This window comes from Haliotis rubra, unplaced genomic scaffold, assembly GCF_003918875.1.
Source record: "Haliotis rubra isolate DU_JTF1 unplaced genomic scaffold, ASM391887v1 Scf556, whole genome shotgun sequence".
Taxonomy (NCBI): domain Eukaryota; kingdom Metazoa; phylum Mollusca; class Gastropoda; order Lepetellida; family Haliotidae; genus Haliotis; species Haliotis rubra.
The window spans coordinates 19,819-152,917 of NW_025767253.1; the positions used below are offsets into that span (position 1 = coordinate 19,819).

At 40.3% G+C, this 133,099-nt stretch overlaps 4 protein-coding genes, 1 long non-coding RNA gene and 1 pseudogene across 5 annotated transcripts; 3 read left to right on the top strand and 3 right to left on the bottom strand.

The window, feature by feature from the left end:
• The first annotated feature begins 42,611 nt into the window (after positions 1-42,611).
• LOC124253849 lies at positions 42,612-43,038 on the top strand. Its single transcript, XR_006892310.1, has 2 exons — positions 42,612-42,694; positions 42,821-43,038. It is a non-coding gene; the product is annotated as an uncharacterized LOC124253849 (long non-coding RNA).
• Positions 43,039-43,357: 319 nt separating this feature from the next.
• Positions 43,358-51,225, bottom strand: LOC124253852. Its single transcript, XM_046687702.1, has 7 exons — positions 50,891-51,225; positions 50,114-50,199; positions 49,841-50,047; positions 48,348-48,431; positions 45,844-47,862; positions 44,369-44,673; positions 43,358-43,474 (listed from the first exon to the last, which is right to left on the bottom strand). The coding sequence occupies exons 2-7, from the start codon at positions 50,163-50,165 to the stop codon at positions 43,358-43,360; spliced, it is 2,784 nt and encodes a 927-aa protein (XP_046543658.1). The 5' UTR covers positions 50,166-50,199; positions 50,891-51,225.
• Positions 51,226-65,067: 13,842 nt separating this feature from the next.
• Positions 65,068-94,026, top strand: LOC124253848 (splicing factor 3B subunit 1-like). Its single transcript, XM_046687699.1, is given in 22 exon segments — positions 65,068-65,172; positions 67,266-67,447; positions 68,728-68,814; positions 70,049-70,166; positions 72,944-73,023; positions 73,548-73,944; positions 80,028-80,480; positions 81,405-81,585; positions 81,587-81,599; positions 82,578-82,679; positions 83,093-83,359; positions 83,702-83,972; positions 84,345-84,490; positions 84,864-85,010; positions 85,589-85,714; positions 86,122-86,343; positions 87,690-87,872; positions 88,655-88,996; positions 88,998-89,020; positions 89,551-89,823; positions 91,514-91,730; positions 92,189-94,026. Coding segments are annotated over 22 exon segments (4,011 nt in total). The 5' UTR covers positions 65,068-65,150; the 3' UTR covers positions 92,348-94,026.
• A 2,902-nt stretch (positions 94,027-96,928) lies between these two features.
• On the bottom strand, positions 96,929-97,899 carry LOC124253853. Its single transcript, XM_046687703.1, has 2 exons — positions 97,388-97,899; positions 96,929-96,947 (listed from the first exon to the last, which is right to left on the bottom strand). The coding sequence occupies exons 1-2, from the start codon at positions 97,897-97,899 to the stop codon at positions 96,929-96,931; spliced, it is 531 nt and encodes a 176-aa protein (XP_046543659.1).
• Positions 97,900-100,177: 2,278 nt separating this feature from the next.
• Positions 100,178-108,955, top strand: LOC124253854 (annotated as a pseudogene).
• Positions 108,956-116,079: 7,124 nt separating this feature from the next.
• Positions 116,080-116,958, bottom strand: LOC124253855 (ankyrin repeat domain-containing protein 17-like). Its single transcript, XM_046687704.1, has one exon. The coding sequence runs from the start codon at positions 116,956-116,958 to the stop codon at positions 116,080-116,082; it is 879 nt and encodes a 292-aa protein (XP_046543660.1).
• Positions 116,959-133,099: the final 16,141 nt, after the last annotated feature.

The following is a 133,099-nucleotide window of genomic DNA, read 5'->3' on the forward strand; positions in this document are numbered from 1 at the left end:
TTATGTTCGATAGTAATTCATAGTAAAAACAATTTTGTGAAGAGTATTAGTTACTTCTCAGTAACGAACCTGTTTCAGGCTCACCCTACTCTACTCACGAGACAGTGGACTGTTCCATTATACCCGTAGGTGTTACCCTAATTAACCTCCCTGTCCAGTGTCTGTCAGTTGACTGTCTGTCAAATGAGTGTCTGCCAATTAGGAGATAACCCCTCTCAGTGGTATGTTCTCATTTCGCCTACATCCCATTTCGCCTACAGTCTTAAAACAACATGTCATGGTCTGTTGACTGTTGATTACGCAATGATGAACTAGTAGCACCCCTATGATCTAAAAATAGACTCTTCTAGTTGAAGTAGTTCTGTTACTTATCATTATCATTTAACTTATTTATCTTATATCACATCATATCATCCCATCATCTTCTAGTTGAAGTAGTTGAAGGACAAAAAGAAAGTTTTTTTAAAGAATTTATTTCTGTTATTTGTCTGTTACTTATTTATTCTGTTATTTGTCATTTTCCGATCACAATCGTGACATTGTCCATTCTCACTTCAACTTGATAAGGTGACCAGCTGCGTCGAGGAATTGAAGGGGTGATCTTCTCCCAGAAGCAAGTTGCTCTCTAAGTCTGTCCAAGCGACTCTCCAGGTTTCGGTAGATCCTTGATTTGGAAACTTGTCTCCAAACAGCTTGTGTATAATGGAAAAATACATCCACGGATATCAGCACCTGGGAACACGGTTTCGATGGCACCAATGGCAGCAGCTTCGTAGTCTGTTTGCACTATAGAAGGGGAGAGATTGACACCGAAATGAGAAATTATGATCGATTGCTAGGTCGTTTAGTGACTACGACCAATCTTCGATTATTTCAATTAATAGGACCACCACTACTTGTGACAACAGATCTTATCCTCTTTACTCAACTACATATCCTTATAACAACTTAGTATTTCAAAGTGAGAAATTAACTACATCTCATCATCGCATGCATTAATCCCTGTCGTTTTATTTTAACCCTGTTTTAACTTCTCAGTGGATGCACTAAAGTACTGTCGGAAATGCTAGAAAAATGCTTTTTAGCCTTAATACTTTGATAAAGGTGATAAATGTACTATGTTGTCAATATATCAACTCGCCTATAGTGTACCTAATTTTTTATCAATCGATTTAACATTGCCGTGCATTTAAAGGGCAGTTTACAGGAGAGAATATGGTACCAAAACAACAACTTAAGATTTATTCAGAGTTCAACAACAGAAATCTGAAATAGTCTTTACATTTATGCTAATAATACAGGTGGTGTCAAAATATGAATCAACGTTTTTCTTTTACTGTTTTTCTTTTTACATGCAAAACACTTATTAAAACGTTGCACATTCCTACAATCAATCGATAAGATAACACAAGTGATAGGATGCTTTCCAATGTACAGTAATTCGTATGTTTATTTCAAAACAAACACACATACACAAATGCACAAATGATCTCCTACATAACCAATACGTATACTATACGTACACATATTCAACATTTTGAAGAAAACATCTATTGAGATGACCCCTTCCCCCGAGCGTGTGCTCAGGTGTCAATTTCACCTGTCGATACCGTGCATGCTGATGACGTAACACAGGCAGTTAATGTTTCTATCAAATAACGTCCCCCTACCCGTTATTTTTCTAAGTTTTTGGTATTTTCATCAGTAAAAACACATTTTAGGGCATATCTCAAAATTTATTCCCTCGGTCTACATTAGGTAGATGTTTCTTAAAGTGATATTTGTTATTTAAGTAACTGTAATACCTCTGAATTTTAAATATGAGTCAAAAAGCATTTTTCTAGCATTTCCGACAGTACTTTAATCCTGTTTACTCAACTACGTATCCTTATAACAACAGTCGATCACGACTCAGTGAGTCAGGTTCGTTATATGAGTAGGGGCGCATTCTCTCATCCCAATTCGCCTACATTGTTTTTGTAGGCGAATTGAGATGTAGGCGAATAGAGACTAAGCCCTCTCAATATCCAAGGAACAACTTTGCAAATTGCTTCTCGGCCTAAGTTCGGATTTCGGTACACGAAAGTTAGTGGGGAAGTGAGACGTGTTACAGACATGTTCCTTGTGAAAGATCAGATATTGTGCGAATGAGAAATAATTATTTACGCACCATACGTCGAAAGAGGGAAGAGGGGTTTGGGCCTGTTTATCTTGATGAGACTTGGGTGAATGAAAGCCACACTGCAGAACCATAATGGATTGCAAGCACTGAAGAGACATGTTCCACAGCTCCAGGAGACTACCTTTATGCAAAGGGGAGCGACTCATTGTGCTTCATGCAGGTTGTAAATCTGTGGGGTTTGTACTTGGATGTTCTCTTGTGTTTAGGGTTAAAAGCCAAAGACAAGAGAGATTATCACGTCGAGATGAATGGACAAGTTTTTATGGAATGGGTACAAAAACAACTGGTACCGGCGTTGCCATCAAAGAGCTTAACTGTCCTTGACAATGCTCCGTATCATAGTGTCCAGGATCCGGATACGAAAGCGCCAACTTCAAATTCCAGGAATTAGGGAGACATGACAGTGTGGTTAGAAAACCATAATATGCCGTTTCCACAAAACACAATACCAAAACTTTATGAAATCATTAAAATCAACAAAAGAGCACCTGTATCTGAAATCACAAGGTCATGATCTCTTCCGTTTGCCTCCTTATCACTGCGATTTGAACCAGACTGACTGACTGACTGACTGAGTTTAGTTTTACGCCGCTTTTAGCAATATTCCAGCAATATCACGGCGGGGGACACCAGAAATGGGCTTAACACATTGTGCCCATGTGGGGAATCGAACCCGGGTCTTCGGCGTGACGAGCCAACGCTTTAACCACTAGGCTACCCCACCGCCGCCCCAGACTGAACTGATATATCCATGGCAAACATCAGTTAAGAAAGTTGAAATGCTGTGACGATGAGTATATAGCGCACATAGCGACGCAACTAAAGGACTGTCGGAAATAGAAAAAATGAATATTTTTTTTCGCATTTATATCTACAATTTATGTAGTTGATATGTGAAAGTGTGAAATATCTGTTAAACGAGGTTCGGCCTAACTGCCGTCTCAGTGGTAGTGAGATGGGATACGTAGAAAAAGGACTTTACTGAGGAGAGTTTAGTGCAGTCCAAAGCGACTTATTTGGAACTGACCATGACTTTATGCAAATTAGTGTGCGGTGATATTGTGTTACACGGGACACTTTTTAAATGCCCATTTAAATATTAAACTTAGCTTCATTATAAACGATAGATGACGTAAAAAATAATAACTTTAATACTGAAAATATTAAGGATGTAGCTACCATGGAGTCTCACTATCAATATAAAAGGAAACAGGTAGGAGGGATCATGTCAAACGGTGTGTCAGAACGGGTGTCACAGACAGTGGTTGGGGTCGGGCTGGGGGATAGAGATATCAGCTGAGATAAGATAACCCTTTAGTGGAATTAAACTGGGGACATGAACGGCATGTATATATTTTGAGATGGCTGATTTAAGCTTTTCTATGGGTATCATACTCTTTACATATCTCAACAGAAACTTTATGAAAGTAAGGCAGTTAAGATGTAAATCAATAGATGATACATATTCAACACACATGAGACAGCATATAATATCTTTGAGATGACCCCTTGAGCCCGTAGGCAGCACATGCATTTCATGCCAGGTGAGTCGACGGTCCGTCGTCATACCTGGCCGAGCGACCTAATTGCCATCTATAGTCTGATCTATTGTTTTCAGCAGCTATTCGTATTTTTTCTTAGTTTTGCCCGATTTTACGAGTAAACATGTTTTTCTGGATATCCTATTACGCATCCCACTGAAGGCCCAGTTAGGCCGATGTGATTTATTTAGACATATGCTATTTGCAATTAGGGATAAAGAGGAACAGCCTAAAACATTTCCGACAGTACTTTAGTACATGCTCAAGGCGCTGGACTGTTCGTTCCCTTGATCAACGGGTGTCTTTTTTTCTGACATTCTTTTTAACCAGACCCGTGAAGATCCGGGTGAGAATATTGATCTTCAGTAACCTATGCTTGTCGTAAGAGGCCACTAACGGGATCGGGTGGTCAGACTCGCTGACTTAGATGACACATGTCATCGTATCCCAATTGCACAGATCGATGCTCATGCTGTTGATCACTGGATTGTCGATTATTTACAGACCGTCGACATATAGCTGGAATATCGCTGAGTGCGGCGTAAAACTAAACACACACTCGTTTTAACCAACTCAACTCCCTGGGGAGTATTCAGCTCATGCAACCTGTTAGGCGCAGCGAGTTATCACACAGTCCCCTCCTAGCTGTGGAGCATCAGTACTGGCTTGAAAGCGGTTTACAACAGGCGACTATCAGTCCTGTCATTATTCGAGTGATACCATCCCTACCGATGAAATCAACATCGCACGTGCCCCTCGCTTACGTGGCTGTTACCTCAGCTATCGCTACACCCTTGTCACAAATCGTGATACAGCTAATGAAAACAATGATGGTTTGTGAAATAGACAAAAATTATAAAAACAATTATGCAGAGTTGTTGGGGTTTTGCTATTTACTTTGGCGTTGGTGTGAGTCATTTATGATTATTGGGTTTTTTAGTTAGAGAACAATCAACTGGGCATATTTTGACTTAAACGGACTGGACAAGCAGCCACACATACACACGCATGCACGTCGTGAAAGGGAAATATTAAACCCCGTTTCACCTAATCTTTCTTACATCATCAAGAGCTGTACATGATAAGATAATAGGAAGTTCGTCACATATAACATGGTAGTTACAAATTGTACCAATTCTATTGTTCAAATTTAGGTTTATATTAGATCAGGGGATAATCTACAACAGGGATAGGTCACTAGCTTTCTTTCTTTACCATTTGTACTAATTAGCGTGTGCCTCGTCATGCTCCAACGCGCACAGTGACTTGGTTCCCAGCGCAACTTCGGCTGCGTTTAACAGTACTTCAGCCAGTTTATTGTATCAGTCGGAATTTTACAATGAATGAATGAATGAATTATATGTGAGTGAAAGAAATACAGAAAAAAACTAAGGAAAGAAATACCTATGTGAATGAATGAAAGAATAAATGATACACCACGGCTATCCCTCCCCAAACATGTTAAAGAACGCAAAACTATCGCACAAGCATCAATGGCGGATCAGATCAGATCGGCGATATGTCAATTCTTTACATACCTAAAATACACCCAAACAATTTTTGAAAATTGTGAAACTATCACTATCACTTGCAAACACCTTTCATTTGATGGTATAATCCCCTCATTTCAATATAACTTGAAATTTCTCCCTGCATTGTAAAATGACATCGGACGGATATATTCCCCTTGTTTTAAACTGTATTGAGCTTGAAACGAAGCTATTTTAGCGAATTTGTTTGGAGGATATAAACAAGTATATGACTTCGTAAAAGCGGTTGGCTAAGTCCCGATGAATCTCATTTCGCTGACAAGTCGTTTCATCCTTTTTACAAATGCGTACTTCCGTTTTCGAACGAATATTGTGGGTAAATATCATTCGTAACTACTCGCCTCTTTCCGTGACCTGCAAGAAGGCCATCCGGCTTGCCGGAATGACACGAGTAGTTACGAATGGGTAAATATAGGGCGTGTAAGTGAATCCTGCGCATCGCGAGATTTCGTGACTTCCGGTGACAAACAAAGTTTTCAGCAATGGCGCTCTCCATTATGTACTGGGTGAATTACACTTCAGACAGGCCAAAATTGATTCGCAAGTCCGAAAATTCTGTGAGCTGCGATCGGGTACTTAGGTTTTTATATGACCCAGAGCTTGGACACATAGAAGGCCATGTTCAAGCGTCAATGAAGGACAAATCCTACCGAGTGTAGGTCAGTGCTTTAAATTTTGGGCGCGAAATACGAATATTATTATGAATGAAATGTGTTGTAAAAGTATTCATTTGGAAATCAAGAAGGTATAAGTTCCGTGTGTCTGTCTGTAGAAACCAATAATTTCGAGAATACAAAAGCCAACTGTACACTGTTTACTTACAGATTGAACTAAATGACCTCTATGGGACGGACGTGACCAGGTGTGATTGTCCAATGGGTAATTTCTATTGCCACCATGTCGCCGCTGTTCTCCTGTTTGGGTGAGTGATTGAATTTATGTGTGTTCATTTGTCAAGAATATTTCTTTTAAATGGTGCAGTATTTTCAATAATATTTGCTGAAAAATATACCAGTTACATTACTTGTGAAAGCCTATATCAAGCTGAAAGTGACAGAACCATTATTAAATTCGGGTGTACCGTTTATTTAAGAATTGAATGTCAGTTTGTGTGTTTGCACTGAAAAATGAACGATGTCAAAGCGGTGTTCAAACTCGTGTGAACGAAGGGAAGTTTACGAGCGAGTTCACGCTGAGAGTTTGAACACCGCTTGACATATTCATTTTTCAGTGCAAACACATAAACTGACATTCAATCTTATAATTTCGCTTCTTTGAAGTTTACACATACGCTTTCCACCCACTTGTAGATGATCATTGTTTAGTGTGCTTTAATACCTGTAAAATGTTGTAATGCCATTCGGTTCAAGAACGCACGTTATTGCAGCGATGTTTGTATACACAGCATTTTTTTTACACATGTATCCCAACCCTTAAAGAAATAGTTCTCAAAGTATTCGATCTTTAAAATATAACAACAAATTAAGTTATGAGGCTTGAAACCGCTTTAATAAGTATAATCAATGACAGTATCAAACAGAAACAAATATCAGAAGCAATAACAATACTATTTTAACAAACTGGCATTGTACCTTTTCACTTGTAAATACCTTGTTTTGACCGCTGTAATAATACACTGACCGACTTCCGGTTGTGCGGTGTGGCTTAATAGGAAACAGATCTTGTTGTATTCTATTTATTTGTGATTGTTTATTGTGAAATTTATTGAGCAGTTGTTAAACAGACCTCGGGGCAGAAAACCGCCGGATCAACCCGCAAACTGCGAGACATTAAACTCCTGTGAAAAGGAACAATGTTCGGCAATCCGTTTGGTAGTGACATTGCCAAACTTGGGGTGACTTGAAACAGGTTCGTTCGCGAAATTGGTATCACCAATTATTGGGGGTCCTTGAAACCGAAGCGAAAAACGTTCACACACGTATGAACGGTGTTTACACAAGTATGAACGATTAGAGGGGTTCAAGAGTAATGAACCTTGAAATTTAGATCACATGACCGCTCTTTCAACCAACCAACGTTCTGGAATCTGTGTAAACTTGAAAGCACGAAATTATATTTTTATGAACTTAAGCATTTATATCAATCAAGTTTTAGCTGTCTTGATGACATGTAAACTACAACAAAATAATTCAGATTATTTCTAAGAGTTGTTGTTTTCACTTTTACTTTGTAGATACAAGCGTGTAACCTAGACAGATGTTAAGTGCAGCTGGCTGAAGAAACCAAAGTCTAAGATGAGGGCTGACACTGCAACTTTGGAGGACCTGTTTCCTCCAAGAAAACCAGGATACAGGTAACTAAAACCAACATATTTCCACATGGAAAACATTACAATAATGTCCAAATCTTACAATTTTATCCAATAGACTAGTATATTTTTCAGTTACCTCAGTGACAACTCATGTGCTGTTTGTAAATGAAAGTATCTGATATAGTAATGTTTTCCTGTTACTCTTGTTTATCTAAACAGAGCACTAAATAGAGAGGTTACTCAAGAAGATCGAGACGAGTTATGTAGTGAACTGGAGAAGCTTGGAAGATTTACTGGTTATTAAGTCCTCAAATTTGTGTTGTGTTATATTACTGTGTGATGTTTCTCCTTTTATTCTGATGTTATAATATGTTTTAATTGTGAATGAATTTTACCTGTTGTTTTTCTTATTTGTTCTTATCACTTTCATGTTAGAATTGGGAAAGATTTCTTCATGTTCTTTGCTGTTGTTTTTGCTTCAAATCAAAGACCACAATTATTTTATGCAAGAACTGAGTTTTGTTTTGAGATAATTGAAACAACAAAAAAAATGTTCCGATTTCCTACGTATCAGAACTAGGGTAGGTAGGTTTGGTTTTTTTTTTGCAAAATATTTTTACATTACTCATGTGTCAGAAAATAAATTTAATTTATTATGTGGTGAGTAAAATTGTTAGGCTTGGCGGGAATATTTAGGGTCGGTCGGGAAATCAGAACAAGCTTTTTTTTAAGGCCTAATCATAATTGCAACTATTATACTTAATGATAACAATTAACATGAACAAGATTTAACGAGTTGGAAGTATTCCTTTGTTATCAACTAACATCTACCAGTTTTAAGTGAAAGTCCACATTTATTAAATTTTTCCTTAGCCTGACTCATGCTTTTTGCTTGTCTTCTTCTTCTTGCGAACATAGTGGAAACACTTGTATCTCCTTAATTGAAGCTCCCTTCAATGTAACATCACTAATTGGTACTCACCACGAGTTACTCCCCTTTTCCCCTCTGGCGGGAACAGGTGTCGCCACCCTCTGGCCATGTGCTTCACTCTCTCCTTCTTCGCCCAGTGAGCAGGATGTGAGAGCGCCTGTGTCTCCTTACACAACATATCCTTTGATTTTTCTTAGTTTATTACCTCGTATAGTTTACTATACAGGTATAGCTAGTATCCTTCAATAATATGTATTGATATTTAATCGTATTTCCACTGTTTATTCACGTGAGTTCGTGATTGTTCAGTTAGGTTTACGTTGATGAAAACCTGTACTATTTGTAGACTACGGTTTTCGGCTGCTGATCCACATCTAGTATGCCCTAGTTGTACTACGCCCTGTGCGTTTGATTCACGTTGCACTTTATGCATTAATTTAACTAATTCTGCATTTAATAAATATCTTTTTTTGCGTCTTAAGACGTGCTGCAGATAGGTCACGCAAACTAGGGTTGGACATGGCCGATACATCGGATTCCCCATCCAGTCAGCTGCTGCCGATCGATCCCCTCCCGTCTGGTGTTCTGCTAGAGACTATCGGAAGAGGGACGTGGGATGCAGTCCGTCACCTCGAAGAAGCGACCGGCCTCCCCAGACATCCCATCATCGCAGCTAAAGTCTAAGAGGGTTTCGACGTCTTCTCAACGCAGACTACGCACCCCTAGGGCAACGTCTACATCCAAAGGGAAGTCGACTAAGTCATCTAGAACTTTCTCAGCCCGAGATCGTTCCAGCAACAGAATTGGGCCTCTACGACGATCAGCCGATCATCATACCCGACATACGTCACAAGAAGAGACCGGTATCAGCTACAGTGACGTCAGCTGAGATCACCACGCAGCCTGATGCCTCTACACTGATGTCAGACGATATCCCTGAGGGCCCCATCGTTGACAACACAGAGAGGGCACCGACTATAGCGACGCAGATCATCCCAGACGATCTACTACGACAACTCATGGTCATGATGGAGGGCCACTACAGACTGGAGAAGCAGCCAACGCAGAGTACGAGCCTTCGCGAAGGCTCCAACGTAGACGACACCCCAGAGGCACCCCCAGTCAACGTAGCAGCCACGACAATGCAGCATTCGCGAAGGCACTCACGAAGACGGGATAGATCATTACCTTCATCGGCCTCATCCCTAGATGCGGACTCAGACCAGCAGACATCTCGAAAGCCTTCGCGAAGGTCATATCATCGTTCCCCTGAACCGGACACAGAGGAATTTTCACGAAGGCACTCGCGAAGGCAGTCGTCGAAGGACACCTGATTCCAGATCACCATCTACTAGAAGGACATCAAGAGACTACTCAAGAGCTTCACGAAGCTATCAACAGTCCCCACACAGGTCTCCAAGAAGGTCATCTTATCGACGTAGATCACCAAGACGATCCCCTCATCGTTCACCTCGCCGATCTCCACATACGTCACCACGTCGATCACCGCATAAGTCTGCACATAAATCTACAACCAGGTCTCCACAAGCGTCACCAGAGATAGAGATACAACCACACAGTCCAACATCAGAAGAGCGTCAACCCCTCATCAATGATACTGGTTTTGAAGATGATGGAGGAATCATTTTCTCAGATGCAGAGATACGTTACTGGATGGTAAACAACCTAGAACTCTCATCACCTTCCAAGAGTGGCAATACGGCGCAGACATACCTGATGAACGAAGACGACGCAGATACGATCACACTACCACCGATCGACCCGATTGTGGCGGTTCCACAGAATCTAGACGCAGCTTTCCATAAAGCCACAAAAGTTCAGACTCCACACTTGCCGAACTTTCACGCCAAGAAGTTCTCCACACATAATATGGAACCCTTCTTCAAGGCTCAAGACATCGATGAAAACTTCAAGCTGATCAGCGATGTCAAGAATAAGAACTACAAGATTGATGATCGCAAACTGGTTCAGATAGAAACCATGACGAGACGCATGTTCTTTGGTCTGAATAGATCTAGAACAGTTAATGAGACACTTATCACCAGATTTCGTAATACGACCTCTGAAGATGATAGAATGATATACTCAGCTCTTCTTATGCAAAAGAAGGACCAGCAATTCCTAACAGATCATCTCACATCTGTCTCAGCAGCATTGACTTTAGCTCGGCATCAAGGTCTCCTCGCTTCCTGCAGCTGGGGTGAGAACTTTACAGCTCCACTATACACAGCCCCGTGGTCGTCTCCATCCATCTTTGACGGAGGAATAGAGAAGGTCTCTAAGGATAACACTAAGGATTCCAGAGAAGTCCTTATGATTAAATCGATGGACACGCTAGCTAGCGTCATCAGACAGACCTCACAAAGATATTCAGGAAGATCTAAATTCACTGGTTTACAAAGAGCACGGGACAGGAAGATAGCCAGCTCCAGGGGAAAAGATTCTTTTCGTCGCCCATTTGGCAACTATAGAGGAGGATCAGGAAGAGGCAGGACACCCAGAGGTTCCCGCATCTATAAACGCTGAAAGACAGGTTCGGAACGACTGGAGTCTTTCACCCCCAGCCGTTCCAGTACAACCATCACAAGTGGGTGGACGCCTCCAACTGAACTGGGAAATCTGGGGAATGTTACAAGACCCTTATGTCTCCAACATTCTTCAACACAGGTTTCGTATTCCACTAAAGGCCCAGCCTCCGCTGACAGTCAACCCTCACAAGTTCGACTTACAGGCACAACAACTACCGAAGTTACGAGAGGCTGTTTCATCACTCCTAACAAAGCAGGCCATAGAAGTACTAGACCAAGCAAACATCGAACCAGGTTTCTACTCCCCAGTTTTCCTAGTACCCAAGAAAAACTCCAAGGAGAAATACAGACTCATCTACAACATGAGCCTTTTCAACAAGAATTATCTACGCAAACCACCGAAGTTTCGCATGATACATTTACCTCAGTTACGGCAGTTGATTCGCCCCATGGATTACATGGGCAGTATCGATCTACAGGACGCCTACCTGCACATCCCGATGCACTCCAAAGCCAGGAAGTACCTACGGTTTACTCTAGACGGGCGACATTACCAGTGGAAAGTGCTCCCATTCGGAATATCATCAGCCCCCTGGCTATTCACGAGGATAACGAAACCGATTGTTACATACCTACATTATCAAGGGCTACGCTGTGCGTTTTACCTCGACGACGGGATACAAGTAGATCAAGATCCACAGCATCTCAAACTACAATTAAATTACATCATAAAGCTACTTACACAGCTTGGATGGTTAGTAAACTTACTCAAGTCGGACCTAGTACCGTCACAAGACCTACAGTTCCTAGGCATTCGATTTATCACAAATTTCAACCGTATCGTCGTACCAGAAGACCGTTGGATCAAGATCCAACAGACCATTCCACCAGCTCTACTCTCTCCGTTACCACTTCGACAGTGGCAGAGCCTCCTAGGTCTCCTCACATCAGCCCAAGACATGACAGTCAGAGGCAGATTACAGTTACGTCCCTTACAGGTCTTCATCAATGCACATCTCGACGACCTTCAACCATTCAGTCTACCGAAACATCTCAGACCTCATCTACTATGGTGGACAAAGAAATCGAATGTCTGCGAAGGGATTTGTTTAGCAGAGCAGGAATTCAAAACCCATCTATATGTAGACGCGTCACTCCAAGGTTGGGGAGCCCATCTCGCCAACCAGACGACATCAGGATTATGGAACCAACAAGAAAGCAAACTCCATATAAACATCCTAGAGATGAAAGCGGTAATCAACGCCATACTGCATTGGAGCACATTTCTACAAAATGCGCACCTAATGATTCATACCGACAATTCGACAGTGGCGTTCTACGTGAACAAGCAAGGCTCAATGAGATCACTGAACCTGCTAAACTTAAGCTTTCAACTATTCGATCTAACCCAAGATCTAAATCTACAGGTCAGAGCAATTCACATTCCCGGAGCCAGAAATGTACTAGCAGACGCGCTCTCTCGGCCACATCTACCATCACCGACAGAGTGGATGATCAACACGGAGTTATTTGCACAGATAATCAAGCCGTTACGAGCGCCGCTAATAGATCTGTTCGCCACAAGATTCAACAATCAGCTACCGACATTCGTGTCACCAGTCCCAGACCCACAAGCTTGGGCAACGGACGCTCTAAGCTTATCATGGGAAGGCCTCAACGCATACGCGTTTCCGCCGCCAGCAATAATACCTCAAGTATTACAGAAAATCAGACAAACACAGAGCCTACAACTCACTTTGGTCGCGCCCTACTGGCCGGCCAGAATGTGGTTTCCCATCCTAATTCAAGAAATCGGTCAACCAGTACTAGAGCTACCAAAGCGCTCAAACCTATTAATTCATCCACACACCAAACAGGTGCACGGAAGCCCAGAAGTATACCAACTTCACGTATGGACTGTATACAAATGTGTTTAAACAAGAGAGGATATTCTGCCAGGGCGGCAAAAGCGGTCACGCTTGCCTTACGACACTCAACTCGTAACTTGTACGACGACAAGTGGCACAGTTTCGAAAATTATGCAGCAAATAAAGGATTTACAGCGAGAGATGCTACGCATCCTCAAGTGGCAGACTATTTGTGTTACCTTCGTCAAAACAAACATTTAAAAGGTTCGACGATATCAACATATCTTGCCGCGCTTAGTTCTGTGATCACGATGAGAACGAGTGTTAAGCTGACAAAAGCTCCAGAGTTACTGGCCTTACTACGTGCTTTCCGATTGGAAGACCAAAAGCGGAAGTTCCACGCCCCAGCTTGGGATCTGAATATAGTGTTACAACACCTCACTAGTGAGGCTTATGAACCATTGGAATCTACAACTTTTGAATTTCTCTCACAGAAAACTCTATTTCTACTATCTCTAGCCACGGCTGCAAGAATGTCTGAAATTCACGCTCTGGATTACGAGAGGATACAGTTTGATGACAATCAAAACATAGCGCACCTGGGATTACGATTGGATTTCATCGCCAAAAATCAACTACCAGGTCAACCAGACAGGTTATTCCATGTACCGGTGCTATCCTCGATTCTCGGATCACAAGATACACAAGACTTATCACTGTGCCCAGTCAGAGCTCTCAAAGTTTACTTACGAAGATCCAAAACAAGGCGAAGATTTCTCAAACGATTATTCATCCCCTTATCGCCAACGACTCAAACAGAAGTATCTCGTACCACCATATCTATTTGGATAAGGACTGTCATACTTCGGTGCCTACAAGGCAGCAGGCCTTGACCCACCAACAACATCAAATCCTCATGAGATCAGGGCATTGGCTTCCACCCTCGCCCTACACAGTAACTGCTCATTGAACACAATTATGGAAGGATGCTTTTGGAAATCTAACATGGTGTTTGCGAATCACTATCTGAGAGACATCACCACAGAGGATGTCTCTGGCATTCACAATTTCGGCCCACTGGTCCTCGCCCAGCAGCTGACAGTCCCTCGTAGGCGTTAACTATTACTTTCACAAGATTAATATGTATTATATACATACTTTATCTAGCTTATAACTCTAAGGAGTTCTAGGGCTATTGTATATATTTAGCTTAAGTTATTCAGCCTTAAGCTTATCCTGATGTTATGTTCAGTTGTACAGCAACTCTATCAGAGTTTTATACATATATGTAAATTTTCTCAGTATATTATTCATGTAATACCCAATTCATGGCATTATATAACCTATGGTTTATAATACAGCAGTGTTCCCGGTGGTTTTGAAAATTACCGGTGGCTTATGCCGACGGGGTCTGAAAATTCCGGCTGAACTAGTTTTTATCCGGAGTGACAAAGTAATCAGTATTCGTAACGATATACTGTTAATAAATGTGTTGAAAAGTCTGCCGTACGTGTTGCTTGTTTTTCGAGAATGTTCATTAGACCTACATTACAATTGACACAATCAGAAAATGAAAGCGATCCAACTAAATTCGATAAATGTGTTCAGAATGTCATTCGCTATCTAAATGCCTGTGAAATATGCAAATAATTAATGTTTATATACCTGTGGTGAACTTCAATCTGCATTTCACGAGTTGAAAACAACGATTCTTGGACACATGCTTCGGCAGCGGGTCCACAATAATATTGTCAAAGAGCAAAGTAACGATGTTTCGAGGAATTCATTAAATAAATTGAATAAACTAATGAATAAAATCAACAACAACATTCATAAAAGTTGTCAAACGTACATATAAAATTACTATTTCCATCTTTTTGTGCGATCATGTAAGTCAAGTCACTGACAAGTGACATCTCGGCTCTGACCGCCTCAATCTTCACGCTCGGACACGATGCTTAATGCGAAAATATATACATGAAGCATTTTTGTCACAGGTCAAAACCTAGCACGATACGTCCAATAAGTTCCATAATTTACGTATAGGTAGCGATTTCTTGCTTAATATGTTCAGAATAGCATTATTTTACCCAAAACTTTTGTCTAAATCTAAAAGTTTTCGTTTACGAGGACGGTATCCATTGCTGTAATATGATTGGCTGCTTTAGGTCACGTGTCTGATTTTGACCAATTACGACCCTTATAACAGACTGTGGCGAAAAAGCGTCATTAGAAACCAATCTTTATCCAATAAAATCGCTTCTTACAACTGTGAAAAAACTCTAGAGTCTATATTTAGATGTGGGATTGCCACCCTAGTTTTCAATACGTTTGCATAATGATCTGAAGAGAACAAAGAATTAACTGCAAGTTTATTAAATCTGCCGATAAAAGGCAACTTTCAGCAATACAAAATTTACCGGCGGCAGCTACCGACGGCAGTTGAAAATACCGGATCTTCACAATTTTTATCGGTAAAAATCCGGTAATTACCGGAGAACGGGAACACTGATACAGGAAATATCCTAAGTCTATGCCTTCATGAAGTTCCCATTAGGGTTATTACAGTTATATCTATATCTATACAAAATCACTAATTATAAATCCAAAGTATTCTATTACTAGCCCACCTCCGTTCCATGGTATTCTACAAGCAAAAGAGCATGAGTCAGGATAAGGAAAAAAATGTAATTTTTAGAGTAGAATTGATATTTTATACTTATCCTGACTCATGAGGTCAGCCCTCCCATCCTCCCCACATAACACTTTGGATTTCCCTGTAAATTCAAGTGTTGGGCTCACAAAATCAGGAGAGAGTGAAGCACATGGCCAGAGGGTGGCGACACCTGTTCCCGCCAGAGGGGAAAAGGGGAGTAACTCGTGGTGAGTACCAATTAGTGATTTTACATTGAAGGGAGCTTCAATTAAGGAGATACAAGTGTTTCCACTATGTTCGCAAGAAGAAGAAGACAAGCAAAAGCGCATGAGTCAGGATAAGTATAAAATATCAATTTTACTATAAAAATTACATTTTCATTTCCCCCTTTCAGCTTTGCATTGGATACACTCACCAGAGCCAAAGAAAGAAGATCCATGCATTGTTCCTGTTGAGGATGTTATTATGAGTGCAGGATATATCCAAGCGTTGTGTAAGAGGACATTTCTGGCTAAGACCCTTCTCCTTTCACCAGAGAAAGTGAAGACCAAAGCATCAGCTACCTCAGGCCAGTGAAGCAATCCTATGTGGTCTATCGTACGTAGACACAGGATTACTTCATCAAACTTTGGATTCATTTTGAGAGCTATCCATAGAAACAGGTATGTAATGTTTTGTTACTTTGTTGATTTTATACATATTGTGTGAATTGGTTTATTAATTTAAATTATATATTCATTCATTATGTAATTGATGACTTTTTTGGGGTAATTTGGGATTACATGTTTGAAGTGAAAAAGCATGAAAGGAGCATTGCATTTATCAAGTTGATACATTGCATGATTTTTTAGTTGTACAAGTATCATTTTAATTATTTTGCCTTATCATGACTCATGCTTATTGCTTGTCTGGCGAACCTAGTGGAACACTTGAAGCTCCCTTCAATAAAAAATCACTCATTAGTACTGACCACGAGTTACCTCCCTTCCACAAGCGCGGGAACGAGGGCGCCACCCGAACCCATATGCCTCACTCTCTCCTCCTTCGCCCAGTGAGCAAGACGTGAGAGCACCTGTGTCTCCCTGCACACTATATCCTTTATTTATATTTAGTTTGTTACCTCTTATATTCATCTATAGAGGTGTAACTAGTATCATTATTCAACACGCATTGATAATTATTCGTGTTTCTGCTGCTTGATTCACGGTTCGCCGTGTTTACTCAGCAGTTTGCGTTAATAAAAATCTGCACTGTTTGTAAATTACGTTACTCTGCTACCGATCCACATTTAAAATGCCCTAGTTGCATTACTCCATGTTCTATTGTTTCTCGTTGTAAATTAATACATAATTTACCAATTTCTGCCTTTGATAAATATTTATGTTCCGTTTTGAGACGGAAGGCAGATAAATCTCGCAAACAATCTTCAGTCATGGCTAATAGATCGGAGTCAGATATATCCTGAGTTACCTTCGGGGGATAAGCGTGGGACACAATCCGCTATATCCTAGAAGCGACCTGCTTCCCAGGACGTTCCTTCATCACAGTCTAAGACTAGAAGAGCTTCCACGTCGTCTCAACATACGCTCCGAACCCCCAGGTTTACAGCCTCGTCAAAGGGAAATCCACGAAGGCTACTAAAAAACTTTGCTTCTGATATTCAGAATTATGTTTATATGATGATGACATTTCGATTATCATTCCAGATGTATGTCATAAGAAGTGACCAGTATCGGCTACCGTCACTTCAGTGCACTTCATGCAATCAGAGATGCCTACGCTGACGCCGGAGATTATAACTTAGGATCCCGTCACTATCACAGAGAGGACATCCTCAAAGCCAGCACAGACCATCCCAGACGACCTGGTCAACCAAATCATGAGGCTGATGGAAGACCGTTACGGCTTACAGTGGCCTCAGAGCCCACCCCATACTAAGTCAACAGGGCCACAGAGCCCGCCTTGGCTTCGCGTAGGGCCCCTGAGCCCACAGACGAGCCTCCGCGAAGGGCAACCCAGCCCGTAGCGAACACTTAGCTAAGGAAGTCCCAGGCCGGCGCCTCCGCGAAGGAGCTAGAGCCTCACTAGTTGCGAGGGACATCGAGGAGAAGGAGCGCTTCGCCGAGCCTACACCCTGTAGAACACAGAGGTTGTTCGTGAAGCAAGCGCTCATATATTGAGTTGCGGGAGCGCTTCGTGGAGCCCACACCCTGTAGAACACAGAGGTCGTTCGCGAAGCAAGCGCTCATATATAGAGTTGCGGGAGCGATTCGCCGAGCCCACACCCTGTAGAACACAGAGGTCGTTCGCGAAGCAAGCACTCATATGTTGATCGGACTCTAGACACTTCGCTAAGAAAGTCCCAGGCCGCCTCCGCGAAGGAGCTAGACCCTCACCAGTTGAGAGGGACATCGCAGAGAAGGAGCGCTTCGCCGAGCACACACCCTGTAGAACACAGAGGTCGTTCGCGAAGCAAGCGCTCATATATTGATCGGACTCTGTCTCGATACTTTCGCGAGGGTCGCGAAGGCTAAGTGACTCCAAGTCTACTTCACCCAGAAGATCTAGAAGCGTTACTGCGAGATCTTCGCGAAGTCCCCGGAGTTCGACGAGGAAGTCTCCTCCAAGGTCTCCATATACTAGCCACTCGTCATATATAGCCACTCGTCATATATAGCCACTCGTCAGTCCGTTCAAGACATCGCATGAGTTGTCTATCAACTGTAAGCCATATGCCATCTACAAGCCTACGCGAAGACAATTGCACAGGCTAGACTACAATTACATCCGTTACAAGTCATCAGCAATTCGCATCTAGACGAATCTCTAACGTTCAATTCACCGGTTCAGGTCAAACCTCATCTACTATGGTGTACCAAGAGATCGAATGTTTGAATAGGCGTCTCGTTAATAGAGCTGGAATCGATAACACTTCTCTACGTAGATGTGTCACTATAAGGTTGGGGAGCCCATCTTGCCAACAGGACGGCATCAGGGCTATGAGCAATCAAGAGAACAAATTACACATAAATCTGCTAGAAATGCAAGCAGTAATAAACGCCTTAATGCACTGGAGCAACTTACTACAGTATACCCAATGGATGATTCACACAGTCAATTCGACAGTGGCGTTTTATGTGAACAAACTAGCTCAACCAGGTCCCCGAACATATCGACTCTGTTTTCAATTGTTCGATTTAATCAACAATCTCAACATACATGTCAGAGCATATCACATTCCAGGAGCAAAGAATGTGATAGCAGACGCTCTCATTCGGCCACACATACCATCGCTGACAGAATGAATGCTCCATACAGAGATATTCACTCAAATTTTCAAGGAAATAGGAACTACACTAATAGACCTATTTACCACTCGATTCAACAAACAACTGACAACATTCGTATCGCCAGTTTACAACACAGAACGTCGCTGTATTAATTTATCAACAGACGAAGAGCCTAATTAAGGATCTTCAAGCCGACTACCTACTACGATACGATTATCTACATGCGTGACCATTACGCAGATCTGCAGACAATTCAATATCGAAATTGAGCAGCAGCCTTGTTACAGCGAGTAAAACTCATAATCGTCAACGATTTCCTGAGAAGAAATATGTACAACAAGTTCAGCTTTAACAGTCTACAAGCTGACAACTTGCAAGGTTTATTGAACCTTATATAAGGGAATCGGAATTATCTTCAAGACTGAAGTTACTTTCATGACAACCTGGAAAATAACCTACCCAGCATTAATATTACAGAGCGAGGTATTTCGCGCCGGAGGTTTCGAGCGTTTACCATCAACCCTGGAAACACGTGGTCACTCGGGTAACTTCAGGAAGCTACGGTGAAGACCGTCGATTGTTCTATTATCAACGACGGCACTATATTATACAAGGTTCCTTTTCCTGCTACACCGGTGACATCACAGCGCGGGTACTCTACAGAATCAAAATGCCTTGTTCTGATTTGACCGAGATGGACAACGCCCTCACGCAGAAGGTCGATCATAGTTCACAGTTCAACACATAGGTTGCAAGTGACAACAATATATCAGTGAACGAGCAAGCCTCCTTACAGTCCAGCTAATCTGAACCTTCATGATTGGGCTGCCTTCTTGAGGTTAGAGACCTCCCCTGTCAAGTAAGGACGAGGTCACGGCGGTCAGGCGATTTTTTACATAAAGTTCAACAATGGCAGTCACCCCTGGTTGTGCACCTACATCGTCAAGCACTTCGCAGCGATTCTACCTAGACGACGGGATACAAATGGATCTAAATCCATAGCGTCTCAGACTACAGTTGAATTCATCATCAAGCTACTAACACAACTAGATGGTTAGTAAACCTACTTAAGTTGGACCTAGAACCTTCGCAAGATCTGCTAATTCTAGGTTTTTGATTTGTAACGGCGCAAAATCGTATAATTGTACCGGAGAACCATGGATCAAGATCCAACAGTCATTTCCACAAGCCTTACTATCTCCGCTACCACTACGACAGTGTCAGAGTCTGTTGGGATTACGCACTTCAGCTCAGCTCAAGACATGACAGGCAGAGGCAGACTACAAAATCAGTCAAAAGCAGAGCCTCCATCTGAATTTGGTCACGGCCTACTGACCAGCGAGAAATCGGACAACCAATACTACATCTTACAGAGTGCTCGAATCTGTTAATACATCCGCACACCAAACAAGCGCACGGAAAGCCAGATATATTCCAACTTCACGTATGGATTATATCAAGGCATGTCTGAATAACAAGTTATTCAGCCAGAGCGGCAAAGCAGTCTAGCTTGCCCTGCGTAACTCAGTTGGCAACTTATACGATGACAAATGGCACAGTTTGTCAATTATGCTGCAAAGAAGGATTTACAGCTAGATATGCTACTCATCCTCAAGTGGCGGACTAGTTATGTATCTACGTCAGACTAAGATTTTATAAGGCTCAACTTGTCCACCTATCTTGCAGCAATAGCTCTATCATAACTGAGAACGGGCGTCAAGTTAACCTAACCCAGTTACTCGCCTTGCTACGAGCTTTCCGATTGGAGGATTAAAACGGAAGTTTCACGCTCCAACTTGGGATCTGAATAAAGTGAGGTTTATAAACACGCTTTGATGATATACTTGGACCCCATGATACGATGAATCTATCACGATGGCCAGTAACAGCACTGAAAATATATCTCCACCGAGCCAAACAGGAGGGAAAAATGCAAGAGATTTATTTCCTCTATCAAGCTACGCAGACGGAAGTCTCACGTACTACTATCTCCTTTTGGATCAGAACTGTCATACTACGTGCCTACAAGACTGCAGGACTCGACCCTCCATGAACTTCTAATCCTCATGATATTAGAGAGCTAACATCTACAATTACTCTACACAAATGCTATTGAAATATTGGAGGGTTATTTCTGGAGATCCGATATGGTGTTTGCCAACCACTATCTGAGAGATATCACCACCAAGGACGTCTCAGGTATCCACCAATTCGGTCCCATGATCCTCGCACAACAGTTGACAGTTCCTCGGAGAAAATAAGTCAATCTTACAGATTTTTACTTATCTTATAACAGTACTAAATTGCTACATGCTATATATATTTTTTTTAAGTTCTTTTATTATCTTAAGCTCTGTACTATGGTTATTATATCATACAATATATAAGCTAACAACTCTACAGAGTTTGTTATTATATATTTAGCTTAAGTTAATCATATCTTAAGCTCAGTACTATGGTTACATTATAAATGTATTAGCTAACAAACTCTACAGAGTTTTTTTTTGCTATTATATATGTAGCTTAAGTTCATTATATCTTAAACATAGTACTATACTCATATCATAAAAATATATTAGCTAACAAACTCTCACGGAGTTTTGCTATTATATATGTAGCTTAAGTTTCATCATATCTTAAGCATTATGGATACATTATAACATGTATTAGCTAACAAACTCTACGGAGTTTTGCTATTATATATGTAGCTTAAGTTTATTCATATCTTAAAGCTCAGTACTATGTTTATATCATATAAGTATATTAGCTAACAAACTCTAAAGAGTTTTTGCTATTATATACTTAACTTAAGTTTCATCATATCTTAAGCATTATGGTTACATTATAAAATGTATTAGCTAACAAACTCTACGGAGTTGTTTTGGCTATTTAGGTAGCTTAAGTTAATTATATCTTAAGCAGAGTACTTTACTCATATCATAAAGTATACTCCTCACAAAAAATTAAGCAACAAGTGTATTTTTGGTCAGTACATATGCCTTTACTCATGATCATTACAACTGAATCAAACATAACAAAGATAAAGCATATCCACACACTTTTCCAACAAAGAAATCAAAATTCATTGAACAATAACTGACTTGCAAATCATCAAAAACAGTGTCACTGAAAAAGCCGTGCAAAATGTGTTGCATCAGGGTATGAAAATGTCTGAAAACACTTTTACTGTCAGTTTTGAGCACTGATCCAAAGTTTAATAACGTGTATGGCCACCATTGACCTGAATACACGCTTCAAGACGTCTAGGCATTGACCAGATGAGTCTGTCTAGAGTCTGTTGTGGAATGTTCTGCCATTCTCTCCGCAATGCCTGTTCAAGCTGATCCAGAGTCTGAGGATCTAACGTGGAGGCCGTACACACGCCCGAGGATGTCCCAAGCATGTTCAATAGGATTCAGGTCAGGAGACCTTGCAGGCCAGTCCATATGGGTGATGTTGTTGGTCTGAAGAACATCAGTGACAACTCTTGCTCGATGTGGACGGGCATTGTCATCCATGAAGATGAAGTTAGGACCTGCTTGCTGAGCCCACGGAATGATCACAGGTGTGACAATTTCGCCTCTCGGTACCTCACACCTGTCATGGTACCTCGCCTGATGACCACAAGATCAGTTCGTCCGTCCAACTTGGATTCCTGCCCAGATCATCAAACTCCCACCTCCATACTGATATTGTTCAGCAATCGTGACAGTTGGCGTGATCGTTCGATTACGGTTTCTCCACACACGAGCCCTACCATCATTGAAGTCCAGACAGAATCTTGACTCATCTGTGAAGAGAACATTACGCCAGCGCATTGACTCTCCAGTTACGCCGTTGGTTAGCCCAATTCAGTCTCTGTTGACGATGGTGTGCAGGCAGTGGGATACGCTGCACTGGTCTTAGGGACCTGAGACCTTCAGCATGGAGTCTGTTCCTCACTGTCTGTGTGGAGATTCTGTTCCCAGCAACTCTCTGGAGGTCATTCTGGAGAGATCTGGCTGTGGTGAACCTGTTCCGCCGGGCTAGGGTGGCCAAGCATCGGTCCTCATTGGGAGTTGTCACCCTTGGACAACCTGAGCGTGGTCTCTCAGTCATCAATCCGGTCTGTTGGTGACGAGTGATCGCTCTGGAGATGACGCCGATGAACATTGAAATGGTTGGCAACAGCACTCTGGGTCTGACCCCCTGCACCATTCCAACAATTTGAGCAACTTCAATTGGTGTCAAGTGACGCCTAGCCATTTCTCAAATGTTACTGTCAACAATTTGTCGCTGCTGGCAGTTTTAACGCAATCAGAACGCATGTGCGACGTGTATAGCACATGTTTTCCATGCATTTTGCATGTGAGTTTTGAGGGTGGTTGCGTTCAGGCGGTGCTAACACTGTTATCAGAAAAACAATATGGGAAATGCTTTAAGTTCATCAATCGTAAAGGGTTCTCCTGCATGGCTTATATGCCAAGTAATAACTTCATATACCCATGAAGAAAATATGTGGAAAAAAATACTTGTTGCTTAACTTTTTGTGAGGAGTATATATTAGCAAATAAACTCTAGGGAGTCTTTTGCTGTTATATGTTTGGCTTGAGTTTGGTCATGTCTTGAACTCGGTACTGTGATTCTATATCATACTATATATATGCCTACCAGTGTTGTGCCGTGAGCGTGGGCTTGCAGGAATCACGCAATAATTTTTCACATGGCGTATAAAATTTCTCACAGCGCGTCCTCATCGGCGCGTCCTATGGAAAGACTTCATTCAAATCATATCACCAGAATCTAACATATATTCACCTGATAAGGATGAGTTTTAACATGTTTTCAACTGTATCTGAAACACATTTCCAACTTCTAAAAATGCCACGCAAAGAAATGTTTCTCGTCGTTAAAACTTAGGGGGAATACGGGCGGAAGTCTTAACCGTCCTATTTCTAAAGAAACCTACCTTCACATAAAGTTGACATTTTATTAATATGCCGAGATTAAAGTTATTTTTTGCCTGTCTAACTCTTGTCGCTGCAAGTCCCCAGATAATCCATATATATTCTGCTGACGGGAAGACCTCTATGATCCATGAAGACGGTCGAACAACGCTTTACCCTGCTAGCTGGACTGTAAACAGAGTCTTTCCCACGTTGAAAAAGTTGTTTACAACTGTACACGACTTCCTGGCACGTGACTGACCGAGTTCTGCGAAGGGTGTGTTTCTCATGGACCAATCAGATTCCAGATTCGAGTTTGTGCGCAGGGCGTGTGACGTCACCGGTGTTGCAGGTAGATGATTCCCGTAGAATCTTGTGCAGTCAATGATTTCTTCAACACTCGGCTTTGACCGTAGCGCCTCCGTTCGGGGTGCCGAAGTTACACGAGTGAACACGTGTATAGATGGCTGTAGTGGAAGTGCGCGACAACTTCCCCACTTAGTATCGATGTAACTAGACAGTACCCCTGTCTGTTGAGACTGTATTCTTCAACTGTAGAATCTAGTTGTAATGTCCGGTTGCAATATCTTCTTATCTTTCACCTTGAAAGATTTATTACGGGATTAATTGATGATCTCAACCCCTGATGATATCATGAAGGACTTCGTATAATGAAGGGAAAAATCTGCTAATGTTGAGCGGTACATTTTCGTGAAAGTTGTTCTTAGATTATAATTCTCCCCTGTCGATGCCCGTGCAGATTGATGACTTCATCGAAGGGGGCAGTCTGCGGTGTGGTATCGAGCTGTGCCATTCTTTTTGTCGTCAACTTTGTAAGTCTTGGACCGAGCGTCGTTAATTAGCTTGTAATTTTCATCTACGTCTGGAGCTTGGACAAATGGTTCCATGTGATGTAGCGGAAATCTCTTAGTGCTGAAGGATGGCATGGGCTGTGTCTGGAATTTTGTAGCTGTTTCAAAGGCTGTGGATAAATTCTTTTAAAGAATAAATTAAAGAATATGGTTGATCGTGGAAATGTCAGCGTGTCGAAGTCATCCTTATTCATCTTGTAAGTGAGTTCTCGCTGGCGTCCTTGGATGGTGAGATGAGGCCATTTGTTATCCAAGATGTGATCTCCGTCTCCGAGAAGATGATCGCGCCGTCGTCCTCTATCATCGGTCCATCTGTGACGACTTGCGTGAAGATCTGGTCGGTGAGATGTCCGGTGATCTACTGTAGGATCTGTGTGGAGATCCACTGGAGGACCTGCGGGTAGACCTGCGTGGGGACCTGTATGGTGACCTGTGGGGCGATCTGCATGGAGACCTGCACGGAGACCTGCATGAAGACCTCTCTGAAGACTGTGTCTGTGGAGATCTGTAAGGTGATAGTCCTCTGCGTGAAGCTCTGTGTCGAGATCTTACGTGGAGACTTGTCCGAGGACCTGCGTGCAGATAAGAGGCTGGCATTGGAGTCTCGGAATATAGTCTTGTGTCCTTGTAGAGGTGAGTGCCTGCGCGCATGGTCCTGACGATCCGGGTCTGAAGGCGCCGATGAGGTGGTGGATGTGCTCCGTCGCCGCCTGCGTGCAAGTGCATCCTCCTTCTGCGTAGATGCTGACATCGTAGAGGATCGTCTGGGTCCTTCGTGCAGATGTCCTCCGTCTGCAGGGGTCCCTCAGTGGAGTGAGTTGAGGCGCCATCTGGTCCTTCGTGCAGGGTTGATCTCGGTGATGTCGTCATGACAGCCTTTTCCTGCGCGAAGCGCTTCTCCATCTGTTGAGACGCCTCCCGGTCCTTCGTGCAGGGCTGTCTATGATGATGCCGTTGTCCGAAGTGTTGTTCCATCAACTGCATCATCTGTTGAGTAACTGCTGCATGAAGGCCCCCGGGTCGAAGGTCTGTGCTGATAAGATCTGCGTTGCCGTCACATCAGGGATGACTGTTGTCTGCGCTGGCATAGGGCCCTCAGTCCGTGTCTGCGTTGGAGTTGCCAACTTTGTAGTCGTAGCTGACGTCTTTCTGCTGATCAGGGCAACCTCTGAGATGAGGATCGGAGGGTCGTAAACACGTCTGCTTCGAAGTCGCATCTGAGGCTTGTGATGAACATCTGCCTCGTGCCATCAGTCAGTATCTACGTTGATAAGCTGCTGACTTCGTAGTAGAAGAAGATCTCTTCTTGCTGACTACTGCAACCTCTGGTATGAGGATCAGGGGATCGTTACATATGTCTACTTTGTCAGGGGGGACGACCTCAGCAGCAAATCTTTTCTGCGTAAAACACGACCTGGTCTTCTTAGTCTGTGAAGAGGGGGACATCTGAGGACGAGGACCTCTTCTTTGAGCTGGGGCTGTCAACTGCAACGACCTGCCCCGGGAAGTCCATTGGCGACACACTAAAATAATGAACTTCAGTAACAGTGGTTAATGAATAGTCATTAGCGCTATTACATGGTTTAGACATGAGACTGCCTCCTACGCCAATCCTTTGCGTCTATGAGTAGTAAACAAATAATTATCAAATTGAATTGTGCTAAACGCTGACATAACTGACAGCGATAGCTGGGAAAACATATGACAATACAATGAGGACATGATGAATGTGGATATACGCGAAGACAAACATAACTTGCATTGTATACAAGTTTTCATAAATTGATAACACGATGTAAACAATGTGCCAAAACTGTAAAAATATAGATCAAATTGTAAACCATATGGCTGGTGTAGTAATACTAAAGCCGTATACAGGCGAATTGCGGTATAGGCCTAAATATAAATGGATATAAAACTGTCGGGACTCAGGTGCTCACAACTTCACCAGCATGGGCGAAGAAGTAGAGAGTGACAAGAGCATAGTGATCATGTGACGAGAAGCCAGGGAAAGGAGCAGGGGAGGCTTACATCCACTTTTATGAAGGGAGCTTCAAAAAGGGATTCAAGTGTTTCCACTATCGTTTGCAAGAGAAAGAGAGCAAGCAAAAAAGCATGAGTCAGGATAAGGAAAAATAATAAAATTCCACAAATTGTCTGGGCAGACTCTGTCAGCTCCTCAACAGACTGACACAAAGAATGTAGCAGATCAAGTTGGACACAGAACTAATTTCACACGCTGCATTCAGAAAGTAAACAGTTCTTCAAAATAGAAACCTTCTTTCCTCCTAATAATACCCATGAAGAACCAAAGTGTCTTTTGACTGATAGACGGACATAATTCTTAGGTATAACTAGATACCCTTGACTTTTCAAGGTCGGGGTACAGCCGTGAAGATGTTTTGCAACCCATGGTTGTCACAAGAGACAGCTAACAGGATTGGGTGGTCAGGCTTGCTGACTTGGTTGATTACTGAACTGTCTGATCCAGACTTGATTATTTACAGACGACTGCCAAATAGCTGGAATATTGCTGTGTGTGCCATTAAACAACACACAAACACAAAGCCTCATAACAAAACACGTTGTGAACACCCTGTGAACATTTTAGAGCAATGTGTCTTTCGGTTCTGAAAATGGTCCTAGCATTGAAAGCTGTATTCTTCACTAAAAGCGACAAAACATCCATCTGATAGAAGCTAGAACAGTCGATATACAATTCTGACTGCTCATGAATCAGTCAAATAGTGACGATACCAGGTGGTCACGAAAAGGTGGGCGTATCCTGCCTTATCAGCTTCACCTGTCATAAATACATGCAAAGGCAAGATCACTTTAAAAAATTAGGGTGTGGCAGCCATTCGGAATTTTGGAAAACAGCAATATACCTTGCTGTAGTTATTTCATGGGAACATGATTTTGACAAGGCCTGTACTTTAATGAGGAGGAGAGTTGACAGTGCAAAGTGATAAACGGGTGGAAAACAACAAAAATCAGTTGCAAAATACAACAATGACAAGCTGAGCGGAAAAATCACCGATGTAACATTTGATATGGAATTTTAAGAACAGGCCCCCTTGGTGTATTTCATTTCATATAAATGTCACCTCAGATGACAAAATTGAGGACAACAGTGACACCCACCTGTACTTATTGAGATTGCTTGGCTCTCTAGAACCTCCTCGTACGCTGAACCTGCGGGTACCAAGTGACCTTCATGTTCCTCGTCTGAACTGGCCATGTCAACATAAGCAAAATGCAAGTCACCTCTCGAAGCTGACATGTCCATGTGACCTTCAGGCTGCTCGCTGGAAGGGGTCATGTGACGTTCATGCTCAGCTGAACCTGCGGGTACCAAGTGACCGTCATGTTCCTCGTCTGAACTGGCCATGTCAACATAAGCAAAATGCAAGTCACCTCTCGAAGCTGACATGTCCATGTGACCGTCAGGCTGCTCGCTGGAAGGGGTCATGTGACGTTCATGCTCAGCTGAACCTGCGGGTACCAAGTGACTGTCATGTTCCTCGTCTGAACTGGCCATGTCAACATCAGATTCTGAATGCTCACCAGAAGTGGCCATGTGACTTTCAGATGACTCACAGGAAGTGGCCTTGACCAGATGGTGTCCTTTGTCCTTGTCTCTACTGGACTTTTCCTCACCTCCTCACTTCACCGTGCTCTGTCTGTCAAAATGATGTGGAATCTAAACATGCTGTGACAATAAGTAAGCCGGTCTGACAACACTGTTCCAGGGCTCTGTAGCTATTATTGAATGACCTCATATATCTTTTACAAACAACCTGACTGGACTCAGTTTGTATATATTTGATGATGAAAGAATTATAATGGCCGAGTTAAATCATATGTCTGGTGTCTATGATGTAAGCTATTCACCGATGTGTCCAGCCCGTTCACTGCCGCGGATCATGTTTTTATATAATGCAGCAGATGGGAATCATGTCGGTACAAATAGATGATTTCTCACAACTAACTGTAACAGTTATCGCCGTTCAGAATTTCTCATGCCATCTGTGACAATTAATGACTTGTGTACTTGAACTTGCTATTATACATAGGTCGTGGGACATCAAACCTGACCAATGCTTTTTAAGTTGAACAGATTTTTTTATGTACAAATTTCTTAAAAAATGGATATCATAATCATAATTTGCACTACACCTCTCCTTCAAACAAGGAATGTGATCACCAACTTTGAAATCAATCCAACCATTAGTTTTCAAGTTATTGGTTGAACCAATCTGTCTTCTTACGTAATTCTTTAATGGGTATAACTATACTAGGCACATAAAGAAACTGTGCATTGTCAAAATATTATCCCAGTTGATAAGTACGACAACAATGTCAAAGGTACATATAAACTGTAATGGAGGGATCATGAAACCGTAACAAGTCGGGAGAATTTCAACTGAAAAGTCAATCACAATGACGTCACGAGTCCACAAGCGGGACAGGGGTCAAACGACCATGTCACAAGCTCAATAACGGGTATGTCCACCATCGGCATTGAGAACAGCAGTGCATCGACGACGCATAGACCCTATCAAACATGCAAGTAAGGCTTGTGGGATGTCACGCCAAATGCTCTCAAGTTCTGTTGCAAGGTCAAGGACGTTATCAGGCGGATGAGGAACATGGCGTAGACGTCGATCCATCTCGTCCCATACATGTTCTATCTGGGAGAGATCCGGTGAATTTGCAGGCCAAGGCAGTAAGTCAACGTTGTGGTGTTGCAAGACATCCATAGCAACCCTTGCCGTATGAGGGCGGGCATTGTCCTGTTGGAATGTTAACCCAGGGCCATGACGTTGCAGAAAAGGGATCACCACAGGTCGAAGAATCTGATCCCTGTAGCCCACACCAGTTAAGTTGCCCTGAACAATCACCGAAGGAGTTCTTTGGCGTGCTGTTATTCCACCCCAAATCATCACGGAACCACCACCAAAGCGATTCCTCTCCAAGATACAGGCCTGTGCATAACGTTCTCTCACGCGTCTATAGGCACGTTGACGTCCATCACTATGGGAAATGTTAAACCTGGACTCATCTGTAAAAACAACATTTCTCCACCAAAACAAGGGTCTGCGGACATGATTTCGGCACCACATTCGGCGAGCTTGTCGATGACGTGTCAGGATAAGGCAGTATGGCGGGACGTCGTGGTCTGATCCCGTGATGACGTAAACGTTGTCGAACTGTATTGGGGTGGATACGGCGAAGTCCTGGGATGGTCCGGGCAGTCATCACTGCAGTCTGAAACCTGTGGCGAAGATGGGTCACCCTTATCCATCTATCCTGTCTTGGCGTTGTTACACGTGGACGTCCAGAACGTGGCTGATCGATGACGTCATTTGTGTTCTGGTAGCTTCTCACCAGTGCAGAAATGGTGTTCCGGTGGCAGTGGGAATGTGCAGCCACTTGTCGTTGAGACATTCCCCCACGGACCATCCCAATGGCCTCATGACGTTGTGCAGGCGTGAGCCTTGGCATGCTATGCGTTTCAATAGCCGTTTAATTTTTTGAACGATCGCAAGGGCAGGGGTTGAGCTTTCCAAAGTGACAGTATTGTGTGGCATTCATTTGCTCTGTTTCTCTTTCCCGGACTGCAGGTGCAACAACGTCTTGCATGTCTCAAGGACGAAACCACTGACATCACGGAATGTGGCACGTGCATGCATGTTGGATACATATCACTAATCTCTGAGTTTAAATCCTTATGTGTCTACACAGGTTTGATAAATTTCGATTTTAAATTTTTGTATGCACAGTTTCTTTATGTGCCTAGTATATATACCCTTGACTTCTCAAGGTCGGTGTATAACAAAATGTGGCTGAATAATCATACTGATGATGGCCATAAATGAGACTTTTGAGTTTGTCTGTCTTGCCATGTCACCAATGAGACTGGGATGTTATGAAGAGCTTCCGCTCCCTTTGTGTATTTTCAGAGAAAACATTTGTGAAGCACAAATGACCTTCTGACAAGGACGAACAGAGCTCAAATTGCAGCCATTTTGAAATTTTGTGAACATATACAGCGTTTAATATGAGTCTATTATGAGACACTGTAATCTGTATTCAAAGTTTCAGCTTTATACTCTCTGTGGTTTAAAATAGGTTGATATAATATGACGACAGGTGTACAATCGGACGGACACAAAATTGAGTCCAGTGGGGCTGTCTGACATTTAGCCGAAAGCCGCGATGCGGTCCTATACAGTCAAGACATGCAGGGTCATGTCTTGACTGTATAGGACCGCATCGTGGCTCTCGGCTATCTGACATTGATATAACTCACTAACGTGCCTGTATCTGCTTCACCTCGGGCGTTTGTCTGTAGATGCAAAATTTTCGGCACACAGATTTGAAAAACACTGTAGACATAGTCACATTACCAGCTAATTACATACACATTACTGAACCTACTCACGACGCAAGAAGTCACGGAACACGTTGCAAGCCTTCAAAGTGCTGCGACATGGTGGACGGCGACTTGAACCGAGCGGGTTACTCCCACTTCCGTATCCTACTTTCACTTTCACTTGCAGTGACTTCGTAGATCTACACCAAAACAAGCTCCCGCTCCGTCTTCAATTTGGCCCTACCATATCGATTGTCTTTCTCTCCCTGATATATAAAGGTATTTTGTGAGATTTGGAAACTACACCATCTACATGCTCGCTTTTATGAACGGGAAATATGAAAACGGGAAAACCAAAGCTATTTATAGCTTTGTCCCGCAGCAAATAGGAAAACATATTTCCATTGGTTTTTATTACAATCAAACTTTAGCTGTTTAATAATATTATATGGTCTCTGGTTTAACACACCTCTGTGTGTGTGTGTGCGTGCGTGCGCGCGTGCGTGCGTGCGTGCGTGCGCGCGTGCATGTGTGTGTGATGATGATTGGGGTGGGGGGAGAGATGTTCTATCAATTTTGTACATAAAAAACATAAATTTTAGGCGGGATGGGATGGTGGGCGGGCATTCACATTGTACATACTACTCCATAAAAATCACTATCACACCCAGTTTGCGAAATAGTTCCAATTTTTTCAAGCCAGACGGGCTAGCTACGCCAGAAAGTTACTAGCCCAAAAAAAAGTATTCACTGGCCCGAAACTGTAATGTAGACACAGGTTTCATCATTAAGCAGCTAATATTATGAACATTTTTATCAGGCCATAATATTGCATGATTTAGAAGTGTATTATAACTTAACAAGTCTGAGAGAGTGATATACGAGTATTTACAAAAATCAAAAAAATTTTGGGTGAAAATTCACTAGCCAGACGGGCCAGTGACTGTTGAGATTTACTGGCCCGACTGGATTTTTACTAGCCCCGGGCTACCGGGCCAGGGCATTTGCTTGTACGGAGCGCGGAAGGTCGTGGGTTCGATCCCCGGCCGCGTCACACCAATAGTAATGGGTACAACAAGGACTGGTCAGTTTAATGTGAGTGGCGCGCTGATGTTTAACTGCGGCATGATATCATAATCACAGTGAGCTAGCACTATAAAACCAGCTCAAGTTTGGGCTAGTACAACCAGCCACAAATACAGGTATGCACGTCGTCATATCAGCGATATATTCTTAAGTACGATGTTAAACCCCATTTCACCTCACCTCACCTTTCTTATACATCAAGAGCTGCACATGATAAGATAATATGAAATTCGTCACATATAACAATATGGTGGTTACAAATTGTACCTATTCTATTTTTCAAATGTTTATATTAGGCCATCTGCCGGTTTCAATCGGTAATCTATCATTACATGCTCGAGGTTTTGTTAACCAAATACGTTGTTTCACTAAGAGGACGATCATATGCTTATGTAAAAAAGTATTCAGTCTAACTATATTCTTGATGTCTTATGTTTGAAAAGCTTCCATTTTATTTTGAAGGAATCATCAGCAAAGCTATATCCAAAGTTCCACGTATGTGGGTAATTAGACTAACAACTTGTCTCTGAAATGAACATATTTTACTGAAAAAAGTTCATAGTAAAAAAATATATATAATGAAAAGGAGCCCTGAGACTTTCTTCATTTTCCTGAAGCTGAGGAAATCTAGACTTGCCACATTTTCTAGACTTGTGTGGGCTTTCTTGGATATATTTGCTTCAGGGTCTGTACGAGAGACTAGTGGGTAATGTGGTTAACGAGATATTAGTCATCAAACCACATTGGAGTATAATATTTCTTTATGAAAAAACATCTGACATTTGGTACCTCTTGGATAATGGTATGCCCTCAGATAATATCACATAAAATATGTTCAGTATAGTATTGGATGACTTCCCGTCATAATCAACATTAAAAGATTTGGATTTGCCTGATATATGTTTAGACGGGGGTTGTATTTTAAGGACACCCCCAATTTTTAATCTTTCAAAAACATAGTGTCCAGATATTCAACTCGCACTGTTTACAACATTCAATATTTAGCTTGAACCATAGGCATCATGTATGAATAAGTAAAAACATTAGAATAAGATATGTCCTTATGATTACGTCATCTGAAAGGGGTGGATAGTGTCTCCAAAACAAGCATTTATAGTAAAGGAAATGGGGAGAAGGGGGTGGTTTAGTGGATTGTATTGCAGTTTCAATTTAATATCTGAATTTGATTCCACCTGGCTTCTGCCTCTCTCAAACACACATACTGTTTGGGATGCATTTATTGCAGATTATGCTCTGTGTGTGTGTGTGTGTGTGTGTGTGTGCGCGCGTGCGCTAACGTACATGCGTGTGTATGTGTGTGTGCGCGTGCACGTGCGTTTGTGTGTATGTGAGTGATAAGATAAAACGTTAAACAAAATGGGAATCGTGAGGCTGGAACATAGCAAAGCCAATTTGCTTGAGGTAGACGAATAATATGTAGAAAAATTCGGTAAGTTAGGGGGATTGGTACTAAACGTTAAACAAGTTGAGCAACTGGGCTATTCCCTCTTTTACCACCTTCCAGCGTGTCTGTGGGGGGTAGTTTCGAAGCAGGGACTGTCCAGATTAAGGTCTTCGACTTCAATTCACTGGGCTCACTTGATAAAAATCGCGGGTGGTGGGATCGACTTGCCGAACTGCGTCCTTTTGCTTGTCAAAAGTTGCGGCTGAAAACCATGTTAATTCGGGACTGCCCACTCCCTAGAGATTTTGTGCTGTGTAAGCTAAGGGGTTATCTGAAGCAACCCATCACAAGTTCGGAGTTAGCATATCGGGAGTTGGTGCTTTCTCCTGGCCGCCTTGTGTTATGCGACCTCACGTTTGTAGAGTTGACACAGGGTAATCTGCGGCCCACCAGCCAACTGTGGGATAATGTATACCGTGAGATAGGATAAGTTTAAAAAATTGGAAATTCTACTATAAATTGTATATTTATATCCAAATTTAAATAATTCTATCTGAAATGTTTTCAAATAACCATTAAGTTGTGTTTTTATGCTAAACTGTTAACACAGTGAATGACTTTCCTTTAGTGTCGATTTTTTTAAGAGATTTGGAGTGAATGAACTTGGTTTTAAACCGCTTTTAGCAATATTCCAGCAATATCATGGCGGGGGGACACCAGAAATGGGCTTCACACATTTTGCCCATGTAATCTAACCCAGGTCTTCGGTGTGACGAGCGAACGTTTTAACCGCCACCCATGTTAAAGAGATAGGGACAGTACAATAGTACAGTGGTTTGAGGTTCACTCATCATGCTGAAGACCTCGGTTTGATTCCCTGCATAGGTATTGTGTGTGAAGCCCATTTCTGGTGTTCCCAGCTATGATATTGTGTAATATTGCTAAGCGGCACTTGAAGAGATAACATTGATACCATGGATAAGTTCCCATTTGTGTCTGTTTCTGATGCTGCTACTGTTTTATTACTCCAGTTGTGGAACATAAAGTATTCATTCATTTCAGGATGACAGCAAACAAAAGGAAGAGTGAACTGTTGTCCGGAATCTCGTGAGGTTTAAATTCTCCTGATGACCAACTCAGTGACTTATCTCTGCTTATGGACCATCATGCACTGTTCGTGTGATATGAACACTATCTCAAGCTGTCAGCCTTGACTGACAGGTATCGTAATAGAAACGTGCAGGTGGCATAATTCACCAGACAGCTGTGTCGGTTGTGCGGATCAAAGGGTCGAGGCTGTCCTAATGTGAAGCATCGACGGTATGTCAATCATTGTGATGCAGAGTACACCACAACTCTTCAGTACAGATAAATGGCTTGGCTTCATCCAATTTTCCGTGTGATGTTGCAAATGGAAGATATAAGATCATACATTTCTAAGACTCTTTCTTAAGTTTAAAGAGCACTGAACTAGAGAGCATGTGTACAATCATCAAATTAGCTTTTAAGACATGTCATGATATGTTATTTTGTCATATTCATCGATCATGTTCATCTGTTCATTGGTTTTCAAAATGAAAGGAGCCCATGAGGTCATCTTTGGTATTTGAATTTAAGAATCCCAGGATACAAAGTGTATGAAATTTGAACAAAGTCACTTTAAATTGACATGCTCCTAAACATTAAAACTGCATTTTTCTAGAAATCCGAAATGTGCTGATAAATAACAATAATTGTATGGACTGTGTACTGGATATATAAATTATTGCTGTTGTTCACTTACATTTAGTTTTATTCCAGTTTTAATATAGATTATCAAAACTCTTTGTGTTAATAGTTTTAGTTATAATATGTTGACGTGTGGCAGCATATGAGACAGTTTCTGATATGCTTTCCAATATGTCATTGGAAAAATCAGTTTGGGATTGAAAAATTGTAGCTACGATAACTGGATAAGTTTGTTCTTGTTCCTCTTAGTAACCGTATGTCATGAAATCCATGATATTTGAAACACTGTTTCACTGGCTGAATTCAGCACACACAAATGCCATTCCATGGTGACTGCATATGGCAAATGTAAAAAGTGACATATTTCAACTATTATATAATTATAATACATGTAGTTGAATTACAGATATGTATGCAAGTAATTGTGTAATTTATTCTGTTTTAAAGGTTTGGTCACATGGCTCAGGAAGTTCTTATATCCCAGGATAGGGGAAAATAATATCTTCCATTCTGCCATTAATCTGCAGTATCTTGTCAACTGTCTTGCTTTGTTTCACTTTCTGATTTTGTTTGAGAGAAAAATTGTACAAGGTTTATGTTGTTTACATTGAACTCTAAAACTGAAGGACTTACCGAGATTGCACTCAAAGGGACACAACCCTGCCTCAAATTGTATTCAAAGGGATGTAACTCTACCACTAAAGTTGTCAGGTCTAAAAACCATGCAATAGGGCAACAGTTTGTACAATATATTAAGCTGATTGGATTTATCTTGTAAATTACAACCTGTCTACATGTGATATCAAAATTTGATGGAACTTACAGGTTTGAATTAAACTACATCACCCTTTCATTGTTTGATACTCATTCCATAGTATATAAGGTTTTGGTCATTCTCTTCCCACAGAGGTTACTCCTGTCATATCTTCCTACGTAACCTCTGTTCTAATACGGCCCTTTCATGGTGTGAGCGTTCAACACTCGTGATTGGAGGCAATCAGATTTAGTTGTGCAATCAGCGACATTGTTTCAAAAGTGATCATTTGCAAAGCCTCGGTAATTTCCGTATGCTTCGAGAAAACTAAACTTCTTCCCCTGCGCGATGCGCAAACATTTCTTCTAGACAGAACTCAGTCATGTTATGGCGGATCAGTGGCGTCTCCATCGCACTCGTTGACAACGGACAAGCTAGCCATTAAACGTCCTGTGTGTAACATCAACACAAGTCCCCCGGCAGATGTTAGTCAAGTTGAATCTGAGTCGATGTAACACGTGTTCTGATTGGATAGAAAGAAGGGAGATAATTCGTGTTGCGATCTTTTGCCGCTAGGGGATTTTACGAGAACCGGGTAATATGGCCGTATTAGAACAGAGGTTCGTAGGAAGATAGGACAAGTAACCTCTGTGGGAAGAGAATGGGTTTTGGTGTGAATGTTGAAATTTGAAATTTGTTGATAAAAAGTGTCACATGTTTGTATCATCTATAAGTGATCATGGTTATTGCAATGGGCATCGTAAGTAGGCCCGATTTGTACCCATTTATTCATTTATTTATTTTTATTTTGCATCTTTTCCCAAATAAATAAAAATATAATTAAATATCAAAATCGAAAACCTTTGGGAGTTATTGCCAACGATAGAAACACAAGAATCTCACAGTTGCAAAGATTTGAACCATTTCATTGGATTTTTGGAAAGGTAACATAATTTGTTTCTGTCTGGTGTTTGGTCCATTTTAAACCAAAAGAGGTAACACCATATTCCAACCTCAATACACCCACTGTTCCCTATTACACTATGTTAGGCCAGATTCCCTTAAATCTGAAACAGAATGATTTTACACTCCTCTTGCTGTTAACTGGTACTGTAGTGATAGTTCCAGGTGCATTCATAATAGAACCCTGTTAATCATGACAACTACTGACTGGAATCGTCCAAATGTCCAGTTCACAAGCTGCACAGTAAGTCTTTTGAACACTGACAATCTGGAATGGATATTTTCGACTTGTATCATTGAATAGGAATAGGAATAGGAATGTCTGAGGGGATCTGGAGTGACGTATCACTGCATGTTAGCACGGAAACAATGGAGTTGCACATTTTTATTCCTGTTTTTATAAAATCAAATGTCGATGATGTTTTGATGATGCTCATATGTATGATACAGAGAGAATGTTTTGTTGTGTATGACAGGTGTGTGATGCACCAGTGTGTATTTAAATACCTTGTATGTACATATGTAAATATTTGTACGTAAATCTGGCCATGAATAATTATGTTCATCCTGGGCAAATAAATATGACGACAATTCCAACAGGCTGTTTGTCTCTTTTCACTGAGTTACTTGATGGGTAGCTTGAATTAAGTCTTTTCAGATTCACAGAGAATTTGCATTGGAGGTAGTTTCAGATAACTGGCTGCTTATGTTTGTCATTTTGTGAACCAGTATGTTTTATATTTTGTTCAAACACCTACATATTTCAAAATATTCTTAAAGTGTAAAATATTTAAAACATAATGTGTTACATTGTTACCCTTGTCACTGTGGGACATCCTAGTGGTTAAAGTGTCAGCTCATCACACTGAAGACCTGGGTTCAATTCCCCAAATAGGTACATTGTGTGAAGCCTATTTCTGGCGTTCCCCGCCATGATATTGCTGGCATACTGCTAAAAGCAGCCTAAAACTGAACCCACTCATTGTGACAGTATGTTGCCTTGTGCCTGGCCAGGGAGTGGAAGGTCCGAGGCTCAAAGCCTCCTGGAAGATGGTACTTCTTGTTACCCTGCCTGATGCCTGGCGTTGGGATATAACAAGCTGGTCATCTTGAAAACTGCCGACATGCCAACCGGCGAAGGCGACCTCCAAAGCACAATTAGTATACCGCGCGTGTGAAAGAAGTATCCATGTTTTGCTTCAACAAGATGCATGATATCTGGTTAGGCTAGCACTATAGAACAAGTATAAGTCTGGATTAGTATAACCAGTGAGCAAATATAGGTTTTACCTGCTTTCACAATATTTAAACAATAGCACCTGGAATGGGATTCACACAATGGTACCCTTGTTGGGAGTTCTTGAGCACACGCCTTTGCAAGTTACAATGTTGAATTCTACATTTTTTTGCAATTCACCTGTGGTGAGAAAGGCTTAAAAACAGGAGAACCGTATCTCCGTGTTTTGGGCTCTCAGAATTCACCCAGTCGTCATGTTCTCGAAACATGCGGGGTGGTAGCCTAGTGGTGTAAGCATCAAGCTGAAGACCCGGGTGCAATTCCCCAAATGGGTACAATGTGTGAAGCCCATTTCTGATGTCCCACGCCATGTTATTGCTGGAATATTGCTTATAGTGGCATAAAACTAAACTCATTCAAAACATGCAAGAGATGGATAAATGGAGAGCCATGTGCCATGCATTGTAGGACATCTGCACGAGGGACACACAACATTCACCTTCGTCTCTGAATATATACTATTTAAATAGAAACAAATAATGTTGTCTCAACTGAAAAGGTGGTGAGAGATTCAGAACCTGAACCTCATAAAATCTAGACTTGCTACATACAGAGAGCTACAGCATTGCAGAAAGGCCTGGGCAGAAGGGCAAATGATGCAGTTCGTGAGACACTCAGCATTATTCCAGCTATAGGCGGTCTCTGAGTCTGGACCAGACAATCCAGGGATCAACATCATGAGCATCGATCTACGCAATTGGGATACGATGACGTGTCAATCAAGTCAGTGAGTCTGACTACTCCTTAGTTGCCTTTTACGACGAGCATGTGTTGGTGAAGACCAATTCTAACTCGGATCTTGACGGGTGATTGACTGACTTGTTGATATTTAAACAATTTCTAGTATATTTACTATTAAACATATTGTTGTGCATTGAGATCATGTGCTTTTGTTCTAAATGAAAATGAACTTATCCTTTGAAAAAAACACAAAATGTCAGCCATCTAACCCACACACCCACTGAAGCTACCCGACATGGGTTAGTAGTGTTTGAAATACCTGTCTGCCTGGGACGGGTTATTTTCAACACGGACTGCCAGATTATCAAATTCACCTGCCCTATGGTCGGGTTAAAATTTAGATATGTATATATGAAGATATTTTGGGGGCAGGTAAGTTTTGGTCAGAGCTGGCAAGGCTTTCATCTAACCAGCTTTGTGGTCTGGCTGAAATTTTAGGGAGTTTCATACCGAGGGGTTAGGCAGCTGACTTTGGGTGCTGAGATTAGGAGCCTGACTGAGTGTTGGTTTGAATCCTAGATGTTACTCAACCCAACAAAAGTACTAGAATCTGTACTTTACTGAGAAAGTGTAATCCCAAATCTGTTACATTTGACCACTTTCTTAAAAGGCAATGTGTATTTGGCTGCAAGGTTACATGCAAGTTCAGGCATTTGGTAGACACCACATACACTTAATCTCCATAATTGAACTCTCCATGACATCTTCTTTTTGTGGGTCCATTTTGGGACTACAGATCATCATCATCATCCCAGCTGAGAAACATCTTTAATATGAAAAATTCAAGACCAAAATCCCATTTGCAATTATTACACTATATTCAGAAAAATACATTTACAAATATAAGGTGAACAGTTGGTAATAATTACACTGACCATGTTATCAATCAATCATCATCATCAAATGTATTGTATAAAACAGGTTAATATATCTCTGAACTAGCAGCTTCTAGTGCATCAGCAATGCTTATTACTGATGGAATTCAACACAAATAGAGTTCCATGTGTGAAATAGATCTGATGTTCATCCACCAGTATGACATCATTCCAATGGGCACGGGTGGGTGTTCGGCTTGTCCAAGAAGAACGCATGTGGGTCATGTTTCTTACAAGGTTAAGAATAGCTTTCACATGGTAACTGAATATTACAACATTTATTATTTCAACTTACAGGTCCATGGTTAAATAAATGTCATATATCACTGCATGTGGCTATCTTGAACTATAAAATGTCTTGATCCTTAAAATCGGTATCAAAAGTCTGGAACATACGCTGTATGGTCTCATCATGGTGATCAGTCATTGGAGGTACAATATCAACAAATCCATACTGAACTGCGCAAGGTAATCCTCAAGTTGTGTTTTGACACAAATAGCAATGAATCCACTATGAGACGAATATGGTACATTACACAAATATTAGGTAATGAATACAATAACATGGCAGCAGCTGATTCAGTCATTACATTCAGGAAACAATAACAAAATGTGTTCTTTGTCTCTTGACCATTTGGACAGTGCCACTTGATCATGATGACCAGTGATGACATCAATGTTGAATTACATACACAAGAGTGTAGACGGTTATATTGCCTGGCTTGCACACCTTATATCACTTCTAAAAATCATAATATACTGAGTCAAAAAAGAAACTTCTCAAAATGTAATTTGAAAAATAATGAATAATTTTTCTCTGATGATACATCTATGTATCCGAAATGGGATCCCTATCTTTCGACTCTAGAAAAACGTTTGCTAAACCCACTCAAACCCATCCATTCGTCGTGCACATGACGTTAGTGCCAAATCAGGTTTTGCACGTGCAGTCGATCACGTGATCTTCGCATCGAAGTTTTCTTCAAATGCATGCGTTTGCATTGGCCTCAAAAATTAAAAAAACACTTTTAAACCACAGTTCTAACGGTACTTGAAATGCCACCATTGTCAAATGTGCAACGTGAACGTGCCGTTGGCATGTTGCAAGCGGGAAGATCAGTTATTGACGTCGCAAGAGCAATGGGATGCAGCCGTCGTACTGTGTATGACTTGCAAGGTCGTCTACAACAAACTGGCACCACTTCTGATCGCCCAAGGTCGGGTCGTCCACGTGTGACGTCACGAGCAGAAGACCGCCAAATCGTCGTACGTCACCTACGTGACAGATTTCTGCCGGCTACACGAACCAGGGCTGAGATGTTTAGAGGTCGACTGTCCTAACAGACCATTCGAAATCGGTTGCGGGCTGCCAATCTCCATTCTCGACGTCCATATCGTGGGCCAATATTGACGCCGTTTCATCAACGTCAACGTCTGCTGTGGGCCCAACGTCACCTCCGATGGACCCAGAGAGACTGGAATCGAGTCGTCTTTAGTGATGAATCCAGGTTTACCCTCAGATTCGTGGACGGCAGGCATAGAGTCTGGAGACGACGTTGTGAACGGTATGCCCAATGTTGTGTACAGGAAGTCAACAGATTCAGGGGCGGAAGTTGCATGGTGTGGGGTGCTTTCTGTGGGAACAACCGTTCCCGACTTCTGGTCATCCGTGGAAACCTCACAGCTGCTGCTTACCGCGACCACATGCTCACCCCTGAACTCGTTCCTTTCATGGCGGCTCATGGCCCAGGTCTACAGTTCCAGCATGATAATGCTCGGCCGCATACTGCGATGTTGACACGAAATTTCCTTCAAAACGCTGGGATCAACGTCATGGACTGGCCATCGAGGTCCCCTGACCTTAATCCAATAGAGCACGTTTGGGATGCACTTGGGAGAAGGCTTCGTGGTCTTAGGAACCAACACCAGAATTTGCAGGAACTTGGCGCTGCCTTGCAAGAGCAATGGCGCAGAATCCCCAACCACGTGTTCACAAGCATCTGGCAGTCGATGAGGAGACGATGTTTGGCAGTGGTGAATGCACGGGGCGGCCATACACGATATTGAACTGAGAAATTTCGCATTTTTATTCTTGTGACTTGACATTCTGTATACCCATGTTTTGGAACGGCGGTGTAGCCTAATGGAACTGATTATGGCACTGTCAGTGTATCGAGTACATCACACAGATCTCAGCAATGAAATAATAACAATTTAACCATCTTACCATCTCTTGTTCTTTTATAGTGCCCTAGAGAAATAATGTGAAATTTCTTTTTTGACTCAGTATAAAAATCACTCCTCAATAAAACATTAATTGAATTATTGATTGCGGATAACATATCAAATATAAGAAGGGTAAATTTTGATTCACTGAATATGCAAATTAATCGTAAGAATGTAGATGAAACAGCTTAGATCAATGATTCAATTACATCATGAACGAGTGAGTGAGTGAATGAATGGGTTATTGCTCTTATATGGTACACAAATATTGGGTATTGACAGTACAAATTTATCATGACAATAACCAGTGACAACATCAATGAATAAATACATAAGAGTGTTGACCACGACCCGGCCTGGCTTGGATGCATTCCATTTTGCATATCACTTTTTGATAAATTAAATCAAACTTAAGAACAACACTCCCTTTTAAAACATTTAAGAATATTTTATTCTGGTGATTGTGGATAACAAATCAAATTCATGAAGGGATATGGTTTGATTCACTGAATATGCGAATGAATCACAAGTGCCTAGATCTCATGGCTTTGATCAATAATTGAGTTATGTCGTGGCGTGTCAGCTAGATGTCATAGCATGTCAGGTTCATGTCATAGCATGTCAGCTAGATGTCATGGCAGGTCAGCTAGATGTCACATACTGCCAGCTAGATGTCATGGCGTGTCAGCTAGATGTCATGGCTTGTCAGCTAGATGTCCAGGCATGTCAGCTAGATGTCATGGTGTGTCAGCTAAATGTCATGGCATGTCAGCTAGATGTCACGGTGTGCCAGCTAGATGTCATGGTGTGTCAGCTAGATGTCATGGCATGTCAGGTTGGAAAGGAAGGAAATCCTGAAGTGAGGCAGGTCGCACATGTTACTACTTTGGGGAAACCCATGAGTACAGGAATCGTGCTGACAAAGCAAGAAACATAATTTGAGCAAACCGGAAATCAAACAGCCATAGGTGGCAGACAAAATGGAGGCCTTGTGCCATTAGTGGCAGCAGTTTGATCAGGAAGAATAAACATTCTAAAAGAAAGGTGAACTTGTCCTGCAAAAACATAAGTTTCATTCCAATCATATGTAACATCTGCTGATTTTGTAGTCCACATATTATCTGGTATTTCAAGAAATCCCAGTGCCCAACCCCACTTGAATATCAAATGACCTTTGGGCATTAATAAGTTGTTCAATAGAAGAGTACTGTGACTCGTTTCCTGAATTCAACCACTGCAGTCCTGTGGTGCTGTTTGATTGGTGTAATTAGTGAGGCTGGTGAACAGTTTGTAGATAAGTGGTCAATGAAGGATGCCCTCCCATCTCAGCTACTCCTCTGATATCCTCATAACTGTCTGTCAGAAGTGTCAGGTCAGCTTTGTGCTGTATTAGGAGGTCAACCACATCTTTATGTCCATAGAAGGCAGCCTTCAATACAGGTGTGTATCCATGTCTCCCTCTACTGTTGATGTTAGAGGGAGACAGGAGGTGTTGTACTATAGCAGTGTTCCCACCCTGACAGGCAAGATGAAGTAAACTATCACCAGATGTAGCCACCAGTGTCAGGTCAGCTTGGTTGGACACAAGGAGGTCAAACACACTTTGATGTCCACTGACAGCAGCCACCATTGCTGGTGTCCAGCCATACTCACCTCTACTGTTGATGTTAGAAGGAGACAGGAGGTGTTGTACTATAGCAGTGTTCCCACCCTGACAGGCAAGATGAAGTAAACTATCACCAGATGTAGCCACCAGTGTCAGGTCAGCTTGGTTGGACACAAGGAGGTCAAACACACTTTGATGTCCATTGACAGCAGCCACCATTGCCGGTGTCCAGCCATACTGACCTCTACTGTTGATGTTAGAGGGAGACAGGAGGTGTTGTACTATAGCAATGTTCCCACCAAGACAGGCAAGATGAAGTAAACTATCACCAGATGTAGCCATCAGTGTCAGGTCAGCTTGGTTGGACACAAGGAGGTCAAACACACTTTGATGTCCACTGACAGCTGCCTTCATGACTGCCGTCCATCCATGCATCCCTCTACTGTTGATGTTAGAGGGAGACAGGAGGTGTTGTACTATAGCAGTGTTCCCACCCTGACAGGCAAGATGAAGTAAACTATCACCAGATGTATCCACCAGTGTCAGGTCAGCTTGGTTGGACACAAGGAGGTCAAACACACTTTGATGTCCACTGACAGCAGCCACCATTGCTGGTGTTCCGCCATACTCACCTCTACTGTTGATGTTAGAGGGAGACAGGAGGTGTTGTACTATAGCAATGTTCCCACCAAGACAGGCAAGATGAAGTAAACTATCACCAGATGTAGCCACCAGTGTCAGGTCAGCTTGGTTGGACACAAGGAGGTCAAACACACTTTGATGTCCACTGACAGCAGCCACCATTGCCGGAGTCCATCCATGGATCCCTCTACTGTTGATGTTAGAGGGAGACAGGAGGTGTTGAACTATAGCAGTGTTCCCACCCTGACAGGCAAGATGAAGTAAACTATCACCAGATGTAGACACCAGTGTCAGGTCAGCTTGGTTGGACACAAGGAGGTCAAACACACTTTGATGTCCATTGACAGCAGCCACCATTGCCGGAGTCCATCCATGGATCCCTCTACTGTTGATGTTAGAGGGAGACAGGAGGTGTTGAACTATAGCAGTGTTCCCACCCTGACAGGCAAGATGAAGTAAACTATCACCAGATGTAGCCACCAGTGTCAGGTCAGCTTGGTTGGACACAAGGAGATCAAACACACTTTGATGTCCACTGACAGCTGCCACCATTGCTGGTGTCCAGCCATACTCACCTCTACTGTTGATGTTAGAAGGGGACAGGAGGTGTTGTACTATAGCAATGTTCCCACCAAGACAGGCAAGATGAAGTAAACTATCACCAGATGTAGACACCAGTGTCAGGTCAGCTTGGTTGGACACAAGGAGGTCAAACACACTTTGATGTCCACTGACAGCTGCCACCATTGCCGGAGTCCATCCATGTCTCCCTCTACTGTTGATGTTAGAGGGAGACAGGAGGTGTTGTACTATAGCAGTGTTCCCACCCTGACAGGCAAGATGAAGTAAACTATCACCAGATGTAGACACCAGTGTCAGGTCAGCTTGGTTGGACACAAGGAGGTCAAACACACTTTGATGTCCACTGACAGCTGCCACCATTGCTGGTGTCCAGCCACACTCACCTCTACTGTTGATGTTAGAGGGAGACAGGAGGTGTTGTACTATAGCAGTGTTCCCACCCTGACAGGCAAGATGAAGTAAACTATCACCAGATGTAGACACCAGTGTCAGGTCAGCTTGGTTGGACACAAGGAGGTCAAAAACACTTTGATGTCCACTGACAGCTGAATGCATTGCTGGTGTCCAGCCATGGATCCCTCTACTGTTGATGTTAGAGGGAGACAGGAGGTGTTGTACTATAGCAGTGTTCCCACCACGACAGGCAAGATGAAGTAAACTATCACCATATGTATCCAGCAGTGTCGGGTCAGCTTGGTTGGACACAAGAAGGTCAAACACACTTTGATGTCCATTGATAGCTGCCTTCATCACTGGCGTCCATCCATGTCTCCCTCTACTGTTGATGTTAGAGGGAGAAAGGAGGTGTTGTACTATAGCAGTGTTCCCACCCTGACAGGCAAAATGAAGTAAACTATTACCAGATGTATCCACCAGTGTCAGGTCAGCTTGGTTGGACACAAGGAGGTCAAACACACTTTGATGTCCACTGACAGCTGCCACCATTGCTGGTGTCCAGCCATACTGACCTCTACTGTTGATGTTAGAAGGAGACAGGAGGTGTTGTACTATAGCGGTGTTCCCACCACGACAGGCAAGATGAATAATTCCATTGCAATATTTATCTTTCACATTCAAGTTTGATATTTTCCGTAGTAACTCAAAACATTTTTGTGATGCTGCTTGTGCTGCAACCATGACAGGGGTTTGGCCATTCACATCAGTAGAGTTTATAACATTATCTCCAGGTTTCCTATCTAACAGGATTTTCAGGGACTTTTCCATTCCTGTCCTACAAACCAGATGGAAGATGTTTTGTAACTTCTTGTCTCTAGTGTTAACATCAGCACCTTCCTGGAGCAGATACACTAGAATATCGGAGCTGCCATTTTCAGCAGCCTGCAACAAAAGTCTGTTTAGTGTCTGTTGATGATCATGTTTTTCACAACGAGTGAAGAGCCATTTCAATACTGTCATATTGTTGCTTTGTGAACACCCTTCCATAGCTTGACTGATCTCCTCTTGAGAGAACTCTTCTCCAGTTGTGTGTTCTATATCTGTAACTAGATGTGCATTATGTCCAAGAACTGCCCAGTACAGAAAACATTTTCCTTTCTCTCTCCTGTGAAACCAAACTTCATCTTTAGAATCAGTTTGATTATGCGGATGGTGGTGCTTTGTCCCATCACACTGAAGTTTGTTCAGCAGTTTGAAAGCTGTTGTGTCTTGTTTGAGAACTGGATGTGTGACTGATTGAGAAAACTTTCCTTGTTTAATAGAATGTGCAAACCTTGTGGTTAGTAGGTCATCATAATTATCTGAGACATATATCAGATGGAGATGGTCATCAGCTATAGTTTCTTCAACCTTTTCACCTTGTACTCTTTCAAACAGAAAGTCATCACTACAGTTATTCAAAACAAAGTCTGGACTGATATTGAACAAGGCACAGGCACAAGCATCATAAATAGAAGAATGGGCAAAGCCAACAGTGTCTCCTCTTGTGAAGAATGTACCTCTAAAACTTTTAGCAGCTTTGTACATGCCTGAACGTGTAGCATTTGGCATCAGGTCTTGAACAGTTTTGACCATCCTGTCCATTTCCTTGTCTTCATCTCCGCTGTCTAACCTGGTCAGGTTCAATTTGTCTTCACACAGCAGCATCAGAACCAATATGGCAGATCTATCATTTCTATCTTCAAGTAACTGCTTCAGTTCTAACCTAAGATAAAAGAGTGGTTCCTTGAAAAACGATTTTGCATTTTTAAAGTAAGAGGAAAAGTCAAAACAAAGTTTACAAATGAGAGGAAATCCAAAGATGTTAGTAGAGATTTCCAGCTCATTGTAATCTGGTATATGTTGCACTGAGTAGTCACCAAAAGCATGTTTATGTCGTTCAAATATTGATTTTTTCTCTTTGTCAGAAAGCCTGTATTTTTCTTGTTTTGTTAAGTCCACTACTGTCTGACCCTTGAACAATTTGAAACCCTCATACTGCAGTTTTGCAAGTCCATCATGGAAATTGTAAGATTTTGATGTGAAGATAACATGAATGTCCTTTGTTTGAGATTCTGTTAAACTTTGCACTTTGTTTCTGGATTTTTCACCAGCATCACTGTTTTCACTCAATTCTGACCTTTTCTGTTTTGCTCTCTGCTTTTGTTCTAAATGGGGGAGAAGATTGTTCAGAAAGTTTTTAACATGTGAAGTATTAGCAGAAACTCCAACTGTACCAAACAAATCATCTACTATCAGAAATACTCTTGAGTAAGTATTAAGACAGTGGTCAAAGTCAAACTTCTTAAGGCTGTCCACAAACACGACTTCGTACCCCTTTTGTCTATACTGTGAACCCAGCATCAGAGCCATTGTTGTCTTGCCTTCTCCTGAAGCGCCACAGATAGTCACATGACCAAATTCCTCCAATTTCTGTTTCACTTTTCTGTAGGCTTCAGTTGGAGCAAAAATCTTCCTTGCTTCATCTGTGCGTAAATCAAGGGTATCTGTGAAGGGGAAAACAATCTTTACCATCCCCGCAAAGACTTCGATGTAAACATAAAACGACAAAGTATTCACTTATTTCTGTTGTGTGTGGAACATCCTTTAGTTGTTATAAGTCTCATCCAAGGAAAGTGATATTTCAACTCCACATTTAAGACTACTATGAACTGAACACAAAACACCAACATGCTTATTCACTGACAAAAGCTTGTGATATCAGTTGTGAAAGCACAGCAAAATTGACACAGGGTGTGTACTAGTTTTTTTATATACAGATACATCATCCAAGATTCATTAGTTTTGCAAGATATGTCAATACATCAGGAGATGTATTCTTCTATCAAACATTTCAATCCATGTGGGCGACAGGTAGGACCAGGGAAACAACATGGTGGTATGCACAGATTCTGTCCCTGAGAAACTGAGAATGGTAACAGTCTTGAACAAGATCTAGTGACTTACTGCCCCTTCCTCCATCGACACTCACCTCTCCCCAGTGTTCCTTGTCCTGCCCCTCCAGTGACGATGTTGATCATGTTGGCAGCTTGGGCATTCCCTGAACGCTGTTCACCTGTCAACACCAAACAGGAGGAATCATCAGTAACCATGGTGACCAAAACCTGAATTAATCAGGTGTTTTCTTTCCACATTGAATAACATTATTTCATATTACTGCAGGGCGAAAAGTTTTGTTTCTATTATTCTGAAGACGTTCACGTATTTCATGACGATAAAACTTATCCTGTCATATACAATCGCTGCTGAATTAAACATATTAATCAGGAATCATAAAATTCCACAAATTGTCTTGGCAGATGCTCTGTCAGCTCCTCAACAGACTGACACAAAGAGTGAAGCAGATCAAGTTGGACATAGAACTGATTTCACACTGTATTCAGAAAGCAAACAATTATTGTTCAAAATAGAAATCTTCTCTCCTCATAATAATACCCATGAGTAACTGAAATGTCTTTTAACTAACAGACTGACATAATTCTTGGATATTATCAAGATCGGGGGTACAGCCATGACGATCCTGGTTGGAATTGGTCTTCCCACCACGCCTGGGGATTTTACGGGATGCTTTAATCACCCTGCATCGTGTTTGCACTTTGATTGAATAAAGGGGGTCAGTTTGTATCGCAGAGCGCACCCATCTCGCATACAAGAGATAGTCCATCTCGCGTACACGTTACGTCTCGGACTGTTACCAGGATTGGGTGGTCAGGGTTACTGACTTGGTTGACACATGTCATTGTATCCAAGTTGTGTAGATTGATATTCATGCTGTTGATCACTGGATTGTCTTGTCCAAACTATTCACAGACCACTGCCAATTAGCTGGAATATTGCAGTGTGTGCCATTAAACACAAACACAAATCCTCATGTTAAAACAGGCTGTGAACATCCTGTGAACATTTCAGAGCAATGTGTCTTTCGGTTCTGAAAAAGGTGTGAGCCTTAAAAGTTGTATTCTCCACTAAATGGAAGTGACAAAACATCCATCTGCTAGAGACGCCTCCGTGGTGTAGTGGTTAGAGCATCCGCCCGGAGAGCGGAAGGTCGCAGGTTCGATCCCCAACTGCGTCATACCAAAAGACATTAAAATATTCTCAAGTACGACGTTAAACCCAATTTCACCTCACTCCACCTCCATCTGCTAGAGGCTAGAACAGTTGATATACAATTCTGTCTGCTCATGAATTAGAGTCAAATAGTGATTATACCAGGTGGTCACGAAAAGGTGGGCGTATCCTGCTTCATCAGTTTCACATGTCATAAATACATGCAAAGGGGAGAGTTCACAGTACAAAGAGACAGACAGGTGGAAAAGTACAACAATGATGAACTGAGTGAAATTTGACTGATGTAACATTTCAATTGGAATATTAGAAAGAATGAACAGGACACCTTAGTTTGTTTTATTTCATATAAATATCAACTCAGATGACAACCCGGAGGACAAGAGTGACACCAACCTGTACTTAGTGTGACTGCTTGGCTCGCCAGCTCAAGGACCTCCTCGTGCTCAGCTGAACCTGCGGGTACCAAGAGACCTTCATGTTCCTCGTCTGACCTGGATACGTCAATATCAGGAACTGGCAAGTCACCTCTCAAAGCTAACCTGTCCATGTGACTTTCAGACTGCTCTCTGGAAGCGGCCATGTGACCTTCAGATGACTCACCAGAAGTAGCAACGCAAAATTCAGAAAACTCATTGGAAGTTTCCATGTGACCATCAGATGGCTCACTGGAAGTGGCCATGACCAGATGGTGTCCACTGTCTTCATCTCTACTGGCCATCACAAGTTCACCTCCTCACTTCACCGTGCTCTGTCTGTGAAAATGATGAGGAATCTAAACATGCTATGACAATAAGTGGGCTGGTCTGACAACATTGTGCCAAGGGCTCTGTAGCTCACCCACTATTATTGAATGTCCTTATACAAACTTTAACAAACAACCTCACTGGACTCACTGGTTTGCTGATGAAAGAATTATAATGGCGATGTCAAATTCCATCATATGTCTTGTGTGTCCATGATACAAGTCAAATTCAGGCAAACATTCAGCCACCGACAAATATTCTCTAAACAGTTAAATAAACTATTTGGAAAAAGGTACATTAAACCAAGACTTTTCTTTTTGTATTAAGGTATTTGTATCCTATTTTGATTGAAAGTGAGGTGAAATTGTGTTTAACGTCGTGCTTGAGATTATTTTGCTCAAATGACGACGTGCGTGTGTATGCATATGTGCGGTTGCTTGTACTAGCCCAGACAAGCTGGTTTTATAGTGCTAGTCCACTGAGATACCACGCCACAGTAAAGCATGAATACCCCACTCAGATACAGTATACTGACTCCGAGCCGACCAGGGATTGAACCCGCGACCTTCCGCTCTCTATTTTGATTGGATAAAACTGCAACCTTTCATGATAATAGTATGCTATGCCTGACAAAGGTGAACACCCTGCTGATGCTTTAAATCTTCTCAAACTAAAACTTTTGGTAAACAAATGCAAGTACCAGTGAGGAACTGGGTTAGAACTGGTCTTCAGCAAACCATGCTTGACTAAGAGGCTTACAACGGGATTAGGTGGTTAGTTTCGCTGACATGTCATTGTATCCCAATTCGCGTTGATTGATGCTCATGATGTTGATCACTGGATTGCCTAAGTTCATGCTTGCCTAAGTTCAGGTTCCTCAGTTTTGGAAGTGATTATGTTTACACAAGCAGAGGAGGGGTCAACGTGGTCAAAACACATAAATGTTAATCAAGGTTAAAGTAAATACAGTCAAATCTCGATGAGTCGAATGCCGGTGTCTCGAACATTGTGCATAACTCGAAGTACCTGTCAGTCCCGACCATTCCCTGTTATAGTTGTCATCATTTGAATACCATTTACACGAATCCGTCTCATAAATACACACGATGACTCGAGAAGAAAATTTGGTCCCATGAGATTCAAACAGCAATCTTGTATACATAAGCCGAAGACAGTCAATGAGAAGTTGATTGGTGTAGCAAACTGATCCAATTAACAAACCAGCGCGGCTCACACCTTTCCGCCTTTGACGGGTGAGTTCAAAAGGCAGATTAGTGATTTTATGGAAATCACTTTCTGTGCAAATCAGACTGGAACTGATAAGGTGCCCCTAATTAGTGATAGGGAAGTCATTAGATAAACACATGCTTAGGCGGAGGAATTAGGACTGGATCATCTTTTTTTCTACCCTCAGATATACCTATGTCTCAAATACATCGATAAGTCGAATTTATTACTTGGTCCCCAGAGATTCGACTCATCAGGATTTGACTGTAGTAGAAAACCAAATCTTCTGCAGCTGTTAACTTCATTCCATTTCATTTTAAGTGATGGCTTAATGTTTACAAATGTATTTCAAAATGGCTGCTGGTTCAGTTTCAGCTTATTTGTCCACTAGGAAGCTTAGTTTCAGAACATTTATAAATAGTCCAGTAAAATTAGTGGAAAAATCACTGAACCTCCAAAATATTGGTACAGAAATGGTTTTGTGTTCATATCATTTATAATAGTTATGTAAACAATATATAAAAAGTCCTCCCTTGGATGTTGATGCTAAGTGGCTTTTTGGGGGTAAAAACTATGAAAAATGGTATTTTTCAATTATTTTTATCTATCTGAAAATAAGTCCAGAAAATGGTACAAAATATAGAAAAACATACAACTGAGGTGTACAAAGCAGTAAATAATGATAATTAGAATCGAAAAAAAATTACGACATGAGGTTTGAACTTGGATTGTGGACACTCCAGCACACAGAAAACGAGTTATCTCCCTTTTGTTTACAATAGATTGAAGTAGCAGAATGGAAGAAAAGGTTCTATCTTTAATTAAACTTTAACTAGATGATACTATATTTAGCCTAATAGATAAAGGATAAAAAGGACAGCTAAAACCTACAATTAAAAGAGATGAGGAGGAGGACTGAGGTGATTCAGCTCCCATAATTAGCCAACAGAGCTATATGCACTGCGGTCATGTAAGACTACGCACCTAGGTGATAAATGGGACATTCTATATCAAGATTTAATAAACTTGAAGAAACATATGCCAGAATGATAAATTAGGAAAATATTATAACATTTATATTTTCTATGCTATCAATTTTAAAACAATTTTAAAAGGTGATCGAGGGCATAAGCACTGTTCTCTATTAACTTTAACTGGCAACTACATATTATGTGTGCAGTCTATCTTTAATTAAACTTTAACTAGATGAGGAACCCTAATAGATAAAGGATAAAAAGACAGCTAAAACCACAATATTTATCAGTATAACTGGTAATTTGACATTCTATATTTAAATCATATGCCAGAATGATAAATTTGAAATCTCGGAGCATAAGCACTGTTCTTTTAAAAACTGGACTGAAATCAGAATTGGAGTGAACCCTAGCAAATATGAACAAATCTGATTTGAAAAATAGATTCTAAATGATTAGTGAACCCTAGCAAATATTTATAGTATAACTGGTAATCTGAAAGGCTGAAATCTAAATAGAATCACATAAACTGGACATATAACACATATTTTTAATGAAAATCATACCAATCTTTTTCTTAAAATTGGAAAAATCATTTACTTTTACGCTGCACTCAGCAATATTCCAGCCATATGTCGGCGGTCTGTAAATAATCTAGTCTGGACAAAACAATCCAGTGATTAACAGCATGAGCATCGATCCATGCTAATGAAGTCAGCGAGCCTGACCACCCGATCCCTCTAGTCGCCTCTTACGACAAGCATGGGTTACTGAAGATCAATTCTAACCCAGATCTTCACGGGTGCTGGGCTACTTGTTAAAAGATCCAGGGAAGTCCTTTTTTAGTGCAAGTAAAAAGAAATAATATCAGTATTTTGAAGCTGAAATTACTAAAGGACAAATACTTTAAGCATTTCAAATACTTTAATAGTAGGTGGTGCATACTTGTTTATCAACCGTGTTAAAAGTTTGCTCAGGAAACAGAAAGATTTCTGACTGACACAGGTGTTGATGCAAGAACTACAAATCCGACAAACTCGCACCATTTAACAAAGTTTATTCACTAGAGCATATTCGTCATGTTCATTTATGAACGTTGTGGCATTTGGTTGTACGGGTGATAATTTGGCAATATAACCTTGTCATTGAAGTCCACATGTCAAGGGACGGTTAGAAACTGTCGGCACAATACTACACAAATCCATGAATTGGTAATATTAAAGCTGGTCTCTTCCAATAGCCTTTAGATAGACCATTGTTCATTAAATGGCAAGGTTCATTAAATGGCGAGGTTCAGAAAAAAAAAAAGAAACAAAAGATACCTTACTAAATATGCTTTGACAAACAGTACCATAAAACAGTTTCTCACAATTAATTACTTACAGCAGCATAACTTTAAGGCATAATTACTGCTGTGTTAGTAGTTCCCTTGGCTGAATGATAATTCAAATGAAACATGAATTGAGAATAGAATTATTTCTGCAATGAAATGCAAACATTACTTTAGAATTCAAATTCCTATTCAATAACCATAAGCATGATAAAATACTATACTCAAAATAAGTCATTACTCAAACCTTCAGAATTGACAGATAACCTCAAATACATGAAATAAACTTACATTTGTGTTCCAACACTCTTGTCATTCACACCAGAGACCATCTCTGTTCACACATCTGTACACCTTGAGGCCTTCCACTGTTATGCCATGTGGCTGGATTGCATGAACTGCACATGCTTTGGGTCACATGACCACACAATGCCCTGGCTCCTCTCTAGACTTACTGCTAGGCTCTTATGTAAACTGATTACATGAACAGACCATTGCAATTACTTCTTGATTTTTGATAACTTGTTAGAATATAATTGAAATATAATTTAAATGACAGAAAACTACTTTTGGAAAAGAAAATTATAAAAACAATTTGCAATTAGCATTGTAAACAAAATCTGCATTCACAACAGGGATGACTATTTATCATCCAAAACTGTGTTCCACAGGAGATATTGTTTGTGTTGAGATCAAACAATATCTCCTAGGAGATATCGCTTTTGACAGTAGACTTTGTACAATGCCCTGATAATGCTATGACATCATGTACTTGATGACGCCACAGTGCTATGACATCGCTGCACTGCAAGTCTTATGGCAGTACCATGTTCAGAGATGTACATTTTCATTGAAAATTAATGAAGAGTGATTTTGATGATAATAGAATTCACTTTTCAGTATCTTCTGATATCAATATATCAACACTCGCTGATTAGTAAAATATCCTCGGCAAGCCTCGGATATTTGTAACTTTATCAACTCGTGTTGATATAATTGATATCAGAAGACACTTGGGTGAGATTCTCTATATGTCCCATGGTATTACATGTCACTGCGCAGTAATTTTCATGAAATCCTGTACAAATCGATGTACGGGTTAGCGAAAAACTATTGAAAGCACCATTGAATCAAATCACCTCACCCAACCACATCTCAAATATTCAAGTTAACCTGTACACAGGTGAACCCTTCAAATTATTGGACTTCTTTCACTCAGAATATCTTCTGTTACTGTTAATTTTGCTTGGAATAGCATTCTCCCAAGAAATAAGTCAACCGAGCTCGAGTGTCGTATCGCATTGACCTGTGTCGTAACGACTTGACCTGAGATTCTAATGATTTGATTGGATAACCGATGACCTTCAGTTAGGTCACGTTGTGACGGAACTATTTGTTCATTCATAACAAACACGTGAATTCATTCATGCTACAACTTTCGCTCGGTCAGATACCATAGGAAGGACACTCGTTTCGTATAATTCGTATGTAATGAGACCTCGTGTAGTATTCTCTATGTACATAACGTGCTCAGAGCAATAAAGTTTACTCCTCAGAATACAGACTTTCTTGTCTTATTGATCCTTAATTGTCATTTGTTCAAATTATGTGTATATATAAAGTAATCAGGAGCAAGTATATGTGTATTCAATGTGTATTCACTACATGCAACACTCCATGTAACAATTGGCCTCGTCCGATATAACTAGCACTAGACTACACATACTTCTATATGCATATAAAGTGTTTACTGACTTCTGTTAAACAACAAAAAGCACCACACACACACACACACCCAGCCCCCACCCCCACCCCCACACCACACACACAGGCCCCCAAGAAAATGCATGGAAAGTTGTTGGGTTTTTTTCATTTTGATAAAAAGTAAATCAGCTGGTTTATAACATTTTATAGACAAACAGAATAATGACTTTTGCTTTTAGTTCTCTTTCAGGTAATTCATGAGACAAAAAGAGAAGAGGAACTAAATTGCATGTTCCTGAAGTTGTGTTTATTTTACCCTTAAAAATAGAAATTATATGCTCTGAAAAGTCTTTTATCTATGGTTTCGTTCAAATTATATTTTTCCAGCCCATGTATTAGTAGTTCTTTGTGTCCTGTTTGAAAATATACATATAAAGTACATTTGAGTCTCAATATGATTATTCTCTGAAAATTTCAACTTTTCAATTTTTTACCCAAAAATAGGATTTACCATAAATATTTGACTTTTCTAACCCATGTATTAGTAGTACCCAGTGTTCTCTTTGAAAATATCCATAAAAAGTACATATGTGTCTCAATATGAAAATTAAAAAAATATTCTCTGAAAAATTCAACTTTTTACTTTTAACTCAAAAATAGGACTAAACAAAAGTAATTTGAATTTTCCAGAACATTTATGAGCATACCTTCTGTTCTTTGTTAAAATATACATACAAAGTACATTTGTTTCTCGATATTAAATTTTTAAAATTCTTCTCTGAAAATTTAAACTTTTCAATTGTTTACCTCAAAAAGGACTTCTGATAACATTATTGGACTTTTTCTAACTCATTTATTAGTAGTACCTTGTGTTCTCTTTGGAAATATACATAAAATGGTAAATTTGTGTCTCAATATGAGATTTTCAAAAATATTCACTGAAAATGTCAATTGTTTCAACTTTTTACATAAAAAAATAGGACTTAGCATCATGTTTCAAGGGAGGACCTTTTAGTACTCATTAGTTATTTCTTAAACATGTTGAAAACACTGTAATCATTTCTGTACCAATTTTTGGGAGGTTTTATCACAACTTGACTGGACTATTAGAAGCATGGCCAAGACTACTTCATATCATACAAAAACATGTGTTTAAGGGAGCAAGACTCACTAAAACCCAGAACTGTGACTCCCAACTATGGCTGAGCTACAGTTGATAGTTGAACTTTAAACTGCACCTCTGTCATTACCTAAATCTGATAAAACAAACCACCATCTATTAAATGATTGTAAAATTGTTGGTCGAACAAATTTGATGTGGGACTTTTATATCAAGTTCCAGAGATGTAATTTGTGATGATTATCGTTACATTAACAATATCAAAATGTGAACTTTGCACTGCATCTCTCCTATAGATATGGAGATCCCTAAATTTTGCAAACAATTCCATTCAAATGTCATCAAGTTCTTGGCTGAACAAAACTTCTCTTGGATTTGAAATATGTAAATTGATACAATTCTTTAAAAAAATTGGAAATCAGGACCAAGCTTTGCAGACACCTCTCTCAGAAATACTTTTCAAGTTGTTGGTTGAAAAGTTCTTATATTGCTGTAATGTCTTTAGAAAATAAACATCATTATCATTTAGACTAAGAAGGTGATCCCAATTTAGGCCAAATTTGAAAACAATCTGACCAGTACTTTTCAAGTTGAACAGATATTTTAATGTTTAAAAAAATGAATATTATAATCACAATTTGCACTGCACCTCTCCTTCAAACAAGGAAGGTGATCACCAAATTTGAAAACAATCCAACCATTAGTTTTCAAGTTATCAGGTGTGAAGCTACCATTACATAAAAAGCGCTGGCTTACACATGATTGTTGCTAAAAAGGTTGGGCAAGCCCTCAATACTATCTAAATATAAAACTTTGCAACCCATCGGGCTAACACGAGGCTTGCAGCGCTCTTGTTATTGGTTGAACAAAAATATTTCCCGACCGACGGGTTCATGGGTACAGCTATATATACCCTCGACCTGTCAAGGTAGGGGTAACACAAAATGTGGCTGAATAATCATAATGATAATGGCCATAAAAGAGTCTTTTCTGTTTGTCTGCCATGTCACCAATAAAACTGGGATGTCATGAAGCTTCAACTCCCTTTGTGTATTTCCAGAAAAGACATTGGTGAAGCACACATGACCTTCTGACAAGACGAATAGAGCTTAAATTGCAGCCATGTTGAAACTGGGTGAACATTCAGTGAGCGTTTAACAAGAGACACTGTATAATCAGTATCGTTCATTCAAAGTTTCAGCTTAATAGTCATTGTGGTTAAAACAGGTAGATAATATCACTACAGGTGTACAATCGGATGGACACAAAATTGAGCCTAGTGGGACTGTCTGACCTCGACATTACTCACTAACTGAACATTAATTCATGCCTGTATGATAGTGTATCTGCTTCACCTCGGGCGTATGTTTATCTGTTGAGCATAATCTTCGGTACACAGATTTGAAAAACACTGTAGACATTACCAGCTAATTACATACACACTACTGAACCTACTCACGGCGCAAGAAGTCACGGCACACGTTGCACGCCTTCAAAATGTTGCGACATGGTGGACGGCGACTTGAAGCGATCGAGCGCACACCCTAAGCTGGTTCCCGGCTCCCTTTGCGCGCGCTAACGTTCGACAAAGCTATATTGCGATATGCGAGACGGGGCCCAGCTTAGCGCACACTCCTTCTTTCAGTACTTCCGTCATCCTACTTTCACTTTCACTTTCAGTGACTTCGTAGATCTACACCAAAACAAGCTCCCGCTCCGTCTTCATTATGACCCTGTCATATCGATTGTCTTTCTGTCCCTAATATATAAAGGTATTTTGTGAGATTTTGTAACTACACCATTTACATGCACGCTTTTATAAACGGGAAGTATGAAACAGGAAAACCAAAGCTATTTATAGTTTTGTTCCGCAGCGAATAGGAAAATTTTTTCGATTGGTTGTTATTACAATTAATCTTCAGCTCATAGGCGGATCGGGGTGGTGGGGGTGGTGGTGTGTGTGTTCGACACACACCCTCCTCTTGAAAATGACTTTGGAGGCTCCATTGATGATTTTTTGTGTTGGCGGAGCCGAGGGGGTGTTCAGGGGTTCGACCCTTGAAGCCCCTCTTTCAAAATTACTGCATCCGCCCATGAAGCTGGTTCCCGCCTCTCCAGGAGCTTCATCTACGCCATACCCCAAAATGCCGCGTGACACTGCAGTTCGATTGGTTCTCGTTCGTTCCCCTTTTCGAAAACTACACATAAGTACTTCAGGCTGTGTACAATCGTGACATGAAGGTGGACTTACATGCATAGTCCTGGTCCAAACCAACTTTCGAGATGTCAGTTTTTTTCTTTCCACACTAAAATATTTGTTGTTAAACACCGCTGCTGTTGTTACCCGGAACTTCCTGAACAACAATTGTATATTCTTGGCCAGCAAGATCCCAGTTATATGGCGGCGGTTAGACTAACGAAAACCGGACATTTGCTTAGTCTCTGAAGATATATAATTTTGATTGTAACAAATCAACTCAGAAAGGGAGCCCAAGGGAGACCAGAGATCCTGAACCTGAGGATATCTAGACTTGTTTCATTTAAGGTTTTAAATAGCAGAGAGGGCTATGCAGTAGGGAAAATAAGGAGGTTCAGAGACTGTGAGACAGACTATAAGCGGCGGTATGTCAGGCTGATTGTTAAAGACCTTTCAGTAGGAAAAGGAATACCGCTTTTAAACCAATCAGAACAAAGTATTCTTCAATACCATGATATACCCCAGATTGGAATTGGTGACCAGTAAGCATGCCGACCGTTGGAGGTGACTTGGGGATCCTGTGGTCACGTTGGTTGCCTGTTGTTTAATGCCGCACTCAGCAGTATTCCAGCTTTATGGGGCGTTCGGTAAATAATCCAGTCTGGATCTCACTATCCAGTGATTAACAGCATGAGCATCGATCTACGCAATTGGGATATGATGACGTGTCAACCAAGTTAGAGGGCCTGACCACCTGAACTCGGTAGTCGCCTCGGATCTTCAAGGGTGGTGAGGACGTTTCCTTTACGCCGGTTTTAGCTATATTCCAGCAATATCACGACGGGGACACCAGAAATGGGCTTCACGCATTGTACCCATATGGGACATCGAACTCGAGTCTTCGGCGTGATGAGCGAACGCTTTAACCACTAGCAGTGGCGGATCGGGGTGGGTGGGTGGTTGGGGTCCACCCCCCTTGAAAATGACTTAAGATGACATTGAAAAAAAAACCCCCTCCTCCTTCCTCCTCCTCCCCCTCTCTCTCTCAAAATTCCTGGATCCGCCCATGTCTAGGGCTACCCAACCGCCCCTTCGCGGGTAGTGTGGTCACCGTCAGATTGCCTGACATGGTTTTTTTGCATGTTATCGTATGAGATTGCGTAAGTGGATCTGTGCTTCATAATATCAATCACTGAAGTGTCGGGTCCAGACTGGGTTATTTACGCCGCCTACAGCCGAAACAATACAACGGCAAACAAGTACATTTTAAAAACAAATCGGTTTTATTACAGGAAGATACCTCACTCTGGCAGTTATTTCGCTAGATTGTTTTTTGCTTTTGTTGTTTTCATTGTAGTGCATTCAGTGACAAACCTGTTTTTTATATTCGATAGTAATTCATAGTAAAAATAATTTTGTGAAGAGAAGAAGTTTCTTCTCAGTAACGAACCTGTTTCAGGCTCACCCTACTCTACTCACGAGACAGTGGACTGTTCCATTATACCCGTAGGTGTTACCCTAATTAACCTTCCAGGTCCAGTGTCTGTCAGTTGACTGTCTGTCAAATGAGTGTCTGCCAATTAGGAGATAACCCCTCTCAGTGGTATGTTCTCATTTCGCCTACAGTCTTAAAACAACATGTCATGGTTGACTGTTGACTGTTGATTACGCAATGGTGAACTAGTGGCACCCCTATGATCTAAAAATGGACTCTTCTAGTTGATTTAAACATATTTTTATTCATGAAGATGAATTGGGATTTGTGAACAAGCATTACTGCTTATGTTAACACCGCTCCCATGCAAGATATAATACAACATGAAATGGAGGACTTGACGTCATCGATACTGACCATTGCATAAATATAATATTTTTAGAATGTATAAATATATACAGATTACATGAAATACAACTATTCTCTAAGTAGTCATAAGTTAGAGAGTTACAGTTGTGTGTGTCTCACAAGCACTTGTAGAACTATAAATCAATCATGAGAGGGTTGTTGAGTAAATTTAATTATTTTCCTGAGAAAATTTAAAACGTTGTGTCTTGGTTATATAATCGTGGACGGATTCAACTATTTTCTGGTTTACACAGGGAGTAAGTTCTTTGTTTCCCTTAAGAATGGTATCCAGGTTATAACCGGTAGTGTAGACTAACAACTAGTCTATGAAATGAACATATTTTACTGAAAAAAGTTCATAGTAAAGAAAAATATAATATAATGAAAAGGAGCCCTGAGACTTTCTTCATTTTCAGAAGCTGGGGAAATCTAGACTTGCCACATTTTCTAGACTTGCATGGGCTTTCTTGGATATATTTGCTTCAGGGTCTGTACGAGAGACTACCGGTAGTGTAAAAATACATATTAAGTCTTATCCGAGTATAGTCACGGCAAGTGAGGAAATAGTGTAGGGCGTTTTCACTCTGATGTCCACAAGAACAACAAGGGCTGTCTATTAAATGTCTGCTATACTTATCGGCGTTTAGGTCGCTACATCCGAGCCTGAGGCGGCAGTGAACGATTTGGCAAAAAACGAGTGCCATAATTAAGGTCAAAGTAAATCTAATTTCAGTTTTTGTAATAAGGTTTTTAAATTCTGTGAGATTACATGACGCTTTGGAATTTGGTAGGGCATTCCATAAATTTATTGTGGCAGGTAAAAAGGATTTAGCATAAGAGGCAGTGCCACTGTAAATTCCTTGTATTTCAGAGTTATTCCTCAAGCTGTAGTTTGTAGTTCCGGAGACAGAGTTTTTGATCAGGTCACAAAGATATTTTGGCAATTGGTTGTTGTACATCTTATAGAAAAAAGTTAACTTCTGGCAATTCCTTCTATCTTGCATGGACTGAAGAATAATTATTTACGCACCATACGTCGAAAGAGGGAAGAGGGGTTTGGGCCTGTTTATCTTGATGAGACTCGGATGAACGAAAGCCACTCTGCAGAACCATAATGGGTTGCAAGCGCTGAAGAGACATGCTCCACAGCTCCAGGAGACTACCTTTATGCAAAGGAGAGCGACTCATTGTGTTTCATGCGGGTTGTAAATCTGTGGGGTTTGTACTTGGATGTTCCCTTGTATTTAGGGCTAAAAGCCAAAGACAAGAGAGATTATCACGCCGAGATGAATGGACAAGTTTTTATGGAATGGGTACAAAAACAACTGGTACCGGCGTTGCCATCAAAGAGCTTAACTGTCATGGACAATGCTCCGTATCATAGTGTCCAGGATCCGGATACGAAAGCGCCAACTTCAAATTCCAGGAAGGGAGACATGACAGTGTGGTTAGAAAACCATAATATGCCGTTTCCACAAAACACAACACAAAACCTTTATGAAATCATTAAAACCAACAAAAGAGCACCTGTATCTGAAATCACAAGGTCATGACCTCTTCCGTTTGCCTCCTTATCACTGCGATTTGAACCAGACTGAACTGATATATCCATGGCAAACATCAGTTAAGAAAGTTGAAAATGCTATGACGATGAGTATGATGGGATATTTATATAGCGCACATAGCCACGCAACTAACGGACTGTCGGAAATAGAAAAAAGAATAATTTTTTTCGCATCTATATCTACAATTTATGTAGTTGATATGTGAAAGTGTGAAATATCTGTCAAACGAGGTTCGGCCTAACTGTAGTCTCAGTGGTAGTGAGATGGGATACGTAGAAAAAGGACTTTACTGAGGAGAGTTTAGTGCAGTCCAAAGCGACTTATTTGGAACTGACCATGACTTTATGCAAATTAGTGTGCGGTGATATTGTATTACACAGGACACTTTTTAAATGCCCATTTAAATATTAAACTTAGCTTCATTATAAACGATAGATGACGTAAAAAATAATAACTTTAATACTGAAAATATTAAGGATGTAGCTACCATGGAGTCTCACTATCACTATAAAAGGAAACAGGTAGGAGGGATCATGTCAAACGGTGTGTCAGAACGGGTGTCACAGACGGTGGTTGGGGTCGGGTTGGGGGATAGAGATATCAGCTGAGATAAGATAACCCTTTAGTGGAATTAAACTGGGGACATAAACGGCATGTATATATTTTGAGATGGCTGATTTAAGCTTTTCTATGGGTATCATACTCTTTACATATCTCAACAGAAACTTTATGAAAGTAAGGCACTTAAGATGTAAATCAATAGATGATACATATTCAACACACGTGAGACAGCATATAATATCTTTGAGATGACCCCTTGAGCCCGTAGGCAGCACATGCATTTCATGCCAGGTGAGTCGACGGTCCGTCGTTATACCTGGCCGAGCGACCTAATTGCCATCTATAGTCTGATCTATTCTTTTCAGCAGCTATTCGTATTTTGTTTTGCCCGATTTTACGAGTAAACATGTTTTTCTGGATACCCTATTACGCATCCCACTGAATGCCCAGTTAGGCCGATGTGATTTATTTAGACATATGCTATTTGCAATTAGGGATAAAGAGGAACAGCCTAAAACATTTCCGACAGTACTTTAGTACATGCTCAAGGTGCTTGAGTGTTCGTTCCCTTGATCAACGGATGTCTTTTTTCTGACATTCTATTTAACCAGACCCGTGAAGATCCGGGTGAGAATATTGATCTTCAGTAACCCATGCTTGTCGTAAGAGGCCACTTACGGGATCGAGTGGTCAGACTTTCTGACTTGGATGACACATGTCATCGTATCCCAATTGCGCAGATCGATGCTCATGCTGTTGATCACTGGATAGTCTGGTCCAGACTCGATTATTTACAGACCGTCGACATATAGCTGGAATATTGCTGATAAACACACACTCTTTTTAACCAACTCAACTCCCTGGGGAGTATTCAGCTCATGCAACCTGTTAGGCGCAGCGAGTTATCACACGGTCCCCCTCCTAGCTGTGGAGCATCAGTACTGGCTTGAAAGCGGTTTACAACAGGCGACTATCAGTCCTGTCATTATTCGAGTGATACCATCCCTAACGATGAAATCAACATCGCACACTTGCCCCTCGCTTACCTGGCTGTTACCTGAGCTATCGCTACACCCTTGTCACAAATCGTGATACAGCTAATGAAAAAATTATGGTTTGTGAAATAGACAAAAATTATAAAAACACTTATGTAGAGTTGGTGGGTTTTTGCTATTTACTTTGGCGTTGGTGTGAATCATTTATGATTATTTGGTGTTTTTTAGTTAGAGAACAATCAACTGGGCATATTTGACTTAAACGGACTGGGCAAGCAGCCACACATACACACGCATGCACGTCGTGAAAAGGAAATATTAAACCCCGTTTCACCTCATCTTTCTTACATCATCAAGAGCTGTACATGATAAGATAATAGGAAGTTCGTCACATATAACATGGTAGTTACAAATTGTACCAATTCTATTGTTCAAATTTAGGTTTATATTAGATCAGGGATAATCTACAACAGGGATAGGTCACTCGCTTGCTTTCTTTACCATTTGTACTAATTAGCGTGTGCCTCGTCATGCTCCAACGCGCACAGTGACTTGGTTCCCAGCACAACTTCGGCTGCGTTTAACAGTACTTCAGCCAGTTTATTGTATCAGTCGGAATTTTACAATGAATGAATGAATGAATTATATGTGAATGAAAGAAATACAGAAAAAAACAAAGGAAAGAAATACCTATGTGAATGACTGAAAGAATAAATGATACACCACGGCCATCCCTCCCCAAACATGTTAAAGAACGCAAAACTATCGCTAGAACACATGTGTTAACATCGATCAGCTGTCCTTTTTTAAAAAAATCTACGTTGAGACATTTTTTACATTAGTAATTAATTCAGATATCTCATTGCATGTGTTGAATGGCATGGACATTGACAGAATGTTAACTGACACTGGCACACACCCCTCAAAAACAGAAAGTTTAAAACCATCGCAAAGCGTTGTAAACACCTTTCCAGTTTTTATCAAATACTAAGATCAACAAGAAAGAAAGAAGTTTTAGAACTATAACACTCAAGCACCACAAGCATCAATGGCGGATCAGATCAGATCGGCGATATGTCAATTTCTATACACCTCAAATACACCCTAACATTTTTTTAAAATTGTGAAACTATCACTATCACTTGCAAACACCTTTCATTTGATGGTATAATCCCCTCATTTCAATATATCTTGAAATTTCTCCCTGCATTGTAAAATGACATCGGACGGATATATTCACCTTGTTTTAAACTGTATTGAGCTTGAAACGAAGCTATTTTAGAGAATTTGTTCGGAGGATATAAACAAGTATATGACTTCGGAAAAGTGGTTGGCTAAGTCCCGGTGAATCTCATTTCGCTGACAAGTCGTTACATCTTTTTAGAAATGCGTACTTCCGTTTTCGAACGAATTGTGGGTAAATAAACGTCGGCCATATGCAAGGATGGCTGCAACAACAAGAGAAGGTAAAATTTGAAATGATATCATTCTAAACACCTCGATGTGATTTAGAAACAGTCACACACGAATGTGAAACGCAGATCACTAAAGAATCATCATGTGCAGTTACCATTGCGGCAGTGTTTATGTCATTAAAAAAAACCTGGTAAAATCGGTGATTTTTAGCGAGACGAGAGTCAACTCTTGCTTGCGGTAATGAGGGTCCCGATCACATGGCCTTCAGGTTTAAAATAAAGAACAGAAAGTACTCGCTCGCCATAACGTCTTTCTTGAACAGTCAAATCATAAAGTGATCATTGTTGTAAGATTGGTTCTTACCTCAAAACTGCTGTTTAGTCCGTTTAAAATTGCAAATCTGGGAGATGGAGTCCATCCTAAAATTATGAAATTTGACATGGTGAAAATTTCTTAGAATGATTTCCGCAGTGAAGTGGCATGAAAGTAATCATACAGAATGCCTTAAGATTACCATCCATGAATTTATGAGTGCATTAGAAAAATTCCCAAGCATTTAAGCAAAATGACTTGTGAATCTGCACGTCCCTTTCACGTATTAAATAACTAGCGGTTGATCCACATGAAATTTACAGGTTAGCTGAACCATGATAATGATTAAGAACATTTTAATGTTTTGCAGACACATGAGCAGACACATATTATGAGCAAGGATCCAGCATTTTGTTTCAGGATCATTCGTTGGTTTCACATTGATTTTTTGACTCGTTGTGCGCATGCGCAGGGTGTGTAATTTCTGTAAAAATATACTGAACAATAAAAGTTTATCACATTTTTGGAAGTTGTATTTAATTTTCAACAAGTAACACTTGATGCTGTAATTCATTACGCATGGAAATAGAGTGACCATTTGACAGCACAATGGAAGTGTCAAAAGATGTGTTCAATCCAGGACGTCAAGCTGACGTTACACATTGTAGGGTAGGGGTGAAACGTTCCAAATGACAAAAACGAGTTAATAGCGTGTGTGGGCTCTACATGCTTCTCGTTGGCCAGACGCGGGGCTCGTGTTGCCTGTGTCATCATGATGAGGTCACAATGTGACGGTCTTCCCGTGGGGTGGTAGAACAAGGCCTTCAAGGTCTCTAACTTGGCCATTTTGTTGGACCCAGACCTGGAAGTACCTGGCGACGTGTCTTACTTGCTGGCCAGCACGTAGTCGTCCAAGGGCTTCATTGCGTTGATTTTCTGGCATTCCAGACCGATGACCCATGCTTCAAACTGAACATTTCTTTGTGGTTTCTGTACACTGATACTCCAGTGTGTCATGTCAACCATTTTATACAACCCAGTTTGCATGATTTTTCTGCTGATCGGCATAAACACGTTCTGCACGTGCACCATCCTGGTTTTACAACGGTCCAACAATCGATTAAAGTTTGACGGCACTCAAGTGTGTCATCATGTGTTCATGTTTGGGCAAAATTTCAGTATTTAGTCTCATATCATTCTTTTGTATATGAATGTTACAAAAATGTGCTAAACTTTTGTTGTTGAGTTTATTTCCGGTTTGGTCCTATGTTCTACCGATAGTGTAAACACACTCTAAAGAAAACAAAAATCAGAGCATATACATTTTTTTTTTGGTCGAATGCAAGTGATCTCAATTCATTTATGAAACAAAGACCTGGAGTAGTTGAATAAATAGCTTAATTTATGTGAACAAGCTCTTGTATAAACACATCTCACCACCACCGTCCTTCCTGTACATACCCTCTCACAACTAAATAACATGAGATTTATTATGCAGAGCAACCAGAATAGGATATCAATTATTGAAAAGCATAGGCAAATAGAAGTATGTACTGAGCTATGAACAGTTATCACACGTAAATAATCTTTATAAATGTTTTTATTTAGAGTGTATTTCTACTATAGGTACACATATAACCAAACGGGAACTGTTCAGTGCTTATTTTTACATGCTCTGCGCATGCACAAAGCTAGTTGAAAAGTAATGTGAAACCAACGATTAATCTTGCAAGGAGTAGATGCCTTAGGAGTAAGACATCTTTGATAGATGATATTTTTTGCATATGGTTAAAATGTGTCATGTCATATTTTGCTTTTGTTCTTGTTTCAGAGATTGAAGAGCAGGTGAGAAGTATCCAGGCCAAGAAAGCACAACTAACTGTAGCCCCAACTAATGAAGATGATTGTGAAAGAGTTGGACTTGGGGCAGAAGGACATTATGATGTGGATATCTATGATTCTAACAAATTTTCTGGATACGTCACATCGATTGCTGCCACAGATGAACCAGATGTATGTACAATTCTCTGGTTGTTTGCCCTCATAGAAATAATAAATGCATGATGTAAATTGATTCTTTGATTTGCCTTGATAAATGTCAGTTGATAAAGTGAAATTAAAAATTCATTCTTATTATCTTGGTTACATATAATTATCTGTATAGTACAGCATGTTAAGAACATGCCGCTTTTACTTGGTTTTTTGGATGATGACCACTGTTTTGCTTTACCGAAGTGATGTCATGAATTTACTTCAATGAAATTTATGTTCTGTATTATTGTTGTGTTTTTATCATGGGGACATATTTCATTGATCTTGTTGATTTGCTTCTACCATGTTTGCTGCAAAGTTTTCTGTGTACTATCATCAATCATACTTTCAAATCGCTATTGTTGGTTTGTATTACAAGGGGGTATGCACATTAAATGAAACACCGTGAACAAGGAGGGTTGGCAGGGCTCGATTTAGTACTTTGTTACTTGCACTGGTGCAACCCAATATTACAAAGTGCAACCTAGTTATCAGCCAAACATGTACCATGTGCAAGTCAATTTTTGAGAAATAAATCAACAATAAATCTAACATTATAAGCATAAGTATGCCAATTAATTTTTCTTCTAAACTTTGAATAGCTATGGCACTGAAACATGGCTATTTATAGACACGTTTCAGCTATTACAGCTCTTGTAAACAGGGATCAGCTGCGTCCCTGTGTTGCTATGGTTTCATGGGTACTACATCACGGAAATATGTTTATGTGCACCGAAACCCTTGAACACACCACATTGCAACTGGAATTTGGCTTGTGCAACTATGTTTTTGTCTTAGGTTGCACCTGGTGCAAGTAGGTTAACATTTTTTTAATCGAGCCCTGGTTGATCTAAGTTAATGCTCATCACGTTCCACACGTGCATTTGTTTGAACTTTCACTGTTTGAACTACTGCGCTTACCCCCTTGTAATCCAAACCAATGTCAACGATTTTAAACTATGATCGTTTGTTAAACAACTTTTATCCTAAGTTGAATAAAATTCTGAGATTTAAATTTTCAATTGGCAAGGTAAAATTATGAGGATTCGCAATCTTAATTTCACTTTATTTGATTTACTTTTTGGTTAAATGTGAAATTTATCTGTACGTTTTCACAACAAACAGACTATAAGTGGCTTTTTCAAAGTTAAAATAGGTATATTTCTCTCCAGCAAGCACCGGCACACATACTTTGTCTTGTATTATTGTTGATTAATATAAATTAGTGTTAAAATTTTCAGTTCCTTTGTTTTATATTTCAGGACTATGAAGATGTAGGAGCTGCATTTCCTAAGCGGTCAAGTTACACTGCACCGTTGAACTTACTTCACGAAACAGCAAATGACAAGGTTTGTTGTGAATGAAATCATGTACTCATTTATAATTTCTCTCCAGTAGTTTGAAAGAAAACATTTAGTCAATTAGGTTAATTCTGCATGAGGTTCAGGGTAAGCATTTGTTGAAATGATCCCTTTACCTTTATTGCTTGTTCCAAGAGGCTACTAGTTTGGATCAAGACTGTCATAGCTATGATGAAGTATGGGAGTTATTGTTGTAACTCTTCTATAGGTTGAACAGGGTCCTAATTGTTGCCTGTCTGAGTTTGAATAGTTGCTCTGGTATCGAAGTCTCAACTATTTTAAGAAAACAGTCATACTGCTTGATTGTTGTTGAGTGCACATTGAACTGGCTTTAGATATTGATCATAACAAATCAACAATTGTTAACTAAATATTGATTTGATTATTGGTTAACAGAGCCCGGATAAGATTTAGCTCATGTGGGTACTGTACCCATGTTTTTTGGAGTGTGTATTATGAATGTTGAGTGGGTATTTCATTTTCCGTTACCCACTGCTTTCAAATATGTGGGTTTTTCAGTGATTTTACTCAACTAAGTATATGTCATTGAGTATGTTTACTAAGCAGGTATGTACTGCCTTATGTCATACCTAATCAAAACCAACTTAAATATAAGGAAATGATTTCATAAAAAATCACTCATACAATGACAGTACAACACTAGTCCTATACTTAAGTACAACTTGATAGTAATCTGTGTCTTTTCATTTCAGCAAGCAATTTTATAAATTTATTCCATTACACATATGTTTTAAACTTTTATGTATCTAACATTTTAAATGCGTAATTGGTATGCAAAAATTATTTTTCAATGCATAATTTGAAATTTTCTATGCATATTTTACTCAGATACGCAGCTTATCTGGGCCTCTGAGTTAATATTGGAGCCCAAAGAAATTTGATCCATATGTTAAGAAAGGTCTTAAGGAAATCCTCATATTTCATGCCACTGGTGTGTGATGACACATTTATACATGAATTACTAGAAAAAAACCAATGTAGATGTAACTTTGTGTATTGTGTGTAAGTTTCATCACAACAGTTTAAAGTAAGATATCATTGATGACACAGTTTTCTTATGAATAATCATTGGTAATGCTTCCTACCAATAACGTTTCGTTAATCAATTTTTGTGGGTGGCAAACTTTTGGCACTATACTTTACTTTTGTGTGTCAAATTTACAGCTTCAATATGTCAATTGTTGCATATCAAATGTTGTAGGATTATGATCCGCTGGCAGATCATCGGGTGTCAAAGATTGCCGACCGTGAAACTGAATACCAAGCCCGACGACGTCAGATGATTATTTCGCCAGAGAGATATGATCCATTTGCTGACGGTTAGTACAAATCCCATCAACTCTTTACTTTGTGTCTGTCTGTTTACCACCTTAGTCTTCTTAATGATTTGTACACTCAGTGTCACAATTGTCAATTACCTCTTATTATTCCTATTGGAAGGTAATGATGGATGTCATTGATAGTTTGTGGTGTGGGTGTTTGTTCAGTGTTGGATGATGATGGGTGTGAAACAGGACTTGGTGTTTGTGAATTCTGTGATAACTGTGGAAAAATGTAAGGGTATAAGTAAGAAGAAAAAAGCCGTTTGTATGAATTGATATCTTATGGGGAAGGAAGTTAAAAGTGTTTGAAGAGTTGTGGGGCTTTTTATCAGTCACAGAATGTCCAGTAAATGATGGATAGAGGATGAGTATTGGGATTGGGAATGGGTTGATATTCAACCCTTTAAGTAACAGTAATTTATGGTAGGGATTGGTAAAGGGTGTGTGTGTCAATATGTTAACCAATATAGTATGAATAAATTAGGTTGGTTGTTTAACACTGCCCTCAGCAGCCCTCCAGCTATATGACAGTGATCTGTAAATAATCAAGTCTGGACCAGACATTCTGGCAATCAACAGCACAAGCATCGTTCTACACAATTGGGATACGATGACGTGTCAACCAAATCAGCGAGCCTGACCACCCGACCCTGTTAGTTGCCTCTTCCGACAAGCATGGGTTGCTGAAGACCAATTCTAACCCGGATCTTCAGGGGTCGAAATAAATTTGGTGATGAGGGCTGAGGATGGGGTTTCATTCTCTAGGGGTTACAGTAATGGGAACAACATTTTTGAGAATGTTGTGTTTTTCTTGCCCTGTCAAGGTGCAGATTTTTAGGAAAGGTCATTGGTTTTCTTTTCACAGCAGTGTAATTCAGGTGTGGTTAGATGTGTATGTTCAGCATTATATTTGAGCATTTTTTGAAAGCGTGTTTGATATTTGCGAAACAACTAGAGAAGTACTGGCTAACAAAAACAGGCATAACAAGAATGATCGTTGGATAGAAGAATTAGCGGCATCTCTTCTAATGTTTTCAGTAATCTTGGACTCTCACAATGTGTGTGATGCGTATATATATATTAGGTAAAGTAATAGTCATACAAATAGCAGTGCTAAGTTTCATTTCCGTACTGCCAAAATATCAGTTGCTAAGCCTTTTCTAGGGAGGTTTTGTTATGTTTATGAGTTAAGGATTAAAGAGAAATGGGGGTAGTTTATTTACATATACAATCATCATGATGGTATCGTAATACTAAGATACAGCTTTGCTAATTCCAAGCTAGAAAAGTAAGGATTTCTAATTGAACCATATAGGGCCTAGTTAAGGGCAAAACTGTCAAGACTGTTAAAGAATAGTTATGACACATATATGTATTTAGGAAAGCTGTTTATAAGATTGCTGACCTGTCTCTGTGAATGAATGTCACTGAGTTTGAAAGTTGGCTATGACGAAGCGAAGTTTGTACAACCTAAGCCTCAGTGGAGGAAGGCGAACTTGTAGGATTGTCATGTGCCGAGAAACAATAAGTCAACCCGAGACTAATGTCAAATATTTTCCTTTCTAGCTTCCTTCATTCGTTGAGGACATCGACCAAGAACCTGACAACTATATATGATATTTTTTACATCTATATAGTAATGATACATCCAAGGTTCTTTGATTACAAAATATTCTTGATTTATTAAATTTTCGGAAAAGTAACCATGGAATGAATATAAACATGAAACATGTCAAGTACATATTGCCAGTTGTTTTTAACAGGTCTTCGTAACCGTTGCAATGTTGAAAAACGTATTTATAAATATGTAATGATTTGTTTCTTTGTGGTAATGATATGGGTATCGTGCATGATATACGACCAGCCTTTATACCATACAAGGTTTATTCTGTGAGATGTGTGCGTAGTTCTATATGTTGCGTATGTGTGTGGTGGTTTAGAACTACACTAATCTGAGACTAATTTTAGGAGTTGTGAGGTCTGAGTATTACTCAGGGAGGCGTTGCAGCAAGACGGGAACCTGAAGACCCAAGGTGTACGTATACAATGCCATGGTGCAGATACCTTGAAGTGGTCAGAAATCAGATTTAGAGATTTTGATTCTTTGATTTTCATCTTTGAAACGTATTCGTCTGAAAATATTTTCAGTCTGCATGTTCATTTTTTCATGGTTTGGTTAATTTAAGTATTTAAAGAAAATACTTTGAGGCAGGTTCAGAATCTCTGTCAAGCTTTTGGCTCTATATTTAACTCTGATTAAAACAAACGAAGCTGTTGGTTCAGATTTGTTTGTTTGCATTTGAATGAGTGAGGATCAATTTTGAAACATGTAATGATTTTTGAAATTATGATTTGTCTCATTAAAACAGCATATTTTTTGAGAGATTTGCCTAAACTGATAATGGATTTGATGTCAAGATCAACAGGTGTATTTTGTAACTGATTTCTGGCCATTTCCCCAAGAACTACAAACGGATCACACCAGTCATCAACTATATGGACAGGTAACACACACAGTACAATTATAGTAGGGTTGAAATTTCAGAGTATTTGGAAATTGGTCACCAGACAGTGTTTTATTCACATTGTTTCAAAAACTGTTCGAGAAAAGTCAGTGGGATGTTTCCCCATACTCTGATCTTTCACATGTAGTTCTTGGGATGTTGTAATATAGGCAACGATTTTTGCTACTCTCCAGAGATTATGGCAATGAAGTTAATGACTATTTATTTTCGTCACGGCGCATGTCGTGACTCTTCTGCTTTGTGTTGTAGGAGGCAAGACACCTGATCCAAAGTTACAAGCAAGAACCTTCTCAGATGTTATGACAGAATTGCAGCTCGGCAAAGAACAGGTAATAATATTAAATGTCTCAAAAACATGTCACCTTCCAGTGGTTGAAATTAAGCATGAAACACAAGAGATCATTGTCATGATCTTAAGGTTGTAAGATACAGTTTGGGGGAATCTCTAGATACAGTTAATACAGGAGAAGAACACATAGACATAAGGTTCCCCTTGAATCTTGGTACACTGCAGGAAATGAACTTCGCAATAGCTTGTGTAAGCATTTATTAAATACTAGTAATGCTTCGATAGGACTGTGGAAGAGGACTACAGATGTTGAAGCAGTTAAAATATTGAAATTTCTTGTCGATTTGTTAACTCTTGTCATCCTATCCCAATTGCGTAGATCGATGATCATGATGTTGATCACTGGATGGTCTGGTCCAGACTCGAGTGTTTACAGGCTGCTGGAATATTGCTGAGTGTGGCATTAAACAACAAACAAATAAGCAAAGAAATAATGGATTTTACAGTAGACATCCTTCTCGGAATGTAAATATGAATTTATCATAACTGTTTTTTTCCTTACAGGCCGGGCTGCGTCAGCAGATGCATGAGAAGGCTAAGGCAGGAGAACTACGGGCTGTCAATGGAGCGGGAGGCGATGCTGGCCACAAACAACCCACAAAGAGGAAACGTTGGGACCAGTCCTCCGCCCAGGAAGATGCTCCCAGCAAGAAGAAAACCTCATCCTGGGATGCTGCAGAAGCTGTTACCCCATCTAACAGCCGATGGGATGAAACTCCTGGCAGAGCCAAAGGGGAACAAACCCCCGGTGCCACTCCAGGCCAAAGCACCAGACAGTGGGATTCGACCCCAGGTCACGCCACCCCCGGTGCGACCACACCAGGCAGAGACACCCCTGGCCACCAAGCCACGCCAAGTGCAAGAAGAAACAGATGGGATGAGACACCTAAAACTGAGAGAGGTAAATTTAGAATATTTTTAAACTTATCCTATCTCACGACTTGCACCTCTCTCTCTTGCTTCGACTTTAAGTGGAACGACTGTAAACTTTTTTCCTTAGGCCTCCTTGTCCATTCACCCATGCACTCCATGCTGCTCTCCCTTATTAGCTTCCTAGTTCCTAATGAAGCTTGCAGCATGCTCCACTAATTGCCCACGTGACTACCTTGAATGATCATTCTCTTTCTTGTCGCACGACTGTGGACGTGATGTATATTTTGGAAATTATTTTCACCCTAACTTCATGGGCAAAAGAGATAATCGGTCAAGGAAAAGGAAAGTTTGTGCTCAATGCAAGACAAATTATTCGTCCCTCAACCCACACGTGTTATTTACTATAAGATGAGGATTTTAAGGCCTACCTTCGTGTTTGGTCCCGGAGAATCGCTGATAGGGACAGGAAATCAACAGAATCTGATCCCACACTCCCTCCAAACGTATCAAGTTAAAGCGACAGAAGATCTTACCTTCATGCAAGAGAGCGACGTCTGTGGTTCAAGATGATTTTATGGACGCTTCCTCAGACTCCTACTTATCTGAGGACGTTCGGCACCTATTACGTGTGCATCAATCACCTCCTTCCATAGCGTCAGATCACTCGCGGGTGGTTGTGATTAATAATCCATCGTTGCCTGTCCCATCTACACTATCAGGGGACCTTAGATCGACACTATCATCGGTACATATCCCCTCGACTGTCTCAGTTTGTTTGGAGCCTGGCCAACCACGTACAACCAGCTGTTAGGTTGTAGTTTGGAAAGTATGATATTGCTAGTCTCATGAAATCTCATAAGCGAGATTTACATCCAACATGGCGGTCTCCATAGGAACTAACGAATGCTGAGGTATATGATGCATTATACCATGACTACAAAGATTTCTTTGAGCTGGAGATTCCTTTCATAGAACCGGACGGAGCTGGCTACTACAGCGTCGCCAGAGGACGTTCATCATGAATCAACACTTTGGGTTTCGTCACCTAATCGCTGATCTATATCGCAATATCATTCCAGATCACCATAACGATCTAGATCACCTTCACGATCCAGATCCCCATCACTAACCCGATCTGGATCACCGTGCCGATCCACATGATCCACATGATCCACATGACCTGATCAATCCAGATCACCAAACGGATCCAGATCATAACTTCGAATCAGATCACCGGACCGATCCAGATCATCTGGTCGATCTTGATCACCAAACTGATCCAGGTCACAACATCGATCCAGATCACCTAACCGATCCAGATCACCGATCTGATCCAGATCACAACATCAAAGTAGATCACCCGGACCGATCCAGATCACCCATCTGATGCAGATCACGACATCGAAGTAGATCACCTAACTGATCCGGATCACCAAATCAAGTCAGATCGCAACTGCAAACCAGATCACCTGTTCGATCCCGATCACTTCATAAATCCAGATCACGATCACAGTTTCCAGTTAGTGCATCGAATCGATCCAGATCACTTTACAGATCTAGATCACCTTACAGAGCCATTGACCAGTCTGGATCACAGTACAGATCCACATCTTATGGCCTCAGCCTGGAACCAAATACAGCCTTCTACTTCAGCCCATCTGGTTTTGGTAGCACCTGGCTCTTCATCTGGTCCATCATCTTCAATATGAAATTGTTCAATGCCTGATACCTGCTTCCCCCACCTCACTTCAGGATGATGTCAATTAACCTTCAACCTAGGATGCTTGTTATCACGTTCCGATATATCCAGAACACCGGAAGTACCTTCGCTTCGTGTTCAATGGGAATCACTACCAATAGAAAGTCCTACCATTTAGAATTTCTATGGCCCCGTGCCTTTTTTACCCTAGTAACTAAGCCCATAACGAGCTTCCTCCACTTTCACGGGATCACATTTGAAAGCTACATAGACGATTGCATCCAGGCTCAACAGGATCCGATCGTATTGCTTTGTCAGCTACAGTTCACCACCACGCTGCTCAGACAGTTAGGGTGGCTGTTGAACATCGCGAAATCGGAACTAATACCAACTCAGAGACTCCAATTCATCGGAGCACTAATCGACACTCGTCAGGGGATAAAGATTCAGCGATGCATTCCTCAGCTGTCTCAGGCGAGAACCTTACGGCAGTGGCAGGAGCGACTGGGCCTTCTGACGTCAGCTCAAGCCTTAAAGTACAGAGGCCAGCTCTAACTTCAGCCGATACATCGATTTCTCAACCCGTACCTTCAGGCCGACAACCCCAAGGAGCTGATTTGCCTTCCAGAACCGCTTCGTCCAGTCCTTCATTGGTGGCTCGACGAACGGAATGATTTGCGCCGGAGTCTCTATGATGCATCCCTCATGGGTTGGGGAGCTCACTTCCTCGACCATCAAGTGGCCGGGCTGTGGTCAACCGACGAATGGGTACTTCATATAAACGAGCTGGAATTCAAGGCGGTAATTCAAGCCATATCTCACATTGGGCAACAGAGCTTCAATCAACCTGTCTATTGATCCAATCAGACAATTCGACAGTGGTTTGGTATATAAATCATCTAGGCTTGACAGGCTCGGCGAATCTGCTACAATGGGCGATCAGGTTCTTCCATCTCGTTTACTCACTCAACATCGTAGCCAGAGCCAGACACATTCTCGGGTAAAAAATGTGATAGTCGATGCCTTGTTCCGATCTAACCGACCGTCCCCTACAGAGTGGAAGTTACTGCCTCAGATCTTTCAGTCGATGATCTACCCGTTATCACAGCCTCAAACATCCAACTTCCAAAGTTCGTATCACCAATCCCAGACCCCATTTCTTGGGACCTCGACGTGCTGACAATATCATGGGAGGGTCTCAATGCCTACGCGTTCCCCCCCCTCCATCTCTGCTACCAAAAGTAATACAGAAACTATTGGCCACCAGCAACATACTACTGCTTTTGGTTGCACCCTTCTGGCCAGCGAGAAGTTGGTTTGTCAACCTAAGAAGCCTGGCAGAGCCAAACCCAGTACTACTTCCCAACCGGGATGACCTACTTCTTCACCCTCACTCGGAACTGCGCCTTCAATCTACACGTTTGGCACATCTTCAGAGATCTCTCATAGCTAAGGTCTACTCTTGCCGAGTGCCCATGGCTATCACTTCGGCTATCATCGTACTTCGACCCGTTCCTGGTATGACAAGTGGAAGAAGTTTGAAGACGTTTGCAAGGTTAGGGGAATTGCATCTCCCACTTCCACTTCGGCTCAGGTCATTGCTGAGTTTCTCCAGTATCTCCACACTACTAAGAAACGAAAGGGTACTACGTTAGCTGCCTACTTAGCCGCCATCAATTCGGATTTGGCTACCACCACAGGCACGAAGATTTCCATTGTTCCCGAGTTGCAGAGTCTACTGCGCTCCTATAGACTCTGACCAGTCCAGGAAGTTCAGACCTATGGCTGGGATCTGTCCGTCCTTCTTCATCATATGATTTCTAAAGGCAAGGACGTAGAACAAGTGACATTCAAGACATTCTTCCTGGTAGCTTTGGCTACCGCTGCTCGTATATCTGAACTGCATGCGCTTGATGTCAATTGTGTGCGGTTCGAGCGGAAGAAGCATGGCAAGGTCTCTGTTGGGACTTCATTGTTAAAAACCAACTGGCAGGGCAACCGGACCGGATGTTTACCATTACCCCGTTGTCCACCATTCTTGGGCCTGATGATAAGAAAGATTTGACACTCTGCCCTGTTAGGGCTCTACACGTTTATCTTGCTGCCTCCAAAGATTGTCAACGGCTACGGAAGCGCCTCTTTATACCCTTTTCGACCGCTTCAAGAACTGAGGTTCCCGGACCACATTGGCCTTCTGGATGCGTGCCACGATCCTGCGAGCCTACACCTTTGCAGGGTTGCCTCCTCCAGCCGCTTCCAATCCTCATGAGATTCGTGCACTAGCCTCGATGGCCCTCCATAGCAACTGCTCCTTGACCGCTGTCATGGAAGGTTGCTTCTGGCGTTCTGATACAGTCTTCTCTTCACATTACCTGCGAGACCTGTCTGTCGCGGATGTCCAGGGACTACACCAGTTGGGACCTCTTGTACTGGCTCAGCAGCTTACATCGCCCCAAGAACGCAGATGAGGGACAGTTCCGCATTCGTGTTACTGCTTCCTTGTATATGTGTCATTTTCAAAATTGGTAGGATTTTCAATTCTTTATTACAGTAAAATCAAACTCCTCAAAATTGATTTAATTTTATTCAAATAAAACCTCAAACACTTAATTATTCAAAAATACCAACATGCAGACTGAAATGTACTAATTGACCTTTTAATTGATACATAAGTAATTACAAGGGTGGAGGACTTCTTAGTCAGAATATGGATTTTGAAATATAATTCATAAAAATCTTTTAAAAATGGCAGACACAGCTTTTACACAGACTTAATCAAACTTGAAGATAAAAACTATCATCATGAATCTTGAAAGTGTTATTTTGTATCTTTCATTTATTTACCACAAAATGATTTCATTTTTCTAAAACATTATTATGTATATAGTTTTCAACAAGTAAAATTGTCTAAAATAAACATTAGCTACTAAGCCCAGAACATCTTTTGATGACACCAGCATAAAGAGGAGTGTTTCATGTATTATCATGAATTAATTAGAGCAGTCAATTAACACCAGTAACGTTTAGGACAATAGTGGTAATGGTTTGGACAGGAATGGTAACGGGCTGGACATAAGCCTTAAACAGTTTAATTCAACAAAGAAACAGGTAACATGAAAGGAAAAATATGATATCATTTACTTGAACTGCTAACCCTATTTTGGACAGACAGTGAAATGTGTAATAGAAATTGTAACTCGTAACTAATATGACATGTTTTCGTCCATGCTGTGGTAACGGTTTGGACATTTGTTATATCAATATAAAACTTGGTGCAAGTCGTGAGATAGGATAAGTACAGTCAGGCCCCGTTAGTCCGGACCCCGATAGTCCGATTCCCGCGATATCCGAACGGTAGCCAGCTGTAACCAATCTTGTTTACTAATTATACTGTGTAAACTCATTAACTGTTGATTCATTAATCCGGTGCTTCACTCTCCGGATCCGGATGTTAATTAGCGGTAACAGGTTAGCTAATTACACTTGGTTTTGCTTCATTAATTCGGAGGTACATCAAAAAGGTTCGGATAATCCCCTTACCTCGTGAGCACCATTTATTAGCGCTGATCTTCATTGGTAAACTTCAATGGTAATTGATAAGTGAAGTGACACTTCTGAGTTGAACATGTCGTTAGTTTCTGAATTTAATCAATTGGTAGGTCTCACTTGTGGAAACGCAACTGGCCCCATCAAAACATGTACATACGTTCATATGTTCTTGTCTCGGTGTGTCAAAGGGAAGTAACCCTACTGTAGTGTACATAATGGTTCGTTTCAGTAGTCCGTACGTTTCACTATTGAACGTTTTTGGTGAAAAAAGGATGTGTTTGGATTAACGCGGCCTGACTGTATATAAATATACGATTTATATTAAAATTTTCAATATTTGTGTGATGATAATTGTCAAAATATGTTGCATACTTTGTAATTCTATTGATTTTTTTCTGCCAAATCGTCTTATTATATTTGTCAGTTTTTTAATCAAGCACAGGGAGTAAGCATTTGTAGTCATGTTAAAGATCAAGGGGTATCTCAAGGAAAAATTACTGAACCGAAGGACCACAGGACCCCAAGAACAACTATGCTTGTTGTAAGATGAGACTCAGTGATCGGTTGGTCAGACTCAATCCCTTGGTTGAGAGCCTGTTATTGTGCATCAGCAAACATGTACGCCAAATGATCATTCTGTCAAAAAATTGTCCTGTGTTCTCTGTTGAGTGTGATTTGATTTGGCTGTGAATCCAATGAAGTAAGGTTGAAGGGGTGGCTTAGTGGTTAATGTGTTTGCTTGTCATGCTGTGGACCTGGGTTTGATTCCATACATGTGTACAGTGTGCAGATCCCTGTTCCCTGGAATATTGCTGATAGCTGCCCACTCACTGTTTGTTTATGATGGAATCTTTATTTTCTAGATACCCCTGGTCATGGCAGCGGTTGGGCAGAAACCCCTCGAACAGACAGAGGCGGTGACTTGATCGAGACCACACCAACGCCAGGAGCAAGCAAACGCCGTTCAAGATGGGACGAGACACCTGGAGCCACGCCTGGTGGTATGACCCCTAACATGACCCCAGGAGGAATGACCCCAACCATGACCCCTGGGGGTCACACCCCCACCATGACACCAGGAGGAATGACTCCTGGACAAACGCCCGGCGGTCACACACCAGGTGGCTTCACTCCAAGTGGTGCCACACCCACTGGTCAGAAAGCCATGGCCATGGCCACTCCAACTCCTGGTCATCTTATGTCCATGACTCCAGAACAGTTGCAGGCATACACATGGCAGCGGGAAATTGATGAAAGAAATCGGCCGCTGTCAGATGACGAACTGGACTCCATGTTCCCACCAGGCTACAAGGTAGGTGGTCATAGATGGTCACCATCATGTGCTTTTGTGTCTGAGAAGAGTACTGGAATTAGTGTCTGTATCTCATGGTTATTGTTAGTGAGTTATCTCTTTAAGTGTTTGTTATCATAAGAACTAATTTGTGGTTGGATCTGTGAAAATGGTGTGCTTGTAGACCATAATTAATTATGGGTACTTTGACCTTGTTTTTGAAGTGATGGGAATAATTTAAAAAGATTATCTTTATATTTTTAGTACAGCATAAAGCTCACTTTCAGAACTTAAATCTTTACTTTACTGATCCTAGCAACCTGCCATTTCCTGCTTTGGTGACATTTTGGCTGGGATTTACTTCCTGAATCTGGGATTTTTGGCTCATTCAGCCCCTACTCTGTAAAATATCCATATTGAAATAGAACAATTCCCATTTCATGTTACTATAGTTACCATAGGTACAACTATAACTGAGGTAACTTAAAATATCTCAGGAGCAAGGAGGAGGAGGCTTTCCTGCTCAGCCTCACATATGGGCAGTGAAATTTAGGAAAGTTAATATTTTAACCATTTTGCCAACCACTGTGACTCATTGGTAAATCTGAGCTCAATGTTTCAGTGATCAGATCCGTTTATCTTGCAGTTATATATGTGTAAATTACTCACCTTCATGTTTGTTTTCCTGATCATTCAGTGATTTGCTTTGAGTTGTCTGTTTAACAATGTGACACAGTAGATATTAGTTTTCAGCAATCCATGCTAAAGAGCAGAGTAATGGCGGATTTGTTGTCTTGGTTGGTTCTTGTGATTGTATCAAAACTGCTTAGATTGTAAGTCTGTGGATAGTCAGACTTGATTCTTTGACAGACCTCTTGTAGCTGGAATACTGCTGGGCAGTACAAACAAAGTGATGTTGTTAGTTACTCAGTGACTTTGTGTTGTCCAGGTGCTGAATCCCCGGCAGGTTACATACCAATCAGAAACACGGCCAGGAAGCTGATTGCCACACCCACCCCCGATGGCTGGCACCCCTGGCTTCCGGATGCAGACCCGGACACTAAGACACAGATTGTAGACATGCAGCCCAAAGGCAATCTGCCTATGATGAAGCCAGGCGACATGCAGTACCGACAAGCTATTGGTGAGATTTGTTATAGTGAGAGAGGATAGTGCAGTACAGTACCTCCTGTTGTTGTTTTTTGCGAGCACCAACCGGTGAGAGTGTAACAGGCAGTTGTTTGCAAGTTATATATGGTGGTTCACCTTGAATGGAGCACTAACTTTGTGTTGCTTACTATTGCAAGAATCACTGGCAGAGATTGCTTTTTTCTCAAACCAGCATGGCGGCTGAGGGAAGTTTGAGTTTGATAGCGGAACAAGACATTTTAGACTGATCAGAAGTGGCCCATGGCAAATTCCAAGCCTGTCAGCTTGTTCCTTTAAAAAAAAGTAACGCTCATTGTTATGTTATAGGTGGATCTAGACGACATATTGAGGTTCCTAATCAGATGGGCCCTCGCTGTTAGTTTGTAGTACAACACTCATTGTTATCCCCCGCAACGCGTTTTGTGGGGGGTATTAAAATGGACTCCGTCTGTCTGTCAGTGCATCCATGCACATTTGTCTTTTCCGGAGCAGAACTTTAAAACTGTTCAAAATATCTTCACCAAACTTGGCACACAGATAGATCTGGTGGTCTACTGGTGCCTTTTGGTAGTTTTGGTTTTTTGAATAAAATATTTTTTGCGTTTCCATGGCAACAATTTGGACTTAGACTGAAATTGAAATTGGTGGTAGTACTCTTTTCTGGAGCAGAACTCTAAAACCATTCAATGTTTCTTCACCAAACTTGGCACATAGATAGATCTGGTGGTCTACTGGTGCCTTTTGGAAGTTTTGGATTTCTGAATAAAATGGGTTTTTTGTGTTTCCATAGCAACAATTTTGGCTTCAACTGAATTTGGTGGTAGTGCTCCTTTCTGGAACTTTGAAACCTTTCAGTACTCTCCTTCCACTATGCTATATACATACAAAAACGTTTGACTCGTAGACATATTCATGAAGAATATTTTGCCATTACGGGGGATATTGATGACTTTGTCTTCTTGTTATGTTATAGGTGGATGTAGATGAAGAGTCGCTGACGCCGGAAGAACAGAAGGAAAGAAAGATCATGAAGCTGCTCCTCAAAATAAAGAATGGCACGCCTCCAATGAGAAAGGTATGTTGTTGGCATTATGGTAAATCAGAGCACAAATGTTTTTTGTGAGGATAATGCTTGTTCTATAAAAACAAGAAGACAGTGACATCCCTGTGTAAATGATATCTATATATTTTTCCTTATCCTGACTCATGAGGTAAGCAATAAGCATGAGTCAGGATAAGTATAAAATATCAATTTTAGTCAGAAAATTACATTATCATTTGTGGAAAAAAAGTGTCTCTTTTGTTAACAGCCAGGATTATGTACCTAAGGTTTGAGTGATGACCAAGGCGTACTTCAGGCTTGCTTGGTATAACTGGAATATTGTACATGGCATTCCCTCAAGTCCTTAATCGTAATACTTATATTGCTTCATGCTTTCCTATTTGAAATCGTTGCAACACATTCTTATTGTATTCCTTTCCTTCTAGGCTGCTCTGCGTCAGATCACAGACAAGGCCCGTGAGTTTGGTGCCGGTCCTCTGTTCAATCAAATCCTACCACTGTTGATGTCTCCGACCTTGGAAGACCAGGAACGTCATTTGCTGGTGAAGGTCATTGACCGAATCCTGTACAAACTGGACGATCTGGTCCGACCCTACGTACACAAGATCCTTGTGGTCATTGAGCCTCTTCTTATTGATGAGGACTACTACGCTCGTGTTGAAGGGAGAGAAATTATCTCAAATTTGGCTAAGGTAAGTCTGTAAATTGTAAGTCTACAATTAGATCTCCATAAAATATACTGAACAGCAATAGAAACGCAACTTTAAAAAAAATGAAATCTCATAAAAGTAAGCATTCATTTTTATGTTTTCTATTTAAAAACTTGACAAAAAAGCAGAGTTGAATTTCTTTTGCTGTTCAGTATATGTAAGGTTATGTTTTTGACAGCATAACAGTCCCCAATGGAATTTTAGAGTTTGGGAACCTATTATCGCAAGCTTGCCACAAGCTGTGATATTGTGGGGATGCTAAAAACAGTGCACAACTAAACTAACTCACTCACTCTATTGAAATGATCTTATTCTTCATCCTAGGCTGCTGGTCTGGCCACCATGATCTCCACGATGAGACCTGACATCGACAACATGGACGAGTATGTCCGTAATACCACTGCTCGAGCCTTTGCTGTTGTGGCGTCTGCTCTCGGCATCCCGTCTCTGCTGCCTTTCCTGAAGGCTGTGTGCAAGAGTAAGAAGTCCTGGCAAGCCAGACATACTGGTATCAAGATTGTACAGCAGATAGCCATCCTCATGGGCTGTGCCATACTTCCCCATCTCAAGAACTTGGTGGAGATTATCGAACATGGTAAGAGTTTTATTGTGAGGAAAATGACCCCATTATTTGTTATTAAACCAGGTCCAAGGGAGATAATTCCTTCTTGAAGTGTATTGTGACCTTGAAGATCAGTGCTATCTATAGAATGAGTTCTTTGTTCTGTTGTTGCCCTCAGTCACAGCTCCTCACTGGGATAGGCAGCCACAACCATGTGCAGGGTTGAATTCTCTTGTCCAGCTATGGCAGCTAAAACAGTTTCTTGGATATTTTTTTGTGTAAAATACGGTTGTTATTCAGACTATCAATATATATGTCTTAAATTTCCTAGTCATTCAAACAAATTTTCAAAATCTGAAACTGTCATTTTCTCCCACTAATTCATATATGTCTGTTTATTTCCAGGCTTGGTCGATGAGCAGCAGAAGGTGCGAACCATCACTGCCCTGGCTTTGGCTGCTTTGGCTGAAGCTGCCACACCATATGGGATTGAATCTTTTGACAGTGTCCTCAAACCTCTCTGGAAGGGTATTCGTCAACACAGAGGAAAGGTATGTTCTGCCCGTTTTCTTGGAGATCCAAATTGTATAGTTTGATGTACCATAGTCAACCGTGTCTTTAGAGGAAAGGGACCTAATGCTAAGGAGCATCCTGCTAGTCATCCGAGACAGAGTATCTTGTGCTGATTGTTGTTGAATGTTTTTGAAACTGCTAAAAGCGACGTAAAACAAAACTCACTCAATGAGCTACCACATTAAAGTAATGTGATAGTACATGCTGACTTGAACACACACACGCAGATCATAAGCCAAGTGCCCCCCGAATTTTACTTCCCTTCCTTTTAAAAATAAATTTCCAAGTCCAGAATATTGTATGATTGATGACGTAGTATTCTTTTAATGTGAGCTGAATTGGTATTTGCAGGGTCTAGCAGCCTTCCTGAAGGCTATTGGCTACCTGATCCCCCTCATGGACGCTGAGTACGCCAACTACTACACCAGGGAAGTGATGTTGATCCTCATCCGAGAGTTCCAGTCTCCTGATGAAGAAATGAAAAAGATTGTACTTAAGGTGAGTGCTAATTATAGCTTTTGTAAAGTTTCTGGAATTTGACTTTGCGTCATGATACAAGATGCATGTTGTGAATTGACGTATGTATTATATAAGAAGCAAGATTTAAAGAGCTTACTGCCTGCATCAGTTGAAGCTTTCCTTCCATAGCTGACATAGTGTCATATATAGAGGATACTAAACGATCTTCCTTGTAGTACCATTTTTATATATACTAAACGAGTTAATGATTTGGTATCAAACGAGCGAAATCAGTGGTATTTCACGGAAGCGAGTTTAGTATTCTGTGTATGACTCTCCAGCATAACTTGATAGAAACTGCCTACAGTGTGATGACTCCAAGCCAAGCAAGATCTAATATCATTGTGACAGAGAAATTAGCATTATGACGTCATAGCTCTAAACCATTATGATGTCATACCTCTAGTGATGTGACACTAGTATAATATTGCCGTAAAAATATTCCGCTGTAGCATCTTCCACGGGCAAGTAATAAAATAGAAATTCTCTTCAAAGTGTAATGGTCTCATTAACCACTCATTTCAACAAGCAGTTTGGTATGGTTGTTTTGTGTTTAGGTTGTGAAACAGTGCTGTGCGACCGATGGTGTTGAACCCCAGTACATCAAAGATGAGATTCTACCTGCTTTCTTCAAACACTTCTGGAATCAGAGAATGGCTCTTGATAGGAGGAACTACAGACAGGTATATTAAAAAATGTTACAACTTTCATTATGTTCCATGTCAAGGCATTGCTGCTTTCCTGTCCTGAAGTGCACCTCATTACTCCATGCAGTCTTGCACCACTTTCGGCTCTGGTCCAACATCAACCTGACAGGCTGTGCTAGCTTGTTCCATATTACGGGTCAGATTTACATCACTAGGAGCTCTGCTGTGCTGGTGGAGTCATGGGTGGTAAAGTTTGAGACATCCACTATTTGGGGCTATTGTCTCACATCAAGCTTACAGGCTGTACTAGAAGTGGAAAACTGTTTCAGTTTCAACATGTTAAAACCAAACTCGTTCCTTCCTTTAGAGATGTAAATACGTTACCATGCTGTGTTTGTGAACCTGTACTTTGACCTGGCATAACGTCTTTCACTGTATTCCAGCTGGTGGACACAACCGTTGAGATTGCCAACAAGGTTGGGGCAGCAGAGATTGTTGGCCGAGTCGTTGATGATCTGAAGGACGAGGCTGAGCAGTACCGTAAGATGGTCATGGAGACCATCGAGAAGATCATGTCGAATCTCGGAGCTGCCGACATAGATTCACGGCTGGAAGAACAGCTGATTGACGGTATCCTGTACTCCTTCCAGGAACAGACCACTGAGGTATGTTGGATTCGTAGGGATTGATGATGTTTGATTGTTGACTTAGTGCTATGACAGACTTGGTGATGTGGCATTGGACTTTGACTGTTTAGTCGTGTGACTGTTGGCTTGCTGCTCTGAGTGTTACCTCAGTGGTATGACTGTTGACTGAATGTTTGACTGTTGATGTTGTGGTGTGACTGTCGAAATGTTTTATGACTTGGTGGTATGACTGTTGACTGGATGTTTTGACCGTTGACATAGTGGTATGACTGTTGACTGGATGTTTTGTCCGTTGACATAGTGGTATGACTGTTGACTGGATGTTTTGTCCGTTGACATAGTGGTATGACTGTTGACTGGATGTTTTGTCCGTTGACATAGTGGTATGACTGTTGACTGGATGTTTTGTCCCGTTGACATAGTGGTATGACTGTTGACTGGATGTTTTGTCCGTTGACATAGTGGTATGACTGTTGACTGGATGTTTTGTCCGTTGACATAGTGGTATGACTGTTGACTGGATGTTTTGACCGTTGACATAGTGGTATGACTGTTGACTGGATGTTTTGTCCGTTGACATAGTGGTATGACTGTTGACTGGATGTTTTGACTGTTGACATAGTGGTATGACTGTTGACTGGATGTTTTGACCGTTGACATAGTGGTATGACTGTTGACTGGATGTTTTGTCCGTTGACATAGTGGTATGACTGTTGACTGGATGTCGGTTTGACATAGTTGATGACTGTTGACTGGATGTTTTGACCGTTGACGTAGTGGTGACGTAGTGGTGTGACTGTTGACTTGCTTTATGACTTAGTGGTGTGACTGTTGACTTGTTTTATGACTTAGTGGTGTGACTGTTGACTTGTTTTGGTGTGACTGTTGACTTGTTTTATGACTAAGCGGTGTGACTGTTGACTTGTTTTATGACTTAGTGGTGTTACTGTTGACTTGTTCTATGACTTAGCAGTGTGACTGTTGACTTGTTTTATGACTTTGGTGTGACTGTTGACTTGTTTTATGACTTAGGGGTGTGACTGTTGACTTGTTTTATGACTTAAGCTGTTGACTTGTTTTGGTGTGACTGTTGACTTGTTTTATGACTTCGTGGTGTGACTGTTGAGTTGTTTTATGACTTAGTGGTGTGACTGTTGACTTGTTTTGGTGTGACTGTTGACTTTTTTATGACTTAGCGGTGTGACTGTTGACTTGTTTTATGACTTAGTGGTGTGACTGTTGACTTTGTGGTATGATGACTCTTCAGTATGAATTTGAATTTAGTCTCTTAGTGGGTCCTTTCTCACATGATATCTGATAAAGCAGAAAATCCACTATATTTTTCGATTTAATTTCACTTTCAGGACGTGGTTATGTTGAATGGTTTTGGCACAGTGGTCAATGCACTCGGCAAGCGGGTGAAGCCCTATCTGCCCCAGATCTGTGGTACTATTCTCTGGCGTCTCAACAATAAGTCAGCGAAAGTTCGACAGCAGGCAGCTGATCTCATCTCCCGGATAGCCATTGTTATGAAGACTTGTCAGGAGGTGAGTTTATGAAACTATTTCATATGTTTTGTGTTTACTATTGGAATTGCTCACACGTTATGAACTGTTTCTATTGGAAGAACAGGATAGTGAGAAATAGACAGCCTCTATGGTCTGGCTGATATAAGTTTTACTGTTACACCAATTTCATGAGTGTTATGTTTACTGCTTTGGAAATAGTTCATATGTTTTGGACCATTGCTTATGGAAGAACTTGATAGTGAAAATTAGACAGTCTCATTGGTCTAGTGTATGGATTGTTTGCGTGAAGCACGGAAGGTATGGGATCGAATCACTGGCTGCTACATGGACAACGAAGATCTTAGAAGATTGTACTTGTTGTTACCCTGTCTGGTGATTGACGTTCTAGTGATAAGACAATGGTGACTGGTTGTCTTGGAGACAGTAGACTATTCTTATTAAACAATGGCATGTTATCTCATAATGCCAGCAGTATAAAACTCATGCCAAAACCCGTTTCACCTACTTGAAAATGATAATGAAGACATTTATGATCAAATTGTTAATTGTTACTTCATAAGGATTTGACTTTTTATGGCTATCAATGTAATGTTAATTCTTCTGTAATGTTCAAACATAGCTATGTATCTGTAAATTTTGAGTTTATGGAGCCCTTAAATCTTTAGGGATATGACAAGGGTGTGTGTGTAACACACAGAGTAACAAAATATAAATGCTACTTTATGTACTGTTTCTGTACTCATGTCCTATGTCTTTGTGGATTATGAAACACTTTTGGTATTCATCTCTTTCACTAACAGGAGAAACTGATGGGGCATTTGGGTGTGGTGTTGTACGAATACTTGGGAGAAGAATACCCTGAGGTTCTAGGCTCAATCCTGGGAGCTCTCAAGGGCATTGTCAATGTCATCGGTATGACCAAGATGACGCCTCCGATCAAGGATCTCTTGCCTAGGCTCACGCCAATCCTCAAGAACAGACATGAGAAGGTACAGGAGAACTGTATTGATCTGGTTGGACGTATTGCTGACCGTGGAGCAGAGTTTGTCTCGGCTAGGGAATGGATGAGAATCTGCTTTGAGCTGTTGGAGTTACTCAAGGCTCACAAGAAGGCCATCAGGAGAGCCACTGTGAACACCTTCGGGCTACATTGCCAAGGCTATTGGGTAAGAGATGGCATCTCCGTGAAGTCAGGGAATAAATATTTTATATTGGACCATATCGTGCCATATGGCTACAGACATACATCAAGGAAGAAATATGTTTATGATTATGGTTGATGTTGCATTTCTACAGAATTCTTGATGACACTCGTTATTGCATCCATGAGGCTATTTTGTCCTGACCCACCCAGACTTGGGTACAGGAGGGGGTGGTGGGGTAACCTAGTGGTTAAATTGTTCACTCGTCATGCGGAAGACCCTGGTTTGATTCCCCACATGGGCACAATGTGTCAAGCCCATTTTCTAGTGTCCCTTGTCGTTGTTGTGATATTGCTGGAATATTGCTAAAAGCGGCTTAAAACCATACTCACCCACACACTTGGGTTACAGGCTGATGTGATATTGCAGAATATTGCTGACAGCAGCATGAATCACACCAACAATCTGGAAGCAAAGATAGATGATAGATGAAAGCACTGCAGTCATTTTCTGCCATTTTAGTCTCTTTTCTTACTTAATCTATTTTTCTGCAGCCCACATGATGTGTTGGCGACCCTCCTGAACAACTTGAAGGTGCAGGAGAGACAAAACAGAGTCTGTACGACAGTTGCCATCGCCATTGTTGCCGAGACATGTTCCCCCTTCACTGTGCTGCCGGCCCTGATGAATGAATACCGTGTGCCCGAGTTGAACGTCCAGAACGGTGTACTCAAGTCTCTGTCCTTCATGTTTGAATACATTGGAGAAATGGGGAAGGACTACATCTATGCTGTATCACCTCTGTTTGAAGATGCTCTCATGGACAGGTAGTTTCCATTGTTTTATTGGAGTGTTGAACACTGTTAGTCTCCTTGTGCCTGGTTATAACAAATTGGGAAGGACTACATCTATGCTGTGTCACCTCTGTTTGAAGATGCTCTCATGGACAGGTAGTTTCCATTGTTTTATTTGAGTGTTGAACACTGTTAGTCTCCTTGTGCCTGGTTATAACAAATTGGGAAGGACTACATCTATGCTGTGTCACCTCTGTTTGAAGATGCTCTCATGGACAGGTAGTTTCCATTGTTTTATTGGAGTGTTGAACACTGTTAGTCTCCTTGTGCCTGGTTATAACAAATGGGAAAGGACTACATCTATGCTGTGTCACCTCTGTTTGAAGATGCTCTCATGGACAGGTAGTTTCCATTGTTTTATTGGAGTGTTGAACACTGTTAGTCTCCTTGTGCCTGGTTATAACAAATTGGGAAGGACTACATCTATGCTGTGTCACCTCTGTTTGAAGATGCTCTCATGGACAGGTAGTTTCCATTGTTTTATTGGAGTGTTGAACACTGTTAGTCTCCTTGTGCCTGGTTATAACAAATGGGGAAGGACTACATCTATGCTGTGTCACCTCTGTTTGAAGATGCTCTCATGGACAGGTAGTTTCCATTGTTTTATTGGAGTGTTGAACACTGTTAGTCTCCTTGTGCCTGGTTATAACAAATGGGGAAGGACTACATCTATGCTGTGTCACCTCTGTTTGAAGATGCTCTCATGGACAGGTAGTTTCCATTGTTTTATTGGAGTGTTGAACACTGTTAGTCTCCTTGTGCCTGGTTATAACAAATTGGGAAGGACTACATCTATGCTGTGTCACCTCCATGTTTGTCAGGGAAAAATGCTGGAATTTTGAATGCTGCTGTAAACATGCTGTATTCTGTTGTAATGAGACATGAGTGAATTGGGTGGTCAAATTATTGAGTTAATTGTGTGTATTGTGTGGTTAGTATTAGTGGTGTTCCGATTAATTGAAATAATCGAAGACTGGTCGCAGTGGCCAAATGACCAAGCAGTCGATTATATTTTCTCATAATGGAACACAAACGATTTTTGAACCACTGTAATAGATTTTGAAATACTTGATGATGGAACATATCTAGGACCTTGTCAGGACTTGAAAACATGTTTAATTCTTTGAAAACACACTTCACTTACTGATAAGTCATGACTGAACATTTCTTGAAAACTCTGGGTAGTTTATGTTCATGATATATTAGTCATCACTTTAAAGAAGCAAGTTGCATCATTTTACATTGGATGTGAAATTTGCAAATGCAATTTGCGCAGTTTCTAAATGCAACAAAAGAGAGAACCAAATGTATTTTCTTTATACTTATCTGCAATAACAAGCTGAAGAGGAAAATCTAAAAGATGACATGAACCTATTTTGTTCAATGCTTATTGGTATTGAACTAATCATCAGTTGTGAGATTTTACCAATTCCCAACACTAATTAGTAAGTGGATTACGATTGATCTTATAGTTACCTGTTGGTGGTAAGGTAAACCCAATCATCTAAAGCACCAAATTCGCTTTAGGTGCATGAGAATCCTATCATTGTAGGTGTGAATTACAAATTCACCCAAATCTAGTTTGGGTGGTTATTACACCTGTGATCATAACAATTTACTGTTTACTTTTGTGTACATTGTTACCTGTCGTCCTGGTTTGCAGAGATTTGGTACACAGGCAGACATCCATGGCAGCAATCCAGCACATGGCTCTTGGTGTTTACGGCTTTGGATGCGAGGATGCACTCACACATCTCCTCAACTATGTCTGGCCCAATATCTTTGAAACCTCCCCTCATGTCGTGCAGGCTTTCATGGGGGCAGTGGAAGGGCTCAGGGTGGCCATTGGGCCGTCCAAAATACTTCAATATGCCATGCAGGTTTGTATTCATTTCTTCTACGAGTGTTAACAAGTTCCAGCAGTGTTTAAATTGTTTGCTCGTCACCCCAAAGACCCAGGTTTGATTTCACTCATGGGTGTAATGTGTGAAGCCCATTTCTGGTTTAACCCCTGCCATGATATGCTTGAGTATTGCAAAAAGTGTCGTAAAATTTCACTCACTCACCCAGTCATCTGAGGTTTGCTCTGCAGAGTTATGTTTCCTAGGCTTGCCAGGATCAGCTGGTTGTGATGAATTTGCTCCAACACATTGGGTTTCATCCAACATCAATAAGGGTGGTGTTCCCCTACTTTAACAGAAGCATATTTGTCATAGTGCTGATACGACTTCGTAGAATTGGTCCTATCGGACCCAGAACAAAATGGCGATTCTGTCTTTCTTCTGAAACACTGATTGAGACAACTTCGATGACGACTGACCGTCTATTGATGTTTCAGGGCCTGTTCCATCCTGCTCGGAAGGTTCGGGACGTCTACTGGAAGGTGTACAACACAGTGTATATCGGGGCACAAGATGGAATGATTCCGGCCTATCCCAGAATCCCCAACGATGCCAAGAACCAGTACATCCGATACGAACTGGACTACATCTTATAGAGTACACTAACTCTGGACAGTCAGTGTTGTGTGAAAGTGCTGGACTCTAGAGAGCTCACAGTGACTGATTTTTGTATCAAAGTCATTAAAAATAATTTTGGTACTCTTGCATGACTTGGATGAGTTCACTGTTTAGGGATCTTGTTAGATGGATTAAGCTATTTGTTAAAAAGTTAACTTATTTCTTGAATTGGGAGTGATATGTGGCTATCTTATTGTTAAACACAACCCAATGAAAAGAATTGTGATTCAATATCTGATAGTCATTTTCAGTGAACATTTTGGTTCTCTTCCAACAATGGATTTTGAAAGCATTATTCATATGAAGCAATTAATTTATATACCTCTGAGGATGTCTGTGAGAAAATGAAAAGCAAGGTGGGTATTTAAGTAAGACCCACTTGTTAATAACTGACACTCACGATTCACACTTTGCTATTGAGACATAAAGGGAAGTTACTCTCATATACTTTACTATTAAGACAGAGGGAAGTTACTCACACATTTCATTGTTGAGACATAAAGGGAAATAACTCTCACACACTTTACTATTGAGACAGGGAAGTTACTCTCACACACTTTACTATTGAGACATAATGGGAAATCGCTGTCACACACTTTACTACTGAGACAGAGGGAAGTTACTGTCACACATTTCACTGTTGAGACATGCATATGGCTCACAGTGTCAGTATTGTTTTTGTTTAACTCATGTATGCGATTCCTTCTTCTCTGCTATATTTTGGCAGTGGATGTACACATGACCCTTAAACACTGGTAGGCTCCAAATGACACACATTTCTGTAAGTGAGAATGTGTGCTGGAATTTGATTGGTTCTTAATTAGATTCAAGTACTGCAAATCATCCCGACTATTCCTGCTTAGATACTGTTAAGCCAGGTGTGGAAACACTACAGCAACAATTGTATAGTGAGTCTGACCATACCTTCAGGAAGACTCTGGTTTCTTACGTTTTTTTGCTTTCTGGAAACAAAGCAAACTCAGTCATCTTGGAAACATCATATTCCCTTTGTGACATCACAGTATTCCAGTCTGATGTCAATTGTCATATCTATTTGTGTATGGATAGAAAGAGTGCAATGGAAACTTAACGATATCTATATGAATTTACAATGTTGATACTGGTTTTGAGATGTTCAGGTTTTAAGAATTTAAATCTTTGAAATTTCATTTGTAACATATGTATATCTCCTTAAGACATTGTAAAATGGTTAGGAAAACACTTGGTAGTGTATGGTTATGTTATTGCATTCATAGGGATTTAGGTGTTGGTCTTTGTGAAGATACTTCACAGATATTTGTCATCTGCTATAAATGCCCTCTTATAGAACTGATGCATGTTGTACATTCATAGATCTTGTGGATTCTTGAACACCCATAGTGGTTAGTATCACACTCAAAAGGATACCTTTCATCTCCATGTTTCTAGGCTGATATTTCCAATCATTGTTAACACACTTCATTTGTTCACTGTAAGATACTAAGTCATGTATGTTCATCATGTGACAATTTCATTTCATCCTTAAAAGTGAATAACAATCTCAATTGTGGCGTGTCAATTGTGTTGACGTTTCACCTGAGCTCTCTGCGTGTCAATCTTTGGTCATGTTTTGTCTGTAAAATTTCATGTAAATAGAAATAAATCTGTACAAATCTTTTTTTTTTTGTTTGTGTTTATGTGTGTATGTGTGTATGTGTGAAATGCTTCCTTCCATGGTCTAGTGGATAGATTGTCCTCAAGGAAAATTGCATCTTCCATGCCTAGTGAGAACACCAGAAGATGTCTGTGGTGTATGGAAACATGCTTGTAAGGAATGTTAATCAAGGAAATTTATATCAACATAATGCCACAGTATGGAATCGCAGAATATCAGGAATGAGACTCTCCTTCGGAACATCACCATTGTATCACCTGCCCAGAAAATGCATGTACAATAATTTGTCAGAATTGTCAGCAACCATGGTGGGGACAGATAGAACATGTACCCAACTTTCCAGTTGCTCTAACAGCCGTGTTGAGAAGGTACACATAAATCAGTTGACAAACAATCTAATTATGACGTCAAAGTGAGTAAAAATGTAAGGTCACATTGGTAGTATTTCAGGTATAAGCGGTATGATAATATATACCTGTTCAGAATTGTTTCAAGACATGCATTGGGTAAATGTTTCGGGAGCTGGCAATGGATATTATCAGCGCCTGTTGCAGTATCATGAGTTTGCACTAAGGCAGTATTTAGCTCATGTAGTGAAAATACATCATTGTAGTCTTCACCATTATCAGAATGAAAGTTAATTTTTTGCTTTTCTTGATAATATTTATGTTTCTGAAACTTGGGATTATAATTGGAGTTTCACCCAACATGTTTGCAATGTCAATTTTATGAGTTACAAGACCGTGTCCATCTTTAAGATAATGAACAATATAATTTCTACCTTTGCCCTTGATTCTCTCTATCATGTTCCACACCTTCATTGGTGTACGGGAATTAATTTTTGATAAAAAGTTCTTTCAAGACTGACATTTACTTTGTTTAAAAGTAAGTCGAGTCTTGACATTATTTTTGCTCGTCACGCTGAAGACCCGGGTTTGATTCCCCACATGGGTACAATGTTGTGTGAAGCTCATTTCTGGTGTTCCCCGCCGTGATATTGCTGGGATATTGCTAAAAGCGGCGTAAAACCATACTCATTCACTCACTTGGCATTATTTATTTTTAGATTATTTAAATTGTTAACAGTAGGCTGTCGGCGAAAGTATTTCTCTGACTTCTTCCTACACTTCCTAGCTTGTTTACAATAGTAGTATATACAGTGGGGGTCTTGGGGAGGACCTAATCCCGTACCCCCACTGTATATACTACTGTTTGATGTGCATGTCAGAAAGGAGATACATGATAATTATTCAGCAGTGGATGATCTATAAGGGACTGTGTCGTGAGGTACGATCATCAACTCTCTCTGACGAATGCTCTTGGTGGCCCGTCTTTCAAGTATGGACTGTGCGCAGCATTCATGTTTGTGATGTATTAACTCATTGTCTCCAGGAGAGAATCACTTTTGCACATCCTTGTTTAAGTTATACACCATATATGTCCAGGGAATGTGTGCTGTCGGTATTTCTTCACATCGAATTTAATGTTACTCCAATATGAATATATTCGGGCGAGATGATGACGCCTTGTTCAGATAATCCTTGCTTTCTGTGACTTTATTCATATCTACATTGTAATATACGATGGATCATTTGAACATTGAGCGTTACTCCTAAATTTTGTTAAGACCTATAGTCTGTTTGGGTCAGAATGATACCGATGAATCACAATCTAACTCCAAATTGATGAGTACATAATCAAATATCCATTTCAACGCAGACCGTAATGAAAACATCAGACCAACTCTGGAAAAAAAGTTTCATAACATTTGTCCCCAAAATATAAAAAAGTTACTTAAGTAATTATCATCATTTTGCTTTGATTTTCCGTGTTTAGTGTTCAGGAGGTTTTGCGCGCCTAAACGCACCAGAGAGTTTCCGTGACACGTGACTGCCCGAGAGGGTCAGTTAGATATTTGAGCTTGTCAGAGTAAGACCTTATTTGTTTAGATATAGTGTGAAACTAAGATAACATTTTGGCTTTCCCTTATTATCAATGGTAGCAGAGCGTGGTTATTTCATTAGTTTCTTCGTATCTTTTATAGTGTATCAGATGCTTGGCCAGTGCAAGGTAAGTGTAAATGCAACATTGTGTCTGTTATCATTCTAAAAGAGTATGGCTTCTACTTGAAAAGGGACTGAGGTCTCTGAACAGGAGTCAAATGTAGTAGATAAAGAATGGTCCTTGATAGAGCACATTTTGACACTCAAGCAACAGAAAGCAAATGCTAAGTCAGCATTTACAAATGCAAAGAATAAATTAAATAATTTGATAGAGACTGAGGGTTTACCTTATCGGAAAACTGTTCGGGAGGGCATAAACAAAATACATTCTCTTTAGAACAAGGCAATGTATGTCATGGTAAAGCTTTCACGGGCTTTTTTAGAAATATACAGACTGAGAAAGTAGAACAAACTGAAACTGAAATCAGTTGTATTGAAACTGAAACTGCCAAAGTCATAAACACGGCACAAAGGCACCTAGATCAAAGGTCAGATGCCGCATCACAGTCAATTTACACAATTGATAGGCTGTTTAATAACAGGACCAAAGAGGATGCCAAAAGTAATGTTTCTGTTGAATCCAGAACCCCAAACAACCAAATTGCCTGGACAAGCAACTTGTAGTGAAGTGCCAAGTTGTTTTATGCCACAATCACCTAGTAGAGCAATAGGAAATGATATGTGGAGGCATTCGTAACCAACTCGTGTTATTCCGGGACAAGCCATTCGACCCATGCCACTCTGGAAGGATTTCTTTTTGGCGCATGAACATCAGAACTACTTTAAGAACGATAACCCTATCCCTGTTTGATTCAAATGTTTCTGAATATTACCGAAGCACATGTACATTGTATTGCTTGGGGTTTTTTGTGTGTGTTTTTTTACTTATTTTTCTTAAAGAATTAATCCTCTTTGATATAACTAAAAGGAGAAAAACATATTTGTGAAATACATCATATTCTAATGTAGTTATTACCAGCTGTTCACCTTATATTTCCAGTTGTGTTAATTTTTTTAAAAGGGTATAATAATCAAAAATGGGAATTGTTTTATTGAATATACAAATATAATAATATTTTTCGGCTACATTAAATCCCAAAGCAGATACTAAAAAAATGGCTTTAAAATGTTTCACAAACTGAACATTCGTGTATCCTTGCTGTCAAAATTTTAAATGAATTCGCTGAAAAATATATATGAATGACCAAAAAACAGTCAGACTAAAATATCCCCAGAGCTGTGAAATATAAGCCAGATGTTAAAGATTAAGGTTGATCAGTTACATACAAGTATGATATTATTGTTTTGAAACTCGAAGCGATTATAATTACGTTTCCTAAAATTGGTCGAAGCGCACGTACAATCTCCATAACAAGCCCGCCATATCGTCGTTTGAGCGCGGGCCTGTGTTTTCGTGCTGGTTCCAGATGTGTGCTGGGAACTTGGCATCATCTTCAACCCAGGTGCTGGTGACGTAGTCGTTGAAGGCTGCTACTCTGTCGCCGTCGGGAGACTGCTCGATGACTTCAAACCAAGCATCTTGGACCTGGTTCAGGGGAAGAAGTGGCAAAGCAGCTGCTCGTCGAACGTGGGCTTGGACTGCTGGGTTGTTCATGTAGTCGCGAGACAGTCCCCTCTCCAAAACTTGACGCCACAAAGCTTGAGAATAATGGAATAGGCAACCTCGGACGGAACTGTCGGGGAAGACTTCACTAATAGCACTGATAACTGCTGCTTCATAGTCGATCTGGAATATTTCTGGTGAAAGTTCGATGCCAAGTCGTCTCACAACAATATCCTTCAGCAAAGTGAAAAGCCTAACATACGTCCGCTTGGTCTTGTTGGGAAGCAACGCAAAAGCGACAGGAAACATTTTACCATTCACCAGTCAGAAATACACTCCGTTAGACCCATGAGAGCCGTTATGTCAACAAATGCACGTGTGTGTATTTGAATCTCTCACCGTCATTCGCATGATTCTTATTAAAAACTTCATAATAGCCAGCAAAATCCTGTTAGCTACGTTCTTTGTACTTTCAACATGACGATATATATTTTTCATGATTTTTTAAACAATGACATAATGCCTTAAACGATTTAAGTACTCGGGATTATTTTTATCAAAGCACCGCACTCATTTACGCGCGTTCTGATTGGTTTGTCGTATTTTCGCACATAACAAGCATCGATAGGGGGACGAGTCTTCTTGGAGGTTACGGAAAGGGGCGAGTGGTGACGAGTGATCTGGAAGCAGCCTAAACAGGTATCAATTCCGGAGTTCTCTGGTGACCTCAGAATGTAAGAAAGCTGGAAAGCTGCATGTATCACGTTTATCGTATAAACGATATAAACGTTCGAGTTACAGCAATACTTATCAGGCAGTGCTTTGAACATTGAAGGGTTATGGCATAGTGTTGTGGCGTATGACATGGCTTTAGAACGTTTGGAACGAAAGTCTTGAGGAAAGAGACGACAGGTTTCATTACAGTTAGAAACACTGAGTAATTTCAAACCTAATCGTCAAGGCTGTGCTAAGGACCTCTAGAAATTTGCAGACGTGTTAGGGTTGAGGAATTAGGCAATGAAATGCTATACAACATTCTGCTAAAGAAAATGGCCGAAACAAAATGATATTGCCATATCAAAGATGGCTTCACGATGGTGAAGAACGTGTAGAATCTCTGAGGGAATGGATACTACAAGAGTCCGAGAATCAGACCATAGCTTCTGAAACTGTACATGGCACAGCACAAAAAGGTAAAACGTCGGATTACAAAGGTAAACGGTCTTGTACATTTGTCACTAATCAGCTGTGTCAAAGCACTCCCTCTCAAAGAATACTTCATGAAGAGTTGTCGAGGTGTCGAGAATTCAAGAACACGATTGCCTCTGATAAATGGGACACTGCCAAAAAGTACAGTGCCTGTTTTCGTTATCTTGGTTACTCTCACATTGGTTCCAAGTGTAAGATTATCACACAGTGCAGTATCGGTGGTTGTATTAAAACTCACATAAGGCTTTTGCATGATCCAGCGAATTCAAACAAGACTCAGACAACAAATAAAGCTCTTTTGTCGAAGACAGATGCAATACAGTCACCCTATTGTAGAGGTAGATAAGGAATTTCAGGTTAGGCCTCAGACCAAGAATGGCAGTTGTTCTGAAAGAGCCCACACTACAATTCCAAAACCAGAGCCTAGGAAGCCATCGGAAGCTCTAAGGACAGTACCATTTATTCTCCCAAATGGCAAAAGAAGGATTTGCGTTACTGGATGACGCTAGTTGTAGGTCCTATCTGAATGACGATGCAGCTTCAGATATCGGACTCTAGGGACCAACACAAACAGTTTCTGTAAATGTATTGAATTGCAATACTGAAAGATTTCAGCCAAAGTCTGTCAGTTTTCAAATAGAAAGTGTAAGTGGCGACATCAATCTTGAAATGTCAGCACTTACGACGACACGTGTAACAGGTGATATGCAGGTGATTGACTGGGAAAAGCATAAGGATAAGTGGTATCATTTGCACAACATCAGTTTCCCAGTTATTGGACGGAATCCGAAAGTAATAGGAATTGATTACCTACAGCTTCATCAGTCGTATGAAGACATCTCAGGTCAACCAGGTGATCCTATCGCCAGAAGGACTCCTCTTGGGTGGACTTGTATTGGCAATATAGGACAGATAGCTTCGGCCCTGACTTCACATAGACAGGTAGTAGAAAGGCTCCGGTTCTATCAAGCAGCTGGTCACGCCAAGGCCTGTGCATGGTAACTATGTTGCACAAAATTTGATTTATTCCAAAATATATTGTATAGTCTTGGCGATAAATGTTTGTTTAGTGTTTGCCCTAGGCATATTTGGCAGGGCGCAGCGCCCTGTCCTTTTTATTCAGCGCCCTGCCCTTTTCATTTAGCGCCCTACCCTTTTCATTTAGCGCCCTACCCTTTTCATTTAACGCCCTTCCCTTTTCATTTATCGCTGTGCCCTTTTGAATCACCGCATTATCTGCCCTTTGAAAAAATCCAATATTTTCCGGATTTTGACAAAGGCAGGAGTTGGCTCCCTTCCCGGATGTTTTGTTGTGCAACAAAACTACCTATTAAAGTCATGGCGATTTCGGCTTTGTTCATTTTCATTCTGATTCACAATGCCAACCAAAGAAAGAACAAACAGGAAAAGAGAAGAAGCTGTGAAGGCTGAAGCAAGGACGTGTCGTCGACTCGTGGATTTCTTGACAATGACTTCCGCCATTTTGAACGGATAGCGGCAAAATTAGAAAAAATTTCCAGCAATAATCTAGGTTCATGTGATCTCTTTATAGCTAATACAACATGCCCATTCTGTCTCTGTTATGTTTAAGAATATTTGCTGTAAATACATTACGTCCATATCTTATTTTAGTCATTTTGTGAGGAGAAAATAAAAACGAATGAAACAAAGGGAAGCCATATCGGACATGATCACTTCAGAATATTCCGAAGTTTTTTCTTTTCCTTTTCCTTTTCACTGCTTGTCTCAAGTATTTAAAACACACCGGTGATTATTATCCTCTCTAATATTACGTTATTTAATAGATTCTAATATGTTTTTTTACTTTTAATTTCTCCTTGTTCAGTCGACCTCGCTCTGAAATAACTCTTTCGGAAGCACGTATTTTTCATTTCCATTTTCTAGATAAACACAAACCCCTCTCTTTGCTTTAGTTAATATTTGTACTGGGCATATCTGTTGAAATTTTATTAACTCTTTGTAAATGTACGAATTACCGAAGTAATAATTCCACACGAAATAGACACTGGAATCGAAGCCACATCAAACATGTCTATTTCTGAACGTATCTAAGTTTATTTTTTGCTCTGCATACATTTAGTTTTTCATCTTCTAAAATATCGGTAAAAATACTACAGCATTTTTTCTATATATACTTAATTTGAAGTTAGTAGATTTTGTGGTGGATAAGGTGTCTGCAATGAACAAAGACAATTTTTACTTGTCTCCATATCAAGTCTTAAAGATTTTCAAAATGAAAAATAATTGTTCCAAACCTTTGTGTATATTTATCTGATATTTTACCCTAATTTATCATCAACTGAAATGGAATAAAAGTGTTAACTGTTTTTTCTGTGTGTGAAAAAGTACTTTCATTAGTACAAGGTATTTTTACTATTCTTATTTTCTTAATATTCAAAGGATGTTTTCTTACTACCAAATTACAAAATACAATAAATTTTGTCTGAAAATAAAACTGACTTGTATGTGTATTTCAGACCCGATGTAGAAGATTCAGAACTTGTTTGCTATGACATTTAAAAGCGGTTGTCCTCAAACAACGAATAAGAAAAATGCAGGTCACGAGCTTGTCTTCGATACCAAGTGGAAACAAGATCGCCCCTGGCTAAAATACGTTGAGGATGCAACCGAGGAGGGTGAAACAAGCTGCATGATGTTTTGTTCTCTTTGCACTAAGTGGAATATGAAAGGACGAAATTGATCCATGGTTTGGACACAAGTTGGATGTCAAACTGTAAGACTGGACACAATTACTTTGCATGAGAACTCTCAAATGCACCAGGAAGCAGTCAAACTTGAAAACGATGACGCTGTGTCCATTCATGACATATTTCATAGTTATTCTGAGCAGGAAACTTCATCACTTGAAGACGCACAGAAAGTTTGGCCAAATACGACATTGTTTGGACCTCTCATAGACTTGTGTGCTGGACTTGGTGCTCCCAATATAGCCCAACTGAACCATGGAAAGAATGCCACGTACAGTGGACATAGAACAGTTCAGGAATTTCTTTAATGTCAGGCTGAGGTGGTAGAAGAGCAAGTCCTACAGAAGATGAGAGAGAGAAGTTCATTTGGCTTGATGCTTGACGAATGCACAGATGTGTCAACCAGAAAACACCTTGCTTTCGTGGGCCGTTATCTGGAAAATAGAGAGGCGAAACTTGCATTTCTCCAGGATGCTGAAATTCCTAATGGAACGGAAAACACTATTGTGGAGAATGTCAAGGACTATCTACATCAGACTGACTTGGACCAGAATAAAATGACCTGTTTTGCAAGTGAGTGAGTGAGTGAGTGAGTTATTACTTAACGTCACATCGGCAATATTTCAGCCATATCGTGACGAGAACACTTGACATTGAAATAGAATATATATAGAGATTATAAAACCTGCAAACAAAGGACAGTAAATCAACTAGAGTATCACAGATATATGTGTAAAACTAGTAATGGAATCTAAAACATTTTAACTATAGGGGACAACACAATATATAAATGGGCTATAGATCGCCAACAACTGAAGGTAGATCACCATACTAGGGACCATGGGGACTTACATTACTTTTGCTACCTGCATGGACCCTAGTTGGATTTACACCATCCCTTCAGCTGCTGGCGATGGTACGAAATGTTAGCCAAAATCAAAATGACAAGAATGATACGTTTCACTGACTGACTGACTGACTGAGTTTAGTTTTACGCCGCTTTTAGCAATATTCCAGCAATATCACGGCGGGGACACCAGAAATGGGCTTAACACATTGTGCCCATGTGGGGAATCGAACCCGGGTCTTCGGCGTGTCGAGCCAACGCTTTAACCACTAGGCTACCCCACCGCCCGATACGTTTAACAATCCAGGCAAGTTTAAATTGACTTTGAAAGTTTTGGGACTCACGTACCCTCTCAGGAGTACAATAATTTTACGCTACATCAACCCCCTTTGAGGGTACAGCCACTAACAATCTCAGTGACTAATATACACTACCAACAATAAAATATTTAGCTATTTACAGATCAGTCAACAAATCTAATTCTTTTATAAATTCAACTATTAGATGATAATTAACATTATAAAAAAAGTTCCTTCAATGTTTTGACACTAAAATACTTCTCCCTTGTGATGGAATATTCAACATAGACGGTGATTCTTTCATCACAAGGGATGTAAAACGGAGGGTCTTCGCCTTTAAGCAAATATTCATGTGTATACCTTGTATGGCCAATGCGACATCGCCGCATAATGACCTCTTCAAATCTGGACTGACAACCCAAGTAGGTGTAACCAATGTAGAGTTTTATTGCATGTAATCTATTAATACCTACTTGGGTGTCCCACTTCTTTTGCATCAGATAACGGATGTAGGTTGTAATGCTAGTTTTGTAATCAGAATATGGGATAAGAAGTGGTGTCACAGACTTGTTTAGTGCTGCTTTAGCAGCAAGATCGGCCATTGTGTTCCCAGAAATGCCAACGTGGCTGGGTAACCAACAAAAGACGATGTCGCATTGACCAGTAGGAAGTTCGTTGTACAATTCAATAATTTCTAATAAAAGTTGATGTTTGCAAGAAAGATTTTTAATAGCCAGAAGACACGAAAGAGAATCAGAAAAGATGATATATTGTTTATATTTATGGTGTTTATTAATATATTTAAGAGCTGTTAATATGGCGTTAGCTTCTGCTGTGAAAATGGAGCTGTTATTTGGTAATCGAAAAGATAGTGTTCGGGGTCCAATGACACTGGCACATGCAACCGCGCAACCATTCTTGGACGCATCTGTAAATAAGGATCCGTATGCATTATATTTTTTCGTAATTGACTAAATTCTTGTTTATACTGTAATTCATTTGTTTCTGATTTTTTAAATGTAGTTAATGTTAGGTCAACTTGTGGCCTAACCAATTGCCAAGGCGGAGAAGAAAGAAGACGGGAAGGAGATATAGTTTCAAGAGCAATGCCGGCAGCAAAAATATATGGTCTAATTCTGAAACCAAGAGGTGGAACAAGAGAAGGCTTTTTGTTGTACAAATCCTCATAAAGAGGATTAAAGACACAGTTAAATGCAGGGTTAGACTCGTTAGAATAACGTTTTGTTATATACTGCAAGGACAATTTTATACGGCAAGGTTCATCTGCCTCCACGTAGAGACTGTCAACAGGAGAAGTTCTGAATGACCCAAGGCAAAGTCTTAGACCTTGGTGGTGAACAGAATCTAATAGTTTTAAGTTGCTTGTGCAGACTCCACCATATACGATGGAGCCATAGTCAAGTTTGGAACGGACCAAGTATCGATAGATGTAGGAGAGAGGCTTGATCCCCTCCCCACTTAGAATTTGAAACAACTTTCAACAAGTCAAGCGCCTTCAGGCATTTTGTTTTAAGGGATTTAATATGCGGCAGAAACGTTAAATGAGAGTCAAAAAGTAAACCCAAGAACTTGGCCTACTTAACAACTTTGATGGGAATGCCACTGAGAAACAGTTCCGGGTCTTTATGCGGTTTATATTTTCTACAAAAATGTATACAATTAGTTTTGGATTTAGAAAATTTAAAACCGTTTTCAAGACACCATTTATTTATTTTATTTAAACACAGCTGCAGTTGCCGTTCAATAGTATGCATATTCTTACCGCGACAAGAAATATTAAAATCATCCACAAAAAGTGATCCATCAATTAAATCGGTTCAAACCTTTGATAAACTGTTGATCTTAATGCTAAATAAAGTGACAGACAAAATACTGCCTTGTGGGACACCCTGATCCTGATTGTAATGACCAGACAGGGTAGAACCCACGCGGACTTGAAATTGTCTGTCATTTAAAAAGTTGGCTATAAATTGAGGCAAGCGGCCTCGCAATCCAAAGCCATGTAAATCCAATTGCCATATTTCCACGTAGTGTCATATGCTTTTTCTAGATCAAAAAAGATAGACACAGCATGTTGTTTATTAATTGGAGCGTTTTTAACAAATGATTCTAAACGCACCAAGTGCTCGACAGTACTTCTGTTTTTACGGAAACCACATTGTACATCTGTTATTAGGTTATTGGTTTCCAAGTACCAAACAAGTCGATTATTTATCATGTGTTCCATGGTCTTGCAAACACAGCCAGTTAGTGAAATTGGCCTGTAATTGGAAGGATCAGTATGATCACGTCCAGGTTTAGGGATGGGCACACTTATAGCATCAGGCCACGATGAAGGAAATTGTCCAGTATTGAAGCAGTATCGTGAGCTGTTTCATTGTAGTCTTCCCCATTGTCTGAATTGAAATTAATAGATTTCTTTTCCTGCTGTTTTTGATATTGCTGGAATTCAGGTACATAGTTAGATGAGGAAGAATGTTTGGCCAAAGTTTCTCCAAGTTTATTTGCTATGTCAGATTTATCAGTTAATAATCTCAATCTTTGAGATGCTTAATGCTAGATTTAGAGCCCTTACCTTTTATTTTCTGGATCATGTTCAACACCTTTGATATCGGCGTGCGCGAATTGATGTTTGAGTGAGAAGATGGTTCATGATCACGGGACGACGTCTCTGACTGGATTCGAGATGTACCAGGAGGAGAGTTTCCAGTTTGTGTAGATGTAGCAGGCGAGAAAGGTTTAGGAGATTCTGTATTTACCCAAGTTAAGTTTGTCTGACAACTTGCAGACACTTTAGTCACCCTAGATGGTACCTCAGCCGTTGGTCTGGCAATAGAAGCATAACTTTCCGTTTGTTCTGAGCTGTGGACTAGCTTCTTGGCATCTGCAAAACTAATGTTTTGCGTGAATTTTATTCTATTAGTTGCCATTTGTTCTTTCCATACGGGGCAGTCCTTACAGTAAGATGGGTGATTCCCTGTGCAGTTGGTGCAATCTACAGTGAGCACACACAACAGACAATGTGCAAGTATTCACGCCATGGCCAAACTTTTGACACTTGAAGCACCTAAGAGGGTTTGGAATATATGTCTCAACATTGAGATTACAATAACCTGCCTTCAGTGTTTTTGGAGCTTTGGTAGAGAAAAGGAAAACAGATAAGTGTTGGTTTTAATGGTTGTCTCATTTTTACGTGTTGAGAAACGTTTGACATACAGTACACCCTGATCCTTCATCTCGGAGACGATATCAAGTTCCGACATGTCAGCCAACAAAAGCGTCAGTGTTCAACAGGTTGGTAGACTGTGTGTTTTTTGCTGCACTCTATCAACAGCGCACCAGAACGTAATCTTTTAATGTTCTTTACCTCGCCAGCAATGCCTTGTATACCCTTAGACACAGCAAAAGGGTTTAACTTTAAGGGTGTGCTATCTATGGTGTCAATGACAACAAAACGGGGCCAGTAATCAATTTGTTTGGATAGTCTGAGGTTGTTGTCATCAGGATCAGTTTCAAGAGGACGTTTGCTTTTTTTGTTGGGGTTTCATAAGCCATGGTAAGTGCTTAGATTTCATCATCCGAGCTCCCCACCCACCACGGAGAATCACAAAGGACAATGCTAAAAACAAGCGGGTCTCCGACTTGCAGCACCAAGGATACTCGGATGATATACTCAAGCAGAAAAACCAAAACTAATTTTTCCAGACTGGCCCATGAGCCACCGCCTTCTCGCACTAGCATCTAGGCAAATTTTCAGAAATTTGAAAATCCATACATTACATAGTAGATATACAAAAACGAAACATGTCAATATTGTTTCCAAATAAAACCAAGCCAAATAATATTAGAGCAATGAAATTTAGTGCTCAGGGCTGGGCATGACCAGCCGATTGGTTGAATCGGGCCAATTCAACCACCCGTCTAGGTGAAGTCAGGGCCGAAGTGGTGTGTTGGGCAAAGGAACACTGTTCCTGGAACAAGTGCCCTCAACCACCAGAATCCCTTCCTCCACCGACACAGGGGCGCAACCCACGGCAAACAGGTTGGTGGACCAAATATACCCCCGGGTCCACAACGGGGGGTCTAAGAGCTCTTAGCGTTACCCAGCACCCACCACGAGGAGGTGGCTCTCCACGGGTGCCGTTTTGCAAGTGATGGCCCAGCTGTTATGACAGGCAAAAGGAATGGAGTAGTTGCACAATTGAAGACAATCCTGCTTTGGTTGATGTCCATTGTGTGAACCATAGACTGCAAGTTGCTGTTAGTTCAGCTTTCAAATCAGTGACTGAAATCGAGTCAGTTGATGAAGCTAATGGGACTTTTTAAGTACTATCATTACACTACTGTAAGAACCAAGAGCCTTGAGCAGATGCAGACATTGACCTGAGAAATGGAAAACACTGCAGATGACACAGCCACGTGTAATGTGACAAAGGCTGTCAACACTCGTCGGCTGAGTCATAAAAAAGCTTGTTCATGCTGTCAGGAGAAGCTTTCCTGCTATCCTTGCTGACCTTGAGAATGCAGTTGGTATGGGGAATTATTATATTATACACATATTCTTTATCAACGTCAAAATTGTTCTCATAACGATATGACTGAAACATTGCCGATGTGACGTTAAATGTTAACTCACTTACTCATTCAAAGGGGGTACTGTAAAATTATTGTCCTCCTGAGAGGGTACGTAAGTCCCAAAACATTCAAAGTCAATTTAAACCTACTACTCTTTTAATCGTAGAATATATGTTCGTTTAATTTATGGCTAGATTATCTAACATTGCTAATAGCTGAGGGGATGGTGTAAATCCAGCTAGGGTCCATGCAGGAAGCAAATGTACTGTAAGTCCCCATGGTCCCTAGTATGGTGATCTACCTTCAGTTGTTGGCAATATATAGCCTGTTTTTACCTTGTATTGTCATCTATAGTTAGACTGTTTTAGTTTTGATTGCTGGTTTTAAATTCGAATCTGTGATAATCTAGTTATTTTACTGTCCTTTGTTGACAGGTTTTTATAGTTTGCCATTGCTTATTATGCATAAACTTAATTGTTCTCGTCACGATATGGCTGAAATATTGCCGATGTGACGTTAAATTTTAACTCACACACTCACTCACTTTATCAACGTCAAAATTGTTCTCATAACGATATGACTGAAACATTGCCGATGTGACGTTAAATGTTAACTCACTTACTCATTCAAAGGGGGTACTGTAAAATTATTGTAATCCTGAGAGGGTACGTAAGTCCCAAAACATGCAACGTTAACGTAATCGTAGTATATATGTTATTTGTATTTATGCCTTGATTATCTAAATCTGCTAATAGCTGAAGAAATGGTGTAAATCCAGCTAGGGTCCATGTGGGTATCTAAAGTGCTGCAAGTCCTTTGGTCGCTAGTACGGTGATCTACCTGCAGTTGTTGGCCATCTATAGCTCGAGTTGTATACTGAATCGTCATGTATAGTGAAATTATTTTAGATTAAATTACTTCTTTTCAATTAATATCTGTGATAATCTAGTGTTTTTTCCAGTACTTTGTTGAAAGATATTTATAAATTTACTTTTAATCATTCTAAATCTATAGTTGACTTAGTTACGATATGGCTGAAATATTGCCTATGTGAACTCACTCACTCCAGATATAGATATATCTTAATTGCTAACGGCTGAGGGGATGATATAAATCCAGCTAGGGCCCATGCAGGAAGCAGATGTACTGTAAGTCGCCATGGTCACAAGTATGTTGATCTACCTTCAGTTCTTGGGTATCTATAGCCTGTTTTTATATTGTATTGTCATTTATAGTTGATATATTTTAGGCTTAATTACTACTTAAATTTATATCTGTGATAGTCTAGTTGATATACTGCCCCTCGTTGACAGGATTAAATTTATCCCCCAAACAAATATACAATTATTGTAAGGTGGTCTAAGAATTTAGTGAGTCTGCCAAAAGGGGCATAGTAGCCGAGTAAAGATTACTCGCAGTGAGTGAGTGAGTTAAGATTTTAAGTCACATCGGCAATATTTCAGCCATATCGTAACTAGTTATAATTTTACAATGAATAAAGGTAAATTATAAAAACCTGTCAGCAAAGGACAATAAAACAACTAGTATATCACATATTTCAATCTAAAACTAGTAATTAAAACTAAAATACTTTAACTATTGAAGACAACACAATATAAAAACAGGCTATGTATTGCCACGCAGTCTATGTTCATGGATTCAATTCCTAGTTCCGACTAAAGTAGCAGTGTCTGATTTAAGACATTACACTCATACAAATCCCACATGCCATGTCATAAGCAGTACTGAAAAACTGTTCAAATTAAAACAAAGCCCAATTCTCAACAGTCTCTCTGTCTCCATTTCAACGTCAAAATTTGTTCTCACCACAATGTGGCTGAAACATTGCCGATGTGACGTTAAAATTAAGTCACTCCTTCTGAGTCTCGATCTCTCTCCATCTTTTTGCCAGTCACACACTACGAAAAGACAAAAATGTATCTTAAACCAATTTCATAATGCTTTATTGAACAAACAAAGATGTCTATTACATGTGCAAACACTGACTGACTGAGTTTGGTTTTACGCCGCGTTTAGCAGTTCCAGCACTGTGACGGCGGGTGACACCAGAAATGGGCTTCACACATTGTACCCATGTGGGGATTCGAACCCGGGTTTTCGGCGTGACGAGCCAACGCTTTAACCACTTGGCTACCCCACCGCCCCATATGTGCAAACAAACTATAGTTATCAGTGATATTCTCCAAGCAGCCTCGCCATACAAGGTGAGACACTGGGCGGTATCCTTTCCTCCCTACACGAATACCTGCCGCTCCTTGTACAACAGTGAGTTAATATTTAACGTCACATCGGCAATATCTCAGCCATATTGATCTTACAAAACTATATTCTAACGAATCGAATCCTGCATTTCACTGTATCTTTAATCCGCCACTGGGGCTCAGAATGAAGCCATTCATTAATGCTGCCGGCATTGAGCTGGAGAATATAGCTCCTTCTCGTCTTCTTTCTTCTCCTCCTTGGCAATTGGTTAGGCCACAAGTTGACCTAACTCTGACAAAGTTTAAAAAATCACAATATAAACAAAAGTATAATCAATTAAAAAGTAAATATAATACGTATAAATCCTTTTTTACAGATGGGTCCAAGGGCGGTGGCGCAGTGGCATGTGCCACTGTCATTGGATCCAGAACAATATCTTCTATAATACCGGATAACAGCTCTATATTTACAGCAGAAGCAAACGTCATCTTAACAGCTCTTAAATATATTCAAAGACATCCTAAACATATACAATAAATAATCTTTTCTGACTCTCTTTCTTGCCTTCAGGCTATTAAAAATCTATCTTGCAAACATCCACTTTTAATTGAAATAATCGAATTATATAATGATCTTGCTACTGACCAATGCGACATCGTCTTGTGTTGGTTACCCAGCCACGTTTGTATTTCTTGGAACACAATGGCTGATCTTGCTGCCAAGGCAGCATTACACAAATCTGTGACACCACTTCTTATGCCATACTTTGATTACAAAGCTAGCATTAGCACTTACATCCGCGATCTAATGCAGAAGAAGTGGGACACCCAAGTAGGTATTAATAAATTACATGCAATAAAACACTATATTGGTTACACCTACTTGGGTTGTCAGTCCAGATTTGAGGAGGTCATTATGCGACGATGTCGCAATGGCAATGCGCGTTATACTCACAAATACCTCTTGAAAGGTGAGGATCCTCCGTTTTGTATCCCTTGTGATGAGAACCACGGTCAAGCATGTCCTGCTTGACTGTGTTGAATTCTCCATCATAAGGGATAAATATTTCAATGTAAAAACAATGAAGGATCTTTTTACAAATATTCATTATCATTTAATTATTGTTTTTTTAAAAGAAATTGATTTGTTTGATGAATTCTGATTAATGTGGTTTATAAATAGATCTATTTTAAAGATTGGTAATTTCGATTAGTACCTTAGATTGTTAGTGGCTGTACCCTCAAAGGAGGTTAAAGTACTGTAAAATTATTGTCCTCCTGAGAGGGTACGTAAGTCCCAAAACTTTCCAAGTAGACTTTTCACATACCAAGTTTTTAAACGTAGTATTTTTGTTCATTTAGATTTCGGCTAAATTGTCCTACAATCACCAGTGGCTGAAGGGATGGTGTAAATCCAACTAGGGTCCATGCAGGTAGCAAAGGTACTGTAAGTCCCCATGGACCCTAGTATGGTGACCTACTTTCAGTTGTTGGTGATCTATAGCCCATTTTTATATTGTGTTGTCCCGTGTGTTTAAAATGTTTTAGACTCTATTACTAGTTTTATCTGTATATGTGATATTCTAGTTGTTTTACTGCCCTTCGTTGGCAGGTTTTTATAATATACATATATTTCATTTCAATATCAAATGTTCTCGTCACGATATGGTTAAAATATTGCCGATGTGACATTAGATATTAACTCACTCACTCACTGGCCAATGCGACATCGTCTTGTGTTGGTTACCCAGCCACGTTGGTATTTCTTGGAACACAATGGCTGATCTTGCTGCCAAGGCAGCACTACACAAATCTGTGACACCACTTCTTATGCCATACTTTGATTACAAAGCTAGCAGCATTAGAACCTACATCCGTGATCCGATGCAGAAGAAGTGGAACACCCAAGTAGGTATAAATAAATTACATGAAATAAAACCTTATATTGGTTACACCTACTTGGGTTGTCAATCTAGATTTGAAGAGGTCATTATGCGACGATCATTGGCCACACTAGATATACTCACGAATATTTACTGAAAGGCGAAGATCCTCCGTTTTGCATCCCTTGTGATGAAAGAATCACAGTCAAGCATGTCATGCTTGACTGTGTTGAATGTTCCATCACAAGGTATAATATTTCAATGTCAAAACATTGAAGGATCTTTTTTATAATATTAATTATCATTTAATAGTTGAATTTTTAAAAGAATTAGATTTGTTGACTGATCTGTAAATAGCTAAATATTTTATTGTTGGTAGTTTATATTAGTAACTGAGATTGTTAGTGGCTGTACCTTCAAAGGGGTTGACGTAGCGTAAAAGTATTGTCCTCCTGAGAGGGTACGTAAGTCCCAAAACTTTCAAAGTCAAGTTAAACTTGCCAGGATTTTTGAACGTAGCATTCTTGCCATTTTAATTTTGGCTAACATTTCTTACAATCGCCAGCAGCTGAAGGGATGGTGTAAATCCAACTAAGGTCCATGCAGGTAGCCAAGGTACTGTAAGTCCCCATGGTCCCTGGTATGGTGATCTACCTTCTGGTGTTGGCGATCTGTAGCTTGTTTTTATATTGTATTGTCCAAATAGTGCTATCAGTTTTAACTCTCCATACTAGTTTTAGTTGTAATTGTGATATTCTAGTGCGTTTATTGTCCTTTGTCGGCAGGTTTTCTAATTTCTCTATATATTCTATTTCAATGTCAAGTATTCTCGTCACGATATAGCTGAAATATTGCCGAGGTGACGTTAAATAATAACTCATTCAATCACTTAGTCAGCCATATTGTGACGAAAACAATTTATACAATAAAAAGTGAAAACATTTGGAAGATTAAACCCTGTCGACAATGGACAGTACAAATACTAGAGAATCACAGATATGAATATAAAACTAGCAAAGCTAAAACATTCAAATTGAAGAAGACAATACAGTATAAAACACGGGCTATAGATCGCAAACAACTGAAGGGAGATCACCATACTAGACACCATGAGGACCTACAGTACCTTTGCTACCTGCATGGTCCCTAGTAGGATTTACACCATTCGTTCATCTGTTGGTGATTGTTGGAAAAGTTTAGCCAAATTTTAAAAGTCCAGTAAGCTTAAATTTCACTTTGAAAGTGTTGGGACTTACGTACCCTCTCAGGAGGACAATAATTTACGATACTTTACTAAGAATACAGCCACTAACAATCGCAGTTGCTAATTTTACTACGATGTTTAAAATACCGTTATTCTATTTACAAAACATATTCAAAATTTATCAAGAAATTCTATTCCTTTTAAATATTATTAAATGATAATTAATATGATAAACAAGATCCTTCAGTGTTTTGACATCGAAATATTTATCCCTTGTGATGTACAAAACAACAACCAAGACTAACATAAGAAGTAATCATCAGTGTCTGTTACCTATTCGTCAAACAAGGCACGGTACCCGCCACCCACTGTACAAAACAACGACCAAGACTAACATAAGAAGTAATCATCAGTGTCTGTTACCTATTCGTCAAACAAGGCACGGTACCCGCCACCCACTGTACAAAACAACGACCAAGACTAACATAAGAAGTAATCATCAGTGTCTGTTACCTATTCGTCAAACAAGGCACGATACCCGACACCCACTGTACAAAACAACGACCAAGACTAACATAAGAAGTAATCATCAGTGTCTTTTAGCTATTCGTCAAACAAGGCATGATACCCGACACCCACTGTACAAACAACGACCAAGACTAACATAAGAAGTAATCATCAGTGTCTGTTACCTATTCGTCAAACAAGGCACAATACCCGCCACCCACTCTACAAAACAACGACCAAGACTAACATAAGAAGTAATCATCGGTGTCTGTTACCTATTCGTCAAACAAGGCACGATACCCGCCACCCACTGTACAAAACAACGACCAATATTAACATAAGAAGTAATCATCAGTGTCTGTTACCTATTCGTCAAACAAGGCACGATACCCGCCACCCACTGTACAAACAACGACCAAGACTAACATAAGAAGTAATCATCAGTGTCTGTTACCTATTCGTCAAACAAGGCACGATACCCGACACCCACTGTACAAAACAACGACCAAGACTAACATAAGAAGTAATCATCAGTGTCTGTTACCTATTCGTCAAACAAGGCACGATGCCCGCCACCCACTGTACAAAACAACGACCAAGACTAACATGAAGTAATCATCAGTGTCTGTTACCTATTCGCCAAACAAGGCACGATACCCGACACCCACTGTACAAAACAACGACCAAGACTAACATAAGAAGTAATCATCAGTGTCTGTTACCTATTCGTCAAACAAGGCACGATGCCCGCCACCCACTGTACAAAACAACGACCAATACTAACATAAGAAGTAATCATCAGTGTCTGTTACCTATTCGTCAAACAAGGCACGGTACCCGCCACCCACTGTACAAAACAACGACCAAGACTAACATAAGAAGTAATCATCAGTGTCTGTTACCTATTCGTCAAACAAGGCACGATACCCGCCACCCACTGTACAAAACAACGACCAAGACTAACATAAGAAGTAATCATCAGTGTCTTTTAGCTATTCGTCAAACAAGGCATGATACCCGACACCCACTGTACAAAACAACGACCAAGACTAACATAAGAAGTAATCATCAGTGTCTGTTACCTATTCGTCAAACAAGGCACGATACCCGCCACCCACTGTACAAAACAACGACCAAGACTAACATAAGAAGTAATAAGAAGTAATCATCAGTGTCTGTTACCTATTCGTCAAACAAGGCACGATACCCGCCACCCACTGTACAACTCAACGACCAAGACTAACATAAGAAGTAATCATCAGTGTCTTTTAGCTATTCGTCAAACAAGGCACGATACCCGACACCCACTGTACAAAACAACGACCAAGACTAACATAAGAAGTAATCATCAGTGTGTGTTACCTATTCGTCAAACAAGGCACTATATCCGCCACCCACTGTACAAAACAACGACCAAGACTAACATAAGAAGTAATCATCAGTGTCTGTTACCTATTCGTCAAACAAGGCACGATACCCGCCACCCACTGTACAAAACAACGACCAAGACTAACATAAGAAGTAATCATCAGTGTCTGTTACCTATTCGTCAAACAAGGCACGATACCCGCCACCCACTGTACAAACAACGACCAAGACTAACATAAAAAGTAATCATCAGTGTCTGTTACCTATTCGTCAAAAAGGCATGATATATAACACGAGATCACCAATGTATGCAACATACTCGTCTTAAACTGTACCATATCGTTCAGTCATACACAGACAATCATACACAATGTTCATACCACGTGCACATCAACGTGTCGTCATATGAGCGAAATATTCTCAAGCACGACGTAAAACCCAATTTCACATCAACGTGCGTTACATTGCTCATCATACAAGGCACGATACCCTTCATGCCTTCCACAAATCAAAGCCTAATATATAATAAGAACACCAATATCTGCAACTTGCTACGAAAACTGAAAGATGTCCTCACTGCACAAAAAATAGGCCATGAGACTAACATGACATCAATGTCTGTTACCTGCTCGTGAAACAATGCGTTGTATTATTCCCTACATGTGGAAACCAACGATTAAGACTAAACATAAAAAGAAAATTACACCAGTTGAAAACCTATGTTCTTCTGGGCATAGATTATTTTAGAAAAAACCTACTATACTCTCCCAAAACGCATAGGTGTATTTCCAGGAATTAATCTGTTACCTTTAAAGTGACAAACACATGTACATGTAATTCTGGGTCAGTTGCTGCCAAATTACACGGTATCAAAGATCAAATGTCAGTTAACATGGCACGTACTCTTCGAAGATTAATTTTTGTATATTCGTATGTGTCTGTTCGTTCTATGTACACAAACCAGCATTAAAATGGCGAAATTATAGCTATCATTAACTTTTTTTGGAAAAACCCAAAAACTTTCAGTATCACCCATGCGTTTTATTTTGGGGAGAATATAGTTTTAGAGTCAGTTTTATGGTCCAGTCGAACTTAAAGATAGGAGACTTGCTGTCTTCGAAACAAGTAAAACATATTTTAAGAAATTAGTAAATGCGAAAGGCACCACCCCAGCACAAATTAAAATGTTGAATAGTTTTAGTACTGCTCCCTTTCAGTTAGGTCTAAGTTGTTTCCATGAAGAAAGGACAATAAACTAGCAAAAAGTAGCAACAGACTATAAGGCATGTTTGATATATGTGCCACGTTTTGCTGAAAGATATTGAACGGTTTTGGAGTTGTTATAAAAGTAGATTGTCACACACTTATACTGGTTACCGCCAACATATCATGATGCAAGACATCAACATTACACTTATTTCACTGGACAACCCCGCGAAACTAGAAGGTTATAGACGCTACGTTTTCTATTACGCTTTGCTATCATTGCTGCCGTATTCCCAACCTTGTCCCTGGCGTTAATGTCAACCAGGTTCTTTGACAGGATGTACTTCACTATCTTCATACGTCCATATGAAGAGGCCAGATGAAGGATGTTGTGTCCATTGTCATCCACATGTGACACATTAGCTCCCTTTTTTCACGAGGAAGTCAAAAACGTCTTTGTCTCCGGATGATACAGCCGTCATCAGGGGAGTCCTTCCGCTTCTACGCACACCGTTAATATCAACACTGCTTTGTGAAACTAGATACTTCACCACAGCCAAGTGTGTTTTGATGATGGCCAAAGTCAGGACGTTGTTGCCCATAATATCCACATGTGACACATTAGCTCCCATGCTTATGAGGAACTTGATAACATCTGTTTTTCCTCTTAATGCAGCCATCATCAAGGCGGTAATTCTGTCTCTATTACTACTGTTAATATCAACACTGCCTTGTGAAACCAGATACTTCACCATAGCCAATTGTCCGCCCCTGCAGGCATAGTGCAGGACGTTGCTGCCGACCCCATCAACTTCTGACACACTCCTTCCCGTACACACGAGAAACTCAAACACGTCTCTGTGTCCCCTCATTGCAGCCTGTAAAAGAGTGGGACATCTCCCACGTTTACCATAACGGTATTGTGGGAGTACACGCTTCACCATACCCACATGTCCACCCTTGCATGCCCAGTGTAGGACGTTCTTACAGGCCTTATCCAGATCTGATATAGTAGCCCCTTTACTGATATGAAAGTCTGATACTCTGCAATGACCCGTCTGTGCTGCTACCATGAGTGCTGTTCGTCCGTGCTTCTTGTCTCTGCTGTTGATGTCGACCAAACCCTGGGACAGGATGTGTCTCACTCGGTCCAGGTCCCCCTTCCTGCAGGCCTCGTGAAGTTGGCTGTTGGCAAATGTTTCCTGCATATCTACTTTATGTTGTGGAGATTTCTCAGGGTCGTTCTGCTTTTGATCTGTGGATGCGATGATACAATGCCGGCAATATGTTAGCACCATTCATGACAGTAAATATGTAACAGAATATAGAATGTATAACAACCTGTGCGGTGACTGTGCCACAAATAGTGATTTTGGTGCAGTAATCTCTTTGCCTAGCCTTGGAGCTAAAACAATGCATTAATGCTTTTGTTGAGTGAATGTTTGACGAGAAGCCCTTGTGTCACATCAGCACACATCCGTTTGACTTCGGGCATTGATAAGATATAGCCATTAACACATTGATTAGAAATTGGAAGTCCCAAAGCAAAGTCTCCAGTTACTTCTGATGAATATCCCCACTACTGTGTCAGGCTCGCACTTCCATACTAAAGGACGTCATTGTGGTTAATTACGGAATCTTCTTTTCTGTTTTTACTTGGTACATTTAGATGACTTAAAGCATCAAACATTGATTGAACATTAGAATATCGTAGCAACAAATTTATTGTGTTGACAACTGTAAACATCTTTCATGGTTTGGCTTGATGATGACACGGTAACGCTGAAATCTGAGAACTTGGTGAAGAATACATTGGTTTGATTTAAGCCGACTACTTCTTCGTGTAAATGATGGACACCTCAGTGTTTGGAGACAGCGAAATACAGTATATGCAACAAAACACATTCAACCAACTGTTGCCTTTGGTGGAGGTTACGTCAGTATGTATGTGTCCCCAATTACTGTAAACGTACTTGGAATTTGCAGGAAGCCCTGAATAATCAAAGTCTTGCTACAAGACCAGTATTTATGGATGACAGCTCTAGGACGCCGTATTCGTGCAGTGTCAGCTTTCAATCAGAATAACTCACATTCTGAGCCCGCAACGAGTCCAGACTTTAAGCCCCTGGAGCACATTTATGACTTTATCGGGCGACGGATACAAGTAAGGACTGCAGGTGACTTACTGTTGTAGGTGGCAGGAAGTGTATTGTCACATGTGTTATCCTATCTGGGATTACAAAACTACTTAAAGCATTAATTTGCGTCATGTCATGTCAGTTAACCAATAAAGGTATTATACTACATGAATCCAGAGGAATTGGCATTATAACCAAGGGAAAATGACTATTGTTCCAAAAACCTATTGCAAATGACATTATATCCAGTTTGGCATTATAGCCAGGGTATTATGTTGGCAGGAAATCCATTCTGGCAAACATATGGCATTATACCCGGGGTGGCCTTATAACCAGGGTGACTGTACGTGTAACACCTGTTCAAAATCTTAGTTCAAAGTGCTGTGGTTACGAATTGCGACAGTATCCTCTGTAACGGATGAGGCGATAGACGTAGTGTACAGGAAGTTGTCCAAGCATGTGGAGGGTACACTAGATACAATGTTCACAGAAGTAAACATATTTGTCTAATCACATACACAGCACATTGCCTGATCTTTTCTTCCTCCAAACCTGTAGCACAAATAATTTGGATCCACATAACCTGCCACATTAATTTTTTAAACGTTGAAGGAAACTGCCCCTTTTGTGACATGACCTTACAGAAAATTAATGCAGTCTTACCAACGTACTAGGTGTGAATATCCCTGACGTAAAAATTACCGCTGTGCTTAACATTTTTCCACGTGTATATATATATATACATATAAAGAAAGTGATGAGAATACCGAGCGTACAGTAGTACATATATAAGAAGTTTCTGATATAATCACACGACACGGATCTTCTCCAACATGTTTCACTTTTATCTTCAGGGAGAAGTGATTACAGTTAAACGGATTCTGTTATGACGTCACTTTGTCATGACGTCACAATGCAGCTGTATACAAATGTTGTGACGCGGCGTTGCCATGACGTCACAATGGCGGCTTTAAATTGACAGTACTAGTAGCACAATGAACACAAAAAAAACAAGTATAATTCAGCCACACCGCTATTCCCTATCGCTACAATTAGTGTAAGTGGAAGTGAAGCACCAGATACTGCGCACTGGTCTAACATAAGAGGAAATCCTATTGTGACAGAGATTGTCACGACAAATAATAGATCAAGAGCTGCCCACACCCACCTAGGGAGTATATGAGAAAACAATATTAAAAATACCGGCCATTACCTTGTACACAGACATTTTTTCCAGATCGAGTCTTCAAACATCGTTGACTGAAACGGCACATACTGGATGTACAGGAACCAGTCGGAACCTCCAAAACGGAGAAAGAAGAATTCTGTTTTGTTGTCCTCTATATCTCATGATTATATCATAATTTTTGCATTTACTTATATTCTAGTTCAACCTCAAATACTTGCAAGAACTTTAGATGTGACTGAAATTGTTTTTGATAATACCACACGGGAGTGTGTAAACATACAACGCTCCCTTTATGTACAGTGATATTTCGCCAGCACCATCCTTCAGAATCGGCTTTTGAAGTAAAAATCGAGAATGCACTTTTTAAGATTTCAAAGCATGTCATACGACCTATGCTCAGAAGCTGTGTAAAGCGGTTTTTGATCTGCATGTGGAGGATAATTTCAAATAATATCAGTGACCAAACTTCTGACAGACACATGTCCCCATTTAGAGAATATGTTTTAGTGGATTTTCAGGTTAACAACTGATATTTCAGCTCTTCACAATCAATTTTAAACTAACTGATTAACACCTGCTGATGAGTAGGAATTCAGTAGAGATGTCTTGTCGTTATGGACAGGCTTTTGGATACTGATACTTACACGTGAATGATCCCTTGCAAGAATAGCATATCCTTCCCTCTTCTTGATCTTCTTTGATTCAGCTCTTGATAAACGACAGGTTAAAGTGTCAATATTGTATTCAATACTCAAACATTGACCATTTTCAGCACATTTAAGCTGCCACAGCTTGATGCCAACGTTCCTGATGACATAATCGACCCTCTCAGTCGTCTTAGGTGTACATTGCTTCGTGCTTGATGTTGAAAACACAAACATCAGAAAAACTGTTAATTTCAGGAGTAGTTTCACACAGCCACTCACATATTTCAGTGTCATGTTCGAGAGCTAACAAGATCACCGGCTGTGAGGTGGTGAACGACTACCACGAGTTTCAAGGATAACGGTGAAAGACTATTTTCACCAGGTAGATAGTGAACACAAAGTTATGAACGCCTGTGTCTGCAGACTACCACCTGATACACAGTGAACACAAGAATTAAACACCCATCCCTAGAAGCTACCACCAGGTAGACAGTCAATACAAGGAACCTGTCTTGAGACTACAACGATGTATGCGGCAAACACAATAATACAAAAGACTGCAACGACTGTCATGAATATGCAGAGAGCACGTGTCAGTTGTTCCTCTCGGCCAAGGGGCTTCCCGACACCTGATTGGTGTGCTGTATAACGAGACATACACATTATGACATAATCTTTCAGCCATGTTTGACAAGATAAAATATAAAAGCACAAAAAACTAGATCTCTTATCTGAGATATTGATATTGATGTTTTGACATTGCCATAAGTTTTCCTGCGTCTTCGTATTTTTATTGATAAATGAAACATCACTCCATCCCCTGGTATACCTAAGTCTTACTCATTGTCAGAGAGATCCAAAGATTCGGATGCTTAATTTAGATAATCTTGGCTATGTAACATGGGCATCAAGTATAAGATATCTGTTTTTTGCATATGGATTGGGATATGTGTGGATTTTCCAAGTCGTTGGTAACGAGTAGCTGTTTGTGAACGAATGTCGTCAAATGGCCGTGGATATGTTTCGTTAGAATTTGATGAATACCCTTAGTTTCAAGTTCTAGATTTGATGTATAAAGATCCTTTAAAACATTGATCAAACTTTACAAAAATCTATCAAACATTACAAGCAAGAAACTCAGAAATACAACTATTAGATTTAGACTTGGTTCGACAGACATAATGATCAATACTGGCCGTAAACAGTTACTGGCCAAACATTTAAGATTTTGCCCTGTCTGTATGGCGGATATCAAAGACGAATATCATCATTTATATGTGATGCTTATGCCGATTTAAGAAAATGAGTAGATTCCACAGAAATATTTGTCTCACCCTACAAGGGAAACACTTATAAGAATTTTAGCATCAGAAGACCAATCTGCTCATGTAAAATTAGCCTTGTTTTTGACACATTCGCTGTCATTAAAGAAGAGTCTGATTTCAAAGAGTCTGAATTCAAATGCTTTCCACTATTTGCAATGTCCATAATTTGCCTGTCATATAACACTGTGTATACAGGCCGGAGGCTTATGGTACAATACACCATCTTGATCTTGATACTCATGATGGACCAGACTCAGTCAATTGCATAAGGCCATCATGTAGCCCGAATGCACTCTTAAATCACAAACACTACGTCCAGACACCATCCTTAAATGGCTGAGCTGGAGGCGCCCTTGGTCACTAATCTACCCTCAGTTTAGATCACTCACCCACACGTTGCCCGTACTCAGACCACAGCACTTCCAGTAGCATATACCACTGAGCTAACCTTTCCTTATACTACCAATCTACATACACATTGGACTACTAAGGTAACTGCACTAGAAACCTATTGACACCTTAGACAGTTACTGAGGTACCCACATCTTAGATATCTGAACAACCAGTACCTCTAACCACTAAATTACCCCAGTTGAGACCGCGCCATAGACCCAAGGGCTACCCGACCCTTTGACCCGTCAGCTACCCATTTCATACAACTCGGAACTACCCCTATTATTCACATCTCCGCCAATTGAGCTGCTACCAATACATCGTAAGAAAAGCTACATAATGATTCCTTTATTTCTGTTTTGATGTGTAAATTGACATATTTAAATATTCAAGCATGCGATGTCGTCATGTTACATGTATAACTCTTTAGAGATATTGATGTTTTGACGTTGCCATACGTTTCCTGCGTCTTTGGCACCCGTGAAGAGCCACCTCCTCGTGGTGGGTGCTGGGTAACGCTAAGAGCTCTTCAACCCCCTGTTGTGGACCCGGGGGTATATTTGATCCACCAACCCGTTTGCCGTGGGTTGCGTCCCTTGTGTCGGTGGAGGAAGGGAGTCTGATGGGTTGAGGGCACTGGTTTCAGGAACAGTGTTCCTTTGCCCAACACACCACTTCGCTCCTTACTTCACCTAGACGGGTGGTTGAATTGGCCCGATTCGATCAAGCGGTTGGTCACGCCAAGCCCTCTGTATGGACTAATAATATATATATATATATATATATATATATGTCATTACACAAATTTGATTTGGAATTCTTTTAATTTCGGTCTTGACCTAATTGTTCATCTAAAACGTTTGTGATTTTCAAATATAATGTTATGAACTTTGCCTAGACAGGCCTACCAAAGAAAACTTCCCTACTTGGCAGAAAAACGCAGAAAAGCCCACATTAATCGTGGAAATAGCAACATAAATGTAATACCTCGCTACTGAAACAGTAAAAACGGCAACTTTAAATCGCTAACACTGCATCATAAAACGAGGAGCCCGCAACTTCGATTTTGCGCATGCGCACATGGAAGAGGAAGGCTCGACCGCATGTTGACATTTTCCACCTTGGACAAAAGTTACATTCCCTTTTAAGTATTTCTGTTGTGTTATTTAGCATTTATCATCATGATACTTGTTTAGCTTACTTTTCATTCGTATGAAACGATTGACAGCAATTATTTCGACATATTTAATACTTTTTCTACGCAAGGCGATTCACGGTTGCTCGGAAATTGGAAAGAAGCCGAGATCGTAATGCGCATGCGCAGTAGAGGTCAAAGTTCGCTGATATAAAAAAATGTTGCAGTTTCATAGTTTTTCGTTGCTGTTCTACTGTTTCAGTAGCGAGGTAATGTGTTTATGTTGCTATTTCCACGATTAATGTGGGCTTTTCTGCGTTTTTCTGCACTGTGGGAAAGTTTTCTTTGGTAGGCCTGCTAGAGTCTTATGCCCAGAAGGCGGTGGCTCATGGGCCAATTTGGTGGATTAGTTATTTATAATTCTTCTGCTGGAATATATCATCCGAGTATCCTTGGTGCTGCAAGCCGGAGACTCACTTGTTTTTAGCATTGTCCCTGTGATACTCCGTGGAGGGTGGGGAGCTCGGATGATGAACCATATTACACTAACCGCGGCTTATGAAACCCCCCTTAAAAACAAAACGTCCACTCGAAACTATTAGCTTATGTCCACCACCAAGGTCCAAGACTTTGTCTTGGGTCCTTTAGAACCTCTCCTGTTGACAGTCTCTATTTCGAGGCCGATGAGCCATCTCTTACACAACGCCGTATAAAATTATCCTTGCAGTATTTAACAAAAATATAGTCAAACATTGACCTAACATTAACCACATTAAAAAAGTCAGAAACTAATGAATTACAGTATAAACAAGAATTTAGTCAATTAAGAAATAAATATAATACATACAAATCCTTATTTACAGATGCGTCCGAGGATGGTGGCGCAGTAGCTTGTGCCACTGTCATTGGCTCTAAAACAATATCTTCTAGATTACCTGATTACAGCTCTATTTTCACAGCAGAAGCTAACGCAATATTAACAGCCTTAAAATATATTAATAAACACCCTAACTATAAACAATACATAATCTTTTCCGATTCTCTTTCTTGCCTTCAGGCTATTAAAATTCTTTCTTGTAAACATCCACTTTTATTAGAAATTAGATTTGTTAACTGATTTGTAAATAGATACATATTTTATTATTGTTAGTTTAGATTAATAACTGAGATTGTTAGTGGCTGTACCCACAAAGCGGGTTGAAGTAGCATAAAATTATTGTCCTCCTGAGAGGGTACGTAAGTCCCGAAACATTCAAAGGAAATTTATATTTACCAGCTGTTTTAAATGTAGTATTTTTGTCATTTTAATTTTGGCTAAAATTGACTTTATTCGCCAGCGGCTGAAGGGATGATATAAACCCAAATAGGGTCCGTGCAGGTAGCAAAAGTACTGTAAGTCCACATGGTCCCTAGTTTGGTGATCTACCTTCAGTTGTTGGCGATCTGTAGCCAGTTTTTATATTGTATTGTCCAAATAGTGCTTAGTTTTAACTTTCCACACTAGTTTTAGTTGTAATTGTGATATATATTCTAGTTGTTTTACTGTCCTTTGAAGACAGGTTTTTATAACATACACATATTACATTTCAATGACAAATATGTTCCCGTCACGATATGGCTGAAATATTGCCGATGTGACGTTAAATATTAACTCACTCACTCACTCTCTTTTACTCGTTGTCAGAGAGAACTAACGGGACTGACCGAAAGGCTCGCTATCTTACCCCGAATGTTTCTGAGTGCACAGTTAAATCACAAACACAACGCGCATCCTTAATGACTGAGCTGGAGGCGCCCTTGACCACTAATCTACCCTCAGGTTAGATCACTCACTTACCCACACTTTAGATATATGTGTTGCCCGAACCTCAGTCCACACTGCTTCCAGCAGCATATAACACTGAGACCCCTGAGCTTAACAGTTCGTACTCACAGCTACCCATACCTCAAAACATTCACTTATCCAAACCTTTGTCCGTTGAGCTGCTGTCATACCTTAGACCACTGAACGACATAATTTCAGATCACCTGTCCATCAGTGATATTAGAGGTAAACAAACACTCAGACCACTGTTTTCAATTTGTATACAATTTCTTTAAACACATTTTGAGTTGTTAACAATGAAGTAGCGCGTATCATATCTGCGTCGTAAGTCAATAATAATGAAAACGGAAAGGTTCTATGAAAGTCAACTTAACCTAAACATTTTTCGCTTACAAGTTTTGAAATTTGAGAACATAAACTTTCTCGAAGGTGTATCAGTTTTGGAGGACTAATCGTTTCCTTTCAATGTTTTGGAAATGTGCATCGTATCCATGTAGGGCTAATACGTATTAATCATTAGATCATTTGCACTATTAGTGTCGTCGTTGGAAAATACGATGCATGATAAGAAAGATCACATTCATTTTTCTGTTTTGATGTCTAAATTGACGTAAATGTGTTTATTTGAAACGATTTCGCTATTTTCATTTTAAATATTCAAGTATGCTATGTCGTCCATTTTGAAATATAATACACACCTTGTGTAGTCGTCTACAGGCAGTTTATGTGAGTGATTGAGTAACGTTTTAAGCTACTTTGAAGCAATATTCTACCAATATCACGGTGGGGGACATTTTGTGAAGGAATGCTGTCGTAAGTAGTAGTTTGTTTAAAGAAATATAATGGTGGGGTTGGCAATTTTTTTAATATGGAGGACATTAATTTTGTTTAATTTTAGACTCAGAAAAAACAAATTTAGCTGTTGTTTTTCCTAATCAGGGTGAATACAGGAAATAACCAAATGTACATTTAGACATTCTATCCTATCCCTAGGCACCCGTGAAGAGCCACCTCCTCGTGGTGGTGCTGGGTAACGCTAGGCGCTCTTCGACCCCCGGTTGTGGACCCGGGGGTATATTTGGTCCACCAACCTGTTGGCCGTGGGTTGCGCCCCTGTGTCGGTGGAGTAAGGGATTCTGGTGGTTGAGGGCATTGGTTCCAGGAACAGTGTTCCTTTGCCCAACACACCACTTCGGCCCTGACTTCACCTAGACGGGTGGTTGAATGGGCCCGGTTCAATCAATCGGCTGGTCATGGCAAGCCCTGAGTATAATTTTGTATGTCTAAATATATATTTCAGAATTGTTGTTCATTTTAGGTCTTGGCCCAGTTTGTTTATCAAGCTGTACTTTCAAAAGTTTTTTGATTTCTAAACTGCCTAGAGTTTATGCCCAGAAGGCGATGGCTCATGGGCCAATCTGGTGGTACATTCTCTGTAATGCTACTGCTTGAGTATACCCTCTTGGTATCCTTGGTGCCGCCAGTTGGAGGCCCACTGGCTTTAGGCATCGTCCTGGTTGACACTCCATGGTGGGTGGGGTTCCAAGAGGGTGAAAAAACAAATATACTACCATGGCTAACCAAAACCAAAAAAACCCAAAAACGTTATCATGCAGATGACTCTGATGATGAGGAAGACACGATTACGAGACTGTGTTATTCTGAACGTGAAACCTGGCACCCATGAAGGGCCACCTTCTCGTGGTGGGTGCTGGGTAACGCTAAGCGCCCTTCAAACCCCCGTTGTGGACCCGGGGGAATATTTGGTCCACCAACCTGTTGGCCGTGGGTTGCGCCCCTGTGTCGGTGGAGGACGGGATTCTGGTGGTTGAGGGCACTGGTTCCAGGAACAGTGTTCCTTTGCCCAATACACCACTTCGACCCTTACTTCACCTAGACGGGTGGTTGAATGGGCCCGGTTCAACCAATCGGCTGGTCATGCCATGCCCTGTGCTTTGTATTTGATATTGCACAAATTTGAATTTTGTAAATGATCTTGTTTTGGGTATTGGTAAAATAATTTCACAAAATATATATTTGTTTAAAATGTCAACATATGTTAAATATGCCTAGAGTCATATGCCCAGAAGGCGGTGGCTCATGGGCCAATCTGGTGGATTGATCGATTAATTTCAATTAGTCGTCTGCTGGAGTATACCATTTCAGTATCCCCGGTGCTGCCAGTCGGAGACCCACTGGTATATAGCATTGTCCTTGTGATACTCCGTGGAGGGTGGGGAGCTGAGATGGCGAACCTTTTCTAATTAACCATGGCACAACACGAAAAACACAAACGAGCATTGGATGAGTGTTTGTCCTCTGATGAGGATAGCATCACAATTAGATCTTCGGATACATGGAGCAGATTTTTGGTTGTATCTTCAACTGATGGTGAACCGTTGAAATTAAATCCGTTTGCGACATCAAAGGCTATTTATGGCATTGTTGGTGATGTTAAAGCCGTCAAGAAAATTCGATCTGGCTTTCTACTCATTGACTGTAAAACAGCCAAACAATCGGCTACCCTCTTGGCTACAACACAGCTTGTAAATACTGCAGTTTCAGTTTCGCCACACAAGTCTCTCAACAGTAGTAAAGGAATCCTGAGAGACAGAGATCGCTGGCTTGCTGATATGAGTGAGTCTGAGATAGAGGAAGAATTACACAATCAAGGTGTCACTCATGTGAAACGATTTACATTCAAAAGAAATGGTGAAACGCTTAAAACGAACACGTACTTGATTTCGTTTTCGCAGCCACAACACCCAAAATCCATCAAAGCAGGATATTGTAATATCGAAGTGGAACAGTATATTCCAAATCCGCTTCGGTGTTACAAATGTCAAAGGTTTTTGCCATGGAGCCCAATCTTGCAGAAATCGCACTACCTGCTACAGATGTGGTGAAACAGCTCACGAAGGTTCAGACTGTCAGTCTACTCCAAAATGTGTCAATTGTCTTGGGGAGCATATGTCTTCATCTAAGACATGTCCCATCTGGAAACGCGAATACGAAATAATCAAAATCAAACTTCAAAAAAATATATCATACCATGAAGCCAAACTTATATTAAATGCAACCTCCCCTCAAACATCGGGTAGGTTATACTCTTCAGTGGTTTCTCGACCTCCTGCTCACTCTGTTACGTCTGTTGCATGTCAAACGGATATCACCTGGACTAAAACAGACAAACATACAGTCATCACATCAGCTCCAACTGTTGACCAGGCTAAATCATCATCAAGCTGTCAGACTAACATACCACAATCAATATCGCCTGCAGTGAAAAATCCATGCCATAAGATAGATCACAGCAAAAAATCTGATAGAGTATCAAAGGGCTCACGTGACCCTGTACAGATGTACAATAAATTTCAACTTCTGAAAGACATGGACGTCTCCCCTCATCCCCGTGCTCGTACTAGGAGCAGTTCGCCCCGGAAGGGAAAAAGTAGATCTCCCGTACTTCCACCCGCTATAACATGAATTCTACCTCTCTAATTCAATGGAATTGCAGAGGACTTAGGAAGAATTTTAATGAATTACAATTACTAGCTCAAGACTTTCAACCATCAGCATTCAGTTTACAAGAAACATATTTGAAACAAAATGATAAATTTGAGTTGCGTCAGTTCCATTCTTATCATTCTTTTTCACATCCTGGTGACAAAGCCACTGGTGGATCTTCCATTTTGGTGAGACACGGCATTATACATAGCCCTGTTCCTCTCAAAACCAATCTTCAGGCTGTTGCTGTTCGTCTTTCTTTACAAATAACCATTACCCTCTGTTCTTTATATATATCGCCATCTTCAACACTTCACCAGTCTGATTTTCAAGATGTATTTGATCAACTTCCCAAACCCTGTATCATAATGGGTGATCTCAATGGACATAACCCATTATGGGGAAGTACTGATACCAATGCTAAAGGGAAAATTCTTGAAGATTTTATCTCTAGTAATCATTTATGCATATTCAATGACGGCTCTAAAACATATCTACATCCTGCAACTGGAAGATATTCCTCTTTAGATCTGTCACTCACTGATTCAAACGTTTATAATGAATTCGAATGGTCAGTCCATGATGATCTTTGTGGGAGTGACCATTTCCCAACAATACTGACACCTTTGAATCCATCTGATGTTCCTCCATCGTCAAGACGGAATTTTAAAAAGGCTAACTGGCCTTTATATGAAGCTCTCTGTGCTGACAATCTGAAACCTGAACTTTTTAATGACATTCCTGATGCCATAAAATGTTTTTCAGATGAAATAAATAACATAGCTGACGTGTGTATCCCAAAGTCCTCTGCAATTCCTCACGTACGAAAACCATGGTTTACCGAGCACTATTTCCGTCGCCATCCTATGGTCCACAATTTGGACAAATTTAAAATTTTAAACGCCAAAGCACGACGTACTTTCAAGCAAAGTAAACGTCAATCTTTGCGAAACTATATATCAAAAATTAATTCGCGCACACCTATATCAAAGGTGTGGAATATGATCCAGAAAATCAAGGGTAAAGGCTCTAAATCTAGCGTCCACCATCTAAAAGATGGGAACACATTATTGACTAGTAAATCAGATATTGCAAATAAACTTGGTGAGACGTTGGCCAAACATTCTTCCTCAGCAAATTATGTACCTGAATTCCAAAAATATCAAAAACAGCAAGAAAAGAAAGCTATTAATTTCAATTCAGATAACGGAGAAAACTACAATGAAACCTTTTCGATACATGAGCTTCATACTGCTCTTGATCAGGCTCATGATACTGCTTCTGGAGCTGATAACAGAGTCATGTTTGGAGACACTGTTACATATTTTTGATGACATTTGGACAACTGGAAATTTCCCTTCGTCGTGGCGTGATGCTATAATTGTGCCCATCCCTAAACCTGGACGTGATCATACAGATCCCTCTAATTATAGACCAATTTCACTGACAAGCTGCGTTTGCAAAACCATGGAACGTATGATCAACAATCGACTTGTTTGGTACTTGGAAACCAATAACCTTATAACTAATATACAATGTGGTTTCCGTAAAAACCGTAGTACCATCGATCATTTAGTACGTTTAGAGTCTTTTGTGAAAAATGCCATAATTAATAAACAACATGCAGTGTCGATCTTTTTCGACTTAGAAAAAGCATACGACACGACATGGAAACATGGGATTTTAAAAGATTCACATGATTTTGGATTACGAGGCCGTTTGCCTCAATTTATATTCAACTTTTTAAATGACCGGCAATTTCAAGTCCGAGTGGGTTCAACCCTGTCTGACCATTACAATCAGGATCAGGGTGTCCCGCAAGGCAGTATTTTGTCTGTCACCTTGTTTAGTATCAAGATAAACAGTTTATCCAAGGTTTTAAACGATTCCATTGATGGATCACTTTTTGTGGATGATTTTAATATTTCTTGTCGTGGTAAAAATATGCATACTATTGAACGGCAATTGCAGTTGTGTTTAAATAAAATAAATAAATGGTGTCTTGAAAACGGCTTTAAATTTTCCAAGTCCAAAACTAATTGTCTACACTTTTGTAGAAAATATAAGCCGCATAAAGATCCAGAATTATCTTTAAATGGCACTCTCATCAAAGTTGTTAAGGAGGCCAAATTCTTAGGTCTAATTTTCGACTCCCATTTAACCTTTTTGCCGCATATTAAATCATTTAAAGTCAAATGCCTGAAGGCACTCGATTTGTTGAAAGTTGTTTCCAACTCAAAGTTGGGAGGGGATCAAACTACCCTCCTTCACTTATACCGATCATTGGTACGATCTAAACTTGATTATGGTTCGATCGTATATGGCGGAGCCTGTAAAAGCAACCTTAAACTACTTGATTCTGTTCACCACCAAGGTCTAAGACTCTGTCTTGGATCATTTAGAACTTCTCCAGTTGATAGTCTCTATGTTGAGGCAGATGAGCCTTCCCTTTCCCAACGTATTAAATTATCCAATATATTAAATTATTCTTTAACAATATATATAACCAAACTATATTCCACCTAACGAGTCTAACCCTGCATTTAACTGTGTCTTCACTCTTCTTTATGAGGATTTGTATAACAGTCTAAAAGCCTTCTCTTGTTCCACCTCTTGGGCACAGAATTAAACCATTCCTTTCTGCTGCTGGCATTGAGCTGGAGAATATATCTCCTTCTCGTCTTCTTTCTTCTCCTCCTTGGCAATTGGTGAGGCCAGACGTTGACTTAACATTAACCACATTTAAAAAATCCGAAACTAATGATTTACAGTATAAACAAGAATTTAGTCAATTAAGAAATAAATATAATACCTATAAATCCTTATATACAGATGGATCCAAGGATGGTGGCGCGGTTGCTTGTGCCACTGTCATTGGGTCCAAAACAATATCTTCCAGACTACCCAATGACAGTTCAATTTTCACAACAGAAGCAAACGCCATCTTAACAGCTCTTAAATATATTAATAAACATCGTAAATATAAACAATATATCATCTTTTCAGATTCTCTTTCGTGTCTTCAGGCTATTAAAAATCTTTCTTGCAAACATCCACTTTTATTAGAAATTATTGAATTGTACAATGAACTTGCTACTGGCCGATGCGACATCGTCTTTTGTTGGTTACCCAGCCACGTTGGTATTTCTGGGAGCACAATGGCTGATATTGCTGCTAAGGCAGCACTCAACAAATCTGTGACACCACTTCTGATCCCATACTCTGATTACAAAGCTGCTATAAGATCTTATATCCGTGATCTGATGCAAAAGAAGTGGGACACCCAAGTAGGTATCAATAAATTACATGCAATAAAACCCTATATCGGTTACACTTACTTGGGTTGTCAGTCCAGATTTGAAGAGGTCAGTATGCGACGATGTCGTATTGGCCACACTAGATATACGCATGAGTACCTATTAAAAAGGTGAGGATCCTCCGTTTTGTATCCCTTGTGATGAACGAATCACGGTCAAGCATGTCTTGCTTGACTGTGTTGAGTACTCCATCACAAGGGATATCTATTTCAAATCCCGAACTATGAAGGATCTTTTTACTAATATAAGTCCTCATTTAATTATTGCTTTTTTAAAAGAATTAGATTTGTTAACAGATTTGTAAATAGCTAAATATTTTAGGATTGGAAGTTTGAATTAGTAACATAGATTGTTAGGGGGTTAAAGTACTGTAAAATTATTGTCCTCCTGAGAGGGTACATAAGTCCCAAAACATTCAAAGTAAATTTCAACTTTCCGTTTTTTTAATCGTAGAATATTTGTAATTTTAATGTATGGCTAGAAATGTCTTAATTGCTAACGGCTGAGGCAATGATATAAATCCAGCTAGGGCCCATGCAGGAAGCAAATGTAATGTAAGTCCCCATGGTCCCTAGTTTGGTGACCTACCTTCAGTTGTTAGCGATCTATAGCCCATTTTTAGATTGTGTTGTCCCCTATGGTTAAAATGTTTTGGATTCAATTACTAGTTTTACATATATATATTTGTGATACTCTAGTTGCTTTACTGTCCTTCGATGACAGGTTTTATAATATATACATATTCCATTACAATGTAAAATGTTCTCGTCACGATATGGCTGAAATATTGCCGATGTGACGTTAAATATTACCTCACTCACTCACTCACTCACCCTAACGCTAACACTACCCCTAAAACTCACCCTAAGCCTTACCCTAACCCTAAGTAAACTTCCAACTAAGGTCCACGCAGGACGCAAAGGCACTATAAGTCCCCATGGACCCTAGTGTGGTGATCTACCTTCAGTTGTTGGCTATCTATCGCCCGTGTTTGATATTGTACTGTCTTCTTCAATTAAAATGTTTTAGATTTACATTCTAGTTTTATATTCATATCTGTGATACTCTAGGATTTCTACTGTCCATCGTCGACAGGTTTAACTCTTCACAATGTTTTCATTTTTATATTGTATAAATTGTTTTCGTCACGATATGTCTGAAATATTGCCGATGTGACGTTAAATATTAACTCAGATATTGTTCTGGATCCAATGAGTTAAATGAGTGAATGAGTTAAAATTTATCGTCACATCGGCAATATTTCAGCCATATCGTGACGAGAACATTTAATTGTTATACATAGTAATTTATGGTAAATTATAAAATCCTGTTATCGAAGGACAGTAAAACCGACTAGAATATCACAATATCAAGAAGTAAAACTAGCGTATATCTCTAAAATAGGATTACAGTTTAGGACAATACAATATAAGGATATGAGGATCGCCAACAACAGAAGGTAGACCACCACTCTAGGGACCATGGGGACTTACAGTACTTTGGCCCTGGAGAAAGGAAAATAAACTAGCAAACATAGTTTCAGTATACTACACATCAAAAGTGTACACTCACTAGTGTAAATGTAACCAATTACTTCAGTCAACAGTTCTAACTAGATTTTGCAAAATATCCTATAATGTTTAAAGATACTGTTTACACGTGAATTGATGTATCGTAAAACAAATTTGTAAAGTTGAAAAGATTATTCCCATGAGTTCAATAAATGATGAAAGTCATTGAAAATTGGCGAATTCGTAACAAAACTTTACACCAAAACGCAGTTGTTCACGCGCACGATATTTGCACATGCTTTTCCGCAATTTGATACAGGGTCCGTGCAATTCACCTGCATAAGGTTTGCAGTTGATTCCCATAGGTTAGTGAAGAAATTCATCTTTGATGTATATATACATAACACATAGTGAGTGCTTTAAGTGAGTCTAAACTTTTGATGGGTAGTATA

Coding starts and splice junctions, on each gene's coding strand:
- LOC124253855 (XM_046687704.1), bottom strand. CDS start 116,958: ATGGTGCTAACATATTGCCGGCATTGTATCATCGCATCCACAGATCAA.
- LOC124253853 (XM_046687703.1), bottom strand. CDS start 97,899: ATGTTTCCTGTCGCTTTTGCGTTGCTTCCCAACAAGACCAAGCGGACG.
- LOC124253852 (XM_046687702.1), bottom strand. CDS start 50,165: ATGGCCAGTAGAGATGAAGACAGTGGACACCATCTGGTCATGGCCACT. Junction 50,048..50,113: donor TCTGGTCATGGCCACTTCCA/GTGAGCCATCTG, acceptor TTGCTACTTCTG/GTGAGTCATCTGAAGGTCAC. Junction 47,863..48,347: donor ACAAGGAACACTGGGGAGAG/GTGAGTGTCGAT, acceptor TCCCCTTCACAG/ATACCCTTGATTTACGCACA.